Here is a 121,896-nt window from a genome sequence, read left to right as displayed (position 1 = left end):
TTTAAATGTGAGAAAGTGATGCAAGTGTGGAAATGAATGCACATTCAGTAGGGCTGCTTACCAGATACTGAGTCAGTCATTTTGCACAAGCTTTTTATAAATCTCCACAACATCGCAATAAGGTGGCTACTATTATGTAATAAAGGCACTGAGGCTTAGAGAGAGATTTTCCGCAACCCAGCCAAATAGCTAAAAGTGGCAAATGTTTGTAAGGAGGGAGTGGTGGATCCAGGGTCATCTGACCCTGACTGCATCTAGTTCTCTGCTAAGATGAACTTAAGAACTTTAAGATGACCTTCCTTAAAAAGTCATCTTGTCCTAATGATCCAAGATGGAGCTCCAGCTATCATAACAAAATTTGCCCCCATTCCCCCACCCTCTCCCTCCCCCTTCCCCCCTCCCCACCCCCAGGTTCACAGCCACACCCATCCTCCTGGATCTGTCCAGGCCCCAAGGGCCCCCTGTTGGCTCTCAATGAGGCTTGGGACAGACGTGAGCTCCCGGATCAGGATCCCGTGACCCTTGCAGTGGAAGCACAAAGTCTTAACTACTGCACCACCAGCGAAGTCCCAGATTTATTTCTTGGAATCTGCAGTGAGGTGTCTATGGTCATGGCGGATCTCAGGCCAGAAGGTGGGTGCATCATTGCTGCCCTGTACTCAGAAGCTCCATCCGCAGTCAAAGTCCGCCCTCCGCCCGCAGGATCAGCTCTGGCTTCCGGCGAGGCTCCTCCTCATCTGGCAGGATGCGGAACCGCAGTAGTGTGAGTGCCAGGACCACCTTCATCTCGGTCATGGCGAATGTCTGCCTGATGCAGTTCCTGTGGGCAGGAGCGGGGGTTCTGACTGCACCCAGAACCCTCACCTGGGCCCCATAGCACCCGGCCCACAGCTTACACATACAGTGGTAGAGAAGGAAGCTAACCATGCCAGGAACCCCCAAGTGGGCTTGCATGTTCCCAGACCCTTGCCCACACTCCAGTCCTGAACTCAGACCAGAACACAGGGGAACCAACCCCTCAGCACACTGTGGACCCCTCCTTGTGCCCCCCACTATTCCCTAGGCTCTTGTCATTTTGTCTGGGGGAGGGGAGTCTTAAATTTTCCCCCTTCCTGGCCCCTACAGTTAAGCCTGGAATCTTAGTCCCAGACCCCTGCCTCCCACTACTCCATCCTCACCTCAAATGCCCAATGCCCTCACCTGGGACCTGCTGAGAAGGGGATAAAAGCCAGAGGTGACCTCCTCTTGATGTTTTCTGGCTTGAAGCGCAAGGGGTCATAGACCTGGGGGCAAGACAAGATGGGGTTACTGGGTAGTATCTCCCAGAACGTCCATCCTTAGAGAGGCAGATGTGTGTATAATGGGAGGGAGGTGATGTCTGACTGGCCAATCAGAATTCTGTAGTTGCCTTTGGGTCTCCCAAAGGAAATGGACAGGGATGATGGAGGTATGGCATGGTGGAGGCATCACCTCAGGGTCTGGCCACACATATGGGTTGTGGTGGGTCCCGAAAATGCTGATGAAGCAGATAACACCTGTGGGAGAGGAGGGACGAGTCAGAATTAGGTTCAACCTGCCTGATGGGTCCCCTTTCTGACCAGGAGCCTCACCCCATAGTCATTGTGAGCACCTTTGGGGATGACCCGGCCATCTGGAAGCATGATGTCCTGGGTACAGCGGCGGGAGATGACCGTGACTGGGGGGTGCAACCGCAGACTCTCCTTGATGCACATGGTCAGGAAGGGCAACTGAGCCAGGTCGTCCCTAAGGAAACCCCATGATAATTATCTAGGGAGCAAAAATAGACATGCCACCCTCCAGCACTCCTACTGCCCTATAGGATCCCTTCTGTCTATAACATAATCACAGATGGATCAAATAGTGCCAAACCCATTACGTTGTATACATTATATGTACAACTTTTTCTTTGTCCATCACAGCTTGATAAGATGGTTCCTAAAAAGAAAGAAAAAATCACAGAAATACCAGAAAAATTTAGCCACATATTTTTAGAATCTTTTCTAAGCAAAACATCAAAGAACCAGCCAAAAAGAAAGTTTACTAATTTGTTTAAAAATGAAATATTCTTTATGGTAAGAGAAAAATCAAAAAAATGAGAAAAATAAAAAGTCAAATTCAATGTTTACTCTTATTTATAACAGCACTAGGGATACTAGCTAATGAACTTAGAAGGGGGAAAAAGAGAAATGCCATTTGAAACATGGGGGTAAATGTGTCATTTTTGGCAGAGAGTGGTTTTATACTTAGAAAACAAGAGAATTCACTGGAAAAAGTGAAAGTGAGAGTCGCATTTGACTCTTTGTGACCCCATTGACTATACAGTCCATGGAATTCTCCGGGCCAGAATACTGGAGTGGGTAGCCTTTCCCTTCTCCATCGGATCTTCCCAACCCAGGGATTGAACCCAGGTCTCCCGCATTGTAGGGGGGTTCTTTACCAGCTGAGCCACAAGGGAAGCCCAAGAATACTGGAGTGGGTAGACTTTCCCTTCTCCAGCGAATCTTCCCAACCCAGGAATCAAACTGGGGTCACCTGCATTGCAGGCAGATTCTTTACCAACTGAGCTATCAGGGAAACAACTCACTGGAAAACTTGTACAAATATTGAAGATAAGACCCAGTAAGGGGACTGAATTCTTTTTCTTTATCCCCTTAATTTTGTGTAGTGATTTAAATTCTTAATAGCTGATATAGTTAGCTAGTACCAAATTGGAAAACCACAAAACACCACCCCATGTCTCAGTATCACTCATTTCCATTCCTCAAAGTTTGACTGGTGGTTATTTTTTTATGTATCCTTCCAGGAGTACTTTTTTGCATTAATACTTATGCAGTATCGTGCTATATACCATACACATTGCTCTGTATCTTTTTTGTGTAACAGTGTGTCAAGCTTTTCTTGTACATCTCTTGGGACTTGTGTCTAAAATAAGGCCTTTCCTACTCTGGAGCTATAAAATAATTGCCCCTGGTTTCCTCTAGAGCCTTTAAGATTCCTTTATTTTATTATTTTCTGAAAAAAAATTTATTTGTTTGGTTTCAGCAGGTCTTAGTTGCATCAGATCCTTGTTGTGTCATGTGGGATCTTTCACTGGGTCCATGGACTCTGTTTAGCTGCGTGTGGGTTTAGTTGCTACTGTGTACATGGGATCTTAGTTCCCCAGCCAGGGATCAAACCTAAGTCTCCTGCATTGCAAGGTGAATTCTTAACCACTGGACCACTAGGGATGTCCCAAGGCTCTTTTATTTTTATTTTAAATCTTTGATTAGTGTATATGTTATTTTCTTATAAGACATAAGACCATGTTGAATTAACCTTTTTCCATGTAGCTCTCCAGTTGTTACAAGAGTTTTTATTATAAATGATCTTTCTTTGTCCTGTTGGTATAAGACCATATCTAGCACTTACAATATTCACTGGGCAAGAAATTTATACCCATATATTATTAGTTTTTCTTTAGAAATAATATAATAGATGAAAGAAAAGATGGTGATGATATAAAATATCTGGAAGACATGTGAATGTCTATATTCCAAATGAACTTATAAATGTTTCTCAATCCAGATAGACTATATGTTTCACCATAGGAACAAGAGGTACCTAAGGGTTTGTTTAGCAAAAACTGCCTAAGATCTCTATGCTAAAATTTTAGACTCTATTAAAAGCCTAAAGATTATGTGAATATCTAAAAATGGATATCCATTCCACACTCTGGAATAGCATGTTAATATTATTAAGTAATCTGTTTTCCACAAGCCTATCATATCAAACCCCAGCCTGGTCCATGCACACTGGGAGTGTCCTGACCTGGGACTATCTCCCACCAGGCTGGGAGATCCTGGAAGGCAAATACTGGGATTGTTCCTTCCTGAGTCTCCAGGACACACAATGAGGTGAGGAGAATTGGAGATGGCATAGAACTGGGGAGAGGGAGGCAGTTTTGCAGTGTTTCCTAAATGGGGAATGGATGGAGAAGATGCAGATATTCCTGGAAAGGAGTTGAATGACTTTAGTCCTCAGGTGTTCCTTTTAAATCCTGGAGTAAATAATATGAGGAATTAGTATATGAGGAAATAGAATGAAGATTTTTGAAAACATGTGACTTCAGAGAGAAAAGTAAAGAAGTGGAGGGAAAGTTCATTTACTGAATAGGTGCTCACTGGTATCATCTGCCCTCACACATTGTTGCTAGTTAGTGCAGGACTTTCTGTTCCCCAAACCTGCAAACTTTTCCCTGACCCTGTTTCTGGGATCTTCTCACATTCCCACTAAGAAATAAGGACAGAATTCACAAGAATATTTTCACTCTTCCAAAGCCAGGAAGCAGGGGATCAGAAAAAGGCCACGAAGACTTGCACTCACCATTCAATCTCTTTAGACTCACGGTCCTTCAAGAGCTCTTGCACCTCCTGCCGGCAGCGCTCCTGGTATTCTGGGTGTTTTGCAAGGTTGTACAGGACCCAGGAGAGGCCACTGGCTGTGGTGTCATGGCCTGAGGAGCATCCAGAGAGGCTTGGATCTCTGGCCTATTTCAGAACTAGAGTGTGAACAGCACCCTCACCTTAAGGCCCATGGGGGGATGGGTAGGGATGGCATGATTCAGTGCCCACTTGCCAAGTTCCTGGGTTGGGGGAGAGACCCATCTCTCTGTGTAGTTCCACACTGGGACCCTCACCTTCAAACATGAAGGTGTCAGCTTCAGCTCGGATGTCTTCGTCTGATAATCCCTTCCCATCTTCATCCTGGAGAGAAAGCAAGATTCCCAGATTCACACAAGTTCTGAGGGCCCCCAAGCCTAAACTGAGACAATCTCTGAAGCTCCATTATCCATCTAGAAACCCAAGCTCAATCTGAAGTCTTAGACCTCCTTTGCTCAGTACCACCAGATGCCCCACCCACAGACCTCCTCCTTGAACTCTTTGCCTCCTGTGGCATCCATGGTAAAGGGAATCAATGATTCATAAATATTTTCATGTTTCTACATGATGTAACCTGGGTTACAGGATGACTGATGACAAGTTTACCTTAGAAGTAGAGATTAAAACCCATTCCTAATGCCTCCTGGAGATAAGGAATGGGTTGTACACCTGTAGAACATGCAGACTTTGCCTTCTCAGTGAAGAGGTTCTGATTAAGCTCCCAAACAACCTCTTCTCATCTCTGCTCTGCTCTTGTCTATTCTTCTCTCCTCTCCACTATTTTCCCTTCCCTTCCACTCCCCTCCCTTCCCTTCCCTCCTCTCTCTTTTCCCATCTCCCTTCCCTCCTCGAACACAGGGAAGAAGGAGAAGTCCTGTGTATATTCCAAATTTTAAAAACTGGAGGTAAAACCACTACAATATTGTAAAGTAATTAGCCTCCAATTAAAATAAATAAATTAGGGGGGATGGTCCTAAGATGGTGGATGAATAGGACAGGGAGACCACTTTCTCCACCACAAACTCATCAAAAGATCATTTGAATGCTGAGAAAATTCTACAAAACAACTTCTGAGTGCTGGTGGAGGACACCAGGCACCCAGAAAGGCAGCCCATTCTCTTTGAAAGGAGATAGGACAAAAAAAAAAAAAAAGACAAAAAGAGAGACAAAAGAGTTAGGGATGGAGACCCATCCCGGGGTAGGAGTCATGAAGGAGGAAAAGTTTCCAAACACCAGGAAACACTCTCACTGGCAGGTCTGTGGGGAGTTTTGGAATCTCAGAGGGCAACATAACCAGAAGGAAAAAAAAAGACAACCCACAGAATATGCGCCTAACTGCAACTCCCAATGGAGAAGTAGCCCAGACGCTTGTGCCTGCCAGCAGCGAGGGGGCTGAACAGGGAGGCGTGGGTTGTATGCTTAGGGTACGGACTGGGCCTGAATGCCCTGAGGACAATCTGAGGGAGCTAATGTGAGAAAGCAAACCAGACTGTGGGTTAACGAGAGAGACAGAGAGAGAGAGAGAGAGGGAAATTTCCTGCAAAAAGCTCTAACCTAAGGCACAGCCTGGTCCACTCACAGAACAAAGGATTGACCAAATACCAGAGGAGAGCTAGCTGGTTGCAGACTGGCCCCTCCCCCCACCAGAGGCAGAGAGGCAGGCGGGCGACAGCCACAGCCAGAAGGCAAGGGGCAATCTCGGCTCCAGAGATGCATCCTCCACCAAATTGTGAGCAGGCTCCCAGTTGCTAACAAAGTCTTCCTGGGATCCTGGACTGTTGACACCCGCCGGGAGGGTCACAGCCTGAGATCAGCTCTGCAGAGGAGACACATGGCACACCTGAGATGGTGCTCTCGCTGTGCACCCAGGAAACCGACTGGCTAAAACTGGGGAGGTGATGAGATGCACCACACACCTGAGACAGTGCACTCATCAAGCACCTGGTCGCCTGAGCTGCTCGGACCTGGGAAGGGCACAAACCACAGGCCCAACCAAGTCTGTGCCTTGGTGGAGTACCTGAGAACCTGAACACGAGCAGCTTAGACCTGGGAAGTGCACGCAACCCAGGGCCTTCTTTGGACAGTTCTACTGTAGAACAACCTGGAGCCTGAGCAGTGTAGACCAGGAACACACATGTGCCGTGAGTGGGGGCAAACCCAGTGTGGCTCAGACACTGTGAGCACTCCCCACACACACCAGTGATATTTGTTTGCAGTGTTCCTCTCTTCCCACAGCACAACTGAACAAGTGAGCCTACATAAGTGAACATCTTAGCCCCCTTGTATTAGGGCAGAAATTAGACACTGAAGAGACTTGCAAACAGAGGAAGCCAAAAGAAACAAAGAAGAGGGAACTGCTTTGGAAGTGACAGGTGAAACAGATTAAAACCCTGTATTTAACATTGACTACATTGGAAGGGGCCTATGGACCTTGAGAAGAAGTATAAGCTGGAACAAGGAACTATCTGAAACAGAACTGACCCCACACTGCCCTCAACAGCTCCAGAGAAATTCCTAGATATTTTTTACTATTATCATTTTTAAATTTTATTTTAAGTTCTTTATTACTCCTTTAATTTTTATTTTTATAACCTACTATTACCTTGCAAAAAAGACCCTATTTTTAAAGCAAATTTCATATATATATATATTTTATAATTTTTGTGATTTTTTTAATATTGTATTTTTGAGAGCCTAAATTCTACTCTAGATTTTTAATCTTTGCTTTTTGGTATTTGTTATCAATTTTGTACCTTTAAGAATCTAATCTTCAGTAACCATTTTTACTTAGAAGTGTGATTACTGGCTTGATTGCTCTATCCCCTTTTGACTCTCCTTTCTCTCCCCCATGTCACCTCTATCTCCTCCCTCCCCCTTCTCTTCTCTACCCGAATCTGCAAATCTCTTTGGGTGTTCTGGGCTGTGGAAAAGACTTAGGGAATGATTACTGGCTATATTTGTCTCTCTCCTTTTGACTCCCCCTCTTCTCCTCCTGGTCACCTCCATCTCCTTCTTCCCTCTTCTCTTCTCTATGTAATTGTGAACCTCTCTGAGTGTTCCAGACTGTGGAGAACACATAGCGAATTGATTACTGGCTAGACTGGACTCTCCCCTTTTGATTCCTCCTCTTCTCCTCCAGGTCATCTCTATCTCCCTACTCCCCTTCTATTCTCCATATAACTCTGTGAACCTCTCTGGGTGTCCCTTACTGTGGAGAATCTTTTACCATTAACCTAGATATTTTATCATTGGTGCTGTATGGATGGAGAAGTCTTGAGGCTACTGTAAGAATAAGACTGAAAGCCAGAGGCAGGAGGCTTAAGTTCAAAACTTGAGAACACCTGAAAACTCCTGATTCCAGGGAACATTAATGGACAAGAGCTCATCCCAAAGCCTCCATCAGTTCAGTTCAGTCGCTCAGTTGTGTCCGACTCTTTGCGACCCCATGAATCACAGCACACCAGGCTTCCCTGTCTATCACCAACTCCCGGAGTTCACTCAGACTCACGTCCATCGAGTCAGTGATGCCATCCAGCCATCTCATCCTCTGTCATCCCCTTTTCCTCCTGCCCCCAATCCCTCCCAGCATCAGAGTCTTTTCCAATGAGTCAACTCTTTGCATGAGGTGGCCAAAGTACTGGAGTTTCAGCTTTAGCATCATTCCTTCCAAGGAACACCCAGGGCTGATCTCCTTGAGAGTGGACTGTTTGGATCTCCTTGCAGTCCAAGGGACTCTCAAGAGTCTTCTCCAACACCACAGTTCAAAAGCATCAATTCTTCAGCGCTCAGCTTTCTTCACAGTCCAACTCTCACATCCATACATGACCACAGGAAAAACCATAGCCTTGACTAGACGGACCTTTGTTGGCAAAGTAATGTCTCTGCTTTTGAATATGCTATCTAGGTTGGTCATAACTTTTCTTCCGAGGAGCAAGCGTCTTTTAATTTCATGGCTGCAGTCACCATCTGCAGTGATTTTGGAGCTCCCCAAAATAAAGTCTGACACTGTTTCCACTGTTTCCCCATCTATTTCCCATGAAGTGATGGGACCAGATGCCATGATCTTCGTTTTCTGAATGTTGAGTTTTAAGCCAAGTTTTTCACTCTCCTCTTTCACTTTCATCAAGAGGCTTTTGAGTTCCTCTTCACTTTCTGCCATAAGGGTGGTGTCATCTGCATATCTGAGGTTATTGATATTTCTCCATACCTATACTGAAACCAAGCTCCACCCAAGAGCCAACAAGTTTCAGAGCAAGACATACCAAGCTAATTCTACAACAATGCAGGAACATAACCCTGAGCATTAAAATACAGGTGGCCAAACATCACACCAAACCTATATACACCTCAAAACTCACTAGTGGACACTTCATCGCACTTCAGAGAGAAGAGATCCAGCTCCATCTACCAGAACCCAAGGCAAGCTCCCCTAACCAGGAAACCTTGACAGGCCACTTGTTCAACCCCATGCACAGGGAGGAACCTCCACAATAAAGAGGAACCACCACAATAAAGAGGAACCACACACTTCCAGCATACAGAAAGGCCACCCCAAACACAGCAATCTAAACCAGATGAAAAGGCAGAGAAATACCCAGCAGGTTAAGGAACAGGATAAAAGCCTATCAAACCAAACAAAAGAGGAGGAGATAGGGAGTCTACCTTAAAAAGAATTCCGAATAATGATAGTGAAAATGATCCAAAATCTTGAAAACAAAATGGAGTTACAGATAAATAGTCTAGAGACAAGGATTGAGAAGATGCAAGAAAGGTTTAACAAGGACCTAGAAGAAACAAAAAAGAATTAATCAATAATGAATAATGAATAAGTGAGGTCAAAAGCACTCTGGATGGAATCAACAGTAGAATAACTGAGGCAGAAGATAGGATAAGTGAGGTGGAAGATAGAATGGTGGAAATAAATGAAACAGAGAGAGAAAAAAATAATTTAAAGAAATGAGGACAATCTCAGAAACTTCTGAGACAATGTTAAATGCCCCAACATTCAAATCATAGGAGTCCCAGAAGAAGACAAAAAGAAGGCCATGAGAAAATACCTGAGGAGATAATAGTTGAAAACTTCCCTAAAATGGGGAAGGAAATAGCCACCTAAATCCAAGAAACCCAGAGAGTCCCAAAAAGGATAAACCCAAGGTGAAACACCCCAAAACACATATTGATCAAATTACCAAAGATCAAACACAAAGAACAAATATTAAAAGCAGCAAGGGAAAAGCAACAAATAACACACAAGGGGATTCCCATAAGGATAACAGCTGATCTTTCAATAGAAACTCTTCAGGCCAGAAGGGAATGGCAGGACATACTTAAAGTGATGAAAGAGAAAAACCCACAACCCAGGTTACTGTACCCAGCAAGGATCTCATTCAAATATGAAGGAGAAATCAAAAGTTTTACAGACAAGCAAACGCTGAGAGAATTCAGCACCACCAAACCAGCTCTTCAACAAATGCTAAGGATCTTCTCTATACAGGAAACACAGATAAGGTTTATAAACTTGAACCCATAACAATAAAGTAAATAGCAACAGGATCATACTTATCAATAATTACCTTAAATGTAAATGGGTTGAATGCCCCAACCAAAAGACAAAAACTGGCTGAATGGATACAAAAACAAGACCCCTATATATGTTGTCTACAAGAGACCCACCTCGAAACAAGGGACACATACAGACTGAAAGTGAAGGGCTGGAAAAAGATATTCCATGCAAATAGAGACCAAAAGAAAGCAGGAGTAGTAATACTCATATGAGATAAAATAAACTTTAAAACAAAGGCTGTGACAAGAGCCAAAAAAGGACACTACATAATGATCAAAGGATCAATCTAAGAAGAAGATATAATAATTATAAATATAGATGCACCCAACATATATATTTATTTATAATTGTTACATCTTCTTCTTGGATTGATCCTTTGAGAATTATGTAGTGTCCTTCTTTGGCTCTTGTCACAGCCTTTATTTTAAAGTCTGTTTTATCAGATATGAGTATTGCTACTCCTGCTGGGAGAAATGTCAATAACCTCAGATATGCAGATTACACCACCATTATGGCAGAAAGTGAAGAGGAACTCAAAAGCCTCTTGATGAAAGTGAAAGAGGAGAGTGAAAAAGTTGGCTTAAAGCTCAACATTCAGAAAACGAAGATCATGGCATCGGGTCCCATCACTTCATGGGAAATAGATGGGGAAACAGTGGAAACAGTGTCAGACTTTATTTTGGGGAGCTCCAAAATCACTGCAGATGGTGACTTCAGCCATGAAATTAAAAGACGCTTACTCCTTGGAAGAAGAGTTATGGCCAACCTAGATAGCATATTGAAAAGCAGAGACATTACTTTGTCAACAAAGGTCCATCTAGTCAAGGCTATGGTTTTTCCTGTGGTCATGTATGGATGTGAGAGTTGGACTGTGAAGAAAGCTGAGCGCTGAAGAATTGATGCTTTTGAACTGTGGTGTTGGAGAAGACTCTTGAGAGTCCCTTGGACTGCAAGGAGATCCAACCAGTCCATTCTGAAGGAGATCAGCCCTGGGATTTCTTTAGAAGGAATGATGCTAAAGCTGAAACTCCAGTACTTTGGCCACCTCATGCAAAGAGTTGACTCATTGGAAAAGCCTCTGATGCTAGGAGGGATTGGGGGCAGGAGGAAAAGGGGATGACAGAGGATGAGATGGCTGGACGGCATCACCAACTTGATGGACGTGAGTTTGAGTGAACTCCGGGAGATGGTGATGGACAGGGAGGCCTGGCGTGCTGCAATTCATGGGGTCGCAAAGAGTCGGACACGACTGAGTGACTGAACTGAACTGACTGATGCACCCAACATAGAAGCACTGCAATATATAAGACAAATGCTAACAAGTATGAAAGGGGAAATTAACAGTAACACAATAATAGTGGGAGACTTTAATACCCCACTCACACCTATGGGTAGATCAACTAAACAGAAAATTAACAAGGAAACACAAACTGTAGATGATACAATAGACCAGTTAGACCTAATTGATATCTATAAGACATTTCACCCCCAAACAATGAATTTCACCTTTTTCTCAAGTGCACATGGAAGCTTCTCCAGGATAGATCACATCCTGGGCCATAAATCTAGCCTTGGTGAATTCAAAAAAATTGAAATCATTTCAAGCATCTTTTCTGACCACAATACAGTAATAGTAGATGTCAATTACAGGAGAAAAACTATTAAAAATTCCAACATATGGAGGCTGAACAACACTCTGGTGAACCAACAAATCACAGAACAAATAAAAAAAGAAATCAGAATATGCATAGAAATGAATGAAAATGAAAACACCAGAACGCAAAACCTGTGAGACACTGTAAAAGCAGTGCTAAGGGGAAAGTTCATAGCAATACAGGCATACCTCAAGAAACAAGAAAAAAGTCAAATAAAAACCTAACTCTACACCTAAAGCAACTAGCAACAGAAGAAATGAAGAACCCCAGGGTTAGTAGAAGGAAAGAAATCTTAACAATTAGGGCAGAAATAAATGCAAAAGAAACAAAAGAGACCATAGCAAAAATCAACAAAGCAAAAGCTGTTTCTTTGAGAAGATAAATAAAATTAACAAACCATTAGCCAGACTCATCAAGACACAAAGGGAGAAAAATCAAATCAATAAATTAGAAATGAAAGTGGAGAGATCACAACAGACAACACAGAAATACAGAGGATCATAAGAGATATCAGCAACTATATGCCAATAAAATGGGCAACTTGGAAGAAGTGGACAAATTCTTAGAAAAAGCATAAGTTTCCAAAACGGAAGCAGGAAGAAATAGAAAATCTTAACAGACCCATCACAAGCATGGAAATTGATACTAATCAGAAATCTTCCAGCAAACAAAAGCCCAGGACCAGACGGCTTCACAGCTGAATTCTACCAAAAATTTAGAGAAGAGCTAACACCTATCCTACTCAAAGTCTTCCAGAAAATTGCAGAGGAAGGTAAACTTCCAAACTCATTCTGTGAGGCCACCATCACCCTAATACCAAAGCCTGACAAAGATGCCACACACACACACACACACAAACAACAAACAAACAAAAAAACAAACTATAGGCCAATATCACTGATGAACATAGATGCAAAAATCCTTAACCTAGGAAACAAAATCCAACATCATATTAAAAAGATCATACATCATGACCAAGTGGCCTTTATCCCAGGTGTGCAAGGATTCTTCAATATTCACAAATCAATCGATGTAATACACCACATTAACAAATTGAAAAATAAAAGCCATATGATTATCTCAATAGATGCAGAGAAAGCCTTTGACAAAATTCAACATGCATTTATGATAAAGACCCTCCAGAAAGCAGGAATAGAAGGAACATACCTCAACATAATAAAAGCTATATATGACAAACCCACAGCAAACAGTATCCTCAATGGTGAATAACTGAAATAATTTCCCCTAAAGTCAGGACCACGACAAGGGTGCCCACTCTCACCACTACTATTCAGCATAGTTTTGGAAGTTTTTGCCACAGCAATCAGAGCAGAAAAAGAAATGAAAGGAATCCAGATTGGAAAAGAAGAAGTAAAACTCTCACTGTTTGCAGATGACATGATCCTTTACATAGAAAACCCTAAAGACTCCACCAGAAAATTACTAGAGCTAATCAATGAATATAGTAAAGTTGCAGGTATAAAATTAACACAGAGAAATCTCTTGTATTCCTATACACTAACAATGAGAAAACAGAAAAAGAAATTAAGGAAACAATTCCATTCACCATTGCAACAAAAAGAATAAAATACTTAGGAATAAATCTACCTAAGGAAACAAAAGACCTATATATAGAAAACTATAAAACACTGGTGAAAGAAATCAAAGAGAACACTAACAGATGGAGAAATATATTGTGTTCATGGATTGGAAGAATCAATATAGTGATAATGGGTATACTGCCCAAAGCAATCTATAGATTCAATGCAATCCCTGTGAAGCTACCAACGGTATTTTTCACAGAGCTAGAACAAATAATTTCACAATTTGTATGGAAATACAAAAGACCTCGAATAGCCAAAGCAATTTTGAGAAAGAAGAAGGGAACTGGAGGAATCAACCTGCCTGACTTCAGGCTCTACTGCAAAGCCACAGTCATCAAGACAGTATGGTACTGGCACAAAGACAGAAATATAGATCAATGGAACAAAATAGAAACTCCAGAGAGAAATCTACACACCCATGGACACCTTATCTTTGACAAAGGAGGCAAGAATATATAATGGAGAAAAGACAATCTCTTTAACAAGTGGTGCTGGGAAATCTGGTCAACCACTTGTAAAAGAATGAAACTAGAACACTTTCTAACACCATACACAAAAATAAACTCAAAATGGATTAAAGATCTAAATGTAAGACCAGAAACTATAAAACTTCTAGAGGAAAACATAAGCAAAACACTCTCCGACATAAATCACAGCAGGATCCTCTATGACCCACATCCCAGAATATTGGAAATAAAAGCAAAAATAAACAAATGGGACCTAATTAAAATTAAAAGCTTCTGCACAATGAAGAAAACTATAAGCAAGGTGAAAAGCCTTCAGAATGGGAGAAAATAATAGCAGATGAAGCAATTGACAAAGAATTAATCTCAAAAATATACAAGCAACTCCTGCAGCTCAATTCTAGGCAAATAAATGACCCAATCAGAAAATGGGCCAAAGATCTAAACAGACATTTCTCCAAAGGAGACATACAGATGGCTAACAAACACATGAAAAGACGCTCAACATAACTCATTATCAGAGAAATGCAAATCAAAACCACAATGTGGTACCATTTCATGCCAGTCAGAATGCCTGCTATCCGAAAGTCTACAAACAATAGATCCTGGAGAGGGTGCGGAGAGGGTGCTACTCTGTTGGTGGGAATGCAAACTAGTACAACCTCTATAGAGAACAGTGAGGAGGTTTCTTAAAAACCTGGAAACAGAACTGCCATTCAATTCAGTTCAGTTCAGTCACTCAGTCGTATCTGACTCTGCGACCCCATGAATCACAGCACACCATCACCAACTCCTGGAGTTTACTCAAACTCATGTCCATCAAGTCGGTGATGCCATCCAGCCATCTCATCCTCTGTGGTCCCCTTTTCCTTCTGTCCCCAATCTCTCCCAGCATCAGGGTCTTTTCCAATGAGTCAACTCTTCGCATGAGGTGGCCAAAGTATTGGAGTTTCAGCTTTAGCATCAGTCCTTCTAATGAACACCCAGGACTGTTCTCCTTTATAATGGACTGGCTGGATCTCCTTGTAGTCCAAGGGACTCTGAAGAGTCTTCTCCAACACCACAGTTCAAAAGCATCAATTCTTCAGTGCTCAGCTTTCTTCACAGTCCAACTCTCACATCCATACATGCCCACTGGAAATACCATAGCCTTGACTAGACGGACCTTTGTTGGCAAAGTAATATCTCTGCTTTTTAATATGCTATCTAGGTTGTTCATAACTTTTCTTCCGAGGAGTAAGGGTCTTTTAATTGCCATATGACCCAGCAATCCCGCTGCTGGGCATACACACTGAGGAATCCAGAAGTGAAAGAGACACGTGTACCCCAATGTTCATCGCAGCACTGTTTACAATAGCTAGGACATGGAAACAACCTAGATGTCCATCAGCAGATGAATGGATAAGAAAGCTGTGTACATATACACAATGGAATATTACTTAGCTATGAAAAAGAATGAAAAAGAATCAGTTTTAATGAGGTGGATGAAACTGGAGCCTTTTATACAGAGTGAAGTAAGTCAGAAAGAAAAACACCAATACAGTATATTAATGCATATTTATGGAATTTAGAAAGATGGTAATGGTGACCCTATATATAAGACAGCAAAAGAGACACAGATGTGAAGAACAGACTTGTTGGACTCTATGGGAGAAGGTGAGGGTGGGATGATTTTAGAGAATAGCACTGAAACATGTATATCACTATATGTGAAATAGGTTGCCAGTCCAGGTTTGATGCATGAGACAGGGTGCTCAGGGCTGATGCACTGGGATGACCCAGAGGGATGGGATGGGTGGGAAGTGGGAGGGGTGTTTAGGATGGGGAACACCTGTACACCCATGGCTGATTCATGTGAATGTATGGCAAAAACCAGTACAATATTGTAAAGTAATTAGCTTCCAATTAAAATAAATTAATTAATAAAAAATAAAAAAATAAAAGAAAACTGAAGGTATTTTTTTCTGTAATGTCAAGTATAGCTACATGGGAAGATAAAGAAATCATGGAGATCTCAGAGGAATTTGGGAATGGGGGAGCAGAGATACCATTCTACTCTGGTTACTGTTACTGCTATAAGTAATAAATGGATTCTTATGATCCAGTATTCTGTATGTATACATGGATATATACAGTCTATTTCTGTAGTAGACTAACTTACTAATTGGGAAGGAGAGTAAAATCTCAGGCCTTCACAGTTTCAGAGTTAGTGGTCCCCTGCAGGCTGCACCCCACGTGTGTGTGTGTTAGTCACTCAGTCCTGTCTGACTCTTTGCAGCCCCATGGACTGAAGCCCACCAGGCTCTTCTGTCCGTGGAATTCTCTAGGCAAGAATACTGGAGTGGGTTGCCATTTCCTACTCCAGGGGATCTTCCTGACCTAGGGATCGAACTTGGGCCTCCTGCACTGGAGGTGGATTCTTGACTGTGTGAGCCACCAGGGAAGCTCTGTGCATTCCACATGGTCATCTCTAAAACTTACCCCTAACCCAGCCCTTCCTTCAACAAGAATCTCACATGGCTCCCCAGCATCCAGTTCAATCCAGTTTAACTTTGATTAAATCAAGTTCCCAAGGCCTATACTGCTTCTTGAATTCAGATCCCAGAGGAGCCCACCTTGGTCAGCAGGAGTACGTCAATAAAGTCCAAAGTCTTGGTCTTCTCCTTGGCCTTGAGGAAGTCATCAATATCTTCCTTGGGGAGGGTGCGGCGCCGCTCCTGGATGACAGCACCTGTGAAGTCGTGCACTAGGCGGCAGGCCCTGCGGAAGCGCCACCCATCAGGTGTGAGGTAGTACAGGAAGTCCATGTGCAGGAAGATCTGTTGATATCATTTTGCCACAAGGGCACTGAGCTCCAAGATGGCAGCGATATAGTCACTGGGCTTCCTACAGGATGAGAGCATGAAAATGCAACAATTTAAAATATCTGATGTCTGAAATAAACTTTGGACAGAACCCTCTTCTTCTCAAACACCTTCCATGGCTCTCTGGAAAGCCCAGGAGAAAGTTCATATCCTCTTTGGTTTCAGAATGTTCTTAAGATATAAAGATACCAATGCCTCCATCCTCATCTCCAAGATGTCTCCTCACTATTGCACATACTGTGCTTCTCCTAGCCTCCAGGCCTTTATCAAACAGTTCTACCCACCTAAAAGGATGGCTTCTTCTCGTTCCCCTTCTTGTTCTTCAATGTCCAGATCTGACCCACCTCTTCCAAGAAGACCTTTCTGATTGTCCTGGTCAACCCTCCCTCACCCATCTACTCCTGTGGGTCTGTGGTTCATGTTCCCCAGGCCCTTGGGTAAGACTCACTCCTGGCAATTGCTGTCATAACTGAAGACGCATTTCTGCAGACTGTCCAGGGTCATGAGGCTGATGTGTTCAAACATGTCCAGATGGGTGTAGCCCTCTATGATCAGACGCTGCCACTTGGCCTGGACAGAGAAGGGGACACAGCTGAGGCTGAGAACTGCCTCCTTGGTGCCCCTTCCTAACCCCAGATACCAAGATGCACTTCCTGGACTCTGTCTCCTGGTCCGAGGCACCGACCCCCAGGGAGGACCAGGCTCATGTAGGAGTGAAAACTGTTACTATTAGGACATGAAGTCTCCATGACTGGGAGTCAGAAGATCTGGGTTTTGTAATCCTGATTCTACCTACTATACTTTATGTGCATGAGTGTATGCTCAGTTACTTAGTCGTGTCCGACTCTGTGTCTGATACTTTGGACTGTGGCCCCCCCAGGCTCCTCTGTCCTTGGGATTTTTCAGGCAGGAATAGTATGGTGGGTTGCCATTTTCTCCTCTAGGGAATGTTCCCAACCTAGGGATCAAACCCACATCTCCTGAGTCTCCAGCATTGCAGGTGGATTCTTCATCTGTTGAGCCCATACTTTGTGCACCATTGGTCAACTTTTCATAAAGTAAGTGCTAACAAATGTTAGTTTTCATCATTTTCATTGTTATAAGTTGATTAGGAAAATGATCCCTATGTTAATAGAGATAGTCCTCCATGGGCCCTGAGTACTCCTGCACTTTTTTTTTTTTGGTTTTGCCAAAAAGTTCTAAGACCCCTATGTTCTTTACCTGGACCATTTCTCAGTTGTGTTTGTAGCAAACAACCTTGATAAGTGAGGTAATGTGTCCCCCTGGAAAATATCAAGCTTGCTTCTAACTGCTATAAATGTCACAGAGTTCCTAAAACTAATATTCCCTCCCCTGTGATAAAACATACTATATGAGTAGGCATCCATAGAAGCCCACCTGTGTTATTTGCATGAGATTTGGTCACTTGGAATAAGAATGCAAACCAACAAGAAGCACATGCTGTTTGCTGTGCCAAGAGTAATAAACTGTCCTTTGTCTGTGACCTCGGAGTCTCACGTATCCTGGCAGAATCCAAGAAACAGTGACAAGCTCTCTTATGGGCTTGCAAGTATGAAAAAAATCACAGGCACTTCACAAAAGCCTGTGCTCCAGTTCTTTACTTTCCCATGTATATATCAAAACCCTTTGCAATGTAATTTTTCAGTAACTCTACTTGGAGGTGGAGCCTCTTTCACCATCCTGTGATTCTGAGCTGGCCTTGGACTTTCTTTGGTCAACAGACTGCGGTGAAAATGATGAGGTGATCATTCCAAACCTAGACCCCAAAGGGCACTTCTTCTCAGTCTTTTCATACCCTACATCTACCATATGAACCAGCCTGAGATGCCTTTTGAAGGGAGAGAATCCCATGAAAGTAAGTCTATTTACCCTCCCTGAGGTCATGCTAGATCAGCTTACAGCCAACCAAGCTTCAAACCTGTGAGAGAACTGACCCCAGACCAGCAGTGCTTCCTATGCATATGGTCAGGCCACCCAAGACAGCTGTCCTCTTGTTCTCTGTACATCTCATGCTTGACCAGTCCCTGCTTCACCTACACCCTATTCACATTTCCTCTTACTCATGGAACCTAATCAGTAAATGCTGACATACTTGCTCTCAGCCACAGATACACATGACGGGATATCACTCCAGGACTTTGCTTCAGACACATAAGATCCCCTTATCCATTAAACCACTGATGTATGTCTGTGTTATTGACTCCAGCTCTTTCTTCAGTCTTGAGTCTTGCAGTACTGCAGGGTACATTCCAGCATGACTAGACCCTCAGCTGATCACTGGTACATGAGTGGCCCCATCCACATCCAGAGAAACCACCCAATTGACTCACAGTCTTGCTGTAAATACTAAACCCTTATTGTTTTCAAGTGATTCATTACTCAGAAACAACTACTGCCTGATACTCATATTAATTATTATATCAAATATGTCTCAAGATTCTAAGGCTTCTGTAAAGGTAAAACAGAAGCTGACACCTTCTGAGCATCTACTATGTGCCAGGGACGTGGCTCCATTATGATATCTTGAAAGTGAAAGTGTTAGTCATTCAGTTATGAATGACTCTTTGTGACCCCATGAACTGTAGTGTGCCAGGCTCCCCTGTCTATGGACTTCTTCAGGCAAGAACATTGGAGAATGGCAACACTGGGTTGCCATTTCCTTCTCCAAGGGATCTTCCTGACCCAGGGATTGAACCTGGGTCTCCTGCATTGCAGGCAGATTCTTTACCATCTGAGCCACCAGGGAAGCTCAGCTTGCAGGATATCTTGACCACCCTGCAAAGAAGGGATCATATTACACTCTTTCTATAGCCAAGGACACTGAGGCTGAGAAAGGACGAACGATGGATTTAAGCCAATCAGAAGAGGGAGAAATCCAGACAAGATGTCTCTGAGTCCCTGTTGTCCCCAAGACTCCAGCTGGGACCGTGGGTTCAAGAGACTCACGTGCATGATGTCTGCGCTCTTGGTGAAAATCTTCATATAGGGCTTCAGGATGTTGAAGTGGAAGGCAGGTGTCAGCATGCGACAGTGGCTGCTCCACTTGTCACCAGCACTCAGCAGGAGCCCATCCCCTAGCAGAGACAGCCACAGGGAGTGAGCAAAGGAACCTTCCCTGGGTCCCCAAAGTCATCCTCAACTCCCTTCACTCATAGTTACTCACCCAGCCAAGGCTTCAGAAAGTTGTAGAAGACCACATTCTTGGGTGCGATGGCAGCTGATATGAATGAGGACCATCAGGGACCAAGGAGAGGGGGAGGCGGGGGTCTTTTAGTGGGGAGTGGAGGCTTCCAGCCAGGAATCAGCATTCCCCCTCCAAGCCCAACATAGCAGAATGGGACCAAGAGCACAGGAAGCTGGGAGGGGAGAGGAGACCAGACCAGACCAGGCCACAGCACAGAACAGAGCAAAGGCAGGGCCCATAGACACATCTCAATGTGCTTAGACACACCCCAACCTGACATATGACTGGACATTGCATCTTCTACCTCCCAAGCATAGTCCATCACTTTACAAAACACCTTTACAGGGACCTAGGACACCACATCTGCCCCAGCACTGACCCCTTCTGAGACATCTGACAAGGTCCCATTTCTTAACAAATCCTAACAAGGCCATACCATGAATGATACAAGATGGCATGACAGAATGTTTTGCCATGGGCCTGAAGACAATCTGGCGTGACCTCAGTGTGCCCCACGTGGACTCCAGACAGGACTTGAATACACTGATGACACAGACCTGAACCAGGCAAAACTCAAACATATCCTAAGCATCAGACAAGATTCACATAAGGTCTCAGGCATTTCTCAGAGTGACCCTGGAGTTCCAGACCTCAGACAAACACCCAGAAGTGACCAACTGGAGAACCAGGCAATTTCTAACAGCATCTCAGACAAGAACCAGAGAGGCTCCAAGATGCCTCAAACGTCCTTGGCCACAGATGAGCTCTAGACATGATTGAGAACATCTCTGAACTCAGATTTAAACATATACCAGGTATCACTAGATATAACATACACCAACTGTAACCAGAATCCACGTAGAAACATAAATCTGGTCAGATGTGGCCATTCAGCAGACATTGCACAGGCATGACTGGAGAGCATGCAGCTGGGATTCTGCAGTGGGAGACAGTGGCATCTTTGACATGCTCCCCTCTGCCTGCATCCTGGTCCCTTGTACAACTAGAGGCAACACAGAGACCATGGCAATGGGCAAGCTATGGCCAGGGAGGCGTCTACCTGGAGCAAAGAGCACAGGCTTGATGAAGGTGGGGTGGAAGATGCGGATGATCGCATGCCAGGGTCCCAGCCACCAGCAGCACGCATCTCCATAGGTGCTGGCCAGGCCCTGTGTATACAGGAGACCTTCCTCTGAGCTCTGAATCTGGAGAGGAACAAATATGACCCAATTCACACTCTTCTAGGCTGCCAGAGGGAAGGACCTGCAGGGCAGTCATCCAGAGCTGGGACAATGAATCACCTCCAGCAGCTGCTCCTCTGTCCTCAGCCTCCTGCCACCCTCTCTCCCCTTATCCTCCATATGTGATAATTGGGGTCCCTTGAATATACGGATAGGAAGGGTCTTTCTCTGTTTGGACCCCAAACACCATGTTCCCCTGACTCCTCTTCCATTCCCATATTCTTGATAAGGAGACTGAGGCTCTGAACAATGGAGTCTGTTGCCCACATTCTCTCAGACAATAAGCCTGAGACATGTGCCCACATCTATCTGAGACCAGGGTTTGTGTTCTTAACCATCAAATCACTCTGAGCCTCAAAACAACAGCTTAGAGGACCCTTAAACCACCTCCAAGATTGGGTACTCAGAGTTTCAGGGACACAGGAATGGGTCCTGTAACACAGGCTAGGGAAATTAAAGGAAATGTCTTTTCCTGAAAATGTTGTCAACGAGCTCACTTTTCCATGGGGGTTGAGCTTGTTGGATTCAGTTTTACCAAGATGACAGGGAAGCCACCACAGAAGAACAGAGAACTAAACAAGGAAAACAGATTTCTTACAACATTATATAGATATGGATAGATTTGGGTCTGAAGATACCCCTCCTTGGACTTCATAGTCACTTGATTCCTTTTCTTTCCATAGATCATACGGGGTGGCATTTCTACCACTAACAGCTGAAGGAGACTTCAGCAGCCAGAGAGAGCCAAGGCCCTTCTCATGTTCACTCTGCATTCTTGGGTCTGAACCCAGGTTTCTGTTACACGCTGCCTGTTCCCCTGCTTGCCTGGTCATCTGTCTGCCGATGGGAGGGGCAGGGGACAAGGGAAGAGAGACAGGGTGGAGTGGAGTCTCCTCAGGAAGATTCCTGGCAACTGGAGAAGGAGGGCACTGATCTAGAAGTGGACCAGCTCCAAGATAGGGGAAAAGAAAGTGACCCACCAGAGAGGTAGATGTCATGGGAATAGCAAGTTATATGTACACCAGCCATAAGCCGTCATTGCTCAGCAACCGGGGATAGGTGGGGACTGAGGGAAGGTCTGGCAGGGGACCTGGGATGTTATGGATGCCCATGCATCACTCCATACTCTGTTTCAAAAACTTTCTGCTCATCGTTCTAGACCCAGTTCCAACTCCTCCTCCAGGAATCCTTCCAGCATCCTCTAGAAGAGAATCTTGCTTCTTCTCTGGGTTTGCAGAGCTCATTTCCCTCTGGCCAATTCCTGACCACACCAGGTCACATCTCTCTGCCTGAATCTGAACCTTCATGTCCTGTGTTTTACCCAGGACACCAGGGTGAGGTGTAAATGGCAGTGAGAGGAAGGAGGAGGCTGTGAGATGGCAGTGATCAATACATGAAGGAAAGAGGAAGATGGCAGAGAGAGGAGGGGAAGGGGGTTGGGGTCCTGTACGGGCCACATGGAAGCTTGGCAGGGATGCAGCTGGAAGCCCTGAGGTGTGTCATGGGACCCACCACCAGCAGCTCTGTTTGGGTACCTGAGGCACTGGCAAAAGTCCGGATCAAGTCAGCGTGGCAGAAAATGACCAGGGGGATGATGGGACCCATCCACATCAAGTAACCCTGAGGGTAGTTGGTCACCAGCTGAGTTACTTTGCTCAAGCCCTGCTCCGTGGGGGGGACCTGTAAGCAAGGTAAGGACAATCACTTCACAGAAGGAGAGTCCACTGAGGTGGACAGAGTGTGGGATCCTATACAGATGGAGGGAATCTCTGCTTCCTCCTTCCCTCTGGGGGAAGGAGGCACCTGGAGGCTCTCCAAGTCCCAAGGGTCTATCCCAGGGCACAGGGAGAAGACAGGCTCTCTGCCCACAGGGAGGCAGATCTTGGCTTGAGAAGACACAATTTTCTTGTCCTGGGAGTGGTCCTAGTGCAAGGGCAATCTATGAAGGAGATCCTCAGCAGGCAGCTTTTGTGGGTAGCAGGGTGACTGGGCTTTGGTCCAACACCCTCTCATGTTTTTCCTGCTCCACCTGGCTTCTGATTTCTTGCATGGCAAGGGTTCTGCAGACCTCTGACCTTATAGCCCTGGCCATCCTCCAGGGACAGACATGAACTCTGCCTATTAACCAAAGGAGGAACATGGTCTATAACCTTCACTGCTCAGGCTCGGTGCAGAGTGCATCCTGTCTGTTTCTCTGCGAGTTATGGGCATGCCTTTCAATTGTGACATTTTTGAAAGAAGAAACTGATGCCATATCCCCTCAAAGGGTAAGAAGTGCAGGTTACCTCCTAGCGAAGCACCCCCTCCCTCACGATGCTCCATTCAAACCTGACAAATACCCTCAGGTACTCTAGGCAGGTGACATAAAACACTCTCACCTTTGTGACTTGCTCCCCTCTCCTAAGGCCCTAAGGTGAGGATTCAAAGCACTAGATGAGACTGGCCCAGAGAGGGAGCATGGCTCAGCTGAAGTCACACAGAAGAGTGACTGAACTGGTCCCCACAGCCAAGCCCTGGAGGTAGGGAAGGCAGAACTGGAGAACTTTGTAACATTCCTGCTGCTTCCAGGGCTCGCTGAGACCATTTGAAGATCTGGAACCTCAGCAAATCTTTGCGGTGAGCTTTGGACACCCTCCACTGTGAACTTTGCCTTAATGAATAGTAATTGCAATAAGTCCTCCCCCAAGTTATAGTTCTCATCCCAGACATGAAAGGAAAAGTTATCTGGGAGATAGAGGGAGCTGAATATAATCCCTTTGACCTTGACTGAGGGAGATGATGGCAAGTTGATCACCTCGGTCATCAAGCATTTATTTTGAGTGCTTACATCGCTCCAGTCCTGGACTGGGCACTGTAGTGTCTGTTCTCCCAAACTATCATCAAATTGGGAAGTGGTTACTAAGTAATTGGATGATTACCTGTTTCATTAATCATGAGTGGGATCAAGTCATAAGTATCAGTCTGGGGCACAAGCTAGGCAGGTGTGGAGGTGGGGTAGGTCTAAGAAGGCTTTTGAAAGAGGAAGTGAGTAGCTGACTTTATCTAGATTGGGCAACAGGCCCATTGGGACATCTTTGGGGGAGGGATGAGACTTAAATTAGAGGAAGGGATCCTGGAAAGGGGAGGGGGTGGGCAGCTGTGCTCCTGTAGGTGGGAATGGGGAGGTGGTAGTTATTTCCCTTAGGAAAGCTGTGGCTGAGAACAAGACACAAGGATATGGGCCCTATGCAGAGCAGACGCTGGACAGTGAATCTTATCAGGTGCATAACATGTGGAAGTCAGACAGGGAATGGACCCGAAAGCAGGCTAGGACTGGAAGGACAGGATGTGGAGAACGTCTCAATGGCAGAGTAGAGGAATGAATGAGTGAGGGAAGAGGCGGTTCCTTGGCTTCCCTGTCCTAGACCCCAGCTCAAACCTGAGCCCCATTCCTGACCTCCAGGAAGTCCGTCTACCTTGATTTCCCAGACTCAATCTGCTGCCCACACTCACCAGGCCCAGGTGACCCAAGAACCAGTTATGTTTTGGGGGCTGCGGGAAGCATCGGAGACGGCGAGAGTTGTTGTAGGAGGTGTAGGTCCAGGCCAGGACATGGGCCAGGATCCAGGAGGCCCCGACCAGCAGCAGCAGCAGCCATGGGAAGGCTGCTACTGGCCCGAGTCCCAGCCAAGACAGGCTCAGCTCCAGCATCCTGTGGTCAGATGGGGTGGAGGGTGAGTTCTGAGGATGAAGGAAGAGACAGTGATGATGAGCTGTGAAGCAGAGATGGATAGAGGGAGAGGAGCAAGGGAGGGTGGGGCAGGGATAGGGAGTGCTGGGGATGGGCAAGAAGGGCTCAGAGACAGACAGGGACTGGGAGAGGGGAGGGAGAAACAAACTTAGAGGAAGAGGGAGAGACAGTGACAGACAGACACACACAGACACAAACACACACACACACTGGTATCCACTCATCTCCCAGGTCATCTCATTCCCTGGAGCCACCCTGCCTTGGGCATATGCCTTCCCCACCTTGGGCCAGAACCCCCAGCCTCTTACCTTCCGTGTGGGCTGGCTTGTCCCACACAACTTCTTCTGCCCTCCTCCTGGGATGGCTGGGTCTGACCCCAGATCTAGAGGAAGCTGCCAGGGGCCGGGCTAAGCCAGCCAATCCCCACAGCTTCTTTACTTCCTCCCCACCGGGAAGCTGTCTGGATACAGGGTGGGGGGAGGGGGAGCTGCCTGTGAATCAGCTCAGGATCTGCCCACCTGTGTGGACACTGGCTCCTTTGGACTCAGTACCTCCCACGTGAGCAAGCTGTGGTGCAGACAAAGGTGACTTTGGGCCTCCAGGTTCACAGCCACCCCTGCACTTCCAAGGCCAGTGTGTGGTAGGCAAAAACATGTACAGGAGGGCAGGGCAAAGCTCTCTGCAGCTCCTCTCCACACATGGGTCAGGAAGCCTTCATGTACCATTTCCAGGCCTGGAATCAGGAAGCTCAGAACTGTTAAAATTCTGGCTTTTGGGGGCACACAGCCTGGCAGGAGTTCAGGTTGTGTCTCCAAGCAGCCCAGGGTCTGGGGTGAGATGTGACTGCTGCAGAACAGGAATAGAGAAACCTGCTTGACTGGGGATTACCTGCATCAGACTCAGAAGATAAAGGGCCCATTTGGAAGAGGGCTCCTGGAGGCTGTGAGGGGCCTAGAGAGAGCAGGGTCCACACAGGGGAGGGCAGAGCTGGGAGTGTTCTGCCCTGCCCTCGCTCTGATTGTGGGCTATGTGTACCCTCTGTGGGCTCAGTATTCCCATCCGGGAAATGGGATGCTGGATAAGACCCTGAGAGGGGGACCGAGAAGGGTTCTACAGGAAGATGGTAAGGATCAAGAGCGCCCAAAAAGATGGAATGAAGGAAAAGGGCTAGCTATTACTACTCGTGCTAGTGTATGTTGTGGAGCCCTATGCCAAGGTCATAGGACAAAATGCTCTGCAAATGACCAAGTCCCATAGCAACTGTTGCCATGAACCTCTGGACCTAAACTGGCTGGTTTCCTGACACCATGTTAGGTAAAATGTCCACCCTATAACAACCCACTCCAACATTCTTGCCTGAGAAATCCATGAACAAGAGAAACCTGGCAGGCTACATTCCATGGGGTTACAAAGAGTCAGATGCAACTGAATACACACATAGCGTCCTAACCAATTACCTAATATCACCATTGCAGTAGGAATTTTCTCTGTCTTGAGGCTACAAAAATTGGCTACTAGCCTGTGAAAGGGTTCAGCTCTCCCTTGAGCCTGCCTGCTGTTCTAAAAGCATCTCCTACTCTAATAAAATATTCTCCTCTCATTCTGCCTCATGTCTGGAAATTCTTTTCCAACCCATATACAGACCACAACATGTGCCAGTAGCCCACATATAGTAAGCCTACTCTGTGCAGACAACTGTCTGTAAAGATTGCCTGCTCTGTGCTGGGTGCCTCAAAAAGCATGCCTACAGGGGGTCAGAAATTCTACATACAGCATGCCTACTATGTGTCAGATGCTCTATGTAAAGTGCATCTACTGTGCCATGTACTCTGTATAAATCTTGTCTAGTGTATGCCAGGGGTTGTACACAAAGCATGCCCGCTGTGAGTTTGGTCATCTTTGTAAAGCACATCTACCATGTGCAGGTTGCTGTATGTAAATATGCCCGCTGTGTGCCACACGCCTTACATAAAGCATACCTGCTGTGTGTCAACTGCTCTAAATAAAATAAACCTATTCTATGCAAAATACTTACATAAAGCATATTGACTATGTGGCCTTCCCAGGTGGGCCTAGTGGTAAAGAACTCTCCTGCCAATGCAGGAGACTTATGATACATGAGTTCAGTCCCTGGATCAGGAAGGTTCCCTGGAGGAGGGCATGGCAACCCACTCCAGTATTCTTGCCTGGAGAATCCCAAGGACCGGGGAGCCTGGTGGGCTATGGTCCAAAGGGTTGTAAAGAGTCAGACACAACTGAAGTGACTTAGCACAGACACATGCATATTGACTATATGCTAGATATTCTACATAAAGTGTACTTACTATATGCTGGGTTATTGTTTAGTCATTAAGTCATGTTCGACTCTTTTGCAACCCCATGGACTGTAGCCTGCCAGGGATTTCAGTCCGTGGGATTTCCCAGGCAAGAATACTGGAATGGGTTACCATTTCCTTCTCCAGGGAATCTTCCTGATCCAAGGATTGAACCAGCATCTCCTGCATTGGTAGGTGGATTCTTTACCACTGAGTCACCTGGGAAGCTCACTACACACTGGGTACTCTAAACAAATCCTATTTATCATATCCAGTGTATTCTACATAAAGCATACTTGTTGAATGCCTGACATAATACACAAAGAACATCTACTATGTGCTGGGTCCTCTAAAAGAATCCTGCCTACTATGGGTCAGGTACTGTATATAAAATATTTGTGGTATGAGTCAGGTGCTCTACACAAAGTACACCTGCTGTGTGCCAGGAGTTCGATCAGTAAGATAATACATCATCCTTCCCTCAGTGCTCTGGGCCAGCACCCTGGAATCAGGCAGAGACCCAAGTGATGACAAGTGGGGAGATACTTATGAACAGAAGAGCAAAGTGAGGCTTAAAGAGGGCAAGCCTCTAGCCTAAGTTACAGAACTGGAAGGAACCCATGTCTGTCATATCACCAGGCCTAAGCCTTTCCCCTCTGCCATGCTGCTCCACCCTCATTCACAAGGGACAATGCCCTTTTAATCCAGGGATACTTATAAGGATGTAATCTCAGGCAAAATGGTGACCCCAATGGGGAGATACCTTAAGGCCTTTGTATTATCACATGGATCATACAGCCATATTCAGGATGCACCACCCAAAGGATCTTCAATGAATGCACCATTTCTTCCTGACCCTGTGGGGTGGTCTCTGGTGAGAGAAAACTTGAATGATGGGGCTCCTGGCAGAGCTACTGATCAGGAAAGTAGTGTGGGGAGGAAGGAGTCCTGACACTGGTAGGATGCTGGGGAGACCCTAAACCTACTCCCCCAACACTGGCCAGGGGAATCAAGTGGAAGATCCTAAAACTGTCAGTGGGGTTGGTTGCACCCTGCCCCCAGAATTTCCTTCCCCTCTGTAGATTTCACCTCCTGAGAGTTCCATTCACATCAGGGTTAGGCAGGCAAAGCCAGAATACGATAAGCCAAGCAGCATCCTAGGACATGCAAGAGAAAGAGTCCCTTGTGCTCAGAGGAGTCAGCTCACTGCTGACCTACTGTGTGCTGGGAATAGGGAGGCAGCTTAGAGTAGTAATTGTAGCCACCACACCAGCATTTTTCAACATAAGCCACTGAAGCTGTTGTAAGCCCCTTCCATGGGTAGGGAAGACTCCTGGAAAAGGGACTGGCTGCCCACTCCAGTATTCTTGCCTTGAGAATTCCATGGACAGAGGATCCTGGTGGTCTACAGTCCATAGTGTTGTAAAGAGTCGGACACAACTGAGAGACTAACACACACACACAAGTACATTAACTTTTTTCATTTCATACAGTTGAGGAAACTGAGACTTGAAAATCATGTGAGTGACTCACACAAAGCCATATACACCTGGTGGAACCACACTCTGCCCCAGGCTTCACAGTGGGTACTCTGAACCACTAAGCTCTGCCTCTTCCATATCTGTAAATGGGCATTTCATTAGCACCACTTTCCAAGATGGTGGAAATCACTGAAAGAGACCACACGTGTAAAACACATAGGATGGAGGAAGGGCTCAATAGAGGAAGTTATTATTGCTGTTGCCATTGTTTTTGTTGTAATCATCCGACAGCCCTGCAAGATCAAATTCACTACCTGTTTTTACAGAAGAGGAGCTGGAGATTTCAGAGAGGTGAAGCAACTTGGTCCACCTCACCAGCAATTTAGGTAAATGTGATAGGACGGGTGACAGCAAAGCTTGGCACATAGTACCTACTCATTAAATATCTGAGGAAGAAATATTTTTGAACTATGGTTGGTTTTATTGTACATCTTGAAAGAGGTCTTATAAATCCTTCAACAATTATACATTGCTCTTTTCCAGAAATATATTGGCTATTCTAAGTCCCTTGCATTTTCATGTAGATTTTGTGATCAGCTTATCTATTTCTACAAAAAAGTCCTTCTAGGATTGGGATTACTTAGAATTTGTAGATCAGTTTGAGGAGACTTAACATCTTAATGGGGCTTCCTTGATGGTTCAGTAGGTAAAGAATCTGCCTGCAGGAGATGTGGGTTCCATCCCTGGGTCAGGAGGATCCCCTGGAGAAGGAAATGGCAATCCACACCAGTATTCTTGCCTGGAGAATCCCATGGACAGAGGAGCCTGGTGGTCTACAGTCCATGGGGTCACAAAGAGTCGAATACCACTTAGCCACTGAGAGGGTAACAGGAAGGCCAGGGGTCTCCAAAGGGAGGAAATAGGCTGCAAATGTCAGACATTTTTATCTTTCTTAAGCGGCAGGAGGAAACAAACTAGCAATATTTTTTTCCTTCTCTCAAACCTTGAGTTAACCAATGCATTTTTCTTATGGAAATGTTTGTCTTAAACTATGTTAATGTACTATGCATTTACCCCAAACTCTGTCTTCAAGTCGGTTCCACCTAATGGCTCAGAACCTACTTGACAAACCAGTATGTTATACGCAGATATTGTTCCCCTAATCTATGTAAATGAAACTACTTGTATGGTAATCTGCCCTTCTACAAGATTCAAGTCAATTGTTTTATGGCCTGGGATGAATCATCTGGTGCCAAGATTATCTCAAAATGCATCTTATGGATGAGGGGCCTGGTGCCATTCTGAGTTTTAAGACAGTCCTTTCTTTCATTTAACAGACTGTTAGTGACTATATAACATCCAGCTGAAGACTAGCAGGGGGTACTCTTTCTGCCCACTTCTGATGCCTATGTCAGAAGCTTTCTCTATCCCCTTTATGCTTTGATAAAACTTTATTACACAAAAGCTCTGAGCGATCAAGCCTTGTCTCTGGCCCCAGATTGAATTCTTCTCCTCTGGAGGCCAAGAATCTTGGTGTCTTTTCATTCAGTAACAACCTTTCACTACTAAACCACCACCACCCAACATCTTAATGACATTGAGTCTTCTGCTCTATGAAGGTTTTTAATCTTTCCACTCACTTGGGTATTTATGGATTTCTTTCATCTGTGGCTTGAAGTTTTCATCCTGGAATTCATGAACATATTTTGTTAGATTTATACCTGAATATCCCACTTCTTCCAGTGAATGATTCTTGAAAAATGGTGTGTGAAAACATTTCCCAATTGTTTGCTGCTAGTGTATAGAAAGTGAAAGTGAAAGTGAAGTAGTTCAGTCGTGTCTGACTCTTTGAGACCCCCGTGGACTGTAGCCTACCAGGCTCCTCCATCCATGGGATTCTCCAGGCAAGGATACTGGAGTGGGTTGCCGTTTCCTTCTCCAGGGATCTTCCCCACCCAGGGATTGAACCCCGGTCTCCCACATTGCAGGCAGATGCTTTACTGTCTGAGCCACCAGGGAAGCCCCTAGTGTATAAAAGGATGATTCTACAATTCCATATAGTAAATATTTTAGTGCTTGCAAGTCATGTTCAGGAACTCCTCCTTCTCTTCCTCCCCCTCTTTTATAATCCTTGAAAAATATAGAAGAATTACTTTCTTGCATATCTTTCAAAGATAAGCCATAAGCCAGGTTTAGTCCATAGACCACAGTTTGATAACTCCTGGAATATAGAAATAGAATTAATTTTTGTATATTGAACATGTATCCTGAAGTCTATTGGATCATTCCTAATGGAATACAAATGATGTTTTTACCTCAATTTTAAAAAGCAAACAAACAAACAAAACAAAACAAAACAAAACACTTTCAATTGACCCTGTAAGAAATAAAAAGCTTTAAGTGGTCTATTTTTAAAAATAGCTAGCTTTGAGTGACAGCTTTCTGATGTAATAGCTGATAGCCATAAGGCTTACAAAACTGGAAAGTCCAGGCAAAAAAAGGGAGGGCGGGTTGCCTAGAACTTTCAAAGGGTTCATTCTGTTGGTGAATTCAAAACACAAGAATGGGAATAGGTGCACAGGAAAGGAGGAAACAAGATGTCAGGGAGGGGCCAGCCTTTAAAGAGGAAGGGAACAAACCTAGGAGACATCTGGGAAGATTGTTCACCCCATAATACTCAGCCAGTGGGGAACTGGCAAATTCTGGAGGGATTTGCGTGCTAGGATTACTTGCTCTGTGCAAAGACTCTGGGTGTGCCTGCCCATCAGACACCTGATCTTGCAAGACCATCATCAAAGCCTTGCTTCCCGCTGCATCTCATCTCTGTCTCCAAGTCCATTCTTCTGAGTTTGGGCTGGTGAGTGTCTTTCTCACAACCCCATTTTCCCATCAGTTAATACACTTTGTTTTCCCCCCACTGTGGAGCTAACCCCTTCAAAGAGTTGTGTATACTTGGGTATCAAATGTCTCCCCTTTCACTAGACAAAGGCTTCGACTTGCCACTAAAGGCTGTGATGGTGAGTGAATGAGACAGAGGGAGGAGGAGAGGTGTGGCCCCTGTGGGGCCCCAGATGGTGCTGCACCCATGGATTTAATTTTCAGTACACACCCAGCCCTGGTTCTGTCACTGGCTGCTATGAGGGTGTCCATTCCTCTCCTGAGTGTTTTGGAGGCTCCTTCTGCTGGAAGATTTGGAAACAACAAGCTCTAAGACATTTGGTCTCCAAGTCAAGTTTTCTTTTATGAAACCTTTAAAATTTTGTATTAACAATGTTGTGATAGTTTCAGGTGAACAGCAAAGGGACTCAGCCATACATATTTGTTGTTGTTGTTCAATCGTCAAGTCATGTCCTACTCTTTGTGATCCCATGGACTGCACCACGCCAGGCTCCTCTGTCCTCCACTACACGTATCCATTCTCCCCCAAACCTCCCTCCCATCCAGGTTGCCATGTAATATTGAGCAGGGTTCCCTGAGCTATACTATAGGACCTGTTGGTTATCTATTTAAAATATAGCAATATATTCATGTCCATCCCAAATTCCCTAACTATCCCTTCCCCCAATCCTTCCCCATGCAATCATAAGTTCTATTATTTTATTCTCTAAATCTGTGAGTCTATTTCTGCTTTGTAAGTAAGTTAATTTGTATCATTTCTTTTTAGATTCCACTTATAAGGGATGTCATGTGCTATTTCTCCTTCTCTGTCTAAAGTCATGTTTTCTGGTCCTAACAACTCTTCTCTTAAGTATTGGCCTGTTGTATAGTGAGGAGTATGAGCTTGGAATCAGTAACATTATTGTAGCCCATTTTATTATCCTGGGTCAGTGTCAGGTCCACATGCCCTTGAAGACAGGAGTTTACTCACCCGCTGTATACCTGGCCACTGCCTTTGCCCATTAACTAAGCAGACACCTGAATTAGGATAAAAATTCTGTCTCTCCCCCTGCAGGCTCCCTCCTCTCCTTTTGAGTGATGGAGAATGGAACGGCAACTCACTCCAGTACTCTTGCCTGGAGAATTCCATGGACAGAAGAGCTTCATGGGCTACAGTCCATGGGGTCACAAAGAGTCGCATATGACTGAGCAACTAACACTACTCTTGCAGCTTACCCACATTCATTTTTTTTGGGGGGGGGATGGTGAGAAACACCCTTCCTCCTCCACAGAGATGTACTCTATTAATCCCCTCTCCAATCCTCCCACTTTTGGGTGGCAGGGGTGGTCAGGCTACTTTTCAGAACTGGTATCAGCAAAAAACTCCCATCCATGGCAAACTGAAGCTGACTCTCATGTCTTCAGGACTTTATTGAAATGTTCCTTGTGTCCTTTTTTATTTTAAAAAACCAGATTATTTGTTCTCCTGGTACCTCTGCCAAGAAGTTGGCAATATCAGCTTACAGATCTGCCCTGACTCAGTGTGCCTTCAGGGTCTGGTTAAATTTCCTGATCTTTATTACGGTAAGTGAAATACTGCTTCCTGCTTGAGTGTCTGGCCAGACTTCACCATCAGTGTGAGTCTCCAGTATGATTAGTTCTTACTTCCCCCTTGGTTAGACATGGAGGGAAATTGCCTCACTTTCTCCATTTATCTCAGCACCTCTGAGGAAGGAAGCAAGAATGACACTTTTTAAGTCCATTTGATTGCTTCATTTTGTGCTGGGTCCTTTCACAGATGGCCAGGCTTGGGGGAATGTGTGTGGGGTTGATCTTTATTCACTACCCACTTCTCCATGTCATTTAGGTTTTGCTCAAAGGTCCTAACAGAAAAGAACAAACCTGACTCTATTTTGTATCTATTCCTTTACCTTTAATCTCTGTGCTCTGCTGTCTGTGCTTAGTCTGAAATACATGGTGGTGCCCATTCTCAAGGCTCTGTCTTCCAGGCTTGACATTTAAAGGTATAAAACTTTTTATTCACATAGGGATAAAAAGTTGTGGCATAAAGAATAACATTTGTGTTACTGGACGTTTACAGGAACATTGTAACTGGACATTTGTGGATAACCGCAAGAACAAAGCATCCTAGCATCAAGAAGCTTGCAACAACCAGTTACACTCCCAACCCTCCTTTGAGAGTAAAAGAAGCTTGAATTCTAACTTCAGTAAGATGGTTCTCAGCTTAATTGATGACTCAGTGGGTAAAGAATATGCCTGCAATGCAGGAAACACAGGAGACTCGAGTTCAGTCCCTGGGTAGGGAAGATACTCTGGAGGAGGAAATGGCAACCCACTCCAGTATTTTTGCCTGCAAAATCCCATGGACAGAGGAGCCTCCTGAGCTACAGTCTAGTCACAAAGAGTCAGATGTGACTGAGCACAAGCACAAGATGGTCCTCTGTGACATCAGTCCACCATCTCCTTGGTCTTCTAGCTTTCCGAATAAAGTCATCATATGCTATGCTATGCTAAGTCGCTTCAGTCATGTCTGACTCTGTGCGACCCCATAGATGGCAGCCCACCACACTCCCCTGTCCCTGGGATTCTCCAGGCAAGAACACTGGAGTGGGTTGCCATTTCCTTCTCCAATGCATGAAAGTTAAAAGTGAAAGTGAAGTCGCTCAGTCGTGTCCGACTCTTATCGACCCTGTGGACTGCAGCCCACCAGGCTCCTCTGTCCATACCTTGCCCCAAACCTCTGCTCTTAAAGCTTGGACTCTGTAACAAGGCTACCTCCTCAGGGAGGCTCTCTTTGATTGCTCCATTCAGAAGAACCCCCTCAGACACTTTCTAGCAGGCCACACTATTACTTTCCATCATCATTACCACCTTCTTCAGCTCAGTTCAGTCGCTCAGTCGTGTCCGACTCTAGGCAACCCCATGAATCACAGCATGCCAGGCCTCCCTGTCCATAACCAACTCCCAGAGTTCACTCAGACTCATGTCCATCGAGTCAGTGATGCTGGCCAGCCATCTCATCCTCTGTTGTCCCCTTCTCCTCTTGCCCCCAATCCCTCCCAGCATCAGAGTCTTTTCCAATGAGTCAACTCTTTGCATGAGGTGGCCAAAGTACTGGAGTTTCAGCTTTAGCATCATTCCTTCCAAAGAAATCCCAGGGCTGATCTCCTTCAGAATGGACTGGTTGGATCTCCTTGCAGTCCAAGAGACTCTCAAGAGTTTTCTCCAACACCACAGTTCAAAAGCATCAATTCTTGGGCACTCAGCTTTCTTCACAGTCCAACTCTCACATCCATACATGACCACAGGAAAAACCATAGCCTTGACTAGACTGACCTTTGTTGGCAAAGTAATGTCTCTGCTTTTGAATATGCTATCTATGTTGGTCATAACTTTCCTTTCAAGGAGTAAGCGTCTTTTAATTTCATGGCTGCAGTCACCATCTGCAGTGATTTTGGAGCCCCCCAAAATAAAATCTGACACTGTTTCCCCATCTATTTCCCATGAAGTGATGGGACCAGGTGCCATGATCTTCGTTTTCTGAATGTTGAGCTTTAAGCCAACTTTTTCACTTTCCATTTTCACTTTCATCAAGAGGCTTTTTAGTTCCTCTTCACTTTCTGCCATAAAGGTGGTGTCATCTGCATATCTGAGGTTATTGAGATTTCTCCCGGCAATCTTGATTCCAGCTTGTGTTTCTTCCAGCCCAGCCTTTCTCATGATGTACTCTGCATATAAGTTAAATAAGCAGGGTGACAATATACAGCCTTGACGAACTCCTTTTCCTATTTGGAACCAGTCTGTTGTTCCATGTCCAGTTCAAACTGTTGCTTCCTGACCTGCATATAGGTTTCTCAAGAGGCAGGTCAGGTGGTCTGGTATTCCCATCTCTTTCAGAATTTTCCACAGTTTATTGTGATCCACACAGACAAAGGCTTTGGCATAGTCAATAAAGCAGAAATAGATGCTTTTCTGGAACTCTCTTGCTTTTTCCATGATCCAGCGGATGTTGGCAATTGGATTTCTGGTTCCTCTGCCTTTTATAAAACCAGCTTGAACATCTGGAATTTCATGGTTCACGTATTGCTGAAGCCCAGCTTGGAGAATTTTGAGCATTACTTTACTAGCGTGTGAGATGATTGCAATTGTGCGGTAGTTTGAGCATTCTTTGGCATTGCCTTTCTTTGGGATTGGAATGAAAACGGACCTTATCCAGTCCTGTGGCCACTGCTGAGTTTTCCAAATTTGCTGGCATATTGAGTGCAGCACTTTCACAGCATCATCTTTCAGGATTTGAAATAGCTCAACTGGAATGCCATCACCTCCACTAGCTTTGTTTGTAGTGATACTTTCTAAGCCCACTTGACTTCACATTCCAGGATGTCTGGCTCTAGGTCAGTGATCACACCATCGTGACTATCTGGATCGTGAAGATCTTTTTTTGAACTTTCTTCTGTGTATTCTTGCCACCTCTTCTTAATATCTTTTGCTTCTCTTAGGTCCATACCATTTCTGTCCTTTATCAAGCCCATCTTTGCATGAAATGTTCCCTTGGTATCTCTAATTTTCTGGAAGAGATATGTAGTCTTTCCCATTCTGCTGTTTTCCTCTATTTCTTTGCATTGATCGCTGAGGAAGGCTTTCTTATCTCTTCTTGCTATTCTTTGGAACTCTGCATTCAGATGCTTATATCTTTCCTTTTCTCCTTTGCTTTTCACTTCTCTTCTTTTCACAGCTATTTGTAAGGCCTCCCCAGACAGCCATTTTGCTTTTTTGCATTTCGTTTCCATGGGGATGGTCTTGATCCCTGTCTCCTGTACAATGTCATGAACCTCCGCCCATAGTTCATCAGGCACTCTATCAGATCTAGTCCCTTAAATCTATTTCTTACTTCCACTGTATAATCATAAGGGATTTGATTTAGGTCATACCTGAATGGTCTAGTGGTTTCCCCTACTTTCTTCAATTTAAGTCTGAATTTGGCAATAAGGAGTTCATGGTCTGAGCCACAGTCAGCTCCTGGTCTTGTTTTTGTTGACTGTATAGAGCTTCTCCATCTTTGGCTGCAAAGAATATAATCAATCTGATTTCAGTGTTGACCATCTGGTGATGTCCATGTGTAGAGTCTTTTCTTGTGTTATTGGAAGTGGGTGTTTGCTATGACCAGTGCCTTTTCTTGGCAAAACTCTATTAGTCTTTGCCCTGCTTCATTCCGTACTCCGAGGCCAAATTTGGCTGTTACTCCAGGTGTTTCTTGACTTCCTACTTTTGCATTCCAGTCCCCTATAATGAAAAGGACATCTTTTTTGGGTGTTAGTTCTAAAAGGTCTTGTAGGTCTTCATAGAACCATTCAGCTTCAGCTTCTTCAGCATTACTGGTTGGGGCATAGACTTGGATTACTGTGATATTGAATGGTTTGCCTTGGAAACGAACAGAGTTCATTCTGTCGTTTTTGAGATTGCATCCAAGTCTGCATTTCAGACTCTTTTGTTGACCATGATGGCTACTCCATTTCTTCTGAGGGATTCCTGCCTGCAGTAGTAGATATAATTGTCATCTGAGTTAAATTCACCCATTCAGACCATTTTAGTTAGATGATTCCTAGAATGTCGATGTTCACTTTTGCCATCTCTTGTTTGACCACTTCCAATTTGCCTTGATTCATGGACCTGACATTCCAGGTTCCTATGCAATATTGCTCTTTACAGCATCGGACCTTGCTTCTATCACCAGTCACATCCACAACTGGGTATTGTTTTTGCTTTGGCTCCTTCCCTTCATTCTTTCTGGAGTTATTTCTCCACTGACCTCCAGTAGCATATTGGGCACCTACTGACCTGGGGAGTTCCTCTTTCAGTATCCTATCATTTTGCCTTTTCATACTGTTCATGGGGTTCTCAAGGCAAGAATACTGAAGTGGTTTGCCATTCCCTTCTCCAGTGGACCACATTCTGTCAGACCTCTCCACCATGACCCGCCCATCTTTGGTGGCCCCCCGGGCATGGCTTAGTTTCATTGAGTTAGACAAGGCTGTGGTCCTAGTGTGATTAGATTGACTAGATTTCTGTGAGTATGGTTTCAGTGTGTCTGCCCTCTGATGCCCTCTTGCAACACCTACCATCTTACTTGGGTTTCTCTTACCTTGGACGTGGGGTATCTCTTCACGGCTGCTCCAGCAAAGCACAGACACTGCTCCTTACCTTGGATGAGGGGTATCTCCTCACCGCCGTCCCTCTTGACCTTGAACATGGAATAGCTCCTCTAGGCCCTCCTGCGCCCACGCAGTCACCACTCTTTGGACATGGGGTTACTCCTCCCGGCCGCCGCCCCTGGCCTTGGGCGTGGGGTAGCTCCTCTCAGCTGCTGCCCCTGACCTTGGACTGGCGTAGCTCCTCTTGGCCATTCCTGCATCGTCGCAGCCTGGCACTCTCGGCCGTTACCCCTGACCTCGGACGTGGGGTAACTCCTCTTGGCTGCTGCCCCTCGGGCATGGGGTCCTCCCGGCTTCTGCCCCTGACCTCGGATGTGGGGTAGCTCCTCTTGGCCGTGCTAAGTGCGCTGGTCGCAGCCGCCCACGCTAAGACCACCTTCTTACTTGGTCTTATTTCCTATTTGCTTCCCGCATGAGACATGAGCACACAATCCAGAGACCTTGTCTGTCTTGTTCATTCTGTGTTTGGGTCCCAGGTCTCTGCATGGTACAGAGTGAGTGGTCAGGTACAGTTTGTTGCTGAGGAGTGAACTACCTGGGAGGTATAAATCTACCTCTCTATTTACACAAGAGGACATGAAGATTAGAGAGGACAATCGACGGGCCCAAGGTCACACAGCCAGCAAGTGGTAGAGCTTGGATTTGAACTCAGTTCTGCTGAAACTAGTGCTTATTTCTTCACTGCAGCCGAGGAAAGGAGAGACAAAATGCCAGCCAGCAGGCATTCTGCATGCTTACTCTAGAGAGACCCCTGAATGATTCTTGGGAAGTGTGTCTTTATGGTGACACAAAATAAGAACTGCTCACCTGTTTGGGCTCCAAAATCACTGCAGACAGTGACTGCAGCCATGGAAATTAAAAATACACTTGCTCCTTGGAAGAAAATCTGTGACAAAACCTAGACAGTGTATTAAAAAGCAGAGATGTCACTTTGTGGACAAAGGGCCATATAGTCAAAGCTATGGTTTTTCCAGTAGTCATGTACGGATGTGAGAGTTGGACCATAAGGAAGTCTTGAGCTATGAAAAATTGATGCTTTTGAATGGTGCTGGAGAAGACTCTTGAGAGTCCCTTGGACAGCCAGGAGATCAAACCAGTTAATCCTAAAGGAAATCAACTTTGAATATTCATTGGAAAAACTGATGCCAAAGCTCCAGCACTTTGGCTACTTGATGCAAAGAGCCAACTCATTGGAAAAGACCCTGATGCTGGGAAAGATTGAGGGCAGGAGAAGGGGATGACAGAGGATGAGATGGTTGGATAACATCATGGACTCAATGGACATGAATTTGAGCAAACTCCAGGAGACAGTGAAAGACTGGGAAGCCTGGTGTGTTGCAGTCCATGGGATTGCAAAGAGTTGGACAAGACTTGGCAGTTGAACAACAACATTTGTACCCCTCACTGTGCCAAATACTTATTTATTTTTAAGATTGTGTTTTAGTGGTAGAAGTTCTAGCAGTTCGATGTGGCTGAAAAATGTACTAGAGACTTCAATTCTACTTCCTCCAATTCCACCATGATGTGCAGATTCTTCTGGAATTTTTCAATGCATATACAAACACGTTCCCCCCCCACACACACATTCACAAGTTTTATTTATAGCTAGAATCTTTATTCACATACCATTTTGAAACATACTTTCCCCTGCTATTTCTGCCTGTGTCTAATGAGATGCTTGCAACTCTCTGTGAGGTATTATCAGGTCCATTTTAGATGTGAAGAGTCAGGTTCAAATGGTTGATGTGCTGTGCCCAAGCTGGTGACTCACAGTGACTGCTCCCATGTGTCTGATACAGGTTTGCCCTCTGCCTGACTCTGGGTTGGGGTGGAAGGACCCGTGAAATGGGACATGAGGCAAGTGGGTCCTCTCTTTCCAGCACTGGCTGAGGAATATTCCATAAGCCAAGCTTGTGTGATTTGGCCGCTGAGATGCTCCTTGTTTGTTGAAAGTCCTTTGACAATGTCCCAGAACTTTCCTGTCGATGAACAGAATGTCTCTACCTGTGGCTTCCTGCCTCCTGTTCTGGTTCCTTTCCCCTTATACTGAAACCACACACTTCATCTCAGGACTTATTGAAGCTCAGTTTCTTTTATCTTGGTGCAGAAGAATTCTGTGAGAGGCAAAGTAACAGATAAAGAGTGAAATTATTAGCTTTGGATGCTTGTGAGAGATACAAGTGGGCAGGCAGAAGGGCTTTGCCCTTAGAAGCAAGTAAGCTTTAGTTTCATAAATGAAAGAAAAGTGGTGAAGATCCCCTTTTTACTCATTTTTTTGAGTAAATGTCAAGTTTTCATCATTAATTCCTCCTACAAGTCTTGTGGGGGAGTTTTTGACCCTATATGGCCCAACTGGGAGTGTCATGGTGCTATGTAAAAGAGCAGAAGGCTGGCAACATACACACATTCATGGTGAATCATCTTAGGTTTCAGTATGATGTCACCTTCCCCTAGTTTCTCTCACCTTTCCCCACATTCCTATGGAAGCTGTGTACAGGAAAGAGGTTATTCAGAGTCCATTATCTTATAGACCTCACCAGGCCAAATGCAGATCTCACATCCATTGTTCTGTGGTATGCCTTATTCCTGATCATATAGACTAGTGGTCTAAGTAAGTCTGTTTAGTTTTAAAATATTTGGATTGTTGTTTAGCTGTCAGATGTTCTGGGCATCTCCTGTTTGGAGTCTAGATTTTGGTGATGTCCATGAGTCTCTCTCTATCTTCCCCAAGCGGGTTTTCTAAATTAGCTGTGCAACTATCCTCTTCTGTCCCTTTCACTACCACCTGATCTAGGAAATCAGAGGAGCCAGGTGATAGACGAGGAAGTCCGACACTCATTAATTGCTTCCATAAGGGGCCAGAATTTGCTGCCCATGTTGGCCTTCCCAAGTGTCAATTACATGATGTCCAATGTTAGACCCAGTGTCAAAAGAATAAAACCCACTTGCTTTTTTTGTGCAGTCTTGGATTTCCACCTTGTTCTGTTCTTGGAGGCTCTCTTTCCTCATTCAGGTCTCTGCTCACCCTGGCTCCTGGACTATGTTAGGACCCCTCCTCAGGCACATAACTCATCACTGTCTGACACAGCCTTGGTCATTTGTTCCATCAAAACCCATCTCCCCACAAGATGTGAGCCTCTTGACAGCAGGAATGACATCTGCAGTGCTCACTGCTTCATTTCAAGTGACCAAAATAGTGTCCAGTTCATAATGTTGTTGCTGTTGTTGTTTAGTCGCTCAGTAATGACCGACTCTTTTGTGATCCCATGGACTGTAGCCCCACCAGGCTTCTCTGTCCATGGGATTTCCCAGGCAAGAATATTGGAGTGGGTAGCCATTTCCTCCTCCAGGGAATCTTCCTGACTCATGGATCGAAACTGTGTCTCCTGCATTGCAGGCGGAGTCTTTATCTCTGAGCCACCAGGGAAGCCCAGCTCATAATACGTGGTGCATAATCATATGTTTATAGCCCCAGGAGATATAGATTTTTCTCTTTATTTTATAACTGAAAACAACTCTGAGAACCAAAAGGGTGGAGGCATTGGCTTCCTGCATCCCTTGCAGAATCCAGACTCCAGAGTCTTAAAGCAACACTTTCTAACACTTGAAGAAGTGTACACAGTTCCCCAGAAGATCTAGTTAGATGCAGTTCTGAGTGTGTTTCCACGTGGGGGTGTGAGATTCTGCATTTACTGCAAGCTCTCAGGTGATACTGATGACGGGAGGGGGGTGGTTCAAGGGTCAGAGTTTCAGCAGCTGAACTTTAGAATTCAGTCTTTGAAACTTTTCTATTTTCCCCAGATATTTAATGAACATGTACTACATGCTAGGCTTTTCAGTCACTTGTAATGTGGTATTTACCTAATTTTCCGGGAGGCTGGAGAAAGTTGTTTCACCTGTTTGGATCCCCTCTTCTGTAAAAACAGGCTCATGGATTTTATCTTGCAGGTCTATTGGATGATTGCATGAAGAACAACCACAACCACAACAACAGCAAAACAATGACTTGCATTTATTGGGCCCTTGCTCTGTTCTTTGTGTTTTACACTCATGGTCTCCCTTGATGATTTCCACCATCTGTGGAGGTGGTGCTAATGAAATGTCGATTTATAGATATGGAAGGAGCAGGGTGAAGCCTGGGCACAGCCTGGTCTGACAGCTGTGTGGCTTTGGGCAAGTCACTCACATGGTTTTTGTCTGTTTCCTCATTTATAAAATGAAAAAAGAAAAGGTTAATATTCTTAGAGAACTTAAAACAGCTTCAGTGGCTTATGTGGAAAAATGCTGGTGTGATGGCTGTGGTCCTGCTATAGGATGCCTGCCTATTCCTGGCACACAGTAGGTCTGCGGTGAGCGGAACCCCTCTGGGCACTGGTCTCTTGTGTGTCTCTTGCGTGTCACAGGACTCTGCCTGGTTTATCATATTCTGGCTTTGCCTGCCTGACTCTGATGTGAATGGCAGTGTCAGGTGGTGAAATCTACTCCTGCAGAGGGGAAGGAGATTATGCAGGGGTGGGGGTGGGTCCACCCCACACCACTGAGAGTTTTAGGATCCTGCTCTTGAATCCCCTCACCAGGGTTGTGGAGAAGGAGGTTTGGGGCTCCTGATTCTTCCTGTTTTTCCATGAAATCCTCTTTGGTGCCCCTCTCAAGGCTCTCATCCAACAATCCCATTTGCTGGATGGGAAGACTGAGCCCAGGGAAGGTCGGCACAGCCCATAGTCACGGTGAGGCTGCCTACTCAGGATATTTCAGCTCCTCCCTCCCCTATGAGCCCCTTGCAGCCTTACCCTCATGCCTCTAGATGTCCTCTTCCAACTGGGCCCTTTACCCTCTGAATCTGATGAAGGTAATCCACAGCCAGGCTGGATTCTATTCTGTTCTCAAAAGTCATGTCTCACCCTAGGCCCTGGGTTGCTTGGAAATAGGACTTGAGCTCCTGCCAGGCTGTGTGCCCTGGAGACCAGAGGCTTCATAGTTCTGAGCTTCCTGATTTTGTGCCTAGTGTGTCAGTCACTCGGTCATGTCTGACTCTTTGTGACCCCATGAACTGTAGCCCACCAGGCTCCTCTGTCCATGGAATTCTCCAAGCAAGAATACTGGAGTGGGTTGCCATTCCCTTTTCCAGGAGATCGTCTAGACCCAGGGATTGAACCCAGGTCTCCCTCATTGAGGGCAGATTCTTTACCATCTGAGCCACCAGGGAAGCCCATCTGTGCATCATGTCCTTCTGGCCCACAAAGAGTCCAGGAGCGGTTTCCTCTGCTCACCTGGCAACCAAACGTTTATGCTTTTGCCTGCTGCACCCTGAGCTTGGAAGGGCAGGGGCGGCTGTAAACTTGAGATTCAGAGTCACCCTTTCCCGCCCCCCAACTTGTTATCATGGGAGATACTGAGTCCCGCAGATACAGTTTTCACACTATGGTGCTCTGAGCTGATTTGCAAGACCTCTCTCAGTATAGCCCCTCTTACTCCAAAGTCTATTTGGGCAGCTGCCAGGAATGGGGTGGGGGAGGTAAAGAGGCTGTGGGGATTGGCTGGCTGGGCCGCCAAGCCCAGCCTCCCCTAGATCAGAGGTCAGGCCAGGGAGAGAGACCTTCTAGGAGCAGGGGCCAGGAAACCCTGTGACAGCAAGCCGTTCCTGACAGAGAGTGGTAGGTTGGGAGACAAGAGGTGGGCAGTGGGTTGGGTGGTGGTGCCATAGCTAGGGGTGGGGCAGACTGCCCTAGGCAGTGGTTCTAGGTAATAAACTGGCCTGGGAAATGAATAGATACCAGTGGGTAACGAATACACACACTCTGTCTGTGTGTATGTCTTTCTATCTCTCTCTCTTTGTCTCTTCGTTGTCTTTCCTCTGAATTTCTCTGGTTCTCCCTTTCCTCTCCCAGCCTCAGTCTCCCTCTCTCCCTCTTCCTCTAAATTTCTGTTTCTCCCTCCCCTCTCCCAGCCCCTCTCCACCCGTCTCTGAGCCCATCTTGCCCGTCCCCATCAATCCCCATCCCTGCCCCTCACTCCCTTGCTCCTCTCCCTCTTTCCATCTCTGCCTCACAGCTCACCATCACTGTCTCTTCCTTCATCCTCAGGACTCACCCGGCACCCCATCTGACCACAGGATGCTGGAGCTGAACCTGTCCTGGCTGGGGCTCGGGCCGGTGGCAGCCTCCCCATGGCTGCTGCTGGTGCTGGTTGGGGCCTCCTGGATCCTGGCCCACGTCCTGGCCTGGACTTACACCTTCTACAACAACTCTCGCCACCTTCAGTGTTTCCCACAACCCCCCAAACGCAACTGGTTCTTGGGTCACATGGGCCAGGTGAGTGTGAGCAGCAGGACAGGTCTGGGGGATCAGGTTGGATGGACTTCATGAATAGGCCTCAGGGTTTGGGCTGGGGTCTAGGACAGCAGAGAAGCCAGGGAGGCCAGGGAGCCCCCTCTTCCCTCTCTCCCTCATTCTTCTGCTCTGCCGTCGAGACCTTCCCCACATCCTGTCTTTCCAGCCTTAGCCTGCTTTGGGGTCCATTTCCTGCCTGCCTTGCACACATTAGTGCACCTCAGAGGCAGGGCTGCACAGAACCTGGTCCCTTGGCCTCTCCAGTCTGCATGGTGGCCTTGAGACCTCCTCAAGGGTGCTGTCCAGGGTCTGCTCTGCATGTGGCCACTTTCCTGTGTCTTTTCATTCTGGGTTACAGCTTCCTTCCAGGAAACAGCTATCACCTCCCCATCCCCACCTATGGCATACAGCTACCCACCCCATCCCTGTTCAGGGACCCCTCCCTCTTCTCTTACTCCCCATCAACCAAGAGGTCCCACTAGTCCCCTCACCCCATCTGGATAAAGTTGGACAATCATTTCCTCTTTCAGAAGCCTTTTTAGACCTTCCTCTCCTCCACGCCTGCCCACCTTGTGCCCCAGACCTTGAACTTTCATTGGCCTTTCTCATGATAATTGAACAATGAATTGTCCATTTACTTATTAACCACCTCCCAATTTGATGATAGTTCTGGTGAGCAGACACTACAGTGCCAAGTGCGGGGCTGGCATATCCTGTAAGCATGCAAAATAAATGCTAGAGGACATAGGTAATGAACTTTCCATCACCTCCCTCGGTCAAAGTCAAATGAATGGGTTTCCAGCACCTTCTGCCTAGCAGCCCAGCTAAGAGATGAATGCAACTTTTCTTTCCTGCCTGGGATGAGAACTACAACTTGGGGGAGGACTTACTGCAATTTTATTGTTTATTATGGCAACATTCAGAAGGCAAATAGATTCTAAAGCCTGCAGGGAAGATTTCCCGAGATTCTGGGTCTTGAAAGGGTCTCGGCCAAGTCTGGATAAAGTAGGAATGTTACAAAGTCACTGCAGTTGTGCCGTCCCCTCTAATGGCTTGGTGGTGGGGTCTGGTCTTGGTCACTCTTCCTTTCTCTAGCCCCTCTTTCTGTGTGACCTCAGATAAGTGACTCTTCCTCTCTGAACCAATCTCAAGTGCTTTGAGTGCTCAGGTGGCCTTTGGGCAGAGGAAAGCAAGTCACAGAGGTGAAAGTGACTTATGCTCACTTGCCAAGAGCATCTGGAGGTATTTGTCAGACTTGAATGGGGCACCCAGACGGGGAGGATTCTGGGGGTTTCACCAGGAGACAACCCTCCCTTCTACCCTCTTTGGGGAACATGGCCTCTGTTTCTTCTGTGTAAATGGTACGCCCATAGGTTAGACAGGATGCAGAGCCCGGCCAGCAGAGATCAGAGCCGCTTTCCTGATGGTTAAGCAGATTCACATCTGTCCCTTGCAGTAGATCAGGACTGGAAGGTCTTAGGTCTGCAGAGCCTTCAGCATGCCAGGAACTGGAGGCTATGTAGATGGAACAGACTATGAAATAAAGTGAGAACAAACCCAGGGAGGAGTCCTGAGGCCACCCTGCTATCCACAAACCTCCCCGGTGGGCATCTCCTTCTATGGCCACCCCTTGGGGCTGAAATCACTCCTAGGTCAAGAAAAACTTGCCTTCTCAAGCCAAGATCAGCCTTCCTGTGGGCAGAGAGCCTGTTTTTTTCCTGTGCTCTGGGGTATATCCTTGGGACTTGGAGATGCTCCAGGACCCTCTCTCCCCCAGAGGGAAGGAGGAAGCAGAAGTTCCCTCCATTTGTGCAGAATCCCACACACTGTCCACTGTGGTGGCTTCTTTAGAAGAGTGATGGCCCTTACCTTGCTTGCAGTACCCCCCCACGGAGAAGGGCTTGCAGGACTTCACCCAGCTGGTAGCCAACTACCCCCAGGGATTTAGGATCTGCCTTGGCCCTGCCATTCCCATCATCATTTTCTGCCACCCTGACATGATCCGGACCGTCGCCAATGCCTCAGGTACCCATGCAGAGCTTGTGATGGTGGGTACCATGACACACCTCTGGGCTTCCAGCTCCTCCCTGCCAAGCTTCTATGTGACCCCTACCAACCCCCCTCCACTTCCCCTTGTCTGTCTCAGCCATCTTTCTCTTTCCTTCAAATATTCACCAATACCATTCTCGCTGCCTCTTCCCTCCTCCCAAAGCTGTCTCTACCCAACCCTGGTGTTCTGGGTGAAGGACAGCCTTAGTCTTGAGATCACATATCTGGTGTGGTAGGTCAGGACCTGGCCAGAGGAAGATGTTGGGCTGTGACAATGCAGAGAAGAAGCAAGGCTCTCTGCTGGGGCATGCTGGAAGTCTTCCTGGAGGAGGAGTTTCTGGAACTCGGTCTGGAGTGATGAGCAGAAATTTTTTCAAGCAAAGAGTAGAGGGATGTTATAAGCATCCATGACCTCCCAGACCCCTTTCCAGGTCTGGCCTCATCCTACCCATCCCCTGTCCGAGAGCAATGAAGGCTTCTAGCTGGTGCAGGATCCAGGTTGCTATTTCCATGACATCTACCTCTCTGAAGGGTCGGTTTCTTTGACCCAATCCTGGGACTTGACCACTTCCAGTTCAGTGCCCTCCTTCTCCAGTCCCCAGGAATTTTCCTGAGGAGACTCTACCACACCCTGTCTCCCTTCCTTTGTCCTCTGCCCCTCCCACTCTTCGACAGTCCAAGCAAGCAAGGGGGACAGGCAGCATGTGGCAGAAACCTTGGCTCTGACACCAGAATGCTGGGTGAGCCTTGGAAGCATCCTGACTGCCTCTGGCTGCTGAAGTTGTCTTTCATTGTTAGTAGTGGGGAAAAAACCACCCTACTATGAACTTTGCCAAGAAATCAGTTGACTTTGAAGTCACCCTCCTTGAGGGTATATTCAGGCCTAGCTGGGCTCCACATACTAAATAATGTCATCAGACATCTGTCTTCATCATTTAGTCCCGAGTTCATCTATGATGGCTTCCCTCTCATCCTGGTTAAGATTAAGCCCAGAAGCTCAATCCCCACAGAAAAGTCAGCTCATTCACAACATTTCTTGGAAAATGATAGGATTTCCTTTAATTTCCCTTGCCAGATTCATAGGACCAGTTCCTGCATCCACAAGCCTCTGAGTGCCTGGTCTTGGAGGCACAGGGTCCTCTGAGCTATTGTTTTGGGGTTCAGAGCAGTTTAATGGCTAAGAACTCAAGCTCTGTATTTGGACAGACTTGGACTTCCACCTCAGGCTTACTGTCTATGAGAATGTCGGCAAATTATTATGTAGAGCCAGAATTTCTTCACCTGGAATATGGGGACGGAAGAGAAGTTGCATGAAAATGGTGTTTGGGGTCCAAACAGGGAAGTCCCCTTTCTATCATGTATCCTTGCAAGCATGCTGAGTTGCTTCAGTCATATCCAACTCTGTGTGACCCCATGGACTGTAGCCCACCATGCTTCTCTGTCTGTGGGATTCTCCAGGCAAGAGCACTGGAGTGGGGTTCCATGCCCTCCTCCAGAGGATCTTCCTGACCCAGGGATCGAACCCCTATCTCTTACATGTCCTGCATTGGCAGGCAGGTGCTTTACCACTAGCACCACCTGGGAAGCCCATTCTGTACCCAACAGATCCCAGTTCATAAAAGGTGCAGGAGGGACCCTGGGAAGAGACTGAGAACAGAGAAGCAGCTGCTAGAGGTGATCCATGGGTGCAGGTGTCAATCACTGCCTTGCCAGTCCTTGCCTCTGGCAGCCTAGAAGATTGTGAATTGGGTCCTTTTTGTTCCTTTCCAGATTTGGAGCTAAGAGGAAGGTCTCCTGTACACACAGGGCCTGACCAGCACCTATGGGGATGTGTACTGCTAGGGGGTCGGGTCCTGGAATGTGATCATCCGCACCTTCCACCCCACCTGCATCAAGCCTGTGCTCTTTGCTCCAGGTAGATGCCTCCCTGGCCACAGCTTGCTTGCTGCCATGGCCAAAGTGTTGCTTTCAGGTGTGTGGGTGACCAGGGTGCAGGCAGAGGGGGGCATGGCAGAGATACCAATGTCTCTCTCTCACCTGGACCCCTCATCTGCCTGACCTCCAGACATGTCTACTCATGCCTAGGGCATGTCTGTGTGATGTGGGATGCGTGGCCATGTCTGGTCAGGTTTATGTTTCTCCCTGGACTCTGGTTACAGCTGGCATATGTTATACTGGTGACACTTGATATATGTTTACACCTGAGGTCAGAGATTCATATCTGAGGTTCAGCTGTGGCCAAAGATATCTGAGGCATATTAGGGCCTGACTGGTTCTTCTCTGAGATTGTCTGATTCTCCTGCTGGTCATGTTTGGGCCACATTTGGGGTCTGTCTGTGGTCTGGAACTCAGGGTCACTCTGAGAAATGCTTGAGACCTTGTGTGAGTCTTGTCTGATGCAGGTTTTAGGGTATGCTTGGGTCCCCTGGTTCAGGTCATCAGTATATTCAAGTCCTGTCTGGAGCCTGCCTGGGGCACACTGAGGTCAGGTCAGATGGTCTTCAGGTCCATGGCAGAGCTGTTGGGTCATATCAGGTTGTGTCATTCACGTTGGGGCCATGTCAGGACATGTTAACACATGTGGCCATGTCAGATGTCTCAGGAGAGGTCAATACTGGGGCAGATGTGGTGTCCTTGGTCCCCATAATGATGTTTTGTAGAGTTCTGGGTTATGCCTGTGTCTTCATAACCTGTTGGACTATGTAGGAGCCGTGTCAGGGAATGTTGGGGCATGTTGTGTCATGTTGGGGTGTGTCTAAACACACAGAGTTGTGTCTATGGACTCTGCTTTGCTCTTTTCTGCTCTGAAGCCTGGTCTGGTCCCTGCCTTCTGTCACCTGTCCACCTGGCTTCTGGCTTCCTATGCTCTTGATCCCATTCCTGCTATGGAGGGCTCAGAGCGAGAATGCAGATTCCTGGCTGGGATCCTCTATTCCACACAAAAGATCGTCCCCTCCCCCTCTCCCTGGCCCCTGATGGTCCTCCTTCATGTCAGCTGCTGCTGCACCCAAGGATGTGATCTTCTATGACTTTCTGAAGCCCTGGCTGGGTGAGTAACTGTTTGTAAAGGGGGTTAGGGATGACCCTGGGGACCCAGGAGAAGGTCTTCCTTTGCCCACTCCCCGTGGCTGTCTCTGCTAGGGGATGGGCTTCTGCTGAGTGCTGGTGACAAGTGGAGCAGACACCGTCGCATGCTGACACCCGCCTTCCACTTCAACATCCTGAAGCCCTATATGAAGATTTTCACCAAGAGCGCAGACATCATGCATGTGAGTCTCTTGAACCCAGGGTCCCAGCTGGATTCTTGGGGATAATGGGGACTCAGAGATTCATTTTGGAATTCTGCCTCTTCTGGGCAGCTTGAGTCCATTGTTCTTTCTGAGCCTCAGTTTCTTCAGCTGTAAAAATGAGTACACTGTGATCCTTGCTTTGCAGGGGGTTGAGACATATGGAGCCATGTCTCTGGCACATAGTAGGTTTTAGTTTCTCTGTTTCCATTAGGGAAGCCTTGAAATCTTGGAACATGTTTGGTGATAATGAGGCGCACTGTGTAGTGGTTATTCCCAAGTAACAACTTCAAAACAATAAGAGTTTAGTATTGACAACAGGACTGTAAGTCAGTTGGCCGGTCCTTGTGGAGGTGGATGGGGCCGCCCATGTATGTGTGATCAGCTGTGGGTTAGATAGGAAGCTTTGCTGAGCCAAAGTTCTGTGCTCTGTCACATTAAGGGCTTGGCTGACTGCAATTTGATCTAGGACGACCTCGCCTGGGGCAAATGGACTTCCTTTCATGACTGTCTTCCTTTAGAAGGTATCTGAGGCTTGTTCACATCACAGAAGCAGGGTTCCCTCAGATTGAGGGGAACTACAATGTCCCTTGGGATCTAGGTTTGGGATGAGCATCTCATCATTTTCAGCATGGTCTACTGGCCAAAACAAGTCTAGGAGCAGGTCATAAATGAAAGATGGTGAAATAGGCTCCATCTCATAATAGAAGCTTCTGAAAAATTACATTGCAAAGGCTTGGGATATATACATAGGGAAATGAAGTTCTAGAAGGCAGGCTTCTGTGAAGCTCTTGGGATTTTTCCTACAAAGAGGTTTCAAGTGAGCTTGCTACTGTTTCATGGATTCTGCCAGAATACATGAGATCCTGGGTCAGAGACAAAGGACAGTTTCTTACATTTGGCACAGCAAACAGCATGTGCTTCTAGTTGGTCGCATTCTTTCTCCATGTCACCAAATCCCATGCAGATGCCACAAGTGGACTTCAATTACTGCCTGCTCAAGCAGCATGTTGTATTACTGGGAGTAGGAGTATAGGTTTAGGGACTCTATGAATTTTATAGAATTAGAAGCAAGCTTGATATTTGTCCAGGGGGAGACATAACCTCACCCCTCAAGGTTGTTGCCTATAAATATAACTCTGCAAAATGGTTAAGGTAAAGCATGTAGAGGTCTTGCAATTTTTTTTTTTTTTTTTTTTGCATACCCAACATTAAAGGGCAGGGTTACTCAGAGCTCATGTAAGACTACTTCTTTCAACATAGGGGACATTTTCTTAATCAATTTATAAAAATAAGCAGGAAGAAAGTTAACATTTGCTGTGTACCTACTTTATGCATTAATGTTACCACAGGATACAAAGATGTAGGAAGCAGAGCCAGGATTTAAAAAACCCAGATCTCCTGACTCCTAGCCATGGGGACTTAACGTCCTAACAGTAACAACTTTCACTCCCACCCAAGCCTGGTTCTTCCTGGAAAGGGGATCCCAGGCCCAGGATGCAGGATCTGGGGGAGTCCATCCAAGTGGTTCAGACTGAGGAGAGGCTCAGAGGAACCAGCTTTCTGCCCTAATGCTGTTCCCTTCTCTGTTCAGGCCAAGTGGCAGCGTCTGATCACAGAAGGCCACACCCATCTGGACATGTTTGAACACATCAGCCTCATGACCCTGGACAGTCTGCAGAAATGCGTCTTCAGTTATGACAGCAATTGCCAAGAGTGAGTCTTGGCCAAGGGCCTGGGAACAAGAGACATAGACCCAAAGGAGCAGATGAGGGAGGGGAGACTGGCTAGGACAATCAGAAGGGACTTCCTGGAGGAGGTGGGTCAGAGCTGGACATTGAACAAAAGGAAGGGAAAGGAGAAGGAGGTATCCTTTTATTTTTTTTTTCTCTTTTAAAATATAAATTTTTTTTTTTTAATTTTATTTTATTTTTAAACTTTACATAATTGTATTAGTTTTGCCAAATATCAAAATGAATCCGCCACAGGTATACATGTGTTAATATAAATTTATTTATTTTAATTGGAGGCTAATTACTTTACAATATTTTAGTGGTTTTGCCATACATTGCCATGAGTCTGCCATGGGTGTACATGTCCCCATCCTGAACCCCCCTCCCATCTCCCTCCCCATCCCATCCCTCTGGGTCATCACAGTGTACCAGGCCCAGGCATCCTGTATCATGTATCGAACCTGGACTGGTGATTCATTTCACATATGATAATATACATGTTTCAATGCCATTCTTCCATTTCATCCCACCCTCGCCCTCTCCCACAGAGTCCAAAAGACTATTTTATACATCTGTGTCCCTTTTGCTGTCTCACATACAGGGTTATCATTACCATCTTTCTAAATTCCATGTATATGCGTTATTGTACTGTATTGGTGTTTCTCTTTCTGGCTTGCTTCACTCTGTATAATAGGCTCCAGTTTCATCCACCTCATTAGAACTGATTCAAATGCATTCTTTTTAATGGCTGAGTAATATTCCATTGTGTATATGTACCACAGCTTTCTTATCCATTCATATGCTGATGGACATTCTAGGTTGCTTCCGTGTCCTGGCTATTATAAACTGTGCTGTGATGAACATTTAGGTACACGTGTCTCTTTCAATTCTAGTTTCCTCGGTGTGTATGCCCAGCAGTGGGATTGCTGGGTCATATGGCAGTTCTATTTCTAGTTTTTTAAGGAATCTCCACACTGTTCTCCAGAGTGGCTGTACTAGTTTGCATTCCCACCAACAGAGTAAGAGAGTTCCCTTTTCTCCACACCCTCTTCAGCATTTATTGCTTGTAGACTTTTGGATAGCAGCCATTCTGACTGGCATGAAATGGTGGTTTTGATTTGTGGTTTTGATTTGCATTTGCATTGTGGTTTTGATTTGCATTTCTCTGATAATGATTGATGTTGAGAATCTTTTCATGTGTTTGTTAGCCATCTGTATGTCTTCTTTGGAGAAATATCTGTTTAGTTCTTTGGCCCATTTTTTGATTGGGTCATTTATTTTTCTGGAATTGAGCTGTAGGAGTTGCTTGTATGTTTTTAAGATTAATTCTTTGTCAGTTGCTTCATTTGCTATTATTTTCTCCCATTCTGAAGGCTGTCTTTTCACCTTGCTTATAGTTTCCTTTGTTGTGAGAAGCTTTTAATTTTAATTAGGTCCCATTTGTTTATTTTTGCTTTTATTTCCAATATTCCAGGAGGTGGGTCATAGAAGATCCTGCTGTGATTTATGTTGAAGAGTGTTTAGCTTATGTTTTCCTCTAGGAGTTTTGTAGCTTCCCATCTTATGTTTAGATCTTTAATCCATTTTGAGTTTATTTTTGTGTATGGTGTTAGAAAGTGTTCTAGTTTCATTCTTTTACAAGCGGTTGACCAGTTTTCCCAGCACCACTTGTTAAAGAGATTGTCTTTTCTCCATTGTTTGTTGCCTTTGTCAAAGATAAGGTGTCCATCAGATCAGATCAGATCAGATCAGTCGCTCAGAGATCAGATCAGATCAGTCGCTCAGTCATGTCCGACTCTTTGCGACTCCATGAATCGCAGCATGCCAGGCCTCCCTGTCCATCACCAACTCCCGGAGTTCACTGAGACTCACGTCCATCGAGTCAGTGATGCCATCCAGCCATCTCATCCTCTGTCGTCCCCTTCTCCTCTTGCCCCCAATCCCTCCATAGGTGCGTGGGTTTATCTCTGGGCTTTCTATTTTGTTCCATTGATCTATATTTCTGTCTTTGTGCCAGCACCATACTGTCTTGATGACTGTGGCTTTGTAGTAGAGCCTGAAGTTAGGCAGGTTGATTCTTCCAGTTCCATTCTTCTTTCTCAAGATTGCTTTGGCTATTAGAGGTTTTTTGTATTTCTATACAAATTGTGAAATTATTTGTTCTAGCTCTGTGAAAAATACCATTGTTAGCTTGATAGGGATTGCATTGAATCTATAGATTGCTTTGGGTAGTATACTCATTTTCACTATATTGATTCTTCTGATCCATGAACATGGTATATTTTTCCATCTATTTGTGTCCTCTTTGATTTCTTTCACCAGTGTTTTATAGTTTTCTATATATAGGTCTTTTTTTTTCTTTAGGTAGATATATACTTAAGTGTTTTATTCTTTTCATTGCAACAGTGAATGGAATTGTTTCCTTAATTTCTCTATTTTCTCATTATTAGTGTATAGAAATGCAAGGGATTTCTGTGTGTTGATTTTATATCCTGCAACTTTACTATATTCATTGATTAGCTCTAGTAATTTTCTGGTGGAGTCTTTCGGGTTTTCTATATAGAGGATCATGTCATCTGCAAACAGTGAGAGTTTTACTTCTTCTTTTCCAATCTGGATTCCTTTTATTTCCTTTTCTACTCTGATTGCTGTGGCCAAAACTTCCAAAACTATGTTGAATAGTAGTGGTGAGAGTGGGCATCCTTGTTTTATTCCTGACTTTAGGGGAAATGCTTTCAATTTTTCACCATTGAGGATAATGTTTGCTGTGGGTTTGTCATATATAGCTTTTATTATTTTGAGGTATGCTAATGCTATGCTAAGTCACCTCAGTCGTGTCTGACTCTGTGCGACCCCATAGACGGCAGCCCACCAGGCTCCCCCGTCCCTGGGATTCTTCAGGCAAGAACACTGGAGTGGGTTGCCATTTCCTTCTCCAATGCATGAAAGTGAAAAGTGAAAGTGAAGTCACTCAGCCGTGTCTGACTCTTTGTGACCCCATGGACTGCAGCCTACCAGTTTCCTCCATCCATGGGATTTTCCAGGCAAGAGGCTGGAGTCGGGTACCATTGCCTATTCCTGCTTTCTGGAGGGTTTTTAAATCATAAATGGATGATGAATTTTGTCAAAGGTTTTCTCTGCATCTATTGAGATAATCATATGGTTTTTATCTTTAAATTTCTTAATGTGGTGTATTACATTGATTAATTTGTGGATATTGAAGAATCCTTGCATCCCTGAGATAAAGCCCACTTGGTCGTGATGTATGATTTTTTTTTTTTTTGCTAGTGGTTCTCTATTTATTTATAGTATTTTGCTCCCACCAATCCCACAAACTACATATTTGATAATAAATGAACATGGAGATCTTTTTAATGTGTTGTTGGATTCTGTTTGCTAGAATTTTGTTAAGGATTTTTGCATCTATGTTCATCAGTGATATTGGCCTGTAGTTTTCTTTTTTGTGGCATCTTTGTCTGATTTTTGGTATTAGGGTGATGGTGGCCTCACAGAATGAGTTTGGAAGTTTACCTTCCTCTGCAATTTTCTGGAAGAGTTTGAGTAGGATAGGTGTTAGCTCTTCTTTAAATTTTTGGTAGAATTCAGCAGTGAAGCCGTCTGGTCCTGGGCTTTCGTTTGCTGGAAGATTTCTGATTACAGTTTCAATTTCCGTGCTTGTGATGGGTCTGTTAAAATTTTCTATTTCTTCCTGGTTCAGTTTTGGAAAGTTGTACTTTTATAAGATTTTTTCCATTTCTTCCAAGTTGTCCATTTTATTGGCATATAGTTGCTGATAGTAGTCTCTTATGATCCTTTGTATTTCCGTGTTGTCTGTTGTGATCTCTCCATTTTCATTTCTAATTTTATTGATTTGATTTTTCTCCCTTTGTTTCTTCATGAGTCTGGCTAATGGTTTGTCAATTTTATTTATCTTCTCAAAGAACCAGCTTTTGGCTTTGTTGATTTTTGTTATGGTGTCTTTTGTTTCTTTTGCATTTATTTCTGTCCTAATTTTTAATATTTCTTTCCTTCTACTAATCCTGGGGTTCTTCATTTCTTCCTTTTCTAGTTGCTTTAGGTGTAGAGTTAGGTTATTTATTTGACTTTTTTCTTGTTTCTTGAGGTATGCCTGTATTGCTATGAACCTTCCCCTTAGCACTGCTTTTACAGTGTCCCACAGATTTTGGGTTGTTGTGTTTTCATTTTCATTCATTTCTATGCATATTTTTATTTATTTTTTGATTTATTCTGTGATTTGTTGGTTATTTAGCAGCATGTTTTTCAGCCTCCATATGTTGGAATTTTTAATAGTTTTTGTCTGTAATTGAGATGTAATCTTACAGCATTGTGGTCAGAAAAGGTACTTGGAATGATTTCAATTTTTTTGAATTTACCAAGGCTAGATTTATGGCCCAGGATGTGATCTATCCTGGAGAAGCTTCCATCTGCGCTTGAGAAAAAGGTGAAATTCATTGTTTTGGGGTGAAATGTCCTATAGATATCAATTAGGTCTAACTGGTCTGTTGTATCATTTAAAGTTTGTGTTTCCTTGTTAATTTTCTGTTTAGTTGATCTATCCATAGGTGTGAGTGGGGTATTAAAGTCTCCCACTATTATTGTGTTATTGTTAATTTCTCCTTTCAGACTTGTTAGCATTTGTCTTACATATTGTGGCGCTCCTATGTTGGGTGCATATATATTTATAATTGCTATATCTTCTTCTTGGATTGATCCTTTGATCATTATGTAGTGTCCTTCTTTGGCTCTTTTCACAGCCTTTGTTTTAAAGTCTATTTTATCTGATATGAGTATTGCTACTCCTGATTTCTTTTGATCTCTATTTGCATGGAATATCTTTTTTCCAGCCCTTCCCTTTCAGTCTGTATGTGTCCCTTGTTTTGAGGTGGATCTCTTGTAGACAATATATATAGGGGTCTTGTTTTTGTATCCATTCAGCAAGTCTTTGTCTCTTGGTTGGGGCATTTACATTTAAGGTAATTATTGATAAGTATGATCCCGTTGCCATTTACTTTGTTGTTTGGGGTTCGAGTTTATACATCCTTTCTGTGTTTCCTGTCTAGAGAAGATCCTTTAGCATTTGTTGGAGAGTTGGTTTGGTGGTGCTGAATTCCCTCAGCTTTTGCTTGTCTGTAAGGCTTCTGATTTCTCCTTCATATTTGAATGAGATCCTTGCTGGATACAGTAATCTGGGTTGTGGGTTTTTCCCTCTTTCATCACTTTAAGTATGTCCTGCCAATCCCTTCTGGCCTGAAGAGTTTCTATTGAAAGGTCAGCTGTTATCCTTATGGGAATCCCCTTGTGTGTTATTTGTTGTTTTTCCCTTGCTGCTTTTAATATTTGTTCTTTGTGTTTGATCTTTGTTAATTTGATTAATATGTGTCCTGCATTGTTTTACCTTGGGTTTATCCTGTTTGAGACACTCTGGGTTTCTTGGACTTGGGTGACTATTTCCTTCCCCATTTTAGGGAAGTTTTCAACTATTATCTCCTCAGGTATTTTCTCATGGTCTTTCTTTTTGTCTTCTTCTTCTGGGACTCCTATGATTCGAATGTTTGGGCATTTAACATTGTCCTAGAGGTTTCTGAGATTGTCCTTATTTCTTTTAATTCATTTTTCTTTTTTCCTCTCTGTTTCATTTATTTCCACCATTCTATCTTCTACTTCACTTATCCTATCTTCTGCCTCCATTATTCTACTGTTGGTTCCCTCCAGAGTGTTTTTGATCTCATTTATTGCATTATTCATTATATATTGACTCTTTTTTATTTCTTCTAGGTCCTTGTTAAACCTTTCTTGCATCTTCTCAATCCTTGTCTCCAGGCTATTTATCTGTAACTCCATTTTGTTTTCAAGATACTGGATCATTTTCACTATCATTATTCTGAATTCTTTTTCAGGTAGATTCCCTATCTCTTCCTCTTTTGTTTGGTTTGGTGGGCATTTATCCTGTTCCTTTACCTTCTGGTATTTCTCTGCCTTTTCATCTTGTTTATATTTCTGTGTTTGGGGTAGCCTTTCCGTATTCTCACAGTTTCTAGAGTTCTCTTTATTGTGGAGTTTCCTCACTGTGGATGGGGTTGGACCCGTGGCTTGTCAAGGTTTCCTGGTTAGGGAAGCTTGTGTCAGTGTTCTTGTGGGTGGAGCTGGATTTCTTCTCTCTTGAGTGCAATGACGTGACTAGTAATGAGTTATGAGATGTCAATGGGTTTGGTGTTACTTTGGGCAGCCTGTATATTGAAGCCCAGGGCTATGTTCTTGTGTTGCTGGAGAATTTGCGTGGTATGTCTGCTCTGGATCTTGTTGGCCCTTGGGTGGTGCTTGGTTTCAGTGTCAGCATGGAGGCGTTTGATGAGCTCCTATTGATTAATGTTCCCTGGAGTCAGGAGTTCTCTGGTGTTCTCAGGATTTGGACTTAAGCCTCCCGCCTCTGGTTTTCAGTCTTATTCTTACAGTAGCTTCAGGACTTCTCCATCTATACAGCAACGATGATAAAACATCTTGATTAAAGATGAAAAGTTTCTCCACAGTGAAGGACACCCAGAGAGGTTCACAGAGTTACATGAAGAAGAGAAGAGGGAGGAGGGAGATAGAGGTGACCAGGAGAAGAGGGGGAATCAAAAGGGGCAAGAGCAAGCTAGCTACTAATCAATTCCATATGTGCTCTCCACAGTGTGGAACCCTCAGAGATGTTCACGGAGTTACACAGAGAAGAGAAGAGGGAGGAAGGAAACAGAGGTGGCCAGGAGGATAAAAGGGGAAATAAAAGGGTGAGAGACAGATCCAGGCAGTAATCAGTTCCCTAAGTGTTCTCCACTACCCAGAACACACAAAGAGATTCAAAGTTGAGTAGAGAAGAGAAGGGGGAGGGAGGAGACAGAGGCGACCTGGTGGAGAAAAAGGAGAGTCAAAGGGGGGAGAGAGCAGTCAAGCCAGTAATCTCACTCCCAAGTCAAAATGGGTACTGAAGATTGGGTTCTTAAAGGTACAAAATTGATAACAAATACCAATAAGCAAAGATTAAAAATCTAGAGTAGAGGTGCAGTTCAGTTCAGTTCAGTCACTCAGTCGTGTCCAACTCTTTGTGACCTCATGAATTGCAGCACGCCAGGCCTCCCTGTCCATCACCAGTTCCTGGAGTTCACTCAGACTCACGTCCATTGAGTCAGTGATGCCATCCAGCCATCTCATCCTCCGTCGTCCCCTTCTCCTCCTGCCCCCAATCCCTCCCAGCATCAGAGTCTTTTCCAATGAGTCAACTCTTCGCATGAGGTGGCCAAAGTACTGGAGTTGCAGCTTTAGCATCATTCCTTCCAAAGAAATCCCAGGGCTGATCTCCTTCAGAATGGACTGGTTGGATCTCCTTGCAGTCCAAGGGACTCTCAAGAGTCTTCTCCAACACCACAGTTCAAAAGCATCAATTCTTCAGCGCTCAGCCTTCTTCACAGTCCAACTCTCACATTCATACATGACCACAGGAAAAACCATAGCCTTGACTAGACGAACCTTTGTTGGCAAAGTAATGTCTCTGCTTTTGAATATGCTATCTAAGTTGGTCATAACTTTCCTTCCAAGGAGTAAGCGTCTTTTAATTTCATGGCTGCAGTCACCATCTGTAGTGATTTTGGAGCCCCCCAAAATAAAGTCTGACACTGTTTCCACTGTTTCCCCATCTATTTCCTATGAAGTGGTGGGACCGGATGCCATGATCTTCATTTTCTGAATGTTGAGCTTTAAGCCAACTTTTTCACTCTCCACTTTAGATTCTCATAAATACAATATTAAAGAAAAAAACAAAGCCACAAAAATTATTTTATATATATATATATATATATATATATATATATATGAAGTTTGCTTTAAAAAAATAGGGTCTTTTTTGTGCAAAGTAATAGTAGGTTATAAAATGAAAATTAAAAGAGTAATAGAGGACTTTAAAATAATTTTATTTTTAATTTAAAGAATGATAATAGTAAAGATATATCTAGGACTTTCTCTGGTGTTGTTGTGGACAGTGTGGGGTCAGTTCATTTTTAGATAGTTCCTTGATCCGGCTTATACTTCTCAAGATCTATAGGCCCCTTCCTATGTAGCTAGTGCTAACTACATGGTTTTAATCTATTGCATCTGTCACTTCCAAGGTGGTTCCCTCTGTTTTATTTAGCTTCTTCTGTTTACTGGTCTCTTCAGTGTCTACTTTCTGCCCTGACACAAGGTGACAGTGGTGGACACTTTTTTAGGCTCACTTGTTCAGTCGTGCTGTGGGGAACGCGGAACACTGCAAACAAATAACACTGTCATGTGCTCGCAGTGTCTCGGCCACACTGGGTTTGCCCCAGCTCACAGCGTTTGTGCTTTCCCTGTCTACACTGCTTAGGCTCTAGGTTGCTCTGCCAGGAACTGTCTGAGGCTGGCCCTGGGTTGTATGCACTTCCCAGGTCTAAGCCACTCAGGTTCAGGTACTCAGGTGCTCCAGAAAGGTGCAGACTTGTTTTGGCCTGCGTTTTGTGTCTTCCCAGGTCCAAGCAGCTCAGGTACCAGGTGCTTGGCAAGCAGGGTTGCTGCAACTTATCGCCTCTCCTGCCCCTGCCACTTGGTTTTCTGGATGTACAACTAGCACACCTTCTCAGGTGTGCTGTGTATCTCTTCTGGGAAGCTGATCTCTGGCTGTGACCCTCCTGGTAGATGTCGACCATCCAGAATATCAAGAAGTCTTGGTTAGCAATGAAGCCTGCTTGCAGTTGGTAGATGATGCCTCTCTGGGGCCACGATAGCTCCCTTCTGGCTCTGGCTGCCCTCGCCTGCCTGTCTCCAGCGGGGGATGGGCCAGTCCACAGCCGGCTAGCTCTGCTCAGTTCTTTGTTCTGTGAGTGGGCCTGGCGGTGTCTTAGGTTAGGGCTTTTCGCGGGATAGCTATCCCACAGTCTGGTTTGCTGTCTCAATTTAGTTCCTTCAGATTGCCCTCAGAGCATTCAGGCCTGGTCTTTACCCTAAGCAATGCAGCCCTCGCCTCCCTGCCCAGCCCCTGCTTGCTAGTGGTGGATGCGGGTGTCTGTGCTGCTTATTCACTGGGAGTTACCACTGGGCATGTAATCTGTGGGTTTTGATTATTTATTTATTTTTCCTCCCAGTTATGTTGCCCTCTGAGGTTCCAAGGCTTGCCACAGACTTGCCAGTGAGAGTGTTTCCTGGTGTTTGGAAACTTCTCTCTTTTTAAAGACTTCCTTCCCAGGATGGATCTCTGTCCCTACCTCTTTTGTCTCTCTTTTTATCTTTTATATATTTTTTCCTACCTCCTTTTGAAGACAATGGGCTGCTTTTCTGGGTGCCTGATGTCCTCTGCCAGCATTCAGAAGTGGTTTTGTGGAATTTACTCAGCATTCAAATGTTCTTTTGATGAATTTGTGGGGGAGAAAGTGGTCTCCCCGTCCTATTCCTCCACCATCTTAAGACCCTTCTCCCACTTCCAGAGATATCCTTTTAAGTAGGTAGAATTGCTTGGAAAGTGAAGTTGCTCAGTTGTGTCTGACTCTTTGTGACCCCGTGGACTGCAGCCCACCAGGCTCCTCTGTCCATGGGATTCTCCAGGCAAGAATACTGGAGTGGGTTGCCATTTCCTTCTCCAGGGGATCTTCCCAACCTAGGGATCGAACCCGGGTCTCCTGCATTGCAGGCAGACGCTTTAACCTCTGAGCCACCAGGGAAGCCCTTGATAAAAACTAGCAGGCTAAAATGAGCAAAGTGTGTGCAATAGTGAGGAGACACCTTGGAAATAAGTTTAGAGGAGTAGGCAGGGTTATACCTTAAAACCTTCTGAAATCAAACAAAAAGGATAGGAAATTTATTCTGAGGTTTCCAGAGAGCCAAGGAAGATATTTGAGCACATGAAGGTCATGGTCAAAGTTGAGCTTTGAAGATGTCCAAGAGATCACTGTCAGATGACTCAAGACCAACTGTGATAGGCACAACACCATTCAACTGTGTTGACACGGGAAGTAAGGAGAGTAGGGAAGCTGTTATCCCCATTGATCAGCTGGGCAAGGTTAAGGTTCTGAACTGAGTGAACAGTGTGGGGGAAGGAGAGGGGAACAGAAACTGGGTGAGAAAGGAGAGAAGCCTGATGTCTAAGCTGTGCTCTGGGTGCCTGGGGAATGGAGGCAGCTCACGGAGATGGGATATGGGTTGAGAAGAGTTTGAAGAGCCACATCTCCTGGCTCATCCCCACACTGTATCTATGAACCATCTGTTTCTGGAGCCTCAGCTTCCTGAAGGGAGGTAGCCCCCAGCTTCTGGGCTTCTGGTATTTTAAGTGGTGGCTTCCATTCATGCTCTCATCCTTCAGGAAACCCAGTGAATATATTACCACCATCTTGGAGCTCAGTGCGCTTGTGGCAAAGCGGAACCAGCAGATCTTCTTGCACATGGACTTTCTGTACTTCCTCACCCCCAATGGGCGGCGCTTCCGCAGGGCCTGCCGCCTGGTACATGACTTCACAGATGCAGTCATTCAGGAGCGGCGCCACACCCTTCCCAGTGAGGGTACTGATGACTTCCTCAAGGCCAAGGCGAAGACCAAGACTTTGGACTTCATCGATGTGCTTCTGTTGACCAAGGTGGGTTCCTCTGGGATCTGAGTTTAGGAAGTAGAATGGACTTTGATCTGATCAGAGAACTTAAATAAGGTACAGAGGGTACTGGAGAGTCATGGAAGGTGCTTGAGGAAGGGAAGTATGGCTCAGAGAAAAGTTTTATAGATGATTGTGTGGAATACTGTCTGCAGGGACTGCTATGTCTGAAACTGTTAAGGGCCTGAGATTTTAGTCTACTTCCAAGTTGATAAGTTAGTCTCTCTGTGTGTGTGTGTGTTGTATGTATGCAGAAGCTTGGATCAGAGCAGAGCATTAATTTCAGTAGTCATAGTAGAACTTGGCTCTGATTCTCCATTTGCAAATTCTTTTGAGGGCACCATGATGCTTGTATCACAGCAGAATTACCTCCAGATTTTGAAATTTGGAACCCATTCAGGACAGCTAATACTTCTGCCCCTTCTTCCCTAAAGTGGGTAGGGAAAGGTATATGCACAGGCATAGGAAGACGGAGAGAGAGAGGGAGAGAGGAGAGAAGAAAAGAGAGAGATTGTTTGGAGCTTAAATAAATCATCTTTGGTGAGAAAGCAGTCTATGATTCTATAGGTTTAATACCCATTCCCTATCTCCAGGATAAAAAGATCTTTGGATTTACTCACCAAGCCTGTGAGCAGATGTCTTTGGGGACAATGCTCAACTCTAGCTTCCAAAACAAGTTGCTAGTTGAGTTGATCATCCTGTAACCCAGGTGGACATTAACTTTTTTTCTCCAAAATCCCTCATCATGTCAAAACATAAAAATATGAATGGATCATTGATTCCTATCACCAGGCACAACATAGGAGGCAAAGAAATAGAGACATCTGGAGTGGGCATAAGAGGTCTAGGAGTTCTGGGTGGGCTTGGGTTTCTGGATGGATGATGGAGATTCAGAGGTTTTTGCAGTTTAGGCTCAGGGACTATGAGCTAGTGTGATTCTGGGGGTCTTGCTTTCTCTCCAGGATGAAGATGGGAAGGGATTATCAGATGAAGATATCCGGGCTGAAGCTGACACCTTCATGTTTGAGGGTGAGAGTCCCAGTGTGGGACTACTTAGAAGGCTGGGTCTCTCTACTCCAGGATGTTGCCAAGGGGACCTTGGACCACTCAACCCCTCCCCATCCTCCCCATGGGAGGGTACTGTCCACCCTCTGGTGCTGAAGTAGCCCAGAGATCCAAACCTTTCTGGATACTCCTCAGGCCATGACACCACAGCTAGTGGCCTCTCCTGGATCCTGTACAACCTTGCAAAGCACCCAGAATACCAGGAGCGCTGCCGGCAAGAAGTGCAAGACCTTCTGAGGGACCGTGAGTCTAAAGAGATTGAGTGGTGAGTGCAGGTCCTCATGGTGTGCTCCTGAACCCCTCTCATTGACTCTGTTTCCTGGCTGGGGATAAGGGAAATTTTGTGTGGATTTTGTCATTATTATTTAGTGGGAATAGTAGCAAAGCTCAGAAGCTGGATCTGTTACTCAGTATGGATAGCAGGGTAAAGTTTTCTGGCTTTGAGGACAGAAACTTGGATTTCTGAGATAACTGGTGACAATGTGGGAGGGCAGATGTTGCTACTTAGCACGTATTCACTATGTGAACTTCCCCTTCACTCTGTTACCTTTCTCTCTAAAAATCACGTTTTCAAACATCTTCATTCCATGAGTGTTTGCTGATCTCCTGACCCCTATATCCTCATATTATTTAGTCCAGGATTCACATGGAACCCTTAGGGACTAAAGTCATTCACCACCGGTCCAGGGATACCCACATCTTCCTCCATCCAGTCCCCATTCAACAAACACTGGTACACTGCCTCCTTCTTTTCAGTTCTATGACATCTCCAATTCTTCTAAGTCCCATTCTGTGTCCTGGAGACTCAGGAAGGACCAGACCCAGTCTTGCCTTCCAGGAGCTCTCAGCCTGGTGAGGAATAGTCCCAGGTCAGAACATTCCCAGTGTAGATGGCCAGGGTGGGGTTTTTATTTAGAGAGGAAAATCGAGGTTGGAAAAAATGTCCTCAACTTAGATCTTCCAAGATGAGCAGTAGCTATTTTGAGGTGCATTTGAGGTGCTCTATGGTCAAGAAATAGCAGGGCCAAAATGAAGAGATGGAGAGTAAGAAGGTGTAGGGGAGAAGGGGAGTGAGAGGCAGGAGGGAGGGGGGGGGTTCGATTTGTACATGTGACTGACTGTGTAAGGTAGATTAATTCCTAATATCAACACACACTACTCCAGAGTGTGGAGTGGATAACCAATTTTGGATATTAAAATAATATAGTTTAAATATAGTCTGAGATTTTAGTATGGAGACCATATGCGCATTTTGTTAAATTAACCCTTAAATACTCTCGTTGTTATGGTGAATCATATATTCTACCTGGATAGAGAAACATCTATATGTTCATGTGGCATACAGACACTAACATTTCTTGCTAAATTTAAACCAAATAGTCGATGTCATCATCATCTTTTTTCATCATCTTTTCTATTATTTCTCATAGGAAAGCTAACAATGTATGGATATAAATTTCTTGCCCAGTGAACATGGTAACACTAAAAATATGAAGTGTCATATCAATAGGAAAAATAAAGCCCGTTTAATAAAAGCTCTTGTAACAACTGGAGAGTTAGATGGAAAAAATGAATCCAAGCTCTTTCTCAAGTCTTACATGAATGTAACATCGCCTGAATCAAAGGCATAAAATATAAAATAAATGTATCTTAAAGGCTCTAGAAGGCTTCCCAGGTGGCAGAGTGGCGAAGAATTCACCTGCCAATTCAAAAGACACAGGAGACATGGGTTATGTCTCTGGGTTGGGAAGATCCCCTGGAGCAGAAAATGGCAACCCACTTTAGTATTCCTGCCTGGAGAATCCCATGGACAGAGGAACCTGGTGGGCTACAGTCCATGGGGTCGCAAAGAGTCAGACACAACTGAGTGACTGAGCATGCACAGGCACAAAGGCTCTAGAGGAAGCCATGGGAAATTATTTGTAGTTCCACAGAAGAGAAGGCCCTATTCTTGACACAAGTCTAGGAGCTGTACAAGAAGACACTGATATACTGTTACATGAAAAAGATACAGACCAGGGTGTACATTATACAGCATGCTATTAATACTATATAACTTTTAAAATGCAATACACTCTCCCTGGAAGGATACATGAAACAAAGTTACCTAGGGAAACAGTGAGGAGGGGAAATGAGTGTTGGGCCATAGGAGTGTGTAGTTTTCTAATTTTGAACTAGTTAACTGTACCATTTATTAAGAATTTAAATCCCCACACAAAATGAAGAGGATTAGGGAAAAAATTCAGTCCCCTTACTGGATCTTATCTTCAAAGTTTATAGAAATTTTCTAGTGAATTCTCTTGTTTTCTAAATATAAAATCACTATCTACCAAAAATGACACATTTACCCCCACATTCAAATGATATTTCTCTCCTCCCCACCCCCATCTAATTGCATTAACTAGTGTCTGTAGTGCAGTAATAAATAAGAGTAAACATCATTGAATCTGTTTCTTTTGCTTCTTACTCATCTGCCTTTTGATTTTGTTCTTGCTGTAAAGAATAATATATTTTTATACAAATTTTTGAATATTTTTATGGCTAGATTTTGGGTATGTTGCTCAGAAAAGCTGAAAACATCAGACTCAATTTTGTCTGGTTCTTCTGTGATACTGCTTTTCTTTCTATCTTTTTAAAAACCATTTAATTGAGGTACAAGGGATAAAGAAAAAGCTGTATAATTTATGTATATGACTTACTGAGTTTGGAGATATTTGATCCATCTGTGATTTTGTTCTGGGCAGAGAGGATCTTATGGGGCACCAGGAGGGCTGGTGGTGTGTCTCTGTTTTTGCTCCCTGGATAGTTGTTGTGGGGGTTCCTTAGGGACGACCTGGCCCAGTTGCCCTTCCTGACCATGTGCATCAAGGAGAGTCTGCGGTTGCACCCCCCGGTCTCGGTCATCTCCCGCCGCTATGCCCAGGACACTTTGCTTCCAGATGGCCGGGTCATCCCCAAAGGTACTCACAATGACTAGGCGAGGCGTTTCCTGGTGAGAAAGAGGGGTCAATGAGGCAGTGAGGACCTAGTCCTGCTGCCCTCTCTTGTTCCACAGGTGTTATCTGCCTCATCAGTATTGTTGGGACCCACCACAACCCATCTGTGTGGCCAGACCCTGAGGTGATTCCTCCCCCAGGTCATACCTCCATCATCCCTATCCATTCCTCTTGGGAGGCCCAGGGGAGACTACAGAATTCTGATTGGCAAATCAGACATCACCTCCCTCCCATTATACACACATCTGCTTCTCCAAGGATGGATGTCCTGGGAGATCCTATTCAGTAGTGTTGTCTTGTTTTGCCCCCAGGTCTATGACCCCTTCCGCTTCGAGCCAGAAAACATCAAGGGGAGGTCACCTCTGGCTTTTATTCCCTTCTCAGTGGGTCCCAGGTGAGGGTAGTGGGCATCTGAGGTAGGGATGGGGTGGTGTGTTGGAGGTTCTGGGACTGAGATTCCAGACTTGACTCTCTGGCAGGGGAGTGGGAAAAAATGAAGATGGTCAGAGTTTTGGTTCTCCTTCCCTCCCCTCCCCTGGAAGTTATAGGAAGGTGTTTGGGGAATGATAGTGGGTCCAGGAGGGGTCTACATTGTGCTGGGAGTCCTGTTTCCCTGCCTGCTGGTCTGTGTCCCTGAATGGGTTTTTGGTCAGGCTTAGATATTCAAGCCTATGTGGGGGTCCCAGGCAAGTTTCGTATTCTCTATCACTGTGGGTGGGGGTGGGAGTTGTGAGCTAGATTCTAGGAGCGATGGGGCCTGGATGAAGATTCCCAGCACAGTCAAAGACCTCACTCCGGCCCACAGGAACTGCATCGGGCAGACATTTGCCATGACGGAGATGAAAGTGGTCCTGGCGCTCACGCTACTGCGCTTCCGCGTCCTGCCGGGTGAGGAGCCTCGCCAGAAGCCAGAGCTGATCCTGCGCGCGGAGGGTGGACTTTGGCTGCGGGTGGAGCCGCTGAGCTCAGGCCAGCAATGACACAGCAGTCCTTTCTCTCCTGGAATCCTCCCCTGGTCTAGCCACCTCCCTGAAAATTCCCAGGAATAAAAACTATGTGGTCACTTCTGCGCTAGTCTCATCAATAACCAGCAGGGGGCGCTTGGTACTTTCTAGGTTCAACAGGACCGGAGTGGCTGTGAACTTGGGGGATAGGAGGAATGTGTGTGGGAGGGAATGCTGATGTGGTAGCTGGAGCGCCAACCTGAGTCATGAGGGTAAGACTACTTGTTAGGGAAGGTTGACCAGAGAGCTTGATGTAGCCAGGGTCAGATTCACTCCCTGCTATTGTACTACCAAGGTCACCATCCCAGTCTGCCATTTACGAGCTGTTTTGTTTGGGGGAAATCGTTTCTCTCTCAAAGCCTCATTTTATATTACATAATAGTAGCCATGTCATTGTGCCGTTGCGGAGACTGAATAAACAAGTATGTGCAAAGTGACTGACTCAATATCTGGTAAGCATCAGTACTCAATAAGAGTTCATTTCCTCCTTTCTTTATGCATCACTTTCTCAAATTTAAAATGCTTCAAAGTCATACAAGTCATATTTAAGTTTTGAGACAGGTGGAAACCTGCTGTTGAAGAAAACTATCAGTAGAAGAGTCAGAAAGTAAAAAAATCCCCATAGTTACATCTATTACACAGTTGCCAGGAGCTTTAATGTGAAGCTGACCTGAAGTTAGGTACTGAAAAAACCAACTTTTTCCCTTCACAGAGACATGACCCAGGATTTCATTTTTGTCTTGCTGTTCTAGGAAGTGGAGATCAAGAAGGTTCACATTAGTCAGAGAAGATGGAGGTGGCAGGATTGGGACCACTTCCTTCAGCACCTGGGACAGTAGCTGCCCCAGGACTAGGTGCGCCCTGCCCCACGACTCAGGCCTCAGGGGCTCCTGGGGCAGAGTCCTAGTCTCAGACCTTTTCAGGAGTCTACAAGTTGGGGGACAGAAAACTTAATGGTTAACTAATAAGAAAGAAACCCTGTAACATAAAAGAGCAATATATTCTAAACTGAAAATCACATTTGTTTTTCTTTGCCTTCAGAATTCTTATTTAAAATGTTTATCTTGTACCCTAAATGATACCTTATCATAGAAGAAAAATGTGAATAAAAAAATAAGAAGTAAAAATCATGTCCAGAGCCCAAACATATCAAAGTAATCACTGTTCATATCCTCTCACACAAATTGCCACGTTTTAAATGTATATGTAATCCTTATACCAGTAAAAATTTGGCTTTACATCTGAATGTATTACAATTACATCATGTAATCGCCTTTAAAAATGCTGTTTTACTGACTACCAAGCACATGAAAGGATGCTCAACATCATTAGAGGTTATTGAAATGCAAATCAATGCCAGAATGTGATACTGAGAGGGTAACAGGCAGGAAGGCCAGGGGTCTCCAAACAGAGGAAACAGGCTGCAAGTGTCAGACATTTTTCTCTCTCTTAAGCAGCAGGGGAAAACAAACTAGCGATGTTTTTTTCTTCTCTATACAAATTTAAAAGGAGGTTTCTCTTAAAATACTGTGTTGCCATAATGACACCTGGTTTCACCTGAAGGTAACTATTCTCAAACCTTGAGTTAACCAATGCGTATTTCTTATGGGAAATGTTTGTTTTAAACTATGTTAATGTACTATTCATTTACCCCAAACTCTGTCTTCAAGTCGGTTCCACCTAATGGCTCAGAACCTACTTGACAAACCAGTATGTTATACAGATATTGTTCCCCTAATCTATGTAAATGAAACTATTTGTATGGTAATCTGTCCTTCTACAAGATTCAAGTCAATCATTTTATGGCCCATTTGGTGCCAAGATTATCCCAAAATAAATCTTATGGATGAGGGGCCTGGTGCCATTCTGAGTTTTAAGACATTCTTTTCTTTCATTAACAGACTGCTAGTGACTATATAACATCCAGCTGAAGACTAGCAGTGGGGGTACTCTTTCTGCCCCCTTCTGACGCCTATGTCAGAAGCTTTCTCTATCTCCTTTATACTTTAATAACACTTTATCACATAAAACCTCTGAGCGATCAAGCCCCGTTTCTGGCCCCAGATTGAATTCTTCTCCTCCAGATGGCAAGAATCCTGGCATCTTTTCGTTCGCCAACAACCTTTCAATACCATTTCAAACCCACTAGGATCACAAGAATATGAAACAATGGAAAATAAAAAGTTTTGGTGAGGATGTGAGATAATTGAAATCCTTATACACTGTGTTGGGAATGTAAAATGGTGCAGCCACTGTGGAAAATAGTAAGTTAAACCTCGAATTATTATATGATCCAGCCATTTCATGCTTAGATATGTACCCAAAAGAATTGAAAACAGATACTTGTACATCATTCTTTGTAGTGACACTGTCCATAATCGCCAGAAGTTGAATATTTGGGAAATAATCCAAATATCTATTAACAGATGAATGGGTAAACAAAATGAGGTATCATCATAAGGAATATTATTGGGTCATAAAAACAAATGAAGCACTGATATATACTCCAACATGAATGAACTTTGAAAACATGCTAAATGAAGGGAGCTGGACACAAAGCATCCATATTATATATTTTCATTTATATGAAATGTGCAGAAGAGGTAAATCCATAGAGAGAGATTCACGAGATGGAGGGTGGAGTGGGAAATAGAGTGACTGCTACTGGGTACCTTACTCCTTTCAGATGATGAAAATATCTTGAAACCAGACAGAGGAGATGTGGTGGCTGTACAGTATTGTGAATGTACTAGATGCATGGAATTGAACCTTTTATAATGGTCAAAATAGTGAATTTTATCTTAAGTGAATTTTGCATCAAGAAAAAAATGCTATTTTATCCTATTTTTTTCTTGCTAATCTGGGTTTTCATATAATAATATATTGTGAACATCTTCCCACAACATACAATCATTATCTGGGGGTCTTTAAAAATCTTTAAGTGTTAAGTATTCAAGTCACTCTTTATTTTTGTAAATGGCACTGTGTTAGGAAAAAGCTTAGTTTGTCTCACTGTGTAAGGATTCTCTTTATGTACTTTTTATATCACAAGTTACAAATTGAGTTACTCTTAATCGCATAACTTTGGGTGTAGAAATTTCATTTATATGTAGTAGCTACACATACATGAAACACTTTTCATACAGCATGTAATACCTGGTGACTCCAGACACTGTTCACTTGGTCCTAGTAACAGAGGTAACTAAGACTCATGTAGGTTCACTCCTCCAGTCCCCAAGGGCCTGTGTTTATTACCTTTTTTACTGAGAAGGAATGTGAAGTTCAGAGAGGGCACATCAGCTGGAGAATGGCAAAGACCAGCTTTGACCATGAGCCCTCTGACCCAAAGCCCAGTGTTTGCCCAAGTCCTCATTCTGTTACGAAATCAGGAAACAATGGCAGTTATTCATGCTTGGTGCTGACTCTGAGCCTGGGAGTGCTGTTATAACCACTTAACTCATTTAAATTCATTTGAGAAGAGCATGCCCAAATTTAGTCTGGTGGTCCTGATTTGAATCCTAGAACCTGGAGTCCTTGTTTTTTTCTTTTTTTAACCAGGATGCATCTGGCTTTTCATAGTTTGTATATGTTGTATCCTGCTGCATGGAAGGCAGGGCATTAAGTATGCAATAAGCATATTACTACCATAAAACTAAGCATTTTTCTTTTTAATTTTTAAAATTTTGAAAATTAAAAATTTTGTTATTTTCAAATTATTTTTTAAATTTATAATCACATAGATTAGCAATTACAATGAAAAACATTTTGCAAGATTCATCTAAGGAAAGGAAACAATTGGTTACACGTAGACTACGTGTAGTCAAAGGCCAAAGCCTTTGACTGTGTGGATCACAACAAACTGTGGAAAATTCTTAAAGAGATGGGAATACTAGACCATCTTACCTGCCTCATGAGAAATCTGTATGTAGGTCAGGAAGCAATAGTTAGAACTGGACATGAAGCAACAGGCTGGTTCCAAATAGGGAAAAGAGTATATCAAGGCTGTATGTTGTCACCCTGCTTATTTAACTTCTATGCAGAGTACATCATGAGAAATGCTGGGCTGGAAGAAGCACAAGCTGGAATCAAGATTGCCAGGAGAAATATCAATAACCTCAGATATGCAGATGACACTACCCTTATGGCAGAAAGCGAAGAACTAAAGAGCCTCTTGATGAAAGTGAAAGAGGAGAGTGAAAAAGTTGGCTTAAAACCCAGCATTCAGAAAACTAAGATCATGGCATCAGGTCCCATCACTTCATGGCAAATAGATGGGGAAGCAATGGGAACAGTGAAAGACTTTATTTTTGGGGGCTCCAAAATCACTGCAGATGGTGACTGCAGCCATGAAATTAAAAGATGCTTGCTCCTTAGAAGAAAAGTTATGACCAACCTAGATAGCATATTGAAAAGCAGAGACATTACTTTGCCAACAAAGGTCCATCTAGACAAAGCTATGGTTTTTCCAGTAGTCATGTATGGGTGTGAGAGTTTGACTATAAAGAAAGCTGAGCACTGAAGAATTGATGCTTTTGTACTGTGATGTTGGAGAAGACTCTTGAGAGTCCCTTGGACAGGAAGGAGATCAAACCAGTCCATCCTAAAGGAAATCAGTCCTGAATATTCAGTGGAAGGACTGATGCTGAAACTGAAACTCCAATACTTTGGCCACCTGATGCAAAGAACTGACTCATTTGAAAAGACCCTGATGCTGGGAAAGATCTGGGAGGAGAAGGGGATGACAGATAGTTGGATGGCATCACCAACTCAATGGACATGAATTTGAGTAGGCTCTGGGAGTTGGTCATGGACAGGGAAGCCTGGCGTGCTGCAGTCCATGGGGTCACAAACAGTTGGACACGACTGAGCAACTGAACTGAACTGAACTGAGACACTTAACAGAACCATTGTTCCTTCTACTCCACCCTCCCATTCCAGGTGTTGGGTGTACTATTTCAATTTTTCTGTGCCTACACAATCAAGGACACTGTCATGGCTGGATTGCTGAGGTGTCCCATCTCTTTGGGGAATGTAATAGTTGGGTCCTGATAGGAACCTCAGATGGGCTACTTTGTCGGGTTTAGGTAGGGGCCGTTTACAAAATATGAGCTGTGTAAGCATGAAATACTTCTTGCTATCTGGTTCTATAAGGATTAAATCATTAGCCACTGCAGTCACTATTCAGCACAGAGAACAGGATGGGGTACTCTGTACACTGGGAAAAGAGGCAAAAAATGCCTTTAGATAGTTATACATATATATATATATATATACATATTTCAGGAAAAAATTTTTATGAGCCTGAATTTTGCATCTTGCCATACTTAGAAAAGTACTTCAATGATTAACTGAGAAATCTGTTCCCTGTGACTGGCAATAACCTTCTCCCAAGGTGTATATTGGATTGTCTGTACCCCTTAGCCAAAATCACATGTATGCTGATCTCCCCTCTTACCTCTCTGGAGCAGTTTCTCAGAGCTATGTGAGAGGCTGTATTCTGGGCTATAGTCCTCAGTAGGGTCTCTGAATTAAACTGAAACTCACTACTCTTACACTGTGTGTTTTTCATTTCAGTTGACAACAGGACCAAGGGGAACCATCAAGTGTAGCACTCTGGGAGCTAGCATCAGTTGAGAGCTGACACAACCCCCAGGACAGGGAGTAGCTGGTCCTGGAACACAGAGAGATGAGCTGAAACTGCAAGTAGGTGGCCACTGGAAAGGATAGATGTCAATTTTCTAACCCCCTCTGATTGCCTGAAGATGCCTTCCACTGACCAAATGTCATCTCCTTTCTCTACCCAGAGAGGCTGTAGGTAGATGGCTACAAACTCCTGTTGTAACAGGGAAGAACAAATGTGACTTCACATCAGATCTATTCCTTTATCTCTAACCTTTGTGCTGTGTTGCCAGTGCTTAGGCATGCTAACTCTGCACCTTTGTAAAAGAACATTGCCTATAGCCCTTTCTCAAGACTTTGCCTCCCAGGATTGACCTTTAAAGCCATAATACTTTTCGTTCACTGGTGTTGTTCAGTCCATAGATCACTTCTGACTCTTTGAAACCCCATGGACTGCAGCACACCAGGCTCCTCTGCCCTCCACTATCTCCCAGAGTTTGCTTAAATTCAGGTCCATTGAGTTGGTGATGCTATTTAACCATCTCACCCTCTGCCTCTCCCTTCTTTTTTCGCCTTCAGTCTTTCCCAGCATCAGGGTCTTTTCCAGTGAGTGAGCTCTTTGCATCGGTGGCCAAAGTATTGGAGCTTCAGCTTCAGCAACAGTCCTTCCAATGAATATTTAGGGTTGAATCTTTAACTGATTTCTTTTAGGGGTAACTCCTTGCATCCCAAGGGACTCTCAAGAGTCTTCTCCAGCACCACAATTCAAAATTATCAATTCCTTGGAGCTCAGCCTTCTTTGTGGTCCATCTCTCACATCCACACATGACTACTGGGAAAACCATAGCTTTGTCTAGATGGACCTTTGCTGGCAAAGTGGTGTCTCTGCTTTTTAATACACTGTTTACGTTTGTCATAACTTTCCTTCCAAGGAGCAAGCATCTTTTATTTTCATGGCTACAAGCACCATTTGCAGTGATTTCAGAACCTAAGAAAAGAACATATGTCCACTTTTCTCTCTTCTATTTGCTGTGAAGTGATGGGACTGGATGCCATGATCTCATTTTTATTTTAAATGTTGTGTTTTAAGGCAGCCTTTTCACTCTTCTCTTTTACCCTTTTCATTCATATACAGATAAAATGCTGCAAAACAGAAAATGCTTGTCTTCTTGTAGGTTTACATAAATATCCTGACAACAGCTGCATGGAGAGCTTCAAGAACAAGGGATTATCACACGTCCTCCAGTGTCTGGCTGGACCCAAGAAGTCTACAACAACCAACCACATCACCTCCCTTTCTAGTGTAAAAGAAGCCTGACTTCTAACTCCAGTAAGATGCTTCTTTGGGTCAGTTGCCCATCTTCTCGGTCTGCTAGCTTTCCAAAAAAGTTACTATTCCGTGCCCCAGCACCTTGTTCTTTGCCTGTCTTGTGGTGAGCAGTAGAAATCTGTACTCAGTAATGCTACTGTAGTCCATTTTCTCAACCTGGGTCAGTTTCAACTCCACATGTCACTACAGATGGGAGTTCACTCACCTCCTGTGTACCTGGCCAGTACCTCTGCCCCCTGACTAAGCAGACACCTGAATGGAGAGCAAAATTTTGCCTCTCTCCCTATAGGCACTTTCTTCTCCTTTTGAGTGATGTTCTTGGGGGCTCTCTCCATTGGTTTTTGGATGAGAAACCCCTCTTTACCCCCTCCACAGGGATGTTCTCTATTGCAACCCCCCCACACTGAGTGCCCCTACTTCTGAGTGGTTGGAGTGGTCAGAACTAGCATCACCCAATAAATTCCAACCAAGGGAAGTGAATGCAATTTACAATGGGTCTTTTGGACCTTCCTGAAGTTTTCCTTGTGCCTTACCTTTTCCAAAACCAGCTCATTTGTTCTTCTGATATGTATGCCAAGAAGTTGGCAGCCCCAGTCTACAGATCTGGTCCGCTCAGGCTCCGTGTGCCCTCAGGGGCTGGTTAGGTTTCCTGATCTTTATTATGGTAAGTGAGATGCAATAGTTGCTTCCTGCTTGAGTCTCTGGCCAGATTTCTTTATCAATGTATGTGTCCAGTACACCTGTGTGCATGAATTAGTTGTTCAGTCATGTCTGAATTTTTGTGACCCCATTTTCTGTGTAGCCTTTCAGGCTCTTCTGTCCATGGAATTCTCCAGGCAAGTGTTCTGGAGTGTAGCCATTCCCTTCTCCAGGGGATCTTCCTGACCCATGGACTGAACCCAGGTCTCCTGCATTGCGGGCAGATTTCTTACCATCTGAACCACCAGGCAAGGTTAATACCTGCTTTTCCCACATAATGACATGGGATGAAACTGCCTCCCTTTCTCTGTGTATTTCAGTGTGTTTGAGGAAGTAAGCCATAATGATACCTTTTTAAAAAGTCTATTTGATTACCCCAACTTGTGCTGGGTCTTTACAGTCCTAGCAAGGCTTTAGGGGGCATGGGTGGTGATCTTTATTCAAGACCCACTCCTCCGTGTCTTCAAAGGCTATGTACTCATGGAGGACTTTCCTGATTGTCCAGTCTACAGCAGCCCCCCTTGGTCACTTTCTAGCACATCTCACGCTGTTGATTTCACTCATTATTGCCACCATCTGACTTGTTCTTATTTCCTGTTGGCCTCCTCCATCAGACAAGAGAGCCATAATCCAGAGACCTTGTCTATCTTGTTTATTCCATGTCCTGAGTTCTAGCAGAGTGTGTGGTACACAGTAGGTGGTCAAGCACAGTTTTGTTGTTGCTGTTGAACAATCAATTACTTGGGAAAATAAATCTACCTTTTGATTTACAGAGGAGGACATGAGACTCAGAGAAGGCAACTGAACTGCCCAAGGTCACATGGTCACTGAGGCAGAGCTGAGACTTTGAACTCAGTGAGTTCTGTTGAAGGCAGAACTTGTATTTTCCCAAGAGATGAGTGTTGACTTTAAAAAAAGCAAACAAAAGATGCACAATGTTAGAGTTGTGTGTTAAGTTTTTTTTTTTCGGGGGTGGGGGGCGGCGGGGTGGCAAAATGAGAACTGCAGCCCTGGAGAGAGCATCTCAGATAGGTCTGAGGAATTTCTCCAAAGAGGTAGTGGGGGAATGAGAATATATGTGATTTTGGTGAAGGGAGAGTTCATGCAATCAAGCGCTTATCTTACAAAAGGTTTTGTGCTAGTCACAAGGAGCTGATGTCACCATGGAGGGTTTAATGCTTTTCTAGATATGAAGAAATACAGGGATTGGGATTATGAAGTCAGTTCCTGAAAATATTTAATTATCTAAAGACCTGTTCCACCAGTTTTCCTTGAGCACAAAGTTCTCCACCGTGAACTCCCTTTAGGGCGTATTGAAGGTCAGCAGCTGTGGCAGCATAGGGTTCAATCTCCACAGAGGCAGCACATTTGCCCTTGGCAAGCCCATTTGCCTTTGACACAAAGAAATGAAAAGCTGAGGGCCTGAGGAGAAGGGGGCAACAGAGCATGAGATAGTTAGATGGTGTCACCGACTCAATAGACTTGAATTTGAGCAAACTCTGGGAGATGGTGAAGGACAGGGAAGCCTGGCGTGCCACAGTCCATGGGGTCACAAAGAGTCAGACACAATGAGTGACTGAACAGCAACAACATGAGGAAAGAAATGGTGAAATTTCAGGTAGCAGGCAGCCTGCATGCTTGTTCTGATCCTGGGTAGATGGCAGCTGGTGGTACTGAAGCAGAGTTTTAGTTTCTTGCACAGGAATTGAACTTGGATAGCCTGGGCAACTTCCCTGGTGGCTCAGATGGTAAAGAATCTGCCTGCAATGCAGGAGACCTGGGTTCAATCCCTGGGTAGAGAAGATCCCCTGGAGGAGGGCATGACAAACCACTCCAGTATTCTTGCCTGGAGTATCCCACGGACAGAGGAGTCTGGCAGGCTACAGTCCATAGGGTCACAAACAGTTGAACACAACTGAGTGACTAACACACATACAGCCTGGGGGGGTGGAAAAAACCCTGGGAATTCTAGCTTCTATACCATCAAGGCTTAGAGACTAAGAAGGAAGATGCCCTATTGTCTCTTGCCCCATTTGAAAAATGAATTTCTCTAAGGCAAGCCTGTAAAACACAGGTACAAAATTTATGATCAGAGACACAGAATAACATGTGGAAAATCACACAGAGAAAGTTTGTTTATTTAGGACAGAAGCAAGGCAGAAGTACACACCCAGAGAGAAACAGTGCAGGTGTCCCCCCTAAGGAGGAAGAGCATGGAAAAGAGGCAGTTAAATCATTTATATGAGCTTCCCTGGTGGCTCAGATGGTAAAGAATCTGCCTGTAATGCAGGAGACCTGGATTCGCTCCCTGAGTCAGGAAGATCCCCTGGAGGAGGGAATGGCTTCCCACGCCAGTAAGGCAGTTCTTCCAGGTCTTTATTTACCTTTGGTCCTTTATCTCATTTCTTTGTTTACATCTGACCTTCCCTGTGGTTTTTTCACTCAGTGTCAGACTCTTTGCAACCGCATGGACTGTAGCCCACCAGTCTTCGCTGTCATGGGATTCTCCATGGGATTCTCCAGGAGTGGATTGCCATTCCCTTCTCCAGAAGATCTTCCTGACCTAAGGATTGAACCCTGTTCTCCTGCATTGTAGGCAGATTCTTTACCATTTGAGCTACAGGGAAGTCCTTCCTACAGGGAAGGACCCTCCTCTACACACTTGCACATCTTTTTGTCCGAATAGATACCAGTGCAGAGGCCTGGGAGAGGTTCAACAATACCTATTATGGGGTGGCAACCCCTCCCTTATTGACCCTGTGCGTGTGCAATGGGGGAGACTTCCTTGACCTCAGGAGCGATAGATTTGCTCATCTTATCTCTTTGTTCTAGCAAAGCTTGTTCCTGCCATTAACTTTGTCCTTGGGGTGTTAGAGAAAACAAAGTTGCAATTTATTCTGCTTGACAAAGTCCAGCTGCTCTGCCCAGGGCCCATCTATCTCTTGCCTAAGCTCTAAAGAGATGCCAGGCCGGTTCCTGGGATATGTGTCTTCATGGCAAGATGAAATAAGAACTGCTCATCCATTTTACGTGCCCGCTGTGTCTTCTCAGGTGGCTCGGTGGTAAAGAATCTGCCTGCCAATGCAGGGGATGTGAGTTTGATCACTTGGGAAGATCCCCTGGAGAAGGAAATGTCACCCCACTGCAGTACTCTTGCCTGGAAAAATCCCATGGACAGAGGAACCTGGTAGGCTACAGTCCATAGTGTCCCAAAAAGCTGGACATAACTTAGTGACTAGACAACAACAATGTGCTCCTCACCGTTCCAAATTCATATTTCTTTTAAAAATTGTGTCTTACTGTTGGTGGGAATGCAAACTAGTACAAGCCACTATGGAGAACAGTGTGGAGATTCCTTTAAAACTGGAAATAGAACTGCCATATGACCCAGCAATCCCACTGCTGGCATACACACCTAGGAAACCAGAATTTAAAGAGACACGTGTACCCCAATGTTCATCACAGCACTGTTTACAATAGCCAGGACATGGAAGCAACCTAGATGTTCATCAGCAGACAAATGGATAAGAAAGCTGTAGTATATATACACAACGGAGTATTACTCAGCCATTAAAAAGAATACATTTGAATCAGTTCTAATGAGGTGGATGAAACTGGAGCCTATTATACACAGTGAAGTAAGTCAGAAAGAAAAACACCAATACCGTATACTAACACATATATATGGAATTTAGAAAGACAGTAATGATGACATTATATGCGAGACAGCAAAAGCGACACAGATGCATAGAACAGTCTTTTGGACTCTGTGGGAGAAGGAGAGGGTGGGATGATTTGAGAGAATAGCATTGAAACATGTATATTATCATATGTGAAACAGATCGCTGGTCCAGGTTTAATGCATGATACAAGATGCTCGGGGCTGGTGCACTGGGATGACCCAGAGGGATGGGATGGGGAGGGAGGTGGGAGGGGGGTTCAGGATGGGGAACACATGTACACCCATGGCTGATTCATGTCAGTGTATGGCAAAACCAATACAATATTGTAAAGTAATTAGCCTCCAATTAAAATAAATAAATTAAAAAAAATAAAAATCGTGTCTTAGAAATTATAGCAGCTCAGTGTGGGTGATCAATGCATTAGAGTAGGGGGTCCCCAACCCTTTTGGCACCAGGGACCAGTTTTACAAAAGGCAAATTTCGACTGACGAGGTGGCACAAGGGATGGTTTCAGGATGATTCATTCGCATGATGTTTTTTGTATACTTTATATGTCCGTTATTATTACATTGTGGAATATAATGAAATAATTACACAACTTACCGTAATACAGATTCAATGAGAGCTCTGAGGTTGTTTTCCTGCAAGTAGATGGTCGCATCTAGGGGTGATGGGATAGCCGTGAAAGTGAAAGTAGCTCAGTCGTGTCCGACTCTTTGTGACCCCATGGACTATATGGTCCATGGAATTCTCCAGGCCAGAAAACTGGAGTGGGTAGCCTTTTCCTTCTCCAGGGGGTCTTCCCAACCCAGGGATTGAACCCAGGTCTCCTGCATTGCAGGTGGGTTCTTCACCAGCTGAGCCACCAGGGAACCCTGGGAATGCCGCGAGGAGTGACTAAATAAAGATGAAGCATTGCTGGCTTGCTCTCCCACCGCTCACATCCTGCTGTGTGGCCCAGTTCCTAACAGGCCAGGGACCAGTACTTGTCCATGGCTAGGGGACTGAGACTACAATTCTACTTCCTCCAATTCCACCACAGTGTGTGGATTCCTCTGGTTTTTTCCCAATACATGCACAAAGTGTGCACACATACACACACGTTCCTGTTTTGTTTATGAATGGAACCTTTACTCACATACCATTTTTGAAACATACTTTCCCCTACTCTCTTTGTCTTTGTTTAATACGATGTTTGCAACTCTCTGTGACATTCTATCAGCCTATTTAACACATATGAAGAAAGTGGTTCAGAGGGGTGACACCAAGTGACCACAATAGCTGATCTGATACAAGCTTGCCCACTGAACGGTTCTGGATGAGGGTGGAAGAACCCCTGGAGAAGGCACAGTGGGTGAAGTGTTTTCAACACAGGCTGGGGGACATTTCATAAGCCAGGCTTCTGTGATTTGGCAGCTGAGATGTTTGTGTTTGATGAAAAACCATTGGGGATGCTCCAGCCTCCTCAGGTTCTGCACAGAATTTCTTCTTCTGAGTGTGCCTGCCTCCGGTGCTGCCTCCCCTCTCCCTTCTACCACCTGATCCAGGAGTCAGGGGAGCCAGGCCAGTAGACCTTGTCCTTGTGTTGGCTACAGAGACCTGCTGTGGCTTGAGTATTTGGTCCTGGCTACAGAAAGTCAGATACCCGCTTAGAGCTTCAATATGGGGCTAGAATTTGCTCTGCATGTTGCCCTTCATAAGGATCAATTTATTGTTGTCCCATAGCTAAATCACGTCTGAGTCCTTGCAGCCCCATGGATTGCAGCATTCCAGCCAGGCTCCTCTGTCCTCCACTATCTCCCAGAGTTTGTTGAAATTCATGTCTATTGAGTCAGTAATGCTATCTAACCATCTCATCCTGTGCAGCCTTCTTCTCCTTTTGCCTTCAATCTTTCCCAGCATCAGGGTCTTTTCCAACATGTCGAATTATTGTATCAGATGGCCAAAGTATTGGAGCTTCAGGAACAATTATTCCAATGACTATTTAGGATTGATTTCCTTTAGGATTGACTGGTTTGATCTAGCTGTCCAAGGGAATCTCAAGAGTCTTCTCCAGCACCATAGTTTAAAAGCATCAATTTTTTGGTGCTCAGCCTTCTTTATGGTCCAACGCTTACATCCATAAATGGCTACTGGAAAAACCATAGCTTTGACTATACAAACCTTTATCAGTAAAGTGGTATCTCTACTTTTTAATATGCTATCTAGGCTTGTAGATAATTTTAATTTTAGTTTCATGGTTGCAGTCACCATCCGCAGTGATTTTGGGGGCCAAGAAAATAAAATCTGTCATTGAGTCTACCTTTTCCCCATCTATTTGCCATGAAGTAATGGGACCAGATGCTAAAGGTCAATCACATGATATCAACTTTTAGCACAGATGTCAAAGGACAACACCCACTTGCCCTTTTATGCAGCCTGGATGTTCCACCCAATGTCTGTTCTTGGAGGCTGTTGCTCCTCATTCAGGTCTCTGTGCACCCACATCCTTGGACTAAGGTAGGATGTTCTCTGGACACATCACTCACCACTCTCTGACACATCCTTGGTGATTCATTCAATCATTGCCTCACAAGATGTGAGCCCCTTGACAACAGGGAAAATGTCTGCAGTGCTCACTGCTGCATCCCCGTGCATGAAATAGTAACAATCATGGTTGTAGGAACAGCTCCAAAGTATAGATTTTTCTTTATATTATAACTGAAAATTAGAATTAGCAGGATGAAGGAAGGCACTGCGCTCCCTGTATCCTTTTCCGAATCCAGGCTCAGGAGTCTTATGGCAACACTTCCTAAAACTCGAAGCAGTGTACACAGTTCCCCTGGGTATCTATTTAGATGCAGTTCGGAGTCCGTTTCCACATGGGGGTTTCTGTATTGACTTGCAAACTCTCAGGTGATACGGTGGGATGGTAGTTTGAGGACCACACTTTCGGCAGCCTAGCCTTGGAACTGCCTGATGCAAACCTTTCTCTCCTTCCCAGTTTTACAATGAGTGTTATTATGTGTCAGGCTTTGCTATCACCTGTACAATCCTATTTACCTAATTTGCTGGGGAGCTGTGGCAAGTTGCTTCACCTCTCTGAATCTCCAGCTCCTCTTCTGTAAAACTGGGCCAAGGCTGTTGGAAGATTACGTCAATAACAACAACAACAAACAGTGACTTGCATTTACTGGCCCCTTCCTCTGTCTTATGTGTTCTATAAGCATTGTCTCTTTTAGTGATCCCTCCCATTTTCTATGAGAGGTGATGCTAATGAAATGCCCATTTACACACAGGGAAGAAGGAGAGCTTCATGGTTCAGGCTACCCAGCGTGAGGCCTGGGTCACAGCCTGTTTCCATCACATATGTGACTTTGGGTGAGTCACTCACATAGTTTTCAGTCTCAGTTTCCTCAACTCTAAAATGAAAAGCAAACAAAAAAGCTCATACACGAGGAGGTGTCAAACAGCTTCAGTGGCCCCTGTTGGCAAATGCTGGGTGGTGGTTGCCATTCCTGCTCTAGGCTTCCTGCTTATTCCTGGCCCATAGTTGGTCTGCAGTGAGTTGAACCCCTTCAGGCACTGGGGCTCCTTCTATGTGGATGATGTCATTTCATGGTTTATCATATTCTGGCCTTGCCACTTTAACCCTGATGTGAATGAACCTGCCAGGAGGCAAAATCTACCCCTGTGGAGGAGAAGGTCATTCTTGGGGGAAGATGCACCCCACACCCCTGAGAACATTAGGATCCTCCACCTGAATCCCCCAGCCAGTGTTGAGGGGAAGGATGTTTGGAGTCTCTCTAGCATTCCACCAGTTTCAGGACAGTCCTTCTCCCCACTCTCCTGCTCAGTTTCTTTGCCTAGAGCTCCATCCTTCAAGTTCTCTGTCACCTGAGACCACACCACAGGCCAATTCTGGACAGGATCAAGGAAGGGCCAGGAGGGGACACCAGATCCACTGGGTAGTTCATCCTGGATGTGGGAAGATGATCCACATGATGATATGAGGACCTCAAGATATCTCCCCACTCCCCAATATGGGTGACCATATTGGCAGAGAATCCACCATTATAAATGTCCCCAGATTAGTAAAGTGTCATCCCTTATGAATGGGAGTGGAACAATATAGCAGAGGAGAAAGGCTTAGGCTTGGCGGTATGACAGACCTGGCTTCTTTCCAGCTCTGCAACTTAGGTTAGAGCTTTACCTCTATGAACTTCAGTTTACTCTTTTGTTAAACAGGTATCTTCCCTTCTGCCATCACTTGGGCCCCTCTGCCTGACCCCAGGGTGCTGGCCCAGAGCCCTGAGGGAAAGGTGATGTATTATCTTGCTGGAAGAACATCCTGCACACAGTGGGATTACTATATGTAGAGCACTGGACATACAGTAGGCATACTATACATGGAGCACTCAGCACACAACAGCTGTGTTTTACATAGATTATCAAAGACACAGTAGGTTTTCTTTACATACCACACCTAACACATAGTAGGTGTGCCTTGTGTAGGGACTCAGCACTTAGTAGGCACGCCTTGTGGAGAATCTTCAGTACACCATGGCCATGTAGAACACCTGGCATACAGTAGACAGGATTTATGCAGAGTGCTTGGCACACAGTAGGTGCACTTTCAGTAGCCCATCCAGAACATAACAGGCACGCTTTATGTAGAGCTCCTGACACACTGTAGGCATGCTTTTTGAGGGACCCAGCACACAGTAGGCACTCCTCATATACGGTTGTCGCACAGAGTTGTTCCTTTATGCAAATCTTATTTCAGAGTCTCATCCAACATTCCATTTCCCAGATAGGAAGGTTGAGACCAGAGAGGGTCTTCAAAGCCCACAGTATGAATGAGGGTGGATCAGAACTCCACTCCCAGCTCTGCCTCTTCTGTGTGCATACTATTCTCTCTAGGTGCCTTGCAGCCTTACCCTTCATGTCTCAAGATGCCCTCTTCCGACTGAGTCCTTTATTCCTTTGTAATTCTCAGCCAGGGGTGTTTCTCTGCTCCTGCTCCCAGCAGTCATGTCTCAACCTGGGCCCTGGGCTGCTGAGAAGCAGGACTTGAATTCTTGCCAGGCTGTGTCACCAGGAGGTCAGAGAGTTCAGGTCTCCAAGCTCCCTGTTTCTGTGCCCAGAAATGTTACATGACACCCTCCTGGCCCAGGCATGGAGAGGAGCCCGGGAAATGACTTCAGACAAGGCTGAGCTAGGGCCTGCTTGCATGATACCTGAATGTTCATGCTTTTATCTGCTACACTGTGCTTAGAGCAGCAGGTATGGCTGCACACCTGGGAGCCCAGAGTCATCTTTACCTGCCCCACGATTTTCCCATTTGGGATGTGATGAGTCCTGAGCATCCAGTGTACAAACTGTGACCCTGAACTTGTTCACAGGCCTCACCCTTTATTTGGACAGCCTCCAGATAGGGAGGAGGTAAGCAGGTGGTGAGGATTGGCTGGCTTAGTGTGGATCCTGGCAATTTTTTCTTGGGTCAGGGTCAGACCAAGTCGTCCCAGGAGGAGGAGGGGAGTTGTGCAGGACAAGCAGCTCTTGGCAGAAGGTGACAGGCTGGGGGTCATGGGACTGGGGAGCCTGGCCTGGGGTGGGAAAGGCCACTGTTCTAGGCAGGGTGGCTCCAGGGAACAAGTTGGTCTGGGAGATGAGTGGATGTCAGTAGATAACTAACACACAAACATTCTGTGTGTCTGTCTTTCTGTCTCTGTCTCTGATTCTCCCTCTTACCCTGACTTTCCTTTTTTGAGCCCATGTCTGCCTATTTCTGAGCCTGTCTTGCCCCCTCCCCAGCACTCACCCTGCCCTTCGCTCCCTTGCTCCTCCACTCTATTTATCTCTGCTTCACAGCTCACTATCACTGCCTCTTCTTTCACCCTCAGGAGCTCAGCCTTCACCGTTTTCCCCACAGGATGCTGGAGCTGATCCTGTCTCAGCTGGGACTTGGGCCGCTGGCAGCCTCCCTGTGGCTGCTGCTGCTGCTGGCTGGGGCCTCCTGGATCCTGGCCCGCATCCTGGCCTGCACCTATACCTTCTACAACAACTCTCGCTGCCTCCGATGTTTCCTGCAGCCCCCAAAACCAAACTGGTTCTTGGGTCACATGAACCTGGTGAGTGTGGGCAGCAGGATGGGTCTGGGGGATCAGGGTGGATGGAATTCCTGAGGGTCAGGAATGGGGCTCAGGTTGGGGGTGGGGTCTAGGATAGCAGAGAAGCAAGGGAAGCCAGGGAGCCCCCTCTTCTTCACTCACTCATTCCTCTGCTCTGCCATCGAGACCTTCCCCACATCCTGTCCTTCCAGCCCTAGTCTGTTTTGAGGTCCATTTCCTGCCTGACTTCCATACATTAGTGCACGGAGAAGGCAATGGCACCCTACTCCAGTACTTTTGCCTAGAAAATCCCATGGACAGAGGAGCCTGGTAGGCTGCAGTCCATGGGGTCGCGAAGAGTCGGACACGACTGAGCGACTTCACTTTCCCTTTTCACTTTCATGCGTTGGAGAAGGAAATGGCAACCCACTCCAGTGTTCTTGCCTGGAGAATCCCAGGGACGGGGAAGCCTGGTGGGCTGCCGTCTATGGGGTCGCACAGAGTCGGACACGACTGAAGCGACTTAGCAGCAGCAGCAGCAGCACATTAGTTCAGGCTGCACAGAGCCTGGTCTCCTGGCCTCTCCAGTCTCCATGGTGACCTTGAGGTCTCCTCAAGGGTGCTGTCCAGGGTCTGCTCTCCTTGTGGTCCATTTCCTGTGTCTTTTCATTCTGGGTTACAGCTGTCCCACAGGAACTGGCTATCAACTCCCCACCCCCACCTATAGGACCACAGCTCCCCATACCCTCTCTCTCCTAGGATCCCTTCCTCTAATCTTACCTTCTCTCCTCCCAAGATATCCCAACGGGCTCATTGCCCAACCTGGATAAAGTTCACTTATTCTTTAAGAAGCCCTCTGTGCTTGCCAACTTTGTGCCCCAGACTTTGATCTTTGAATTGGTTCTGCTTATGATTAATAAACAGTCAATTGTCCAATTATATATTAACCGCCTTCCAGTGGGGTCACACAGAGTCAGACACAACTGAAGTGACTTAGCAGCAGCAGTTTGATGCCAGTTCTAGGGAGCAGTCACTACAGTGTGTACTCCAGGGCTGGCATACTGTAAGCATGCAAAATAAATGTTTGGTTATCTAGGTGACGAACTTGCCATTACCCCCTTCTGTCAAGGTCAAAGGAATGAGTATTCAGCCCTTTCCATCTAACAGCCCGGCTGAGAGATGAGAACATTTTTTCTTTCCTGTCTGGGATGAGAACTACAACTTGAGGGAGGACTTGACTACAATTTTCCGGTTTATTATGGCAAAGTTCAGAAGCCCAGAACAGGGGGCGCTCCAAAGCTTGCTGTGTAGATTTCCTGAGAGTCTGGGTCTAGAAATGGTCTCTGCAAGCCCTGGGGGTAACAGGAATGTTATAAAATTACTGCAGTTCTGCTCTTCCCTCCAAGGGCTTGGCTGTGTGGTCTGGTCTGGACTTTTCCTTCCTGCGGCCCCTCTTGCTGTGTGACCTTGGCTGAGTCACTCTCTCTCTCCGGACCAGTTCTCACCAAGTGCACTGAACCCTCACCTGAGGTCCTTGGGGAGAGGGGAACAAAGCCCAAAAGTAAAAGTGACGTATGTTCACCTGCCTAGAGCACCTGGAGCACCTTTGTCAAGCTTGAATGGAGCATCCTGATGGACCTGACGCTTCTCTAGGAGCATCATCTTCTTCCCGTTGGGCTGCATATGGTGTCAGTTTCTTCATCTATAAGTGGCATGATTGAAAGTTGTATCCCGAGGTTGCAGAGGAATAGACAGACAGGATGCACTCTTCACAGAGCCTAGCCAACAGAGAAAGTTTGTAGGTCTGAGTTGCTTTCTTGATTAATGTCTGTCCCTTGGGATCTGCCAGGGCCAGAAGGTCCCAGGTCTGCAGACCCTTTACCATGTAAGGAACTGGAGGCCATGTGAACCATCCAGATTATGAAAGGATGTGGGACCCAAACCTAGGGAGAAGTCCTGAGGCCACCATGCATCCACAAACCTCCCCCATAGGGATCTCCTCCTGTAGGCACTCCTGGAACTGGAACCACTCCCAGGACATGAAAAATCTGACTTCTCAAGTCAAGGTCAACCTCCCTATGGGTAGAGAGCCTGTCTTTTCCCTGTGTCCTGGGGTACATCCTTGGGACTTGGAGATGCTCCATGTCCCTTCTGCCCCCAGAGAAGGAGGAAGCAGAGATTCTCTCCATCTGTACAGAATCTGAAACACTGTCCACTGCTCCATCTGGAAGTGATGGCTCTTCCCTTGCTTGCAGGTGCCCTCCACGGAGCAGGGCCTGATCTACTTCACTCAGATGGCGGCCAACTACCCCCGTGGATATTTGATCTGGTTTGGCCCCATTATCCCAATGGTCATCTTCTGCCACCCTGACATGCTCCGGAGCATCACCAACGCCTCAGGTACCCAGGCAGAGCTTGTGGTGGTGGGTGCCATGACACATTTGAGGGATTCCAGCTCCTCCTTGCCAACATTTGATGTGGCCCCTACAGGACCATGGCCCCTCCTCCCCTCTCTGGCTCAGTCATTTCCTCCTTTCTTTCATATATTCATCAGCCCCCATTTCACTGTCCCCTTCTTCCTCACTCTGTTATCTATACCCGACTCTGGTGCCCTGCTGAAAGATGTCCCAATCTCAGGACTCAGATCTGGAACAGGATATACCTGACCTGGTATGGTTGGTCAGGAATTGGCTGGAGGGAGATGGGCTGTGGCAACCCAAGAAGAAGTAAGTTCCTCTGTCAGGGCATGTTGGAAGGCTTTCTGGAAGAGGAGGTGCTGGAACTGGATCTGGAACAATGATATATTTGAAAGCAGAGGGTAGAGTGATGCAGTGGGCATCAATAGCACCCCAGGCCCCCTGGCAGGTCTGCCCTCACTCATCCCCAGATCCCCAGCAATGAAAGTTTATGTCTGGTGCATGATCTGGGCTGCTATTTTTGTGACATCCACCTTTCCAGTGGGTCGGTTTCTTGACCATAATCCTGTGGCTCAGCCACTTCTAATTCAGGGCCTTCCTTCTCCAGTGCCCAGGAATCTCCCTGAGGAGACTCTATCTCATCCCACCCTGGCTCCCTAACTTTGTCCCCTGCCCCGCCCATCCACAGACAGACCAGGCAAGCAGGGGAATGGGCAGCTTCTGACAGAGACCTGGTTTCTGACACCAGAATGCTGAGTGACTCTGGGAAGGGCCCTAGCTCTCTCTGGCTGCTGAAGTTTCTTTCAGCTGTTAGTGGTGGAAACTCAACCCTGTATGATCTATACAAAGAAAGAGTATCAGTTGACTGTAAACTCCAAGGAAGATGTCTTCAGGATAGCTGGATCTGGGTCTTAAAATGTCATCATAAATCTGTTTTCATCATTTAGTTCTGTGTTCATCTGTGATGGCTTCCCTCTTATCCTGGTAAGATTGAATCCTCCAAGCTCAACCCCCATAGAAAAGTGAACTCATTAAAAACAGTTTTAGAAAAAGTTGAAGGTTCCCTTTAATTTGCCTGGCTGGGGTCATAGGACCAATTCTCATGTTCCTGAGAGTCTGATTGCATGTCTTTGCAGGCACAGGGTTACCTGAGCTATTGTTTTAGGGCTCAGAGCAGTTCAGTGGTTAAGAACTCAGACCCTGGATTCAGGCAAACCTGGCCTCATGTGTCAGGCATAGTATCTGTGTGACTGTGGGCAAGTCATTTCAATATTCAGAGCCTCTGTTTCCTTATCTGGAATATGGCGGTGGGAGAGAAGTGAGTTGAACATGGTGTTTGGGATCCACACAGGGAAAGACCCTTTCTATCCCTGCACCTGAAGGGACATCCAACTGTCCTTTATGGAGGGTGTGGGGAAGGAGCCTGAGAAAGCGTGAGGACAGAGGAGCAGCTGCTGAAATTGATTCATGGCTTCAGGTGTGGCTCTCTGCCCTGCAGGTCCTTCCCTCTGGCAGCCTAGAAGAGCTTGAATTAGGTCCTAATTGTTCCTCTCCAGATTCAGAACTGGGAGGAAGTTCTTCTGTACACACAGGGCCTGGCCGGCACCTATGGGGATGCGTGCTGCTGGTGGGTGGGGCCCTGGCACGTGATCATCTACATCTTCCACCCCACCTGCATCAAACCTGTGCTCTTTGCTCCAGGTAGATCCTTGGCCACAGCTTGTCCCCTGTCATGGTCTGTGTTGCCTCTAATTGGGCAGCTGATCATGATGCAGACAGTGGGGGTGTGTGGCCAGGGTACCACTGTTTTTCACGGCAGACTCCCACCTGCCTGACCTCCGGTCATGTCTGTGCAGTGTCTGCTGCATGGCTACATCTGGTCACATTTATGTATCCACATGGATTCTGGTTACAATTGGTGTATGTTATACCTGGTGCCACCTAGTATATTTTATACCTGAGCTCAAAGATGTTCTCAGTCATGTCTGGGGCTCACCTGTGGCCAAGGACATTTGAGGCATCTAGGAGTCTCTCTGGTTCTTATCTGAAATGTCATTAGAGATTGTCTGGTTCTCCTGTTAATCACTCCTGGGCTACATGTGGGGTTTGCCTCAGGTCTGGGGCTCAGGGTCACTTTGAGAAATGCCTGAGACCTTGTGTGAATCCTGCCTGTTTTGGGTCTTAAGGTATGCCTGGATCACACTTGGTTCATGTCTGTCCAATCATTGTATTCAAGTCCTGCCTGGAGCCTGCCTGGGGCACCCTGGGAGCAGGTCAGATGGTCTTCAGGTCCATGGCAGAGTTGTTGCATCATTTCAGGTTGTGTCATGCATGGTGGGGCCATGTCAGGCCATGGTAACACATGGGGCCATGTCAGATGTCTCAGGAGAGGTCCCCATGCTGGGGCGGGTGTGGTGTTCTTGGTCCCTGTAAAGGTGTTTTGTAGAGGGCTGGGTTTTGCTTCCGTGTCAGAATGTGTTGGACTCTGTAGGCTATGTCAAGGAATGTTGGGGCATGTTGTGTCATTCTGGGATGTGTCTAAGCACATTGAGTTGTGTCTATGGGCTCTACCTTTGCTCTTCTCTGTGCTGCGGCCTGGTCTGGTCACTTCTCCCTTCCCAGCTTCCTGTGCTCTTGGTCCCATTCTGTTATGTTGGTCTTGGAGAGGGAATGCAGATTCCTGGCTAGAAGCCTCCATCCCCCAGCAAAAGTCCCTCTCCTCGCCATCTACCTGGCCCCTGATTGTCTTTATTCATTTCAGCTGCCATTGCACCCAAAGACATGCAGTTCTATGGCAGTCTAAAACCCTGGCTTGGTGAGTAACTGTGAGTGAAGGGGATTGGGGATGACTTTGGGGACCCAGGGGAAGGTTCCTTTGCTCACTCCCCGTGGCTGTCTCTGCTAGGGGATGGGCTCCTGCTGAGTGCTGGTGACAAGTGGAGCAGCCACCGTCGCCTGCTGACACCCGCCTTCCACTTCAACATCCTGAAGCCCTATATGAAGATTTTCACCAAGAGTGCAGAGATCATGCACGTGAGTCTCTTGAACCCAGGGTCCCAGCTGGAGTCTTGAGGATAACAGGGACTCAGGAACATCTTGTCTGGAATTCTGGATCTTCCAGTTGACCTTGAGGCCATTGTTCTTCCTTCTGAACCTTAGTTTCCTTGGCTGATAAATAAGTATAATGTGAGCCTTGCTTTGCAAAGTGGTCAAAATAATGTAATGGAGCCATGTTCCTGGCACATAGTAGGTGCTCAGAATCTGTTAGTTTCTCTTTTTCTTCACAGAAGCCTTGGAATCTTGAGACATATTTTAGGAAAATAATGAATGTTGTATAGTAGTTATTCTGGAGTAACAAATCACTTACAAACAATAACACAAAAGTGAAAGTCACTCAGTTGTGTCTGACTCTTTGTGACTCCATACAGTCCATGGAGTCCTCCAGGCTCAAATACTGGAGTAGGTAGCCTTTCCCTTCTCCAGGGGATTTTCCCAACCCAGGGATTGAACCCAGGTCTCCCACATTGCAGGAAGATTCTTTACCAGCTGAGCCACCAGGAAAGCCCAAGAATACTGGAGTGGGTAGCCTATCCCTTCTCAGATGATCTCGGATCATTTCACCCAGGTCAAATGGACTTCCTTTTATGTGATTCTCTCTCTAGAAGACATTTCAGGTTTGTTCACTGGCAGAAGCAATATTCCAACAGACTGAGAAGAAACTGCAATGCCCTTGTATTTTTATTTTAGTTTTTAATTGGAGTTTAATTGCTTTACAATTTTGAGTCAGTTTCTGCCATACCACAATGCTAATCAGTCATATATAGCAGCTTCCCTGTAGCTATCTATTTTACACATAATAGTAATATATACGTCAACGCTACTTTCTCAATTTGCTCCACCCCCTCTTCTCCCTGTGGTGTTCAAGAGTCTGTTCTCTATATCTGAATCTCCATTCCTGCCCTGCAATTAGGTTTATCAGTGCCATTTTTCCAGATTCTATGAAAAGTGAAAGTGTTAGTCTCTCAGTTGTGTCCAATTCTTTATGACCCCATGGACTGTAGTCCACAGGCTCCTCTGTCCATGGAACTCTCCAGGCAAGAATACTGGAGTGGATTGCCATTCCCTTCTCCAGGGCTCTCCCTGACCCAGGGATTGAACCTGAGTCTCCTTGCATTGCAAGTGGATTCTTTAATGTTTGAGCCACCAGGGAAGCAAATTCCATATATATATATATATATATATATATATATATATATTTGTTTTTCTCTTGGCCAATATAAAACTTACTTCACTCAGTGTAACAAGCTCTAGATTCATCCACCTCAGTACGACTGATTCACATTTGTTCCTTTTGATGACTAAGTACATTGTACCTATGTACCTATGTACCACAACTTCTTTATCCATTCATCTGTCAATGGGCATCTAGGTTGTTTCCATATCCTGGCTATTGTAAATAGTGCAGCAATGAACATTAGGGTATATGTGACTTTTTGAACTATGATTTTCTCAAGATATTTGCTTAGTATTCCTGGTTTTAAAGAAATCCCCATACTGCTCTCCACAGTGGCTTGTATCAATTTATAGTCACACCGATAGTGCAAGAAGGTTTCCTTTTCTCCACATACTCTCCAGCATTTATTGCTTGAGAGTTTTTGATGATGGAAGTTCTAACTGGGGTGAGGTAATACCTCACTTTAGTTTTGATTTGCATTTCTCTAACAATGAGCAAGACTGAGCACCTTTTTTGTGTGTTAATTGGCCACGTGTATGTCTTTGGAGAAATTCCTTTTGAGGGCCTCTGCCCATTTTTTGATTGTCTTGTTTGTTTTTCTGATTTTGAGCTGCATTGGCTGCTTGTATATTTTGGAGATTAATCCTTTGTCAGTTTATTTATTTGCAATTATTTTCTGCTATTCTGAGGGTTGTGTTTTCACATTATTCCAGATGGACCTAATTGATATCTACAGGACAACCCTTCCAAGAGCAACAGAATACATTTTTTTTTGTCCTCAAGTGCACATGTGACCCAGGATAGATCACATCTTGGGTCACAAATCAAGCCTTGGTAAATTTAAGAAAATTGAAATTGTATCAAGCATTTTTTTCTGACCCCTATGCTATGTGGTTAGATATCAATTATAGGAAAAAACTGCAAAAAACACAAACACAATTTAAAAATACCTAAAAACCAATGACACTGAAAACATGACAACTTGAAATCTATGGGATGCAGCAAAAATAGTTCTAAGAACTGCTTTTCAAGCCTACCTCAAAAAAACAAGAAAAATATCAAATAAACAACCTAATTTACACCTAAGGCAAATAGAAAGGAAGAACAACAAACCCCCAAAGTTAGTGGAAGGAAAGAAATCAGAGAGATTGGAGCTGAAATAAAAAAGAAATGAGGAAAAAAGTACCAAAGAGCAACAAAACTAAAGGTGTTTCTTTGAGAAGATAAATAAAATTGATAAACCATTAGCCAGACTTCTCAGGAAAGAAGAGGGAAGACTCAAATTGATAAAATTAGAATTGAAAAAGAAGTTACAACAGACAATGCAGAAATGCAATGCCTTTTCGGGTCTTGGTTTGGGGTACCCTGAAAGTGAAAGTCACTCAGTTGTGCCTGACTCTTTGTGACCCCATGGACTATACAGTCCATGGAATTCTCTAGGGTAGAATACTGGAGTGGGTAGCCTTTTCCTTCTCCATGGGATCTTCCCAACCCAGGTCTCCCACACTGCAGGCAGATTCTTTACCAGCTGAGCCACAGGGAAGCCCAAGAATACAGGAGTTGGTAGCCTATCCCTTCTCCAGTGGATCTTCCCGACTCAGGAATCGAACTGGGGTCTCCTGCATTACAGGTGGATTCTTTACCAAGTGAACTATCAGGAAAGCCTATGGGGCACACTAATCATCATTTTTCTTAGGTTATTGGCCAAAGCAGGTCCAAGGTTAAATCAGAATCAAAGGATGGTGAAATAAGCTCCATGCCCTATTATAATTTACTTAAAAATCACATTGCAAAGGGTTTGAAGAATTAAAGAAAGGATTTTGTGAGGTGCTTGGGATTTTTCTATACTTGCAAATGGACAAGTGAGCTTGTTACTGTTTCATGGATTCTGCCATTAGACATGAGAGTCCTGAGTCACAGACAAAGGCTAATTTATTACTCTTGGCTCAGTAAATGGCATGTGCTTCCTGTTGGTTTGTATTCTTCTTCCAAGTAATCAAATTCCATGAGGATGACACAGGTGGGCTTCAACTGGCACCTGCTCGTGTAGTATGTTGTATTACAGTGGGGAGAACTACTAGGTTTAGGGACTCTATGACTTTTAGAACTAGAAGCAAGCCTGATATTTTCCCAGGAGGACACATTACCTCACTCCTCAAGGTTGTTTACTACAAACACAACTCTGAGAAATGGCCCAGGTAAAGAACATCAGGGTCTTCCAATTTTTTTAGTATACCAAGCAAGAATATGCAGGGATACTCAAGGCCCATGGAGGACCTTGGCCTTTCTCAACATAAGGGACAGTTTCCTAATCAGCTTTTAACAATGAAGATGATGAAAGCAAGATTTATTGAGCATTGGATTAATGCCACAAATTGATAAAGAATATACAGAGAGCAGGAGGCTGAGTCAGGATTTAAATCCAGGTCTCTTGACTTCCAGCAATGAGAACTTCACGTTCTACAAATAACAGCTTGCACTTCCACTCAAGCTTGATGCTCCCTGGGGATGGTCCTGGAACCAAGAGGCAAGGTCTTACGGTAGTCCACCCAGATGGTTGTGAAGGGGCCCCAGCTTTGTCTCCTTCTCTGACCAGGCCAAGTGGGAGCGCCTGATCACAGAGGGCCACACCCATCTGGACATGTTTGAACACATCAGCCTCCTGACCCTGGACAGTCTGCAGAAATGTGTCTTCAGTTTTGACAGCAATTGCCAAGAGTGAGTTTCATCGCTGGGCCTGGAAACATGAGTCATAGACTCAAGGAAGTAGATGGGGGAGGGAGGACTGAGCAGGGCAATTGGAAGGGCCTTCCTGGAGGACGTGGCTCAGAGATGGACAACCCAGGACAGGAAATGGAAAGAGAAGGAGCTATCCTTCCAGGTAGGTAGAACCCTTTGATAAAGGCAAGGAGGGTAGGATAAGAAAAGTATGTGCAACTGTGAGGAGACACCATGAAAAAAAGGTTGGAGGAATGAGAAGGTGATATCTTAAGAGAATTCTGAAGTCAGGCTAAGAAGATATGAACTTTATCTGAGGTTTTCTGGAAGCTATGGAAGGTGTTTGAGCACATGAAGGTCTTGGTTAAAGTTGAGCTTGGACATCCGACTCAAGAGAATCCAATAGTCATGTAGACGCTGGATGCTGTTGACACTGGATGTAAGGAGACTAAGGAAGGGGCTGGGCCATTGACCAGCTGGGAAAGGATAAGGGCTGAGACAAGTGGACAGTATGGAGAAAGAGAAGGGGCAGATACTGGGTGAGAGAGAAAGGAGAGAAGCATGGTATCTAAGCTGTGCTCTGGGTGCCTGGGGCATGGAGGCAGCTCACTTAGATAGGATGTGGGTTGAGAAGAGTCTGAAGAGTCACATCTTCTGGCTCATCCCCACGCTGTATCTGTGGGTTATTTGTTCTTGGAGCCTCAATTCCTGAAGGGAGGTAGACCCTGGCTTCTGGGCTTCAGGTTTTAAGTTGTTGCCTCCCTTATGCTCTCTTCCTCAGGAAGCCCAGCGAATATATCGCTGCCATCTTGGAGCTTAGTGCGCTTGTATCAAAAAGAAACCAACAGCTCTTCCTGTATATGGACTTCCTGTACTATCTCACCTCAGATGGGCAGCGCTTCCGCAAGGCCTGCCGCCTAGTGCACGACTTCACAGATGCCGTCATTCAGGAGCGGCGCCGCACTCTCCCCAAGGAGAATATTGATGACTTCCTCAAGGCCAAGGCGAAGACTAAGACTTTGGACTTCATTGATGTGCTTCTGCTGACCAAGGTGGGTTCCTCTGGGATGTGAGTTCAAGAGGTAGAAAGGACTTTGATCTGATCAAATAATTTGAATGGGATGCAGAGGGTCCTGGGGAGCCGTGGAAGGTGCTTGTAGAAGGGAGGGATGGGTCAGGGATGTTTTAGAGATGATCATTTGCAGTATAGCTTGTAGGAGACTGCTAAGTCTGAAACTGTGAAGGGCCTGTGATTTGATTCTAATGCAAACTGATAAGTCAGTCTACCACTGAGGTAGGCTCTACATGTATGTACAGAATCTATATATGTATACACAGAATCCTGGAGCAGAGCAGCACATTTATTTCTCATGGCCATAATAGTAGCCTGAGTAGAATTGTAGCTCTGGCTCCCCATTTCCAAATGCCTATGAGGGCACCATGATACTTTTTTTGTACATCAGCCATGCTTGGATCTCAGTACAAGTACCTCTAGATTTTGACATTTGGAACTTATACAGGGCAATTGATACATCAGCCCCTTTATCCCTATGGAGAGAGGGAGAGAGGGACTGGAAGAAAGATTATTCTGGAGCTTAAACAAATACTCTGGTGAGAAGGCAAATTCTACAGGTTCTATAGTTTATAACCCAGGTTGTAACCCAGATTGCCAGAAACTTTTTGCAGAAATCCCCTGTCATGTATAAACATGAAAATATTTACAGATCACTGATTCCTCTCACCAGGGACAACACAGTAGAGAAAGATGTTAAGGAGGAGGCCTATGGAATATGGCCTCTAGTTACAGGCTGAGCAAAGGATTTCTAGGGCTTCAGGTTGGGATTGGGTTCTTATATGCAGTTTTACAGATTGTTTCACATTAGACTCAGGGGCCTTCAGAACTAATGTGATTCTGGGGATCTTTCTCTGCAGGATGAGGATGGGAAGGGATTGTCAGATGAAGATATCCGGGCTGAAGCTGACACCTTCATGTTTGAGGGTGAGGGTCCCAGTTTGGGGCTAGAGAAAGGGAGGGAACTTGCTGAATTGACCCTGGACTACCCCATCCCTCCCCATGGGCCTTAATGCAAGGGAGCTGTCCATGCTCTAGTACTGAAGTAACCCAGAGACCCAAGCGGTTCTGGATGCCCCTCAGGCCATGATGCCACAGCCAGTGGCCTCTCCTAAATCCTACACAACCTTGCAAAAACACACAGAATACAGGAAAGGGCAGAGTCTCTCTATCCCAGGGACTTGGTGTGTGAATCTTGGGCTACCTCATCCCTACCAATACCCCCATGGTCCTTACTGTGAGGGTGCTGTTCACCTTTGGTGCTGAAGTAGCCCAGAGATCCAAGTCTTTCTGGATGCTACTCAGGCCATGACACCACAGCCAGTGGTCTCTCCTGGATCCTGTACAACCTTGCAAAGCACCCAGAATACCAGGAGCGCTGCCGGCAAGAAGTGCAAGACCTTTTGAGGGACCGTGAGTCTAAAGAGATTGAATGGTGAGTTCAAGACCTCATGGCCTTTTTTTGAATCCCTCTCCTTGGCTCTGCTCCCTAGTTGGGGAAGAGAGAAAATCTTTTTGTTGATTCTTTCACTTAGTGGGAATAGGAACAGAGCCCAGAGGCAAGATCTAGTACTCAGCATGTAGAGCAGGGCAAGCTGGCTCTTGGGACAAAAATTTGGATTCTGAGATAATTTGCAACAATGTGTGAGGACAGATGATGACACTTGGCACATATTCAGTAAGTGAACTTCCCCTCCACTCCCTTAATTTTCTCTCTGAAATCACATGTTTTCAAACATCTTCACTCTGTGTTTCCTCATTTCCTTTCCCCTCTAGTTCCTCATATTATTAGTCCAGGATTCAGAAGGATCATTGAGGGAATAAAGTATTCAACTCTTGTCCAGGGATACCCCCATCTTTCTCCACCCAGTCCCCATTTAGTAAACACTGCCACCCTGCCTCCCTATCCCCAGTTCTATACCATCTCCAATTCCTTCCAGCTTCTTTGTTGTCCTGGAGATTCAGGAAGGTCCCAGACGCCCCCCAGTCTTTGCCTTCCAGGAGCTCCCAGCCTGGTGGAGGCATAGTTTCAAGTCAGGACACTTCCAGTGTACATGGGCAGGCCTGGAGTTTAGGCTAAGAGGGACAAAATCGAGGGTGGAAAAAAGTGCCTCAGATGAGACCCTGAGTATTGGTGAGTAGATATTTGGGTGCATTTGAGATATAATTAGGTCAGGAAGACAGCAGGGAATAAATTAAGAACTAGGAGGAAGGGAGAAGAGAGAGAGAAAGGAAGGATGGAGAGAGGTGATTGTTGTGAATATATAATTGACCTGTGGGAAGCATAATATTAATACACAGTATCCCAGAGCTTGAAGTGGATATCCATTTTTGGATATCCATGTAATCTCCAGGCTTTTAATGGAGCTTAAAATTTTAGCATAAAGATCATACTCAGATCAGATCAGATCAGATCAGTCACTAAGTCGTGTCCAACTCTTTGCGACCCCATGAATCGCAGCACGCCAGGCCTCCCTGTCCATCACCAACTCCCGGATTTCACTCAGACTCACGTCCATCGAGTCAGTGATGCCATCCAGCCATCTCATCCTCTGTCGTCCCCTTCTCCTCCTGCCCGCAATCCCTCCCAGCATCAGAGTCTTCTCCAATGAGTCAACTCTTCGCAGGAGGTGGCCAAAGTACTGGAGTTGCAGCTTTAGCATCATTCCTTCCAAAGAAATCCCAGGGCTGATCTCCTTCAGAATGGACTGGTTGGATCTCCTCGCAGTCCAAGGGACTCTCAAGAGTCTTCTCCAACACCACAGTTCAAAAGCATCAATTCTTCGGCGCTCAGCCTTCTTCACAGTACAACTCTCACATCCATACATGACCACAGGAAAAACCATAGCCTTGACTAGATGGACCTTTGTTGGCAAAGTAATGTCTCTGCTTTTGAATATGCTATCTAGGTTGGTCATAACTTTCCTTCCAAGGAGTAAGCGTCTTTTAATTTCATGGCTGCAGTCACCATCTGGAGTGATTTTGGAGCCCAGAAAAATAAAGTCTGACACTGTTTCCACTGTTTCCCCATCTATTTCCTATGAAGTGGTGGGACCGGATGCCATGATCTTCGTTTTCTGAATGTTGAGCTTTAAGCCAACTTTTTCACTCTCCACTTTCACTTTCATCAAGTGGCTTTTGAGTTCCTCTTCACTTTCTGCCATAAGGGTGGTGGCATCTGCATATCTGAGGTTATTGATATTTCTACCAGCAATCTTGATTCCAGCTTGTGCTTCTTCCAGTCCAGCGTTTCTCATGATGTACTCTGCATATAAGTTAAATAAACAGGGTGACAATATACAGCCTTGACAAACTCCTTTTCCTATTTGGAACCAGTCTGTTGTTCCATGTCCAGTTCTAACTGTTGCTTCCTGACCTGCATACAGATTTCTCAAGAGGCAGCTCAGGTGGTCTGGTATTCCCATCTCTTTCAGAATTTTCCACAGTTTATTGTGATCCACACAGTCAAAGCCTTTGGCATAGTCAATAAAGCAGAAATAGATGCTTTTCTGGAACTCTCTTGCTTTTTCCATGATCAGCGGATGTTGGCAATTTGATCTCTGGTTCCTCTGCCTTTTCTAAAACCAGCTTGAACATCAGGAAGTTCATGGTTCACATATTGCTGAAGCCTGGCTTGGAGAATTTTGAGCATTACTTTACTAGCATGGGAGATGAGTGCAATTGTGCGGTAGTTTGAGCATTCTTTGGCATTGCCTTTCTTTGGGACTGGAATGAAAACTGACCTTTTCCAGTCCTGTGGCCACTGTTGAGTTTTCCAAATTTGCTGGCATATTGAGTGCAGCTTACATGTTGTTAAATTAACCCTTAGATACCCTTGTTGCTATGGTAAACAATATAGTCTATCTGGATTGAAAAATATTTATAAGTTTATTTGGATAATACACATTCACATTTCTTGATAAGTTGAATTCAGATGCTTTATATCATGGAGATGGGAATGGCGACCCACTTCAGTATTCTTGCCCGGAGAATCCCATGGACAGAGGAGGCTGGCAAACTACAGTCCATGGAGTCTCAGAGTCAGACACGACTGAGATACCAACACACACACACTTTGTATCATCACCATCATCTTTTCTTTTATTATCTTTTCTAACTGACTGCTATTTCTAATAGAAAAACTAATAATTTAAGGATAAAGCTTTCTTGTCCATAGCAAGCAACAGCAAATGCTAAATATTTAGTCTCTTATCATTAGGGAAAATAAAGGTTGTTTAATAAAAGCTCTGGGTCAACTAGGGATGTATATGGAGAAAAGTTAATTCATCCTGCTTCTTGGGCATTATGAGAAAATAACATCCACACGAATTAAAGATTTAAATGAAAAATAAAGAAGTCTTAAAGTCTGTAGAATAAACCATGAGAAGTTATTTTCTAGCTCCAGAGTGTGGAAGGCTCTGTTTTTGACACAAATTCCAAGAGATGTATAAGACATTGGTATACGTTACTTGAAATGAACAGCAGTGTGTATGGTATTCAGTATGCTACTATATAATTTTTTTTTAATGCAAAAAGGTACCTCTGGAAGGATACATAAAAAATAATCACTAGAAAAACTGAGGAGGGGAAGTGAGTGCTGTTGGAACATAGGGGGTTTGTCTTGAAGTTTTCCAGTTTTGAGCTAGTTAACTGTGTCAGCTATGAAGAATTTAAATCACCATACAGAAAGGGGGGGATTTAAAAAAAAGAATTCAGCCCCCCCTTACTGGATCTTGTCTTCAATGTTTATAAAAGTTTTCCAGTGAATTCACTTATTTTCTAAATATAAAATCACTATCTGCAAAACATGACACATTTGCCCCACATTTCAAATGGCATTACTCTCCTCCCTCGCCTCCCCGCCCCCCGCCCCCACCGACATAAGTGTATTAGCTAGCATCTCTAGTCCTGTAGTTAAGAGTAAACACTGAATCTGTTTCTTACTCATTTGTCTTCTGGTTTTGTGGTCTTGCCATAAAAATGTTTTATATTTACAAAATTGTAAAAGTTTCTATGATTGACTTTTAGGTGAGTTGTTCAGAAAATCTAAAAATATCTGGCTAAGTTTCTTCTAGTACTTTTTTGATCCTGCATTTCTTCCTTCCTTCCTTCTTTCTTTCTTAAAACTTATACTGAGTCATGATGGTCAAAGAAAGAGCTATCTATATTTACGTATATGACAGTCAATTTGGAGATATTTTATCCATCTGGGATTTTGTTTTAGGAAGAAGGATCTTAAGGAATAATCGAAGGGCTGAGGAGTGTCTCTGTTTTTGTTTCCTGGATAATTGTCATGAGGTTTCCATAGGGATGACCTGGCCCAGTTGCCCTTCCTGACCATGTGCATCAAGGAGAGTCTGCGGTTGCACCCCCCAGTCACCAGCATCTCCCGCCGCTGTACCCAGGACATTGTGCTCCCAGATGGCCGGGTCATCCCCAAAGGTGCCCACAATGATTAGGGGAGGAGGTTCCTGGTCAGAAAGAGGGGCCAATAAGGCAGGACGGACCTAGTCCTGACTGGTCCCTCCTGTTCCACAGGTGTTGTCTGCCTCATTGATATTTTCGGGACCCACCACAACCCATCTGTGTGGCCAGACCCTGAGGTGATGCCTCCCCCACTCCCTGCCTCCATCATCTTTGTCCATTCCCTTTTGGAGACCCAAGGAGGGCACAGGGTTCTGGCAAACCCTGTGATACATCATTCTCTCCCCGTGATACACACATCTGCCTCTCCAAGGATGGACGTCCTGGGAGATACCACCCAGTAACCCTGTCTTGTCTTGCCCCCAGGTCTATGACCCCTTCCGCTTCGACCCAGAAAACATCAAAGGGAGGTCACCTCTGGCTTTTATTCCCTTCTCAGCAGGTCCCAGGTGAGGACATTGGGCATTTGAGGTGGGAATACAGTGGTGGGGGTGGCAGCATCTGGGACTGAGATTCCAGACATGACTGTCAGGCAGGGAGGTGAGAAAAATGAAGATGGTCAGAGTTCTGACTTTCCTTCTCTCCCCTGCCCTGGAGGTGATAGATAAACGTTTGGGGAATGGAGGTGGGCCCAAGGAGGGGCTGCAGTGTGCTGAGAGCCCTTTTCCTCCCGCGTTCAGAACTGGAATCTGGACCAGGCCCAGGGGATATGCAAACCCATGTCGGGGGTCCCAGGCATTGTTCGACTTCTCTGTCTCTGCAGATGGGCATGGGGGTTGTGGGCCAGATTTCCGGCTTGGTGAGGCTGGGATGAAGGTTCAGGGAATAGTCAGAGCCACCACTCCTGCCTGCAGGAACTGCATTGGGCAGACATTCGCCATGACTGAGATGAAAGTGATCTTGGCGCTCACCTTGCTGCGCTTCCGCGTTCTGCCAGACAAGGAGCCGTGCCGAAAGCCAGAGCTGATCCTGCGCACCGAGGGCGGACTCTGGCTGCGGGTGGAGCCGCTGAGTGCAGGCCAGCAATGACCCAGCACCTTCTCTCCTGGGATCCTCTCTGACCCTAGACACCTCACGTGGCAGATTGGAAATCAAACTTCGTGGTCACCTCTGCCCTAGTCTCGTGTAGAAGACAGCAAGGAGCACATGGGATCTGCTAGGTTCCAGGCAGGTGGGGGTTGCTGTAAACCTGGCGGCCTTTAGCGGGGAGGCTCAGAAGGGAACTTGGATCCTAAGTGTAAGACTACTCATTAGGGAAGTCCAACTGCTTGATGCAGAGAGGGTCAGATGACCTTGGATTTGCTCCCTGACATGGTAATATAAAGGTCACCGTCCCAGTCTGCCATTTACTAGTTGTTTGGCTTAAGAAAACTGTTTATCTCTCAGTTCCTTTATTACATAATTGTAGCCACTTTCCTGGGCTGTTGGGGAGATTGAATAAACAAGCATATGCAAAATGACTGACTCAGTGTGTAGTAAGCATTAGTAATCGATGAGTTCATTTCCTCACTTCTTTCTGCATTGCTTTCATAAATTTAAAATGTTTTAAAGTCCTCATAGGTATATTTAAATTTGGGGACATGTGGAAACCTGCTGCTTCAGAAGACTATCATTAAGAGATTCAGCAACTTCAAAATTCCCATATTTACATCTATAGCAGTTTCAAAGGGCCTTGCTGTGATGCTGACCTGAAGTTGAGAACTGAAAAAAAATTTATTTCCTATCACAGAGTCATGACCAGGACTTCATTTTCATTTGGATGTTTTAGGGAGTGGAGGACAAGTGGGTGGAAGTGGATGGGGCAGGAGTGGGGCCACTTCCTTCAGCACTCAGGACAGCAGCTACCCCAGGACTAGCCCCACCCAGGTTGCAAGGATAGAGTCTTAGTCTCAGACTCTTTCAGAAGCCAGAGGACTTAATGGTTGCAAAATAAGAAAGAAACCCTATATCATAAAATGAGTGAATATTTAACATATTCCAAGCTGGAATCAAGATTGCTGGGAGAAATATCAATAACCTCAGATATGCAGATGATACCACCCTTATGGCATAAAGTGAAGAAGAACTAAAGAGCCTCTTGATGAAAGTAAAAGAGGAGAGTGAAAAAGTTGGCTTAAAACTCAACATTCAGAAAACTAACATCATGGCATCCGGTCCCATCGCTTCATGACAAATAGATGGGGAAACAGTGGAAACAGTGGTTGACTTTATTTTTGGGGGGGCTCCAAAATCACTGCAGATGGTGATTGCAGCAATGAAATTAAAAGATGCTAACTCCTTGGAAGGAAAGTTGTGACCAACCTAGACAGCATATTAAAAAGCAGAGATATTAATTTACCAACAAGGGTCCGTCTAGTCAAGGCTATGGTTTTCCAGTGATCATGTATGGATGTGAGAGTTGGACTATAAAGAAAGCTGAGTGCAGAAGAATTGATGCTTTTGAACTGTGGTGTTGGAGAAGACTCTTGAGAGTCCCTTGGACTGCAGGGAGATCCAACCAGTCCATCCTAAAGGAGATCAGTCCTGAATGTTCATTGGAAGGACTGATGTTGAAGCTGAAACTCCAGTACTTTGGCCACCTGATGCAAAGAACTGACTCATTTGAAAAGACCCTGATGCTGGGAAAGATTGAAGGCAGGGGCAGAAGGGGACAACAGAGGATGAGATGGTTGGATGGCATCACTGACTCAATGGAGATGAGCTGGAGTAGACTTTGGCAGTTGATGATGGACAGAGAGGCCTGGTGTGCTGCAGTCCATGGGATCTCAAAGAGTTGGACACGACTGAGCAACTGAACCAAAGCTGAAAATCACAGTTGTTTTCCTTTGCCTTCAGAGTTGTTATTGAAGATGTCTGTCTTTTACGCTAAATGATGCCTTGTCATAGAAGAAAATACAAATAAGAAAAAAAGAAATAAAAGTAATATCCTTAATCCAAACATGTTAAAGTAATCACCATTCATATTCTCTCACACATACTGCCAAGTTTTCATTATATTAATATTTGAAATCCTTATACCAGTAAAATTTTGACTTTTCATCTGAATGTATTACATTTACATCATGTAATCTCTTTTTTTAAAAAGTGTTATTTTACTGACTGCCAAGCACATTGAACCTGAAACTCCAATACTTTGGCCACCTGATGCAAAGAACTGACTCTTTGAAAAGACCCTAATGCTGGGAAAGATTGAAGGCAGGAGGAGAAGGGGACAACAGAGGTTGAGATGGTTGGATGACATCACCGACTCAATGGACATGAGTTTGTGTAAACTCCAGGAGTTGGTGATGGACAGGGAGGCCTGGCATGCTGCAGTCCATGGAGTTGCAAAGCGTCAGACATGACTGAGCGACTGAACTGAACTGAATCCTATTGTATAATAGTTGTATAATCCTCATACATTGCTGTTGGGAATATAAAATAGTGCAGCCATTGTAGAAAATAATCTGATATTTTTCAGTAAAAAACCCTAGAATTATTACATGATCCAGCCATTCCATGCCTAGGTATCTACCCAAAAGAATTGGAGACAGGTACTTGTATGTAACTCTTTGTAGAGGCATTATCCACAATTGCCAGAAGTTGGATATTTGGGAAACAATCCAGATATCCATTAACAGATGAATGGATAAATAAAATGAGATATGTCCATAATAAAGAATATTATTGGGTCATGAAAAGGAATGAAACACTGATACGTGCTGCAACATGAATGAAGTTTGAGAGCATCATGCTAACTGAAAGGAGCAAGACACAAAAGGTCATATATTGTATGATTTCATTTATACGAAATGTCCAAAATAGGCAAATCCACAGAGATAGATCCAGTAGCTGGAGGGTGGAGGAGAAAATGGACAGTGACTGCTAATAGTACAGATATCCTTTCAAGTGATTAAAATATCTTGAAACCAGAGGAGAAGTCATGGTTTCACAATACTGTGAATGGTGAATTGGTCAAATGGTGAATTTTATCTTATGTGAATTTTGCCTCAAGAAAAAAATTATTCTTTTATCATACATTTTTTTCCTTGTTCATCTGAGTTTTTCATATAATAATGTATGTTGTGAACATCCTTCCACAGCATACAATCAACATCTTAGGGATCTTTAAAATCTTTTGTGTCAAGTATTCAAGTCACTTTATTTTTGTGAATGGCATTATGCTAGGAAATAATTTAGTTTGGCTCACTTTGTAAGAATTCTCTTTATGAAATCACAACCAATTTCAAACTGAGTTACTCTTAATCACATTCTCTGGGTGTAGAAAATTCATTCCTGTAGCAATAGATACCTTCCCCTTGGTATATCTTAAGCTCTTAGAGATAGGAGTACCAGACCATCTTACCTGTCTCCCAAGAAACCTGTATGCCAGTAAAGAAGCAACATAACCGCTGCTTCTAACGAACCTTTTATGTAAGAACTGACTGGTTCAGGATTGAGAAACGAGTACAACAAGGCTGTTTATTGTCACCTTGTTTATTTAACTGATATGTAGAGCACATCATGAGAAATGCTGGGCTAGATGAGTTACAAGCTGGAATCAACATTGCCAGGAGAAATATCAACAGCCTCAGATATGAGAATCAGATCAGATCAGATCAGTCGCTCATTCATGTCCAATTCTTTGCGACCCCATGAATCGCAGCACACCAGGCCTCCCTGTCCATCACCAACTCCCGGATTTCACTCAGACTCACGTCCATCGAGTCAGTGATGCCATCCAGCCATCTCATCCTCTGTCGTCCCCTTCTCCTCCTGCCCGCAATCCCTCCCAGCATCAGAGTCTTCTCCAATGAGTCAACTCTTTGCAGGAGGTGGCCAAAGTACTGGAGTTGCAGCTTTAGCATCATTCCTTCCAAAGAAATCCCAGGGCTGATCTCCTTCAGAATGGACTGGTTGGATCTCCTCGCAGTCCAAGGGACTCTCAAGAGTCTTTTCCAACACCACAGTTCAAAAGCATCAATTCTTCGGCGCTCAGCCTTCTTCACAGTACAACTCTCACATCCATACATGACCACAGGAAAAACCATAGCCTTGACTAGATGGACCTTTGTTGGCAAAGTAATGTCTCTGCTTTTGAATATGCTATCTAGGTTGGTCATAACTTTCCTTCCAAGGAGTAAGCGTCTTTTAATTTCATGGCTGCAGTCACCATCTGGAGTGATTTTGGAGCCCAGAAAAATAAAGTCTGACACTGTTTCCACTGTTTCCCCATCTATTTCCTATGAAGTGGTGGGACCGGATGCCATGATCTTCGTTTTCTGAATGTTGAGCTTTAAGCCAACTTTTTCACTCTCCACTTTCACTTTCATCAAGTGGCTTTTGAGTTCCTCTTCACTTTCTGCCATAAGGGTGGTGGCATCCGCATATCTGAGGTTATTGATATTTCTACCAGCAATCTTGATTCCAGCTTGTGCTTCTTCCAGTCCAGCGTTTCTCATGATGTACTCTGCATATAAGTTAAATAAACAGGGTGACAATATACAGCCTTGACAAACTCCTTTTCCTATTTGGAACCAGTCTGTTGTTCCATGTCCAGTTCTAACTGTTGCTTCCTGACCTGCATACAGATTTCTCAAGAGGCAGCTCAGGTGGTCTGGTATTCCCATCTCTTTCAGAATTGTCCACAGTTTATTGTGATCCACACAGTCAAAGCCTTTGGCATAGTCAATAAAGCAGAAATAGATGCTTTTCTGGAACTCTCTTGCTTTTTCCATGATCCAGCGGATGTTGGCAATTTGATCTCTGGTTCCTCTGCCTTTTCTAAAACCAGCTTGAACATCAGGAAGTTCATGGTTCACATATTGCTGAAGCCTGGCTTGGAGAATTTTGAGCATTACTTTACTAGCATGGGAGATGAGTGCAATTGTGTGGCAGTTTGAGCATTCTTTGGCATTGCCTTTCTTTGGATTGGAATGAAAACTGACCTTTTCCAGTCCTGTGGCCACTGCTGAGTTTTCCAAATTTGCTGGCATATTGAGTGCAGCACTTTCATAGCATTATCTTTCAGGATTTGAAATAGCTCAACTAGAATTTTATCACCTCCACTAGCTTTGTTCGTAGTGATGCTTTCTAAGGCCCACTTGACTTCACATTCCAGGATGTCTGGCTCTAGGTCAGTGATCACACCATCGTGATTATCTGGGTCATGAAGATCTTTTTTGTACAGTTCTTCTGTGTATTCTTGCCATCTCTTCTTAATATCTTCTGCTTCTGTTAGGTCCATACCATTTCTGTCCTTTATTGAGCCCATCTTTGCATGAAATGTTCTTTGAGAATGATACCACTCTAATGGCAGAAAGAAAAGAGGAACTAAAGAACCTCTTGATGAAGGTGAAAAAGGAGAGTGAAAAATCTGGCTTAAAACTAAATATTAAAAAGCTGCTAAGATCATGGCATCCAGTCCCATCACTTCCTGGCAAATAGATGGGGAAAATGTGGAAGCAGTGACAGATTTCCTCTTCTTGGGTTCTTAAATCCCTGTGGATGGTTACTGCAGGCATGATATTGCAAGACGATTGCTTCTTGGCAGGAAAGCTATGACAAACCTAGATAGCAAGTTGAGTTGAAAAGCAAAGACATTACTTTGCTAACAAAGGTATGTATAGTCAAGGCTATGGTTTTTCCAGTAGTCGTGTACAGTTGTGCAAATTGGATGATAAAGAAGGCAAAGTGCCGAAAAATTGATGTTTTCCAACTGTGCTGCTGGAGAAGACCCTTGAGAGTCTCTCAGACAGCAAGGAGATCAAACTAGTCAATCCTAAAGGAAATAACCCTAAATACTCGTTGAAAGACTCATGCTGAAGCTGAAGCTCCAATACTTTGACTACCTGATGTAATGAGCTGATTCATTGGAAAAGACACTGATGCTGGGGAAGATTGAAGAAGAGGGCAACAGAGAATGAGATGGCTGGATGGCATCACTGATGCAATGGACATGAACTTTAGCAAACTCAGGGAGATGATGAGGGACGGGGAAGTCTGGCATGCTTGTAGTCCATGGGTTGTGAAGAATTGGACACGGCTTGGTGACTGAACAACAACAAACAATAGATACACATGCATTCATGTAAGATGTGGGTGTAGTTAGACGCTTTTTATACAACACATAAGGCTTGGTGACTCCACAGACTGCTGGGGTCCAGCCCCAGCTGATCCAGGGAGTTCGAAGCTGGGACAGAGTCGGCGAGGATCAGGATACAATAGCTTCAATTAGATATTAATTAGAGATGTAAAGAGTAATAGAATGAGGATAGCTCAGCAGGAAAATTCAGTGGAGAAAAGAGGCTGAGTAGCTTGGTTTACACGGGAGACCAATAAAACTTCAAGACAAGAAGTTTGCACCACTTACGTAGGCCGCAGGCGTCCTTCCATTCTCCCGAAGGAGAGGAGACACTGAGGCTTCCCCGGTCGGATCATAGAAGCCCAGGCATAATTAGTAAGCATGGCGGGCTCCGCGCTCCAGATGGAGACTCAGCCAGAGTTTGAGAGAGAGAGCGACATGGGGAGACCAGTCTTTCGAGAAACTGATCCCAATTCTTTATTTTCCATGGTCTACTTTTATACACTGAGATGTTATGCAAAAGTCACGCAGGGTCAGCAGTCCTGACTTTTATCAAAGTCAGGTGCTTCATACAAATGTATACAGAGGTCTTAGGGATGTTACATCATCTTCTGGCCAGGGGGCCTGCTGACAATTTATGACCCTCTCCTTGTGACAGCGGTCAGTCAACCAGGACACTTATTTCTCCAGGGGTGATTATTCTTAAAACAGACGCCACCCAAATAAAGTTACATTCCTATAGGGTGAGGGTGTAGTGGGTTTTAATTAAGGAAATAATTTACTTAGCCTAAGGTCTAACGTGATTAATATCAAAGGTTAATACTTATTTCTTCTATATATTCATTAATGTGTGTAAGGGCAGGGGATGTGGAGACTTAGCAACAAACATTGGCTCAACAAATGAAAAACCCTTCACCAATACAATTTCTAATCAGCCCACTGTACTTATACTAATGGTTTTCTAAGGAACCTGTTTTTAGAAGGTTTAAAGCATCTTGTGCCTCTCACGGTTGGGAGGCTGTGAGCAATCACATGTGGCTGGACAGGCCTGTCAGGCAGGCTAGAGAACCTTCAGAGGAGTTTGTAGGTTAAAACACTCTTGTCACGCCCAGGAGTTTTTATTAACTGGAGCTTTAAGTTAACTCCTTCTCCGAAAGAGGTGGTGGGGGACAGCCCCCCGTAAAGTCAGAGGTGTAGGTGAGAGCACAAAGTAGCAAAGTAGGCAGGCTCTGGTTATGGGGGTAGATGCTCGAGGATTTCCAGGGGGACTCCTGAGGTTCGATCCCACCTTTGCGTATGTCGAGCCTCCTTCCTCATGACCTTTGCCATGGGTGGAGTGCCTCACGCTGGCCCCCAACAACAGACACTGATGCTTTTGGTCCTATTAACAGAGGTAGACCACTGGAAGCAAGAAGATGATGACACTTCAGCTCCCCAAGGTAAAGACCAAATTTCATCCTCACACCAGTCTTATGGATTAGGAAGATTAACTCACTTGCTCAAGGTCACTCAGTTGATGAGTGGTTGGAGTGGGGGTAAATTTGGTCAGCTTGTCTTCAGAAGTCATGCCTTGTCGTCGAAGGGAGTGATTTTTCAAGGTCTGTCTCAGCCCCAGCTGCATCAGATCACCTGGAGAATCCCTGTAGGTTTACTAGATGAGAACCTTTGATGAGTGATGCCTAAATCTTTAAATGTAATATTTTGACATGAAATACATCCACTCATGTAAAAAATGTACAGGGAAAAAATTGGTTCTCCATATGTCCTTGGTTTTCCCAGTTTTTTCATCTTTTAAAATATTTTTTATTTATCATTTCATATATATTTATGCAAATAATATATATGCTTATATATATATGCAAATAATATATATGCTCTGCTTCATCTTAAAATGGTATGTAAACTTATAAAATACAAATAGCGAAGTTTTCTGTACTTGGTGTACAGCCTTGAGTTTTGACAAATTCCTCGAGTAGTGTAACCATCACTGCTGTTGATAAACAAAAGCCTTTCACCTCACCCCCTGAGAAACACTGATCTATTCTCTATCCCTAGAGTCTGGCTTCTTTCACCTAGCAATGTATTTACGATTCACCCATGTGGCATGTATCAATGCTTTGTTTCTTTTTATTGCAAGGTAACATTCCATAGTAAGGATGGGCCATGTTTTCTTTACCAGTTGGAGGACATGGACATTGTTTTCAGCTTTCTGCTGTTATGAATAAAGCTACTATGAACATTTTCATACATGTGTTCATTGGACTTGGAGTGGGATACTAGGTCTTAACAAATGTGCATATGTAACATTAGAAGAAACAATAAAACAATTTCCAAAGTGTGCCATTTAAAATTCTTAAATAAATAAAAATTCTCAGGACTTCCCTGGTTAAGTCCTGTGGTTAAGCGGTTAAGACTTCATGTTCTAATAAAGGGGATGTGGGTTTGATCCCAGGTTGGGTAGATAAGATCCCACATGCCTTGCAGCCAAAAAACCAAAACATTAACAGTAAAAAGAAAATTGTAAGAAATTCAATAAAGTCTTTAAAGATAAATAAGATCCCCAGCTTTATTGATATATGATTAACACATAATACTGCATCAGTTTGAGGTGTACAACATAGTTGACTTGATACACTCATAACTTAGGAAACCATGATCACTATAGTATTAGGTTACCACCTCATCATAGTTGCCTTTTTTTTTTTCCTATGGTGAGAACATTTAAGATCTACTCTCTAGGCAGCATTCAAGTGTGTGATACAGTACTGCTAGCTCTAATCACCATACTGTATATTAGATCCTCAACTTGTTAATTTTATAACTACCATTTGACCAACATCTCCCATTTCTCCCATTGCTATATCTCATGATAACCACCATCGTATTCCTTTTCTTTTGAGTTGGTCATTTTTTGGATTCCACATATAAGTGATATCATACAGTAGAGTTTTCATCAATGTCTGTGTCAGGCATTGGTTCTAGGACTCCCTACAGACACCAAAATCTTGAGATGCTCAAATCTTTCATTGAAAATGGTGTCCTATTTGCATGTAACCTATTCATCTTCTCCTGTTTGGTTTAAATCATCTCTAGATTACTATAAAGCCTAATACAATGTAAATGCTATGTAAATAGTTGCTGGTGAGCAGCAAATTTAAGATTTGTTTCTTGGATTTTTCCATTGTGAATATTTTTTATTACGATTGATTGAATCTGAGGATACAAATCTGGAAACAGGGCCACCTATATATTTCCTTCTCTAAATTATTTCACTTAGCATAATGCTTTCAAGGTCCATCCTCCTTGTCACAAATGGGCAGGTTTTCCTTCTGAATAATGCTCCATTGTATATATACACGGAAGAGGCAATGGCACCTCACTCCAGCACTCTTGCCTGGAAAATCCCATGGACAGAGGAGTCTGGTGGGCCACAGTCCATGGGGTTGCTAAGAGTCGGATAAGACTCAGCAACTTCACTTTCACTTTTCACTTTCATGCATTGGAGAAGGAAATGGCAACCCACTCCAGTGTTCTTGCCTGGAGAATCCCAGGGACGGGGGAGCCTCGTGGCTGCCACCTGTGGGGTCGCACAGAGTCGGACATGACTGAAGCGACTTAGCAGCAGCAGTATATATACACACATCTTCTTCATCTACTGGTGGACAGTTAGATTGTTTACATATCTTAGAATTGCAAATAATGCTGCAGTGAACATGAGAGTGTAGATCAGATTTCAATTTTGCTGGAGTGTATGTCAGTTTTAGGTTTTCTTGAGTGATTCAGTGGTAAATAATCTGCCTGCAGTGCAGAAGACCTGGGTACAATACCTGGGTTAGGAAGATCCCCTAGAGGAAGGCATGGCAATACAGTCCAGTACTAGACTGGAGAATTCCATGGACAGAGAAGCCTGGAAGGCTGCAGCCCATAGGGTCACACAGAATTGGACACAACTAAGCAGCAGCAGTATGTTAGTTTTAAAAATTTGAGGACTTTCCATACTGTTTTCCATTGATGTCATATCACTTAAAATTTCTGTCTTTGGTGGGGGGCGGCCCTAAGATGGCAGAGGAATAGGATTGGGAGACCACTTTCTCCCCCACAAATTCATCGAAAGAACATTTGAGCGCTGAGCAAATTCCACAAAACAACTTCTGAATGCTGGCAGAGGACATCAGGCACCAAGAAAGGCAGCCCATTGTCTTCAAAAGAGATGGAGATGTCTTGAGGCCAATGTAAGAACAAGACTGAAAACCAGAGGCAGGAGGCTTAAGTCCAAAAACCTGAGAACACCAGAGAACTCCTGACTCCAGGAAACATTAATCAATAAAAGATCATCAAAAGCCTCCATACCTACACTGACACCAAACCCCACCCAAGAGCCAACAAGTTCCAGAGCAAGACATACCACACAAATTCTCCAGCAACACAGGAACAAAGCCCTGAGCCTTAATATACAGGCTGCCCAAAGTCACACCAAACCCATCGACACCTCAAAACTACTGGACACTTCATTGCACTTCAGAGGGAAGCAATCCAGCTCCACCTACCAGAACACTGACACAAGCTTCCCTAACCAGGAAACCTTGACAAGCCACCCATCCAACCCCACCCACAGTGAGGAAACTCCACAATAAAGAGGAACCACAAACTTCAAGAATACGGAAAGGCCACCCCAAACCCAGAAATATAAACAAGATGAAAAGGCAGAGAAATACCCAGCAGGTAAAGGAACAGGATGAATGCCCACGAAACCAAACAAAAGAGGAAGAGATAGGGAATCTACCTGATAAAGAATTCCAAATAATGATAGTGAAAATGATCCAAAATCTTGAAAACAAAATGTAGTTACAAATAAATAGCCTGGAGACAAGGATTGAGGAGATGCAAGAAAGGTTTAACAAGGACCCAGAAGAAATTAAAAAGAGTCAATATATAATGAATAATGCAACAAATGAGATTAAAAAACACTCTGGAGGAAACCAACTGTAGAATAACAAAGGCAAAAGATAGGATAAGTGAGGTAGAAGATAGAGGGTAGAAATAAATGAAGCAGAGAGGAAAAAAGAATTAAAAGAAATGAGGAAAACCTCAGAGACCTCTGGGACAATGTCAAATGCCCCAACATTCAAATCATAGGAGTCCCAGAAGAGGAAGACAAAACGAAAGACCATGAGAAAATACTTGAGGAGATAATAGTTGAAAACTTCCCTAAAATGGGGAAGGAAATAGTCACACAAGTCCAAGAAACCCAGAGAGTGCCAAACAGGATAAACCCAAGGCGAAACACCCCAAGACACATATTAATCAAATTAACAAAGATCAAACACAAAGAACAAATATTAAAAGCAGCAAGGAAAAAGCAATAAATAGCACACAAGGGGATTCCCATAAGGATAACAGCTGATCTTTCAATAGAAACTCTTCAGGCCAGAGGGATTGGCAGGACATACTTAAAGTGATGAAAGAGAAAGACATACAACCCAGATTACTGTACCCAGCAAGGATCTCATTCAAATATGAAGGAGAAATCAAAAGCTTTACAGACAAGCAAAAGCTGAGAGAATTCAGCACCACCAAACCAGCTCTCCAACAAATGCTAAAGGATCTTCTCTAGACAGGAAACACAGAAAGGGTGTATAAACTCAAACCCAAAACAATAAGTAAATGGCAGTGGGATCATACTTATCAGTAATTACCTTAAATGTAAATGGGTTTAATGCCCCAATCAAGAGACAAAGACTTGCTGATTGGATACAAAAACAAGACCCCTATATATGTTGTCTACAAGAGACCCACCTCAAAACAAGGGACACATACAGACTGAAAAGGAAGGGCTGGAAAAAAATATTCCATGCAAATAGAGACCAAAAGAAAGCAGGAGTAGCAATACTCATATCAGATAAAATAGACCTTAAAATAAAGGCTGTGAAAAGAGACAAAGAAAGACACTCCATAATGATCAAAGGATCAATCCAAGAAGAGGATATAGCAATTATAAATATATATGCACCCAACATAGGAGCACTGCAATATGTAAGGTAAATGCTAACAAGTATGAAAGGGGAAATTAACAATAACACAATTATATTGGAACACTTTAATACACCATTCACACCTATGGAAAGATCAACTAAACAAAAAATTAACAAGGAAACACAAACTTTAAATGATACAATGGGCCAGTTAGACCTAATTGATATCTATAGGGCATTTCACCCCAAAACAATGAATTTCACCTTTTTCTCAAGTGCACATGGAACCTTCTCCAGGATAGATCACAGCCTGGGACATAAATCTAGCCTTGGCAAATTCAAAAAAATTTAAATCATTCCAACCATCTTTTCTGACCACAATGCAGTAAGATTAGATGTCAATTACATGAGAAAAACTCTTAAAAATTCACATATATGGAGGCTGAACAACATGCTGCTGAATAACCAACAAATCACAGAAGAAATCAAAAAAGAAATAAAAATATGCATAGAAATGAATGAAAATGAAAACACAACAACCCCAAACCTATGGGACACTGTAAAAACAATGCTAAGGGGAAGGATCATAGGAATACATGATTACCTTAAGAAACAAGAAAAAAGTCAAATAAATAACCTAACTCTACAATCAAATCAACAAAATTAGAAATAAAAATGGAGAAATCACAACAGATGACACAGAAATACAAAGGATCATAAGAGACTACTATCAGCAACTATATGCCAATAAAATTGACAACTTGAAAGAAATGGATGAATTCTTAGAAAAGTATAACTTTCCAAAACTGAACCAGGAAGAAATAGAAAATCTTAACAGACCCATCACAAGCACGGAAATCAAAACTGTAATCAAAAATCTTCCAACAAACAAAACTCCAAACCAGATGGCTTCACAGGTGAATTCTACCAAAAATTTAGAGAAAAGCTAACACCTACCCTACTCAAACTCTTCCAGAAAACTGCAGAGGAAGGTGGGCTGCCAAACTCATTCTATGAGGCCACCATCACCCTAATACCAAAGCCAGACAAAGATGCCACACAAAAAAAGAAATCTACAGGCCAATATCACTGATGAACATAGATGCAAATATCCTTAACAAAATCCTAGCAAACAGAATCCAACAACATGTTGAAAAAAATCATACATCATGACCAAGTGGGCTTTATCCAAAGGATGCAAGAATTCTTTAATATTCAAAAATCAATCAATGTAATACACCACATTAACAAATTGAGATAAAAACCACATGACTATCTCAATAGATGCAGAGAAAGCCTTTGACAAAATTCAACATCCATTTATGATAAAAACCCTCCAGAAAGCAAGCATAGAAGAAATATACCTCAATGTAATAAAAGCCATATATGATAAACCCACAGCAAACATTATCCTCAATGGTGAAAAATTGAAAGCATTTCCCCTAAAGTCAGGAACAATACAAGGGTGCCCACTCTCACCAGTCCTATTCAACATAATTTTGAAAGTTTTAGCCACAGCAATCAGAGAAGGAAAAGAAATAAAAAGAATCCAGATTGGAAAAGAAGAAGTAAAACTCTCACTGTTTACAGATGACATGATCCTCTTTATGGAAAACCCTAAAGACACCACCAGAAATTTGCTAGAGCTAATCAATGAATATAGTAAAGTTGCAGGATATAAAATTAGCACACAGAAATCCCTTGCATTCCTATACATTAACAAAGAGAAAACAGAAAGAGAAATTAAGGAAAAAATTCCATTCACCATTGTGACGAAAAGAATAAAATACTTGGGAATAAATCCACCTAAAGAAGCAAAAGACCTATATATAGAAAACTATAAAACACTGGTGAAAGAAATCAAAGAGGACACAAATTGATGGAGAAATATACCGTGTTCATGGATCGGAAGAATCAATGTAGTGAAAATAAGTATACTACCCAAAGCAATCTATAGATTCAATGCAATCCCTATCAAGTTACCAATAGTATTTTTCAGAGAACTAGGACAAATAATTTCACCATTTGTATGGAAATACAAAAAACCTCGAATAGCCAAAGCAATCTTGAGAAAAAAGAATTTAACTGGAGGAATCAACCTGCCTGACTTCAGACTATACTACCAAGCTACAGTCATGAAGACAGTATGGTACTCGCACAAAGACAGAAATATAGATCAATGGAACAAACTAGAAAGTCCAGAGATAAAGCCATGCACCTATGGACACCTTATCTTTGGCAAAGGAGGCAAAAATTACAATGGAGAAAAGACAATCTCTTTAACAAATGGTGCTGGGAAAACTGGTCAACCATTTGTAAAAGAATGAAACTAGAACACTTTCTAACACCATACACAAAAATAAACTCAAAATGGATTAAAGATCTAAATGTAAGACCAGAAACTATAAAACTCCTAGAGGAAAACATAGGCAAAACACTTTCTGACATAAATCACAGCAGGATCCTCTGTGACCCACCTCCTAGAGTAATGGAAATAAAAGCAAAAAAAAAAAAAAAAAAAAACCCACAAAAAAACAAAAGACAAAACAAATGAGACCTAATTAAACTTAAAAGCTTTTGCCCAGTGAAAAAGGTGAAAAGAAAGCTGAAAAGATAGCCTTCAGAATGGGAGAAAATATTCAGTTAAGTTCAGCTCAGTTGCTCAGTCGTGTCTGACTCTGAATAAACTGACAAAGAATTAATCTCAAAAATATACAAGCAACTCCTACAGCTGAATTCCAGAAAAATAAATGACCTAATAAAAAAATGGGCCAAAGAACTAAATAGACATTTCTCCAAAGAAGACATACAGATGGCTAACAGACACATGAAAAGATGCTCAACATCACTATCAGAGAAGTGAAAATTAAAACCGCAATGATGTACCATCTCACGCTGGTTAGAATGGCTGCTATCAAAAAGTCTACAAACATTAAGTGCTGGACAAGGTGTGGAGAAAAGGGAACCCTCTTACACTGTTGGTGGGAATGCAAACTCATACAGCCACTATGAAGGCCAGTGTGGAGATTCCTTAAAAAAACTGAAAATAGAAACGCCATATAACCCAGCAATCCCACTGCTGGGCATACACACCAAGGAATCCAGAATTGAAAGAGACATGTGTACCCCAATGTTCATCGCAGCTCTGTTTACAATAGCTAGGACACAGAAGCATCCTAGATGTCCATTGGCAGATGAATGGATAAGAAAGCTGTGGTATAGGTACACAATGGAATATTACTCAGCTATTAAAAAGAATACATTTGAATCAGTTCTAATGAGGTGGATGAAACTAGAGCCTATTATACAGAGTGAAGTAAGTCAGAAAGAAAAACACCAATATAGTATATTAATGCATATATATGGAATTTAGAAAGATGGTAATGATAACCCTATATGTAAGACAGCGAAAGAGACACAGATGTTAAGAACAGACTTTTGAACTCTGTGGGAGCAAGCGAGGGTGGGATGATTTGAGAGAATAGCATTAAAACATGTATATTACTATATGTTAAATAGATCGCCAGTCCAGATTTGATGCATGAGACAGGGTGCTCAGTGCTGGTGCATTGGGATGACCCAGAGGGATGGGATGGGGAGGGAGGTGGGAGGGGGGTTCAGGATGGGGGATACATGTACACCCATGACTGATTCATGTCAATGTATGGCAAAAACAACTACAATATTGTAAAGTAATTCAGTTCAGTTCAGCTGCTCAGTCATGTCTGACTCTTTCTGACCCAATGAACCACAGCACGCCAGGCCTCCCTGTCCATCACCAACTGCCGGAGTCTACCCAAACTCATGTTTATTGAGTCAGTGATGCCATCCAACCATCTCATCCTCTGTCATCCCCTTCTCCTCCTGCCCTCAATCTTTCCCAGCATCAGGGTCTTTTCAAATGAGTCAGTTCTTCGCATCAGGTGGCCAAAGTACTAGAGTTTCAGTTTCAGCATCAGTCTTTCCAATGAATATTCAGGACTGATCTTTAGGATGGACTGGTTGGATCTCCTTGCTGTCCAAGGGACTCTCAAGAGTCTTCTCCAACACCACACTTCAAAAGCATCAATTTTTCAGTGCTCAGCTTTCTTTACAGTCCAACTCTCACATCCATACATGACTACTGGAAAAACCAAAGCTTTGACTAGGTGGATCTTTGCTGGCAAAGTAATGTCTCTGCTTTTTAATATGCTATCTAGGTTGGTCATAACTTTCCTTCCAAGGAGTAAGCGTCTTTTAATTTCATGGCTGCAGTCACCATCTGCAGTGATTTTGGAGCCCCCCAAAATAAAGTCTGACACTGTTTCCACTGTTTCCCCATCTATTTCCCATGGAGTTATGGGACCAGATGCCATGATCTTAGTTTTCTGAATGTTGAGCTTTAAGCCAACTTTTTAACTCTGCTCTTTCACTTTCATCAAGAGGCTCTTTAGTACCTCTTCACTTTCTCCCATAAGGATGGTGTCATCTGCATATCTGAGGTTATTGATATTTCTCCCGGCAATCTTGATTCCAGCTTGTGTTTCTTCCAGCCCAGCGTTTCTCATGATGTACTCTGCATATAACTTAAATAAGCAGGGTGACAATATACAGTCATGACAAACTCCTTTCCCTATTTGGAACCAGTCTGTTGTTCCATGTCCAGTTCTAACTGTTGCTTCCTGACCTGTATACAGGTTTCTCAGGAGGCAGGTCAGGTGGTCTAGTATTCCCATCTCTTTAAGAATTTCCCACAGTTTATTGTGATCCACACAGTCAAAGGCTTTGGCATAGTCAATATAGCAGAAACAGATGTTTTTCTGGAACTCTCTTGCTTTTTTCATGATCCAGCAGATGTTGGCAATTTGATCTCTGGTTCCTCTGCCTTAGCCTCCAGTTAAAATAAAAAAAATTAATTAAAAAAAGAAGACCTAGAAGACCTCCTAGTAGTAAAACCTAAAAAAGATGTTCTATTAATTCATCATTGGGGATTGGAATGCAAAAGCAGAAAGCTAAGATATCCTTGAAGTAACAGGCAAGTTTGGCTTTGGAGAACAAAATGAAGCAGGGCAATGGTTAACTGAATTCTACTAGGAAAATTCACTAGTCATAGCAAATAACCCCTTTCAACAACACAGAAGATGACTTTACACATGGACATCACCAAAATGGTCAATATTGAAATTAAATTGATTGCTTTCTTTTTAGCTGAAGATGGAGAAGCTGTTTACAGTCAGTGAAAGCAAAACCTGGAGCTGACTGTGGCTAAGATCATCATCTTCTCATAGCAAAATTCAGGTTTAAGCTAAAGAAAATCAGGAAAAATACTAGGCCAGCCAAGTATGACTCAAATTAAATTCCATATGAATTTGTGGTAGAAGTAATGAATAGATTCAAGGGACTAGATCTAGTTAACAGCGTGCCTGAAGAATAATGGACAGAGGTTCGTAATATTGTACAAGAGGTGGCAAACAAAACCATCCCAAAAAAATAGAAAAGCAAGAAGATAAAGTGGTTATCTGAGAAGGCTTTACAAATAGCAGAATGAAGAGAAGTGAAAAGCAAGGGATGGAAAGGTACATCCAATAAAACGCAGAGTTTCAAAGAATAGCTAGGAGAGATAAGAAGGCCATCTTCAATGAACAATGCTTAATAATAGAAGAAAACAACGAAAGGAGAAAGAGTAGAAATCTCTTCAGGAAAATTGGAAACATCAAGAGAGCATTTTGCCCACAGATAAGTACAATAAAGGATAAAAATGGTACAGACCTAGTAGACACTGAATAGATCAAGAAGAGACAGAAAGAATACACGGAAGAACTGTATAAAAAAGACCTTAATGATCTGAATTACTATGATGGTGTGGTTAGTCACCCAGAGCCAGACATTCTGGAGTGTGAAGTCAGGTGGGTCTTAAGAAGCACAGCTGTTAATAAAGCTAATGGATGTGATGAAATTCAAGCAGAACTATTCAAATCCCTAAAGAATGATGCCATCAATGTTTGCATTCAATATGTCAGCAAATCTGGAGGACCCAGCAGTGGCCACAAAACTGGAAAAGGTCAATTCTCATCACAATTTCCAAGAAGGGTAGTATCAAAGAACGTGCTAACCATCGGACAACTTCACTCATCTCCTCTACTAGTAAGGTCATGCTTAAAATCTTGCATGCTAGGCTTCAGCATTATGGAACCAAGAACTACCAGATGTCCAGGCTGGGTTTAAGAAAGGAAGAGGAACTAGGGATAAAGTTGCCAACATCTGCTAGATTATAGAGAAAGTAAGGGAATTCAGAAAAACACCTCTGTTTCGTTGACTATGCTAAGCCTTTGACTGTGTGGATCATGACAACTTGTGGAAAGCTCTTAGAGAGATGGGAATACCAGACCACCTTACCTGTCTCCTGAGAAACCTGTATGCAGGTCAAGAAGCAAGAGTTCGAACCCTGTATGGAACAACTGATTGGTTCAAGATTGAGAAAGGAGTGCAACGGGGCTGTCTGCTGTCACCCTGTTTGTTTAACCTATACACTGAGCACATCATGAGAAATGCTAGGCTGGATGAATTACAAGCTGGAATCAAGATAGGCAGGAGAAACATCAACAACCTCAGGTATGCAGATGATACCACTCTAAGGACAGAAATTGAAGAGGAAATAAAGAGCCTCTTGATGAGGGTGAATGAGGAGAGTGAAAGAGCAGGCTTAGAATTGATGCCTTCAAACTGTGCTGCTGGAGAAGACTTCTGAAAGTCCCTTGGACAGCAAGGAGATCAAACCAGTCAATCCCAAAGGAAATCAACACTGAATAATCACTGGAAGGACTGATGCTGAAACTGAAGCTCCAGTATTTTGGTCATCTGATGCGAACAGATGATTCATTAGAAAACTTCCTGAGGCTGGGAAAGATTGAGGGCAGAAGGAGAAGAGGCTGAGATGACTGGAAGGCATCACTGATGCAATGAACATAAACTTGGGCAAACTTCAGGAGACGGTAAGGGACAGGGAGGCCTGGCATGCTGCAGTCCATGGGGTCACAAAGAGTTGGACACTACTGGGTGACTGAACAACAACAAATTTCACTTTTTATGATGCATGATAGTTGAAAATGACATTTGAAAACATTTTCCAATTGTTTATTACTAGTGTACAGCAGGGTTGGCATACCTTTTCTATAAAGACTCATATAGTAAATATTTCAGGCTTTAATACAGTCCATATTTAAAATTTTCTCCTCTTCCCCCCACTCCCTTACAATCCTTTTAAAATATAAAAAATTTTTTTGTGTGTGTATTTATCTTAGAAAGATAGGCCATAGCACAGATTTGATCCATAGACCATGGTTTGCTGACACGTAGAATATAGAAGTAGTGAAAGGGAAAGTCGCTCAGTCGTGTTCGACTCTTTGCGATTCCATGGGCTGTACAGTCCATGGAATTCTCCAGGCCAAAATACTGGAGTGAGTAGCCTTTCCCTTCTCCAGGGGATCTTTCCAACCCAGGGATTGATCCAGGTCTCCTGCATTACAGGCAGATTCTTTACTAGCTGAGCCACCAGGGAAGCCCAAGAATATTGGAGTGGGTAGCCTATCCCTTCTTCAGTGAATCTTCCCTACCCAGTAATCTAACCGGGGTCTCCTGCATTGCAGGCAGATTCTTTACCAACTGAGCTATCAGGGAAGCCTAAGAAATAGACTAAATTTTTTTTGGTACATTGACCATGAATCATTCCATGGATATTCCAGGTATATTGACAATGGATCATTCCTGTTGGAATACAAATAATGTTGCTATTACCTCAACTTTAAAGAAAAAATCCCTTTCCTTGATGCAGTTTTCCCACCAGTTAATGCATTATTTCTTTCTGCCACCATGGAGCTAACCCCTTCAAAGGGTTATCTATACTTGGGGGGTCAAATGTTCCCTTCCCACTTAAAAGCTTTCTCTTTTCACTAAGGGCTGTGATATGAATGAATGCGAGGAGGAGGAGGAGAGAGGCCTGGGGGCCATAGAGTTGCAGATGGTGCTGCACCTGTGAGTTTATTGTTGGTGCACACCCAGCCCTGGTCCAGCCACTGGCTGCTGTGCGGTTTGGGAGAAGTATCCTTTCCTCTTCTGAGTGTGTTGGAGGCTCCCTCTGCTGGAGGACATGGAAATAACAAATTCTAAGACATCCGGTCTCCATTCATTGAACGTGTGTGAGTGGCTGTGTGATTCTGTGTGTGATTGTGGCTCTGTGCACACATGTGTTATGGTATGTGTATATGAGTGTATGCATTTAATTGTCTGCATGGGTAGATGCATATGTGTATGTGTACATATGAACATGTGTGTTGTTGTACATAGCTTTTTGGTGTACCTAAGTGTATGCAACTGTAAGGGCACGTGGGTGTATGTAGTCCTGGTCTTGTGTGTCTTTATGCATATGTGACTGTGCATGTAATTGTGTTGCAAGTGTGGGTGTACATGTGTGTAAAGGTGTGAATGTATGTGTCTTGAAGTAACCGAACTATGTGTAACTATGTGTGCACCAATCAGGCTGTATTCCTGACAACAACTGCTGTGGGTGGCCTCTTCCTCTGTCCCCAGACCTCAGCTGTGCAGTGTATGCAGGATATCTGGAAAAATAATGCTTTTGAAGGAAGGAGCCCCGTCTAAGAACTGGTGGGTGCATGTTCTCTGCTGTCCCCCAGAGGAACTGAGCCCCATGTGCCCAGAGTGTGAGCTTCTTGATGAAGCAGACTTTTCCTTCTGCCTTCCCTTCCCAGCCTTACTTCTACAGTGCCTTACTGGCCTTTCCTGGCATCACTTTTCAAAGAA

General features: G+C 44.3%; 3 protein-coding genes and 1 pseudogene across 4 annotated transcripts in view; 3 read left to right on the top strand and 1 right to left on the bottom strand.

The window, feature by feature from the left end:
* Positions 1-642: 642 nt before the first annotated feature.
* LOC129641942 (cytochrome P450 4F2-like) lies at positions 643-24,725 on the bottom strand (annotated as a pseudogene).
* A 19,059-nt stretch (positions 24,726-43,784) lies between these two features.
* On the top strand, positions 43,785-66,753 carry LOC129641941 (cytochrome P450 4F2-like). The gene is made up of 12 exons (XM_055566517.1): positions 43,785-43,982; positions 45,881-46,025; positions 49,045-49,098; positions 49,191-49,318; positions 50,931-51,052; positions 61,430-61,700; positions 62,675-62,741; positions 62,913-63,042; positions 65,604-65,737; positions 65,833-65,897; positions 66,085-66,167; positions 66,579-66,753. Exons 1-12 carry the CDS (start codon positions 43,785-43,787, stop codon positions 66,751-66,753), a joined length of 1,572 nt encoding a protein of 523 aa, XP_055422492.1.
* Positions 66,754-84,003: 17,250 nt separating this feature from the next.
* On the top strand, positions 84,004-101,385 carry LOC129641940 (prostaglandin E2 omega-hydroxylase CYP4F21-like). 2 transcript variants are annotated; one of them, XM_055566516.1, is made up of 12 exons: positions 84,004-84,221; positions 88,174-88,318; positions 89,379-89,432; positions 89,523-89,650; positions 93,448-93,569; positions 94,351-94,621; positions 95,502-95,568; positions 95,947-96,076; positions 99,950-100,083; positions 100,180-100,244; positions 100,432-100,514; positions 100,920-101,385. In XM_055566516.1, the coding sequence occupies exons 1-12, from the start codon at positions 84,024-84,026 to the stop codon at positions 101,092-101,094; spliced, it is 1,572 nt and encodes a 523-aa protein (XP_055422491.1). In that variant the 5' UTR covers positions 84,004-84,023; the 3' UTR covers positions 101,095-101,385. The 2 variants fall into 2 exon arrangements, with proteins under 2 accessions (XP_055422491.1, XP_055422490.1); XM_055566515.1 differs by lacking the exon at positions 88,174-88,318 and adding an exon at positions 86,456-86,600.
* A 19,657-nt stretch (positions 101,386-121,042) lies between these two features.
* The window catches only part of LOC129619404 (prostaglandin E2 omega-hydroxylase CYP4F21-like), a 21,136-nt gene continuing 20,282 nt past the window's right edge, over positions 121,043-121,896 (top strand). The window contains exon 1 of the mRNA XM_055534682.1: positions 121,043-121,110. Within this exon, the coding sequence (XP_055390657.1) occupies positions 121,043-121,110 (68 nt within the window). The remainder of the gene's footprint in view (positions 121,111-121,896) is intronic.

This window comes from Bubalus kerabau, chromosome 1 (genome assembly GCF_029407905.1).
Source record: "Bubalus kerabau isolate K-KA32 ecotype Philippines breed swamp buffalo chromosome 1, PCC_UOA_SB_1v2, whole genome shotgun sequence".
NCBI classification, from domain to species: domain Eukaryota; kingdom Metazoa; phylum Chordata; class Mammalia; order Artiodactyla; family Bovidae; genus Bubalus; species Bubalus kerabau.
This window is presented reverse-complemented; position numbering and strand designations above follow the sequence as displayed.

What these genes read in the sequence shown, in the direction of transcription:
- LOC129641941 (XM_055566517.1), top strand. Translation starts at nt 43,785, where the DNA reads ATGCTGGAGCTGAACCTGTCCTGGCTGGGGCTCGGGCCGGTGGCAGCC. An exon ending in TATGACAGCAATTGCCAAGA is followed by an intron (nt 51,053 to 61,429) that starts GTGAGTCTTGGC and finishes CTCATCCTTCAG; the next exon opens with GAAACCCAGTGAATATATTA. An exon ending in GAGTCTAAAGAGATTGAGTG is followed by an intron (nt 63,043 to 65,603) that starts GTGAGTGCAGGT and finishes GGGGTTCCTTAG; the next exon opens with GGACGACCTGGCCCAGTTGC.
- LOC129641940 (XM_055566516.1), top strand. Translation starts at nt 84,024, where the DNA reads ATGCTGGAGCTGATCCTGTCTCAGCTGGGACTTGGGCCGCTGGCAGCC. An exon ending in ACCTGTGCTCTTTGCTCCAG is followed by an intron (nt 88,319 to 89,378) that starts GTAGATCCTTGG and finishes TATTCATTTCAG; the next exon opens with CTGCCATTGCACCCAAAGAC. An exon ending in CTGTGTGGCCAGACCCTGAG is followed by an intron (nt 100,245 to 100,431) that starts GTGATGCCTCCC and finishes TCTTGCCCCCAG; the next exon opens with GTCTATGACCCCTTCCGCTT.